This window comes from Pholcus phalangioides, unplaced genomic scaffold (assembly GCF_987345545.1).
Source record: "Pholcus phalangioides strain wild (caught in Gottingen) unplaced genomic scaffold, Ppha-v1.0 ptg000041l_1, whole genome shotgun sequence".
NCBI classification, from domain to species: Eukaryota; Metazoa; Arthropoda; class Arachnida; order Araneae; family Pholcidae; genus Pholcus; species Pholcus phalangioides.
The window spans coordinates 6,900,636-7,018,557 of NW_028301627.1; the positions used below are offsets into that span (position 1 = coordinate 6,900,636).

The following is a 117,922-nucleotide window of genomic DNA, read 5'->3' on the forward strand; positions in this document are numbered from 1 at the left end:
TGAGAGACCATAATCATGCCCCCCCCCCACATCCTGGAGCGGGGCCTCTAGGCTGGGATCTTTTGCGGACCCCTTCTGTAGTTAATTTATAGCGTGAAAAAACATAAAAATGATTGTTATCCCGGGCCCCAGGGCTAGAGCCCTGTTAGCCCCCTTCCCCTTGTGGGGCCATGACCATAATATACTAGAAACAAGAATGTAAGGTGTCGGGATGGCTCGAGACAAAATCTGTACCCGTGCGGGACTTTTGCGCCTCCTGCTTATTGCCCCCCCCTCATAGCCCTGCATCCTGCATCAGGGCCCCTGGGCTGAAGTCTTTGGAGGGACTCAAGCCAGATTTTAAATGAGGCCCCTTCTGCAGTTAATTTATAGTATGAAAAAAAAAAAGAAAAATTGTAAGGATTTAGTCCCAGGCCTCCTAAGCTGGAGCCTCTGTCAGCCCTACCCTTGGGGGTCATGTCCCCTCCCCACAACTTATAGAAACAAAAAAATTCCTAACAAAAAAAAAACAAAAACATTTTTCACCCTTCTTGAGTGGCACTCTATGTGGCCGGAATGGGCTGCATGGTCAACCGCCGCCCCTGACTCTATCACAAGGGGCAAGTGTGCATTTTAATTCCCTCAGCCATGGCCCCCCACAAGGGTGGGGCTGGCTGGGCCCGGAACGATTCTCATAATTTTTTGGCTTTTTCACGCTATAAATTAACTATAGAAGGGCCCGTGAGCAGTCTGGCTGAAAGGAGGGTGCCCGGCAAAAGATCCCAGCGTAGGGGCACTGCTCTAGGTGGGGGGGGGGGGAGAAGCCCTCACCCAGAGTTTGTTCCACAGTAGTCAAAGGAAAGCAAAGGAAAAATTCGGCTTCTCATTTGTCCGGTCCCTGTGACCAGAAACTTTTGAAGGAGTTGAAGCCCCTCAGCAAAACCCACCACACTGGGACTGATCAGTTTTTCCAAAAGATGTTAATTCAGTACATGTAAACTTTGTATAATATTTCTTCTGTAATTTAGATTTCGTATCTATGCAATAATTATGTATTTTGATCAGGGGCGGCTCGAGCTTACCCGAAAAATGCCTCCCCTAAAAATGACCCTGGCGGGGAGCGGACAGGGCTATATCCTAGCGGACCCTGGGGTAAACCTATTTTGGTTTGTAAAAGAAAGCCGCTCACCAATGTTTGCCAACAAAATATGTGTGACCATAAGTCCCGCTTTTGAAGAAAATGCTTTTTTCCGCGTTGTCTTACTTTTTTCACCCCGTCCGAATTTTCTATTACTATTCTTGATTGTGCCGGATAATTCAATCCACAATACAGTACTTGATGATGAGCCATCATTACTTATACTTATCCTGCAAAGATGATGTGAATAAAGAAGCGATTTTTATAAGAAATTTATTTCAAATCCGTTTCAGCTCCAGGGACCGGGCAAGTGAGAAGCCGAACTATTTCCTTTGCGTTTATTTCACTGTTCCGGAAAAATTATTGCTCGAGAGCACCAAAATGCACACTTGTCCCCTTAAGATAGAGTATAATCTTGTTTCTCGTACATTATTGTACTTTTTTTTCCCCTCAAATTTGCTCCACACCTCCATTGCTAACGTATGGCTCAAAAGCGTGATGTCATGTGAATTTCCACTGTCGGAAAAAATTTTTGTGTCCAACCGAAGTCCAAGCTGCCGCCCGGGTGCACCGCACCCCTTGCACCCTCGCTTAAGCCGCCCCTGATTTTCATGACTTTAAACGCATCTCATACTGCCAGAGAAGTTCCTTCATATTCAAATAAAGAACCATTTCAGTTACTGTAATATATATATATATGAACCCCCCCCCCGCTATATATAGTAATAGTATGTAATACAATTAATACAGGAGCCCCCTTCTGATACGGTCACCCCTCTTTAACGGACAATTGTTTTTTGTCCCGCGAATGTCCGCAAAAAAAATTTTTTTTAGTGATAGGCGAAGGTAGACCTGGAAGTCTGGGGGCGGCACGATGAAGATGATGCCAATTCATGTCCCTCAATATCTCCGTCCATGGTTTTACTGTATATGTATTTCAAAAAATGACCATCATGCATCAGGGCCCCCCCGGGCTAAGTGGTTTTTCTGAGGCCCTACCTGGTAAATTCTAGAAAATTTCAACCAAATCAGATTTTTGTGAGGCCCTTCTTCTCTTGAAGCCTCCGGGCAGCCCAGCCCGGGTGGGCCCATGCGTTAAGACGGCACTGTCATGCATACAGAAAAAAAAGTACGTGATGGAGATTTTTTACATTCATATTTGAATTCAGCACCCGAGAATTGGCCTGAAAAAAACTTCTCACTCACGTTACAAAAAACAATTTAAAAATTGTTGACCAGTCTGATTGAAATGCATTTTTGCGTATTTAATTTGTGAATAAAGGGAAAATAATTCTTTTTATTGGCCATTTATCGCTCCTCCTGCGTGTTTGGCTCCCATTGGCGGTAATTAGATCATTTCCTCGCCAAATACCCTACTCACGTAATTCCGACAACCCTAGTAAAGAATCGTGGCGGCCACATTTTCTTGTGGTTTTTCCCCTCCCTGGTTGTGTGATCTCATTTGTTCACCGTGGTGCGTCATGTCAACATGGAAGGGGGATCTTTAACATCACGTGCAATGTAGTTAGTTCGTGGCGCCGGAGAGGCCCTCTGTGAAGCCATTACGCGAGCCCTTCTGAAAAAAAAACAAAAAACGGGCCTCCTCTCTCTCTCCACTAAATTACACGGGAAGCAGCTGTTCTGGGGGTTGGATGGAACCATTTTATTCTGTGAAGGGTAGAAAACAGTATTCAAATAGGACCATCCAGAAGCGTATTTATAACGGAGGGCATGGTCCCCCACAAGAATGGAGGCTGATAGGGTTACAGCCCTTTGGCCCGGGACAATTATCATTATTTTTTTGTTTTTCTCATGATACAAATCCACTGTAGAAGGGCCCACTAAAGATTCCAGCCTAGGGGCCCTGCTCCAGGATGTGGGGGCCATGACGGAAGGGGACTTGATAGGCTAAAGCCAGGGCCGTCTTGACAGCCGTCATGCCCCTCCCCCCCCCGGGCAAGTGATTTTCCTGTGGCCCAACTTTGTTACAAATGCTTCACTACAAATTTACTTGCTTACTGTCGAAAATTTCAACAGAACTTCATTTTCTGTGAGGTCCTCGGGCCAAGTGCCCCCCCCCCCAAGCGTTAAGACGGCACTGGCTCAGGTAGGCACATATGAGGAATAAGTGGTCAAGAAAATTATTAGAATACGAGAAGAAGGTGGCAACATGTTTATTGCCCATTTAGGCGGTAACACCCACCTTAAATATCCGCCTCTGACTAATAAGTAGGGACTAGGTCAGTGAGTGACCTAGAGCAATGGTTCGGAGAACCTGGGGCCATATGGCCCTCTTGCTGTCCTGGGATATTCCGGGGGAGGGAACCATGGGTGAAAATCAGATGAAAGGGTAGCCACGACAAGTGGCAAAGGGGGCCACAGAGATCTGTGAAAAGTTAAGAGTTTTCAAGTAGAAGAATATGGTGAGTAAAAATTGTTACTACTGTACTTTCAGAATCCAGCAGAACTGTCCATAGAACCAGGGCCATCTTAACCCACGAGCCCATTTTCCGGGTCTCATATCAGGGAGGGGATGGGCCCCCACACATATGAGATCTTGCACCATGATTTTGAATGCAAGTCTGTAAGCAGTTACGTACCTTCACCTATGTATGGGATCCTAGAACATCACTTTGCCCCAGGACCCATGATGTTGAGACGGAAATACATAAAACATGCATAAGAAGGAAAAGCTCTTTGAACTCTAGCCCGGGGTAGGCGCGGACCCATGTTGATGCGTGGGGGGAAGGGGTTGATTGTACAGTTGGCCAGTTAAATCTTCCTATATATTACAAAGGCATATTTTTTCCATAAAATTCGATTTTTGGGGGGGGGGGGACGATCACCCACTTTCTGGCCCGTGCCTGGCCCAGGGTTCTAGAAATCGATCTTAATTTCATAACATTTTTGTTCATCAAAAATATAATTTTGATCAAATCCAATTGGATACTAGTAGAAAGAGTCTCGATCTGGTGGGATTAGAGTAGGGGACCCTGGATAAGATTAGGAAGGGGCACGAGAAGAAAATATTGTCCGAAGTGGGGGCAATGGGCTGAAAAAGGTTGAGAAAAACTGTCCTAGAGAGAGTTTGCAAGTACGTGAGTGACCAAAGTAGTGACCGAGAGAGAGCGATTAACCAGGTCAGTGAACGACTGAAAGGGTGACCAAAAAAAATTTAGAAAGTGTGCAAGAGCATGGGAGCGAAAGAGTGACTTAAAGGCACAGATGTATTCACGGTGGCCCCCCCCCACCCACAAGGGGGGATTGACAGGGTCAGGAACGATATTCTCATCATTTTTTATTTTTCCCCGCAATAAATTCATCATAAAGGAGCCCCAAAAGATCCCGACTATGGGCCCCTGCTCCAGGATGGGGGGCTAGGCCAACACCCCCTATAGATAAGATATAGATCTTATCTATAGAAGCTGTTGGCTAGGCCGGCTATAGCCCCGGGAAGGGGGGGGGGGAATTTGAGGGATGGGGGGGGCATGGATGGATCTTTGATTTTTTTTGTACACCTGAAATTTACTTTGGGGGGATGTATGGCAGCTTTTAAATTTTTAAATTAGAAATATGGCTGGGAAAATAAATTTTCGGGGGGGGGGGGACCCACACTGTTAGTCCTAGGAGCCTAGTCCTACGTGAAAAACTGTAGCTATAATAAGGGGGGTACATTTTTGTGGAGGGAGGTGGGGAGAAATTTGAGAAAAATTGAGGGGGGAGGAAGTCAGAATTCTATTAAGTCTAAATTCCGAATTAATGAGAGAAATTCAATTTTAAAATTACTGATGATCATGTTGAAATAATTAATTTCAGAATTCTTGAAAATTCCGTGGAGGAATTTCACAATTAATCAAAATTGAGAATTAAAGAAGGAAAATAATTAATTAATAATAAAATTGGAGATAGAAATTATTCCAGAGAATTATTAATGAAAATTCAGAACCAATGCCAGAGAAAATTAATGAAATTAAAACCAATAAACACAATTATGGAATTTTTGAAAATTCAGGATCGAAGGAACAATTCCAGTGGGAACTGAGGAAAATTTTGAGTTAAAAATAAAGGAATAGTTACAGAATTGAAGGCAATTTAGAGTTATAGAGAGAGAGAGTGGAAACAATTTTAAAATTGGTGGAAACTGAGAATTATAGGAACCATTCCAAAAATTTCAGAATAAATATTCAGAATTCTAGGAAAAGTTCCAGAATTTTCGACAATGATAATTCATGAATTAAAAAGAAGAAAAATTTGAAAATAATGAGAATTCAGAATTATAACAACAGTTCTAGAATTGTTGAAAATTCAGAATGAATTGAAGGAACTTAACTAATGAAAATTTGAATTTGAAGGAAACAGAGAAATTATGAAAATTCAGGATTAATTGAACGAAAAATGACAATGAAAAAATTAAGAAGTACGTTAGCAATTCCAGAATTAATCAAAATTTAGAATTAAAAAAAAGAAAGAATTTTAGAATTAATGAAAATTCAGAACTAAAGGAATAATTCCAGAATTCAGGAAACATTGGAATTAAAGAAACAATTAAAGAGTCGATAAAAATTCATAATTATAAGATCAGTTCCAGACTTAATGGAAATTCAGAGAATTGAAAGAAAAACCCCAGGATTAATGAAAATTCTGAACTAAGAATTGAAGGGGGAAAAAATTGTCGAATTAATAAAAATTAAGAATTTAAGGAAGAAAAATTGTCGAATTAATAAAAATTAAGAATTTAAGGAAGAAAAATTGTCGAATTAATAAAAATTAAGAATTTAAGGAAGAAAAATTGTCGAATTAATAAAAATTAAGAATTTAAGGAAGAAAAATTGTCGAATTAATAAAAATTAAGAATTTAGGGAAGAAAAATTGTCGAATTAATAAAAATTAAGAATTTAAGAATTGCGGAGTTAATAGAAAATTAAGAATTTAAGAATTGCGGAGTTAATAGAAAATTAAGAATTTAAGAATTGCGGAGTTAATAGAAAATTAAGAATTTAAGAATTGCGGAGTTAATAGAAAATTAAGAATTTAAGAATTGCAAAGTTAATAGAAAATTAAGAATTTAAGAATTGCAAAGTTAATAGAAAATTAAGAATTTAAGAATTGCGGAGTTAATAGAAAATTAAGAATTTAAGAATTGCAAAGTTAATAGAAAATTAAGAATTTAAGAATTGCGGAGTTAATAGAAAATTAAGAATTCAAGGAAGAAAAATTGCAGGATTAATAAAAATTAAGAACTCAAGGAAGAAAAATTGCAGGATTAATAAAAATTAAGAATTTAAGAATTGCAGGATTAATAAAAATTAAGAATTTAAGAATTTCAGGATTAATAAAAATTAAGAATTTAAGAATTGCAGGTTTAATAAAAATTAAGAATTTAAGAATTGCAGGATTAATAAAAATTAAGAATTTAAGAATTGCAGGTTTAATAAAAATTAAGAATTTAAGAATTGCAGGATTAATAAAAATTAAGAATTTAAGAATTGCAGGTTTAATAAAAATTAAGAATTTAAGAATTGCAGGATTAATAAAAATTAAGAATTTAAGAATTGCAGGTTTAATAAAAATTAAGAATTTAAGAATTGCAGGATTAATAAAAATTAAGAATTTAAGAATTGCAGGATTAATAAAAATTAAGAATTTAAGAATTGCAGGATTAATAAAAATTAAGAATTTAAGAAGAATTGCGGAGTTAATAGAAAATTAAAATTTAAGGAAGAAAAATTGCAGGAATTAATTAAAATGAGTAATTTAAGGAAGAAAGATTTTCAAAATGAAAAAAAATTCAGAATCAAAGGAACAATTCTAGAACTAAGGAAAATTTGTCATTAAAAGAGCAATTGAAGAATCGATGAAATTGCAGAATTAAGGAAAATTCAGAATTATATTGGCAATTTCAGAACTAATGAAAGTTTGGAACTAAAGGAACAATTGAAGTATTGATGAAAATTCAGAGATAAAAAAGAAAGAAATTTGCAGGAAAAAAAAACTATTACAGAATGAAGGGAAATTGAGAATTAACGATGGGAATAATTTCAGAATTGAAGATAGAAATTATTGCAGAGAGAATTACTAATGAAAATTCAGAACCAAAGGGGGACAATTCCAGAGAACTAAAGAAAATTTTGAATTGATGAAAATTTAGAATTATAACAGTTATATAATTGTGGAAAATTCAGAGTAAACGAAACCTCAGAATTGAAGGGAAAAAACCAAATAATTCAAAATTGAAGGACCTTCACTAATGAAAATTTGAAATTGAAGGAACAGTTGGAGAAGTGATAAAAATTCTGAATTAAATGAAAGAAAAATAATTAAAAATTCAGAAGTATATTAGCAATTCCAGAATTAATCGAAATTTAGAACTAAAGAAAAAAATAATTTCAGAATTAATGGAAATTCAGAAGTAAGGGACAGGTGCTGAACTAAAGAAAATTTTGAACTAAAGAAATAATTCCGGAACTAAAGAAAATTTTCAACTAGAGAAACAATTCTGGAAATAAAGAAAATTTTCAACTAAAGAAACAATTCCGGAACTAATGGAAATTTAGAATTAAAGGGAAGAATTGTAGAAAGAAACGATTCTCTTTCTCCACAGAATTGATGAAAATTTAGAACTACAGAAACAGTCACAGAATTGATGAAAATTAAGGATTAAAAAAGCAATCCCAGAATGAATGACAATTTAGAATTAAAAAAAGAAACAATTCCAGAATTTTCCAGAATGATAATTCAGAAATTAAAGAAAGGAAAAATTCCAGAAATAAATGAAGATTAGTAACTAAAGGAACAGTTGATTAAAGAATTGAAGAATACTTAGAATTTTTATAGAGGAACAAAGCGAGGATGAATTGCAGAATTAATAAGAATTGAGAATTGATGAAAATTATTTTATTGATCAGAATTATGCAATATTAATGAAAGATAGAATTCAAGGACCACCACTATTTGATTCGGGGTCTCAGTCCCGTTGACCCACCCGTGAAGACACCACTGGTCATTTCAAGGGGGGTTGCACGGGTTCCACGGGATGCTTTCCCAAAAAGTAGAAATCCCAACGAAAATTAAGGGAGAGATATGGCAAACAGAATGGGGCTCCTGCAATTCGCTTTAACAGAAGCACCCCTGCGGAAAAATTCCGCCCGGGTGCAAAGTCTCATGTACAAGGATGACGTCACTCTCCTCTACCATACGAAGGTTTTAACAACTGGCTGTGGCGAAGATATATTTTGGAAAGAGAGAAAATTCAACTGCCCGTGCGGGGAATCGAACCCACGTCCTTTCACTTTCCGGATGAACGCACTAGACTACAGAGGCACCGAATCTCTCAGTTTTTCCTTGGAGCTCGTGTACACTAAAAGGGACCGTACATGGACGGCCGGACCAGACTCAGGCCAAGCTCACAACTGCTGACGCTGCCACCAGATGAGCGGAGAGTGACGTCATCCTTGTACAAGTCGCCATCTGGTGGCAGCGTCAGCAGTTGTGAGCTTGGCCTAAGTCTGGTCCGGCCGTCCATGTACGGTCCCTTTTAGTGTACACGAGTTCCAAGTAAAGAACGAGAGGTTTGGTGCCTCTGTAGTCTAGTGCGTTCACCCCGAAAGTGAAAGGACGTGGGTTCGATTCCCCGCAGGGGCAGTTGAATTTTCTCTCTTTCCAAAATATATTTTCGCAACAGCCAGTTGTTAAAACCTCCGTAAAGTCTCGTGTGCCGCCCCAAATGACGACACCGGCCTTGAGATAAATCAGATAAAACGTTCGTGACCATACGTCCCGCTTTTGATCTTTTTCGTTTTTTTTTTGTTCAGTTCAGGATCAGTTTACCCGTTCTCAATGATGCCGGATAACTTCATCCTCAAAACTATTGAGGTTTTAAAGGGGTAAGCAGGAGGAGCCAAAACCTGGAGTCCTTAACGGGTAGAGATTATGCCTCGAGCCGCCCCTGATAGATTGCACTCTTGTTTCTGATATTACGGTCCTCCTGTCTGTTTCCTAAAGTTTTCTCAACATTTCTGTCGTCGAGGTATGACTCGAAAGAGTGATGTTATGTGATTTTTTACTGATGTTGAAAGTGTTAAAAACTTCGGAATCTTAACGCTGCCGGCACTTACAACCTACCGCCTGGGTGCACCGCACCCCTTGCTCAAGCCGCGCCCGAATGCCAATCAAAGGGCGTTGGTGTCCGGAACATTTTGATCGTATCGTGTACTTTGGCCTTAGTACCTATCATTGGCCCGAAACGATAAAACGCGCTGTATAATTACTGTACAACAGTGTTTCTCAAAGTGTGCGTCGCGTCGAGCAGAAGATATCGATTTGTGTGCCTATTTCATGCTTTGAAGTGGCTCTCTTTCATGAAGTAAAATATCTACTAAACTTTTCTGGGGGTAGCCGCAAGTGTGACATTGAAGTGACCCAGCACCTGGGCTGGCCACAAAACAAAGAGCGGGCTCATCCGAGCGAAACAGCCAGTGGCGGCAAGGAAGTGGCCAGCACCTGGGCTGGCCACAAACAACCAGAAGGCTCACCCGAGCCAACCAGCCAGCGGCGACATTGAAGTGGCCCAGCACCGGGGCTGGCCACAAACAGCGGGTTCATCCGAGCCAACTAACCAGAGACACCGAGAAGCAACGCCGCGCCATGAGGGGGCATACGTCGCGTGGGCGGATACAACGATGTGTAAATAGGTTATAATTGTACATATCAATTAATAAAGCATCCAGGGGATTTTGGGTGTCGGGTCTTGGGGGTGTGATTGGAGGCCTCCTTGGCCGCTGTTCGAGTTTGTGGGCCCCTCCCTGGGCCGGGGGGGGGGGTCTGCTGGCGCCGTCTCCTTGGAAGGAGGACAACCCTGAAGACAAGGCTTCGTGCTTGCAGCTAGGGTCTTAGACAGAGGGTCGGGGCGCCCCAGCACGACCCAACCCACACGGGTAAAAGGCTTATATCTCGGGAGGGACAGAGCGTGGGTTGCGTCTGGTCTGACGACGGGGTTTGGATGATGCTTACGTCATCAACCACCCATTATGAAAATATGAGATATTCTTAATGGGTCTAACTCGGTGCGTCAAAAACGAGAAAACTGGCGCTAGTTTGTGGGCACTTGAACTAACATTCTCCCTAATGATAAATCCCTTACAGAGCGATCTCTAAATATTTCACGGATCCTTCAAGTGCTCAGGAAATGTGTCCAGTCCGCTTAAATGAACTAGAACTGTGCAACGCATCACTCAAGTGATCCGTAATTATGCCACGGATAACTTAAGTAATCTGGGAATGTTCCGCGAGGAAACAGGGAGGAATGTCCCTGCAGGAGGTGGGGGCAGTGCAGACGAAATTTTGCTGACAAGGGGGGATGGGGTGAGGGCGTCAAAAATGGCAAAAAATTTGCTGACGTGATACTTGAACGGCCCCCAACCACTAATCACGCTGACCGAGGATCCCACTTGGGTCGGATACTGAAATCTTGATTCTCGGTTTTTGCTCAGCGGAAAACAAAAAAGTAGTCTGTTCACTTCAGACGTCGTGGTCAGAATGAAGCCGAGTTTCAGTGATGGTTAACTTTCGTCAAGCCAAATTTCCGTTTTGACTGAATCTCTCCCCAACAACACATTCCGAAAATCGTGCTGCCATCTATCGGTGGAAATATTTAGTCAATTTTTTTACACTGAAAAAAAAAGCATTGTTTTGCACTTATATATTTTTTTGAATAAAAATTCTTTTGTTTGATGAACTCTCAAAATTTCCCACAAACGCTAAAAAATTTCCCACGTGGACCGATTTTTCCCATGAATATGGGAAATTTCCCACGAGTTACCATCACTGCCGAGTTTCCCCAAGAGTACAATCAATTTCTGCACCGTGTGCAGGGCGGAAACGCTGATTGGTTAAAAACTTGACATTCAGGTCTTTTTTTTTGACCAATCAGCGTTTCCACGCTACACGCGATGTAGAAACCTGCTCCTAGGAAAACCTGGCTCAAGGTCGAGTGCAAGAAGAAAACGAAACCACATGGAAATTGTCTCAATAACATTTTAATACACTGGTGAAATAAATTAAGAGAATTTGCATATTTTATCGAATTTCATGAAAAGAACTGAACTGAATGTAAAACCACTGCTTCTAGACAAAAATGCAAATCTTGAACGTCAAATACGTAAGCGTACACGTGTGTGTAGGCGGAGCCAGTAGAGAAACAGGCTTTATAAGCGCGCGTAAGTTAAGACGCATTTCGTTCGCTAGCACACCTCGGCGAATTTCTTGGTGTTACTTTGCAGCAATCGGTTAATTTCAAATTGCAACAGTAAAAATGAGTAACCACCAACGTTTACATGATGGAATGAGGTGGCCAATTGTGGGGAGGCTAGAAACAGGACAATCTCAAGTCCAGATTTGTAGAGAGTTCAATTTAACGCCCAGCGTCGTGTGTAACTTATGGAAACAGTTCCAGGATACCGGATCCATCGAGAGAAAGCCTGGGCAAGGTCGTCCAAGAGCCACGACGGCCAGAGAAGGTCGCCATTTGTCGATTATAGCGAAGCGTAACAGGAGTGCTATAGCTTCTCAGCTCTCTCGTGACTTGTATGCAGCCACAGGAACCCGTGTATCAAGGATGGCTGTTTCCAAAAGACTTCATGAGAGAGGGTTGTTTGCAAGAAGACCTGCTGTTTGCGTCCCGCTCACTTCTACGGAAAGGAGAATCCGTTTATCATGGTGCAGAGAGCATAGAGATTGGAGTATGGATCAATGGGCGACCGTTCTCTTCACTGATGAGTCCCGGTTCTCGCCGTACGTTCATATGAAGAGAACCAGGGACCCGCTACCTACCCTCCAATGTCCGCGAAATCGACCATTATGGCGGAGGAGGTTTAATGGTCTGGGCAGGCATCATGTTGGATGACCGCACACCTCTCCATGTCTTTGAAAGAGGCACTGTGACTGGTGTGAGGTATAGGGATGAGGTCTTGGAGCCCTATGTCCGCCTTTTCAGGGGGTGCAGTTGGCCCTGAGTTCATTTCAATGGACGATAACGCGAGGCCACATAGAGATCTTCTGCTGGACGATTTTCTAGAGAGTGAGGATATTCGCCGGATAGATTGGCCAGCCAGATCTCCAGACCTTAACCCTATAGAGCATGTCTGGGACGCTGTGGCAGGGCAATTGCAACTCCCCTCCGGGAACCATCCAGGGAATGAAAACAGAGCGGCATTGCTGAACGAGTGGGACCAATTGCCACAGGAAATGATAAACTGCCTTATTTCAAGTATGAAACCACGCTGCGAGACCTGTATATCTGTAAGAGGGGACCATACCCCCCATTAACCGATTTTTTTTTTGTTTATTCTGCAACCGCTGTTGCATACCTTCCGACTCCAACGAGCGTTACGCACGATCGTGCGTGTGTATTACAATTATTGAACGGTTATTTGTTTTGTATTGTATCAATGTATGAACGTATCAAATTTCATTAAAATCGGTACAGTAGTTCTAGAGATAATCGACCAAGTCTGCAATTTCTCTCAATTCCTTACACCAGTGTAATAACAACACCACCACCGACGCCAACTTCACATTATCCGAATTTTCTTTTATTAATTATTAATCATTATTGTACAACCATTTACACTCTAAAACATCCACGCATTATCTTCATAATAATTATACAATGAAAAACAAATGGGAAAACAAAAAAATTTGGTTTCGAAACGCCATACATACACTTACACTTCAAAAAAAATTCGACCATTTGTTCCTACAAATTACATTTTTTTGAATTTGAAATATCTCATTTTTAAGAAAAATTTTTTTTTTTTTTGAAATGTTCTCCGAATATTCCATTTTTTTTTTTTTGAAATTCTTCTAAACATTTTTGTGCTCGTTTACACTATAATAAGAATTTTCCGTATAAAAAAATTTGTATTTCAATTATAGCTTTTATAATAATTACCGGGGCTTTTCCGTTCGGAAGGAATACCGAGAAATTGCTCTAGAGCGGGTGTCTCTTTAACCATTCTCGAGTAGCGAGCACCCCTTACGGCAAGGGTGCTCATCCTATAGGAGAGTGCGGGGTCACTTCATTGGTTTTAGAACACGCACGCGTCGCGGGTCACTTGTGACCTGTAGATGCTCTGCGAGTCGCTTAACTGATTTGTAAATTGCCGCGAGTCCCTTGCTCAAGTGATCTGGGGGATATTCCGCGGGCCACCTTGCTAAGTGATATCGAGGTGTGTCGCGAGCCACTTGCGTGGTCTGGAACTGTGCCGTGGGCCGCTTTAATGATCTGCAAATATGCCGCGGGGTCGCTTAAATCGGTGGTTCTCAACCTTTGGAAAAACCCGCGGCCTTTTGATTTCCTTTATGCGAGTGCAAGGCCCGATCATACACGCGCCTAATGGGGGCATGAATGGGTGAAAATGAATCGGTTAACTATTCACGGCCCCGTTTGACTGGGTGTCAGGGAAACACTGACTTAAATGATCTAAAAATGTACCGCAAGTCACTAAAGGGATCTGTAAATGTGGCGCTTCATCGTTACAAAATTATAATTTGAGGTCACGGGCCACATCATATTACTCTGAGGACAACATTAGGCCTGTGGGCAATGAGTTGAAAGTGTGCCTTACGGCAAGGGTGCTCAACCTTTTGGAGAGTGCGGGCCCTGTATAACTTTTGAACACACTTCGCGGGCCACTTAAAGGATCTATGAATGTGCTGCGGCCGCTTGAGTGACCTGTAGATGCTCTGCGTAACTGATTTGCAAACTGCCGCGGGCACTTGCTCAAGTGATCTGGGGGATATTCCGCGGGCCACCTTGCTAAGTGATGTCGAGGTGTGTCGCGAGTCACTTGCGTGATCTGGAACTGTGCCATGGGCCTCTTTAATGATCTGCAAATATGCCGCGGGGTCGCTTAAATCAGTGATTCTCAACCTTTGGAAGCCCGCGGCCTTTTGATTTCTTTTATGCGAGTGCAAGGCCCGATCATACACACGCCTAATGGAGCATGAATGGGTGAAAATGAATCGGTTAACTATTCACGGCCCGGTTTGACTGGGTGTTAGAGCCCGGCGGTTGAGAAACACTGACTTAAAATCAAAAAATCTGATCAAAAAATGTACCGCAGGCCACTGAAAGGATCTGCAAATGTGGCGCTTAATCTTCACAAAATTATAATTTGAGGTCACGGGCCACATATTACTCTGAGGACCACATTAGGCCAGCGGGATATGAGTTGAATGTGTGCCTTACGGCAAGGGTGCTCAACCTTTTGGAGAGTGCGGGTCACTTCATTGGTTTTAGAACACGCGTCGCGGGCCACTTAAATGATCTACGAATGTGCTGTGGCCGTTCGAATGACCTGTAGATGTTCTGCGAGTCGCTTAACCGATTTGTAAATTGCCGCGGACCCCCTCGCTTAAGTGATCTGGAGGTACGTCGCGAGCCACTTGCGTGATCTGGAACTGTGCCATGGGCCTCTTTAATGATCTGTTAATATGCCGCAGGGCCACTTAAATGATCCGAAAATGTACCACAGGCCAGTTAAGTGTGGCGCTTCATTTTCACAAAATTATGGTTTGAGGTCGCGGGCTACATCATGTTACTCTGAGGATCACATTAGGCCTGCGGGCCATGAGTTGAGTATGTATGCTTTATGGCAAGGGTGCTCAACCTTTTGGAGAGTGCTAGCCACTTCGTTTGTTTGAAAACGAGTCGCGAGCCACTTAAATGATCTGGAAATGTGCCCGCAGACTGCTTAAGTGATTTGGAAATGTGCCCGCAGACTGCCTAAGTGATTTGGAAATGTGGCAGGAGCTACTTACGTGATCTGAAAATGTACCGCGAGCCACTTAAGTGATTTGGTAATGTGCCGCTTGGTCCATTTTTTTTTTATAAAATTAGGTCCGAGGCCACATCAGATGACTTCGAGGGCCACATTAGGCCATATATCTGGAAATAATTTCTTTCAGTAATTATAACATTAATCGTTTTTCAATGTTTCCAACCATTTCCTGGGAAATGATCTCGGTGGCGCACGAAAAAAATTAAAAACTCCGTGCCAAACGTGGCCCGCAGGTCACGCGTCAGACCCCTGTTCTAAAGTCTGGGATTTGTGTGACGCCGAACCGTCTGTGAATAACACTAGTCCATCGAAGGTTATACTTACTGGAGGAAGCGTGACGTCAGCGATCTCGGCAGTGCCACGAACGGTGTCCTAAACATCATTCGTTGGAAGATCACGTGACGCGTTTAATGTCAGCGCAAATTTTCCCGCTATTTTCTGACGTCATCCAAAGGAGTTCGAAAACAATAAAAATGGAAGAAATAATTCCAGCATCAATACGAGATAATTCCAAAATTAATGAGATATAATTTCAGAATTGATGAAAGGAATTATTCCAGAATCAATTTTCTTCAGTATTAATGGAAGAAATTATTTCTAAATTAATAGCAATATTTAGAAACTGAACTGCGCATTTCAATGGGGAAATTGCCAGGCACGAACTGCGTTATTCAACGTGTCACGTGATATCTCGTATTCGACGTTACTGCCGTCGCACACGGCGGCTCCTTGCTCCTTCTAGTAATATATGCTCGATGGACTGGTCTCAACCGGCCAAGAATTTGGCGAGTAATTCATTATTGGCGTTTCTTTCTTTCAAACCGAGCACAACTCGGGTCTATCACCAACTATGGGCGATTTACTACCTAGTGAGCTGTGCCGGAAGTACCTGTGAATATACCTAACAGTCTGAGTGCGTATGTAGTGTTGCGTTCGATTTTTCAGTGCTGCCTCATTATTGGTCTGAAGATGCAGTCATCCAATCAGATAGCAGCTGTTCTTCGCGTTACCATGGCAACAAGCTCTTCCCACGTGAGGCGGAAGGCCATCTATCGGCAAGTGAAGGCGAAACTGACTTTTTTTTTACGCATCGTAATCATCATACGCACGAACAGGTGCCCTTCGAATCGTAGTAAATTGGGTTCACAGCCGTGTGGGCTCTCATCGTGAGGATCTAGGTTCGAACCCCCGTTGAGACAGCGTAGTGATGTTCGGCAGAAGTTGGTTTTTTGCGGTTTTCCAATTTCAAGGCATGGCTCCGAGCCGATCTACCATTTATAAAAGTATATACAGAGAGAAATCAGGCCTACAACATTTGAAAGAAATTCCCTCATGACACAACAAGCAAAACTTGTTCCGAGTTGTCCATTTCCGGATTCAGAAGGAACATGGCAGTATTATATGAACACGTAACAATCATTCCCAGACACAAATCTTAGGCTAAATTCGCAGCACATACACGCACATTTCAACTTGTACCCATTCGTCTTAATTCCATACAGAGATATGGATGAGGTGCGCACGTGGTTTAGCAGTATAGTTGGATCCACACTACTCAGCACGCCGGGGCGCTGGTTTTGACCAAATGCAATGCATGACTTCAACTGCAGGCTTCATCTTCAGGGCGGCATTTTTCTGCCTTCTGATAAGCGATAACTCCACAAGGGAGCGGCTAACTGGACTCAAGCCTAGGCACTGTTTGGCTTACGTGGATTCGGAAAGTCCAGCATCGGCAAAGCAGCCCAAGACTCTGAACCACCCTCTCTGAACCAACTCGATATAAACTGACGAAAGGCCGAGCCTCACGAGCACAAACCCGAGTAGCATTGATTCAAATCAACTCACCGACACAGATATACAGCCCCAATTACGAATCGCGAAATTTAAAAAAAAAATCAATTTGGAATCTTAAATGGATCTGTAAAAGATAAATTTTGGAAATTTTATAAATTTTAAGTTAAAAAAATTTCTAGTCGATATTCCTGTATTCGTCCCGGAACGGAAAAACCCGATGACAAGTACATTACGTACTGATAACGACACATTCATTGAGCGATATTCGTATATAGAAAGCACCTAATCACTCAGTCAGAGAAGCACATACATGTTCAAACACGTATAAAATAAAACGTTGAAAATTGAAAGACATGTTCCAAGACTTTAAAACAAAAATATATAAATTCAAAGTAATATAAAAGTACAAAAAAAAATTTAAATTCACTTATGATTATATGGACACATTAATATCACATGAAAATAAAATACACGTTTACAAGCCCATAACTTTGTTCGATTTGATAGAACATTCCACCACTGATATGGCTATTAAATTTTCTATTAAAAAATGTTCTAAAAACGAAAATGGGAAATTTTAAGCGCGGGAAAAATAATTTGGACTCGTGAAACGCGAAGAAACATCGTTAACGAAGGTGATACTGTCGAATCCCGTTAAAGCGAACTCCAAGAGACCGGAGAAATCACTTCGTTACTACGAAATTTCGTTTCGAAGAAATTCCAAGTTTTCCCATTGCTCCTATGTCAACTTATCCGATGGATTAGAAAAAGTGTTCGTTTAAGCGAGATTTTCGCTGTAACGGTATTCGTTAAAACGTGATTCGACTGTAATTAGAAATATAGTTTTATACGTTGCCACGTAACTTGGATCGAATTTGTCATGAAAAGCTGGATTTGGCACCAATGTCAGAGTTTTCCACATGACCAGAGCACATGTGACAACTATTTTTAGGCTTCAACGAAGAATTCACGTTAGTCCCTGTTTTTTTAGAATCCCTGCATGGCAGAGAAAAAGTGTTAGTCTCTGCGACGGAGGGATTAAGCCAGTCTCTGTTTTCAGACCGTTCTACTTAACCGAGCAAAACAACTTTGCGGCAATGTTGATCTGGGATGGGAAATTGGGTCGGTCTATTTTAAGAAGGTTCCGTCTGACTGAAAAATATTTCTTTGAAAATCTTGGTCTCCAATGGATAAAATGGATCAGGTTCTACCTGACACTGAGATCTGATACAGCTCACCGAAATAGTTGGTCTACGATTGAGAAGCAATGGCAGCATCTATTTCCAGACGTTTCACCTGACTGAGCAACTACTCAGCGATAGTGCTATAGTTCGATTGAGTCAGTCTCTATTGTTTAACGTTCTATTCTCTGATTAGAACAACTCTCAGATGCAACAAAGTAGAACAAAGAAGTACAACAGATACAACAAAGAAGTACAACAGATACAACAAAGAAGTACAACAGATACAACAAAGAGGTACAACTCTGCGGAAAGTTGGTATGCGACTGAGGAAAAAAGGACAATCTTTATTTCTAGAGATTTTACATGACTGAGCAATAGCTCTGCGAAAATGTTGGTGCACGACGGAAAGACTTGGCCAGTCTCTATTGTTGGACGTTCTACCCTGATACACTAGTCTGTGAAAAGTTAGCCTGCTACTGAGAAACAAAGTCTCTGTTTTCAGCTGTTTCAGTGGCTTCGGAGCCGGGGGTGCTGTGGGCGCTCGAGCACCCACGGAAGTTTGTAGAACGGGTCCGAGCACCCACAGAATTGATTCAAAAATCGAAATTTCCTACATGAATCTCAAGATGGGCACCCACACATTCGAAACACTTCCGACGCCCTTGAGCTGTTTCACCTAACTTAGCAACAAATCTGTGATAGAATTGTCGAGCGTCGATGAAGAAACTACGTAGTCTCTGTTTCTAGACGTTTTATCTGACCAAATAACAACTCTGCGAAAGGGTTGGTTCTCGATGGAGAAACTAGATTTAGTGTGTTTTCCGGCATTTCACCTCACTGAGAAACAACAGCTTTTCGAAAATATTGGATTGTGCGGAAAACTCTAGGCCAGTCTCTATATTTTAGTAATACTCTCTGATACAACTAATGGAAAGAGTTGGTCTCTTTGACAGGGAAATTCGGACAGTCTATTCCCAGATATTTCTTTTGACTGAGCAACAAAAACAATTCTGCGAAAGGGTTGGTCTTCGATGGAGAAACTACATCGGTCTTTATTTCCAGACTTTTCAACTGGCAGAAGAACAACTCTGCAAAAGATAGAGGAAACTAGATTGGTCTTTGTTTCACGCACAGAGCAATGACTTTGCCATGGTGTTGGAGATAAATAGAGAAACTGGGCTAGTCTCTATTGCTAGACGTTCTATACTCTCTGATAAAACTCTGTCAAAAGTTGATCTTCGACTGAGAAACAAGGTCAATCTGAATTGCTAGATGTTCTACCTGGCTTAGCAATAACTCAGCGTTAGAGTTGATCTTTCATGGAGAAACTAAAGTGTTTGACTTTGAAGGAAAGACTAGGTTGGTCTCTGTTTTCAGACGTTTCACCTGACTGAGTCAGAGCCGTCTTAACGCATGGGACCACCCAGGCACGGCCAGGAGCCTCTAGTGCATAAAGGACTCGTAATATTGAGATTTGGTGCATTATGATTTTCGAGAAAAGCATAAAATTTATGAGCAGGTACTTTCTATAATTAGGGTTACCAGAGTATAATTTTGCCCGGAACCCCACGGTGCTGTTAAGATGATTCTGGACTGAACAACAACTCCGCGATAGTGTTGCGGTTCGATGAAGAAACTCGGTCAGTCTCTATTGCTACATATTCTAACCTTCTGACACAACTCTTCGATGGAGTTGGTATTCAACGGAGAAGCAAGGCTAGTCTCCATCGTTAAACGCTCTACCTGTCTTAGCAATAACTCTGCGAAAGAGTTGATCTTTGGTGGAGAAACTAAAGAGTTAATTTTCGATAGAAAGACTAAGCTGGTCTCTATCTCCAGACGTTTCATCTGAGTGAGCAACTACGTGATAACGTCGGAGTTCTACGGAGAAACTAGGTCAATTTCCAATTGTTAGAAGTTCTACCCGGCATATCAACAACACTGTGGTAGTGTTGTGTGGTCTCCGAGAAAGAGCTCGGGTGCCTCCATTTTCCAGATTTTCGTCCCCCACGTGGGTCATTCTTTGTTTCTCTAGCTTCATACATTCTACCTGATCGAGCAACGACCCCATATGCAATTAGATGTATCCGTGGAAATTTGGTACGTCTCTATTTCCAAGCGTTCTTTCACTATTCGAGTTCTCATCTGGATCCGATTCCATCCAACAACTTTGTTGGAATCTTTATGTTCATGACAAAAGCTGAACCAGTCGATTAAATTTGAAATTTAAGTAAATAGAAAGGAAAAAAAAACAATCTTAAAAAAAAAATTTCGTGCATTATTAACCTTCGCAACGTAATTTCTTCGCATTTATTAGATTTGTAACAATATCAATGCAGATATCACTGAACTGAAATTAAATTTTAATGAGGTGGGCGTTTTTTTTTTTAAAAATTCAATGAATCAGTTGAAGCATATGTGGGGGAAAGTAGTGATAGGATTATCGGTGGTCATTCGCAAACACAATCTGCATAAAATTCGATTTTTATGGGTCTTGTAACCCATGAAATCGGTAGCACGATCCACATTAATATTCAAGAACTTATTACTATAAATTTTACTAATAAATAATTTAAAATATAACTTGAAACTCAGAAAAAATTGAAAAATGATTATAACGAATGCTTCATGACTAAGCAATGCGAAAAACTTTTTTCCGTTTAAGGCATACATCGAGAAAGTATTTTTTTTTTTTCGGTTTAATAATGGCACATTCAGTAAAATTTCATTCGCATTTTTTTTGGTAATATTCCAAAGCACCTTTAATTCCACTAATTCAAGAATTTAAATGTAATTCCAGGCACCTAAATCCAAACAAGTATTTGCATTAATCGTAACAAAAATCAAATAATATACCTTCAGTGTACGACATAGGCGCGCAAACTTCAGACCTCGGGGACCTATCCGAGATTTCCACCCGATCTCAGCAAGGCAATTTTAAACAAGTATTTTGAGTCGATTTTATCAATACATTTTTTTGGCCCTCGAAGAGTATAAACACAGTAATTCAGCGTTTATATGGCTCTGTAAGGCATCCTGCTTCTGCACGACCCTCGTAGAAGTTATTCCGCTTTTATACGAATCTTGAGGAAGTTATTTTGCTCTCACGTGACCCTCGAAGAATTTTTATCCCATACTGAAGCTCGAAGGGGTAATTTAGCTTTCCAACGACCCACGAAGAATTGGTTTATCTTGCATTCGGGCCTCCAAGAAGTAATTTAGCTTTTATACGACCCACGAAGAATTGGTTTATCTTGCATTCGGGTCTCGAAGAAGTAATTTAGCTTTTATACGACCCACGAAGAATTGGTTTATCTTGTATTCGGGCCTCGAAGAAGTAATTTAGCTTTTATACGACCCACGAAGAATTGGTTTATCTTGCATTCGGGTCTCGAAGAAGTAATTTAGCTTTTATACGACCCACGAAGAATTGGTTTATCTTGCATTCGGGCCTCGAAGAAGTAATTTAGCTTTTATACGACCCACGAAGAATTGGTTTATCTTGCATTCGGGTCTCGAAGAAGTAATTTAGCTTTTATACGACCCACGAAGAATTGGTTTATCTTGCATTCGGGTCTCGAAGAAGTAATTTAGCTTTTATACGACCCACGAAGAATTGGTTTATCTTGCATTCGGGCCTCGAAGAAGTAATTTAGCTTTTATACGACCCACGAAGAATTGGTTTATCTTGTATTCGGGCCTCGAAGAAGTAATTTAGCTTTTATACGACCCACGAAGAATTGGTTTATCTTGCATTCGGGTCTCGAAGAAGTAATTTAGCTTTTATACGACCCACGAAGAATTGGTTTATCTTGCATTCGGGTCTCGAAGAAGTAATTTAGCTTTTATACGACCCAGAAGAATTGGTTTATCTTGCATTCGGGCCTCGAAGAAGTAATTTAGCTTTTATACGACCCACGAAGAATTGATTTATCTTGTATTCGGGCCTCGAAGAAGTAATTTAGCTTTTATACGACCCACGAAGAATTGGTTTATCTTGCATTCGGGTCTCGAAGAAGTAATTTAGCTTTTATACGACCCAGAAGAATTGGTTTATCTTGCATTCGGGTCTCGAAGAAGTAATTTAGCTTTTATACGACCCACGAAGAATCTATTTTGTATTCAGGCGTCAAAGAATTGTCTTGCATTAATGTGTCAAAGGATTTGTCTTCTATTCAAGCCTCGCGAAGAAGTAATTCAGCGTTTACACGACCCTCGAAGAATTTATTTACCAAGCCTCAAGAAGTACACAGTTTAGCTTTTGGGATTAAAATGAGACCCCGCAGGTCGAAAAGTTTGAGCACTCATGATGTACGATAATGTAAAAATACAACGAACTTGTTTCAATGTAAAAATTGAACTCGAAATTTTTTCGTTAATGAGCAATATATTCATTAATACTCAGAAAAGAAAACAAAATGGTGTTTTTGAGGAAGAGCACTTGACGGATGCGTTAATATATATATTACATTTACATATTCTATATGATAGATATATGTATTCTCACCTCTCTCACTGTCTTAGTTGTTCGTAAGTAAGCGTTAATTAACTAATTTAAAAAAATTGGTTTCTCTTTTTCCCCCCGTTCTCGTTAAATCGCGCATTTTCCCGCTGTGATTCCCGCGTTTTTTTGCGCGGCCTTGCTCACATATGAATGGCACTTTGTATTAATTTGAACTCGTTTCAATAAAAACACTCGAAATTTCAATTAATCTTATTTACGTAATATATATAACACTCACGAACGTGCATTTGCATCTATATTACACATACATTATATATATTTATATATGTATTTATTTTCCCAAATTATCATTACAATCAACGTGTATTTCTAGTAATAATAATTTATAGAGAAATGATAATTATAAAAGCTAAAAAAAAAAACGCAAATACACATCTAAAGCAGTATTTTTTTTTTAGCTGAAATATACATTAGCGGCTTTCATATTTATTATTTATATGTATATATAAAAAAAAAACGAAATTAATACTGTTTCATCTGCGAAATATAATTCAGTATTCATATGTACAACACGGTCGCAACAGCTCTGGTCAGTTTCCGGGATTTTTTTTTTTCAACCCTTACAGTGGCAATCCCGAGATATCTCGTCAAACTTGATCTGCTTTATTTCGGTCATCCCGGAATATCTCGGATTCTTAGCACTCTTTTATTTCCAATGTGGCAGTTATAATGCGGATCAGGAAAATTTTAGAAAACCGTTTATAGGGTTAAAACTCTGTTGAAGTTGTTTTGGAGTGTTTCAAATTTGTTGCCGAGGGAAATCGGTCGGAATAAATGAAAGATGAAGGCTGTGAAATGGTTGAATGGAATTGGCTCTTTGTTTTCGTCAGCTAAAGAGGAAGGGGAGTAAAGAAATTTGACTAGAGATGGACCTTCCATTCTTTTCTCCTAGGAAACTGAGCCAGTCCGTGTTCATTCAGGGAGAATGCCTAAAAACAAACTCCATGGAAGTGTCAGTATTCGACAGGAATTGGTAACTATTTTCAGAAGTGCGTGCTGCCTAAATTAATTAATTAAAGCAGAAACTCAGGGGGAGTGTTAATCTCTGGTGGGCAACTGGGTCCACATCTTTAGATGTTGAACACGACTGAGCTGATCAGGAACTCTTTGTGGAAGTGCTGATATCCGATAGGAAGCTGAGAAAGATATAGGCCAGTAGTTTTGAGAGTGCTACCTGACTGAGCGGCGGCTCTGTGGAAGTGTCGGTCTACGACGGGAAACTGAGCCAGAGGACATGTTCTACACTGTTTTTGGATGCACTATCTAACTGAGCACTAACTTTTTCGAAGTGCTCATGTTACACGGGAAATTGGGTCAGTCTCCATCGCAATATAGATTATGCACCTGATTGAGCAGCAACTCGATGGAAATGTTAGTCTCTGACGGGAAACTGAGTTGGAGGACATGTTCTACCTGAGTCAGTTTCTGTATTTAGATGCCCTATCCGACTAAACGATACATCGGAGGTTTTCATCTTGGACGGGAAACTGGGCCAGTTTCTATCTCTACACGTTGACTGAGCAGTAACGCTATGGAAGTGTTTATCTGGACATGGAAACATTTCACTTCAATAACCATTGTCTGTAATTTAACCTTTTACTCTGCCAGGAGTTGTTTTTGTACATCAAGTAACTGATCCTCTGGTGTATCAATAGTCACTAATTTAAGCCTATAAGTCATTGGCGTGTTGCACTCCTCTGTAAATTATTAAAGATGGACTCGCGCTTTGTGATAGCTACTATGGCTGCAAGTTCTCCAGGCTATGACTAGAAGATTCTGGAGTGTGCATTCGAGTGGAGTTTCGAAAGTATAGGAAGCCATCGTGTGAGTTTGAGCAAATATTTTCAGGGTATTGAGGTCAATATTCTGGATTAATCTGGCCAAAGTACTGGGAAGCCGCTGGTGGATACTGATGGTTCAGGTTATGAGTCAATCATCACATTTTCGAACCTATACTAGATAAAGTCCTAATCCTGAATTGCTTTTTTCCGAGTTTTGGTCATGAATCTAATTATATGCAACTGAATATGAGAACAACCCCGACCGTATAAAAAGCTATCGCGAATTCATCCTATGTTCTCTGCAGCATTATGAGCTCGAACCGATATTCTCAGAGCATGACAGATTCGCAAACCATCATCGTTTGAATTCAATTCTGGGATATTCGTGAACTCATTCCAAGAATCCCGAACCACGCGAAGATCATTGTGAATCTAGACTCAAAGTTATATCAAAACCATCACGGCTATTTTAAGAATCCCCGGGTATTAAACGGTTAAGGGAGCGTCAATTTTTTCTGATAGTCATCAGTCATCATAAGCTTCTACTACTAATAGCCATGATAAACTCATGCTAAGAATCCTAAAGCGTTGAGCTCATCGATAGGCTGCGAGAATTTTCTCCAGTGGCTGTCAGCACCATCGTGAGCTCCTGCTCAGAATCTCGAAGCATCGTGAGTAGGGCTCAATGGTATCAGAACCTCAATAATGTTCTGCAACCAAGAAACCCCAGAAAATGAACGTAGAGGAGGACATCGTGAGTTTGAACCCAGGGACACCAAACTCACTCCCGAGAAAGTGAATACAGAGCTGATGCCACCCTGTGTGTGTTCAGGGTAAAGAGCGCGTTACACACATCACATCCCGTGTTATTCGTTTCGTCACGAGGGGGCATAAGGTTTATTTGGGAAAGCAAGAAAACAAAGCGACAAGATATATTCTAAATGCACGAATCGCCACCACCACCACTATCTTCAGAGGAACGTCCATCATGTTATCATGATCATACGTAACCATATACATACGAAAACTTTGGTCTAAAAAGTTTTTTTCCTGGAAGCTTCCAGTAAAACAAAAACAATTGTCATCATTCATATACAAACGCCATTGTTATTATAATCAACATTTCGTCAACTTATTGCACACATGTTCATCTAATATAAGAATAGCGAAGAATAAAAACTATATAAAGGGTATTATTTTTTTCAATTATTACATAACATATACATATATATACTTTAGTATATATTTATATATGTACAATTGGGAAGGGAGTGACGTAATTAGCATAATTACCATAATCAGGACCTTTTTTTTTTTTTGCAGAATATTCAAATAATCACTCTGGTCAAACGTGTGAGCTTCGATCGAGTTACGACATGGGACACGACAGAGGGCGCTGGAGTCGTTTGTCTCTAATAGGGGGAGTGTTGTCTCTCTCTCTCTTTTAAGTCTCTCTCTAGAGTTCCATCCAGCCATCTTGTTTGTTCAGAAAAAGAGAGAGATGCGTGTCCATATTCTGTGCGTTCTTGAGAGTTGGAATCTATACATGTTACATATGTGTATATATCAGCTCTTCCAGGCAGTTCAGAAAAAGAAACTCTTGAAATAAAGAGATGGCGTAACCATCGTTACACATGGTATATCTTGATACGATGTGTCACGTGTTACCACGAGAGTGAAGCAGAGCTTTCGCGTTGACTTGACTCGCACACACACACACACATATATTTAGACACTTTTGCTGCCTCATTTAGGCACGTCATTGAACTGCATCGACACTATCCTTGTTGGAATTGACACTACCACCACCACATCCTCCTCCAGGAATATCACGAAACAACCACTCTGTACCACTCTCGTTGTATTATCCAGGAATTGGACATTGATAAAAAAGTTCCTTGTACTTCATGTATTTGCGGCACTGTTCGTGAAGGGCATTGTCACTAAGCCTAACGACTGACTATTACTGTAATAGACATAGGTGTGACGGGATTTTTTTTTTTTTTTTGGGAAGGGACTTTATACATAGTCTGCGGCACACTGGAAGAGGGCGTTGCCATCAAAGCGGACTATGGATTTGGATAATTTTCGGACAGGATGGATATACAACACGTAGAACGATACGACATTATTTTCTTTTTTTGTTCGGAGGATTCGTTTTTGGCTAAACGCTAATCACCATCGTTTATCATCAAGAGAGTCTTGTGTACTTCATCAGGCTGCCATGTCGTAATGATGAACTTCGGCTGTTTCGTGGATTGTCAAGCCCGCTGGTATCGGCCGCTTCCTGTCCATAGTAGCCTGATGAAAAAACAATGATTATTAGTGACTGCAGTATAAAGACAGAAATTTATAACATGCAAAGAGTGAAAGTACCCGATTATGATCGTGAGCAACGCTCATTAGAGCATGGAATGTCTGAAACTGACCTCGCAGTTAACTCAATGTTGATGAGTCACCGTGGCACCCAATCCAGGAACAAAACTATTTAAGGATCTCCGGCTCGTTCTCGAAGTTAGTTTCTATTTTCAGATGTTAATAGAGTTGGATGAGACTGTTTTCAAAAGTTTTACCTGACTGAAAAATAACTGTGTGTGTGTGCGTGTGCTGAAGTGTTTATCTTCTACAAAAAACTGGGATGGTCTCTATTTTACCGGACTGAACAAAAAACCCTACGAAAGTGTTGGTCTTTGATCGAAAACGGGGGCGACCTCTGTTTACAGATGTTCTACCTGATTGAGGGGAAAGTTTGCGGGAGTGTTGGTCTCCCAGCCAAGCCTCTGCGTATAGATGCTATACCTGATTGAGAAGAAACTCTGCGAAAGTGTTGGTCTCCGATGGGTAACTGGGTCAGGGATTATTTTTTGGTGGTTCTGTATGAATGAGCAACAATCGTGTGGAAGTGTTGGTCTCCGGTGAGAAATTCAACCAGACGACAAGTTCTACCTAGGTCAGCTCTTAACTTTTGGTTTTTCTACCTGACCAAGAACTTAGTGGAAGTTTTGAGTTATGATTGAAACCTGAGCCAGAGTTATCTACACAGTTATCTGCACAGTTATCTTATCAGTTATCTACACTGTTTTTAGATGCTCTATCTAACTAAGCAGTAATTCTGCCGCGAAGAGTTCATCTTACACGGACAGTCGTGCCAGTCTCTATCGCCTGCAGTGGTAAAGATGCTCGTCTTCCACTATGAAGGTTACCATCAAGGTCCATGGGTTCGAATTCGGGCATAGAACATTACAAGCAAGTTCTTTACCTACCGAGTCTAGGACGACCACCGATGGAGGGAGCCTTCATTTCCCACCCAACTCCACTGGTTGGAAATTGCCGTATGGCAGGGGAGGGAAGTGACAAAGTCCATTTCGGAGCAGCAAAATTCAGGATTCGGAGCAGTTTTGGAGCAGCAAATTGAGGATTCGGAGCAGTTTTGGAGCAGCAAAATATAGGACTCGGAGCAGATATTTATAAATTGGAGCAGCGAAATTAACAACAATATTTTTGTTAACCCTAACCCCTTTTCAAAATAAAACAACTGCACTGTCTTTTGTTATCAAACATATTTTCTTGTTTTTTGTTTTTGGTGTTTCAGGCTTTTGACACTTTGTTTGAAAGAGCGGCCGTCATAAAAATTTTCGCACCAGTCTATTTAAGATGATTTTTGCTTACTGAGGGCACTAATTGCTGTCTGGAACAGCAGCCCTTCAAATGGGCTAAAAATTTTCTATATCAAGTTTTCATTTTTTTTTTAATACTCAGAAAGAAATTGTTGCAAAATGGGAGAGAATTTCGGAAGAATCAACGAGATGGTTGGCGATTCAGCACTCATTATTTGGCGAGATTGGCGATTTTACTCGTTATTTGGCGAGATTGGCGATCTTACTCGTTATTTGGCGATTTAACGCTCGTTATTATTCGGCAAAGTTTCTAAATTAGCAATCGTAATTCAGCGGACATGCTCTTTTTACTCCCGGAATGAAACTTTTTTTTCACGAAACATCGGGATTTGACGCAATGACGATCGACTACAGTAATTTCTGCTGCTTCCAGTGGCGACTTTTTTTTTTGAAAACGGAAACTGACTCGCATTTGCGCTTTAAAGCTGAAAGACCATTGACCATCTTCAGTTGCACGATCACGGATATTATTGTGGTTCCGCGATGGAAAGCCCGATGATGGGCCGATAGTTTAAATACGGCGATAGTTGAAGTACAGTGGAATAAAACCTCAGCCGAGTAAATGGCTGATATCCCTAGCGGGACAGAGCCAGGTCCCTGCCTGGTAAGAAGAAGAAGTGGAATAAAACACGCTCTTTTCGGAAAGAATCGTTTCGCGGCAAGCAGGAACAAAAAATTTTTGACGTCCTTTCCGAAATTCCGGGCATACTGAAGCAAAATCGGCTATAAAAATACGAAAATACCCGGAGCAGAATGGCGCAAGATGCTAATTTTGGCGCAGTGCGGCGCAATTGGCGCAGAGTTCTCACCCCCTGCCATGCGGCGATATATGACCGGAGTTGGTGTACGGTGTAATAGTCTCTATCGCCTGACTGAGAAACAACTCTGCGTTGGTCTCCAACGGAATAATGTAGAAGACACATTCTTCCCAAGTCATTTTCTATTTTTAGATATTAATATAACTAGGTAACATATATACACTCATTGCCATAAAAATTTGCGCACCTAGAAGAAGTCGTCAAAATTAAACGAAATTTTACACATGTAAGTACTACGTTGATATAAGTAAGTGATTAGAAAATCCAAGAAAAAGGATCATTTATTGCAGAAAAAAGTACAGATGAACAGAAGTTTTAGTACTCTGTTGGACCCCCTCTAGCGCGAATGCACGATGCGATACGAGCGGGCATTGAGGCATACAAGTTCCGTATGATGTCCTGAGACATCTCGTTCCACAGTTGCTGTAAATACGCCTCTAGTTCGACCAACCTCGTAGGGTGTCCAACTTTCCGTCCCAAATGATCCCAGATATGCTCGATTGGTGACAAATCTGGGGATAGAGCAGGCCAGGGAAGGGTGGTAATGTGGCGGAGGCAGTCTTGTGACATCCTTGCTGTGTGTGGCCTAGCATTGTCTTGTTGAAAAATGGCTCCTGGGAGCCCTGCCATGAGTGCCAACACATGTGGCTGAAGGATGTTATGGACGTACCGCTGGGCTGTCATTGTGCCATGGATCAATATTAGGGGTGACCGTGTATCGTAAGCAATGGCACCAGCTGTGGGAGCGGTGTGTCGCTGTAAAGCGAAGGCAGGATTGAAGCGTTCACCACGGGGCCTCCACACACGAACAAGATCGTCATCACTGCTCAAGTTGAATCTCAATTCGTCGCTGAAGACGACCTGGTTCCATTCCCTTGCAGTCCAATCCCGTCGTGCTCGACACCACTCCAAACAGAGGCGTTGGTGGGTGGGTGTCATTGGCAGCACACGTAATGGGTGCCGCGATACCAGATGTCCTTCAGCCAGGCGCCTTGCGATGGTTTGGGAAGACACAGGGGCCCGTAGTGAAGCTGCTGCCTGTGTCTGGATAGCGGCCAATGAGGCAGTTGGCTCTACGCGTGCGTTTCGGATGATGTGACGGTCTTCTCGATGACTGGTCTGTCGAGGGCGTCCTGAACCTGTTCGCCATGTAAATGACGTCTCTTCTGTCCACTGGTCCTAACACCTCCTCACAGTAAAATCATAACGGCCTAGTTGACGAGCTACTCGCCGAGCTGACCACCCAGTTTCCATCATCCCGATGATTCTTCCCCTATCGAACTCTGACAACTGCTCATATGGTCTTCGACGGCGGCGTAACGGCAAGTCTACCTCAGCATTTCCTTTGTAAACGATTATATACACTCCAGCAAGCTCTGCTTACCTGTTTTTATACTCCAAGGAGAACGAAGTTCAACGCCCTCTAGTGGCAATGCGCAATCACGCTGCATTTCTAATCATTTGCATACCTGCCCGACATGTACCTTTAGGCCTACTTTCGTTTCGATCCCAAAATTATTTCTTGGTGCGCAAATTTTTATGGCAATGAGTGTATATAATTTTTGAATTTTCTATCTCACTGAGCAATAACTAAACGAAAGTGTTCATCTTCGACAAAAAAAAGTAAGCCATTCCTTATACCTAGACGATTCACCTGATTGAGAAAAATTTCTGTGGAAACGTTGGTCTTCGACGGATAAACATTTCATACACCACTTCAAGAACCAGTTGAAGTGACGTGGTATTTGTTACTGAACTTGTCACCCAGGAGAATTATTAATTAAGAAAAGTGATTGATCCTCGAGTGTACGATCTGTGATTAGTTTCGGCCGTAATTCATTGGCATTACATACTTTTGGAACTTTTTAAAGATATCAGGTATGTGTTTAACAAGTTCAGATCCATCCATCAGATATTTCTCGATGTGAAGGAGTGTTGTCGTCCATTAAAAACGAACTGGCAGCCAAATCTGTCTTGAAAATGTTTCGAATGAGTCTCTAAGATCTCTTTTAAGAGAGCCTCCATCAAACACATGGAATAGTTTGCAGTCATTTTACTGACGAGTGGCTTAAGCAAATTTGGGCAAAAAATATAGAATACGAAATACTGACACCTCCATTGGCCGAAATCGCTTCAGGACACCCTTGTCGAAGTTGGGTGAAAGGTTGACGTTAATGAAAGAAGCAATGGTTGGAATAGAATGACTTCTGAGAGGAAAAATGGACACACGTACCTGATGAAAGACCCCGTTTCTACTGAGCATCAGGGCCGACGAGTGCGGGTCTTCTTTGGCCCGCCGCCTTGTGTCTACGGTGTTGCTGAATCGTAGGGGCATCGTGGCGTAGGGAAGAGGGTAACCTTCGGGTGGCGGCTGGGGAGGCAACGGGATGCCGGGACCCCTTAGGAGTGGCCGGCCTCCCTTCTCTATATCCATGTACCTTTTACTGCCTGGGTGGGGCAAGGTAGAGCTGCCTCCGTATGAATAATGGCGGTCCGGGCCACCTAATCGAAACCAAAAAGATAAAAAAAATTATTCATCAATCTCAATACAGTATTCTAAAAGCTTCAAGTGTTATTTCAAGAGGGATTTGGTACCTGCAGCTCCTGCCTTGTTCCGTTTTTCTTCTTTTCTGACGTAGAAACAAGCACCAATGAGCACCAAGAAGATTATGCCTAAGGAAGATCCGAGTGGGACTATTACGGTCATCTTCAGGTATATGGGTAATTCCTCTCCCTTTTCCACGACAGGATTCGATGACATGTCCGACAGAGCTGGAAGGGCATGAACACCCATTTAGACCACGATACATTCCAAACACCACAAAGGATTTAACCATATTAAAATATAGACAGTCTTACCACCACCCTCAGTCCTGACAGTCAGCACGTCACTTGGTTCACTGTCGCCGGCTTCAGAGGACGCTTTCAGATACATCTGGTACCTCGTACCCTCTCGGAGTCCGGACAGCGTATAGGACTGTTCGGCGGACTTGGGTATAGATAGCTCCGTCCAAGGACCGTATTCGTCCTTGTAGAAGAGTGAGTAATCTATGAAGAGAAAATTGCGAGTTTTTTTGAGTATAGGCTCTATCATGCGGAGAGTTTTTGTCATGACGATTGTTTTCTGCAAGATACACATTTTCTCAATGTTCAGCCATTATAATCTCCCTATACTTGACCCAGCCTGAGTTGACCGAGCGCGCCTATGTTGGCGCGCCAGCAGTGGTTCTCAACCTTGGCAAGCTTGCGGCCCGGTTTCATTGATTTTTGTGAGTGGAAGATTCAGTCAAACACATGACCAACGGAAAATGAAGGAGGAAAATTAAACTGGTATGAATTAAACTGGTATGAATGATGTCGAAGCCCGGCGGTTGAGAAACACTGGCCTACAGAGTCCCTTGGTAGCAAATTACTGGAACTCCATCCTGGAGCTGGGGTTCTTAACGTATGGATCGCGACCTAAACTTGATGTCGCTGAGGCTCCGAGATTGGCCATTATCTGAATTTACTAACCACCAGGGACTCACCAAACGTGATTCGCAGGGCTTTCGAGAAGGGTAGCGCAAATCCTCTTACAACCAGGGATTCTTGAGCTATAGATCACGACCCAACCTTCATTTGTTGGGGCTTTCAAGTTGGGTCGTAAAAATCCACTAAGCCAGGGACTCGAGCTATGGGTCACAGCCCAGACTTGATTAGCAGGGGCTTTTACCTTTGTTTTTGTTGTACCCTTTCGTCAGGAAAGTATTTGCAAGGACGAACCGGGTATCGAACTCGCGACACCTCTAAACATCCTTTGGTACAATAAGCGAGTATCTTATCGACCTGGGATACCGCGCCCTGCTCTGAAATCATGGGTCCCTTTTTTTCTCAATGCATTTTATATTAGCTGAGTCTTTCATTCTACATCAAATGGTTCAAAACTTTCATTAAGATAAGCGGAGGTATATCTGGGAAAAGATACCGAGGTGAATATGAGTTGATTGGACAGCAATTCCGATTATGATTACAGTTAAAATTCAGCTTTCGACGTGGCTGTTTTATGTTGGCGTGGGCATCCTTATCAAAGAAAATGTTCGTTAGCTGAATCCGTATTCGTACGCCAAGGCAGAAAAATCTTTTATTAGCCGAAAATTTCGTAAGCTCAGGTATAAACTGTACTAACTAAATCCACGTTGAAAAACTCGGTTCTGAAATACTTACGAATGGAAGGAGCCGTGGCAGGCTGCGTCGACTGCGTTCCTTCCAGTGGTGTAGGTGGCGGCAATGGCGCTGAGGTAGGCGAACTGACGTGCTTCCATTTGAGACCGATCGCGGATCGCGACTGAAAATCAACCCAAAGGAATGGAGCTGGAGGTGGATCTGGGGAAAAGAAACCAAACTTCCGTCATGTCATGCAACAAGGTTTCCTACCTCGGATATCTCGAGGAATCGAATATAACAATGTATCGAGACTTTACCTGTGTCCGAAGTCTTTACCATCACGTCCTGAGACGCTGGTCCACTTCCAGCTCCGTTGAAGGCCTGCACGATCACTGCGTATTCGGTCGATCGCTGGAGATTGCTGAGTTTGTATTCCTCTTCGTTGAGTTTGCTGAACTCCACTGTCCGGAAGGAGTACGATTCCGAACCGGAAGATACACGGTATCCGACGTAGTATCCCTTCAGCTGACCATTCCACTGGTCTCGGGGAGGTGCCTGGTACGAAAAATGAGAAGCTATGAGTCTACGTTCAGAAAACACTACTTTTTATGAAGAGGAATGAAAGCTTTCACGGCCGGTGATACAGTAAGAAGATAATTCCGGTCTAAAGGGCCTTGGTCCAGTGGAATTTGAACTTCCAGACCCTAGTCCAAGAAGGGGAGTCTTCATTGGCTTTAGGAGCGGAGTCGCCGTGATCTCCTTCACTATCTAGGGACAGTCATACAAATATCACGGCATGATCGTCTTGGCGCTCTCCAGAGACAAACACATAAATAATGCCATTAAAGCCTTGGTCTCAGTTGATTTTGGATAGTCGATTAGATCCACAGTTTCTTTACAACGTCCCCTGAGGTGACTACTAAACCACGCATGCACCTCGAGGATATTCCGGTATGGAACTTTTAACGAATGAGTGCCTGTTGGAATGTGCGTGTGTGTGTGCTGTGAACCGTCGTGATTGTTTCTGTACAGTACTTGTTTTGTGCTGCCATCTATTTTACAAACAATGAGTGATTAAATATCTATACCGTTGTGGGCCTTTTGCTCCCTATGGCGACCTCTGAGTTGACTGTCACCGGGTCTCCTTGATTATTCAAGAACAATCGTACAAATACCACAGCAACTTCAGCTTCGGTCGTTTCTGGACAGACGTTCTCATCCCATTTTCCGAAGTAACGGAAAGGGAATCTCCGTGAATGATCTCTTTGGATGTGCAGAAGCAGACGTACAAATAACAAAGTAACCACAAGCTCTGTCATCTCCGGGTAGACAAAGAGACCCTCACATCCTCAACTGGTGACGGAAACGAAGTCGAGATCTCCTTGGCACTCCAGACACGCTCACACGAAATAGCACCATCAAAGGCTCAGTCTTGGTTGTTTCTGAACAGCGGATGAGATCCACAGTATTTTCACTACGTCCTCTGAAGTGACTGAAGTGAAGTCACCGTGATCCAGGTACAGCAATACAAATAGCATCGCAGCTCTAGCCTCGATTTCAGTCGTCTCTGGACAGTCAAGGAGATTTCAGACTTCATTCCTCTCACGACTTGATGTGCTATTCACAGGGGGAAAACGTTTGGAAGCTCAAATTATACTGGGTCACCGTGATCCAAGAGACTTTCTACTGGGTCACCGTGACCCATGAGACTTCTTTCTCGGTGGACGTAGATGAAAGAGTGTATTTTAAAGCAAACTCTACTCACTTTCCACTTGACTAGCAGCATCCCGGCACCGCGAGATTCAACAGTAACGTCCGTGGGAGGCGCCGATGGTTCTGTAGGAATAGAGAACCACAATTAATTGACTGGCGATTATAGAATTTGTTCCATTAATTTTTATGAAAACGATTGTTCTCGTACCAGCTTCTTTCGTAAGAAATTGCTGAGATTCCGACGGGTTCCCACGACCGACTTCATTCTCGGCCAGGACGCGGATCACGTAAGACGTCCCCGGCTGAAGATCCTTGAGCATCGTGAATGTCTGCGTGGCCGGAACTTGGACCTCCTCTAGACGGTGCGGTGCCCCGGCTGCACGTGAGGGAAAAGCCGAAAGAAAATTACATACATATTACGTAAACTTCACTAAAGTGTAATTGTAGGATATTTTGAAGGGATTTTAACTATTTTCTTGATATAACTTACCGGCGTCTCTCCAGTACTGCACCACGTACGACGTTATGGGGCTATTACCACCGTATGGACTGGTCCACCTAACACTGGCACTTTCACTCCAAGTCTGTTCCACTCGTATTTCGGTTGGCGCTCCGGGGACCTCTGGAATAGGATCGATACGTAACGGTCAAAAACGAAAGGTACATGAAAAGAGCCATACAGGAGATACAGTAAGATAAAAGTGAAGTCAATCATAAATATGGCATAAATCACCCCAATTGTGGACATAGCTATCAGGAATCTGGACTGTGTTGAGAATTTTCAGTCAAACGCGGCTATCGTGGACATTGGTATAAGGAATCTTGGGAATCTTCTCCTTTGAACGAGGCAATCGTGGTCATAGCCCTTTAAGCCAGGGGTTCTCACACCTTTTCCACTCGCGGTGCCCCTTACCCTAATCAAAGCTTATCCGTGGCTCCCCACAGCAGTTTAAGAAAGGATTTCTTCGAAAAACCTTTTTTGGGGCAGTCGCTTCGCAGTACCTGACAAAAGTTTGTGGGGCACAGATTGAGAACTCCTGCTTTAAGAGATTTTTAAAATTTTCCTGATCAGCATTTCTAACTGCCACATTGGAAATAAAAGGGTGTCAAGAACCCGAGATATTTCCGGGTGACCGAAATAAAGCAGATCACGTTTGGAGAGATATATCAGGATTATACCGTTGTAAGGGTTAATAATCTGGGCTGTCTTGGGAATCTTCACATCAAACATGGCTATCGTGGGCCTAGCTGTTAAGAATTTGGGCTGTCTTGGGAGTCTTCACAAACGAACATGGCTATCGTGATCATAGCTGCTAAGAATCTGGACTGTCTTGGGAATCTTCACAATCAAACGTAGCTATCGTGGGCATAGCTGTTAAGAATTTGGGCTGTCTTGGGAGTCTTCACAATTGAACGTGGCTATCGTGGCCATAGCGGCTAAGAATCTGGGCTGTCTTGGGAATCTTCACAATCGAACGTGGCTATCGTGATCATACCTGCTAAGAATCTGGACTGTCTTGGAAATCTTCACAAACAAACGTGGTTATCGTGGTCATAGCTGCTAAGAATCTGGGCTGTCTTGGGAATCTGCGCAATCAAACGTGGCTATCGAGATCATAGCTGCTAAGAATCTGGGCTGTCTTGGGAATCTTCGCAATCGAACGTGGCTGTGGTGAGCATAGCTATAAGGAATCGTGGCTGGCTTGAGAATTTTCTTTATTTAAACACAGCAGTTGGGGACATAGCTATTAAGAATCCTGACTGTCTTGGGAATCTTCTTTTTCAAACGCAGCTATCGTGGCTCTATAAAGAATCCTAGCTATCCTGACTATTTCGTGCCTATCTGTAAGTCTATAAGTACTACATCTTCACCGGAATATGTTTTTGTCACCATATCATGGTTATAGTCGCACCGTAAAGCAATCAAGATTCAAGATCACTTTGGACCACGATTCTTTGTTCCAGAAACTTCTCACAAAGCACATTGATTCCTCAGCAATTGTGACCAAAGTCGATATTTACAAATACTGTTTAGTCTTCGTCCTCTATGCCCAGATACTTGGAAAAGTTAAAGCATCGCATCTATTTTTACCCACTTTGACTGCTCATATAACCAATTATCAACTGTATAGTGACGTCAGGGCCTAGATCACTTGACCTAATAGACGGATTTCCCCCAATGTTAAATTTTCCTCAAACCTCAAAGACTGCCATGTCCCCATCTTATATGGGATTGAAAAAAAAAAAGCGTAAAAAAAGATGTCGCCAATTAAAAATGACTGAATCCCATTTCTCGGGAAAATGATAGCCATGTTAACAAGAGCTGGAAACGTTGGGCTCACGCCAAAGAGAAACACTGTATAGAACGATTAACAATAATAACCCTCTATCAATAATGATCGAGGCGTCAATTTAGATAATCGCTTCTAGGGCGTCAACCGGGCCACACTTACTTTTTAAGTTGATTATAGGTATTACATTTATATTGATTGATCAATCAACTTCTCTTTATTTGTGGAGGTTTGGGAGGCATTTGTATCCCACACAGACATCTTTGTACTTTCGAAATCGACTCTAGATGGACCCTAAGCAGCACATTCATTCGTAGGTGAAAGGTTACAGAGTGAATTTCGATGCATATGACGCTCAAAAGAGGGCCTAAGATGATTTGTAAGACTTGTAAGTACTCCAGGACAGTGTTTCTCAACCTATGGTCCGCGAACCAGAGGTGGTTCGGACGAGGGCATAGGTGGTCGCAGGCAGACTTATTAAAATTATTCACCCGTTATAATTGATATTAGTAATATCTATATGGGTTCAAATAAAATTATAGCCTACCTTCAACACTTAGGTTCAAAGTACATCATCGAGGAGAACGATGCAGGAAATTGCGATCTTAGGCCGGTATTACGCTATAAAAGTTTGATAAAATCCCTTTTATAAAACTAAAAAAATCCAACCAATAAAGCTCATAGGTTACATTCGAGCAAATGCAACCGATGCCCTTATTGGTTGCATTTTTCAAGTTTTATCAATGAACTTTTATGAAACTTTTATAGTGTAATCCCAGCCTGAAACACGAGATGTCATTAAACTTTGCCAAAAATTGAAATTTATTGCTTTTTAAATGCAATTTGCTAATTACTGCTAAAATTGCTGAAAGGTGTAGAAATACCGGCTACAAATCGAGTTAACGAAAATTCACAGTAGGCCCTACTTCACGATAAAAAAAATATTCTAGCGAACTGATGACCATATTTCATTGAGAAAAATACGGATAAATATTGGATCTTTTAAATAATAATAACCCGTAAAATACGGGACATCGCCAATTGCCATAAAAAAATATTGCCAAAAGTAGGCACAATAACCAATCATAATTAAAATTGTTGAAAAAAAAGTTGAACCCGACAAATATGTGAGATGAATTTCTACAACTTTTGCCATAATTATCATAACAACATATTATGAAAAAGCTGTGTATTATGACTTCGGTTGTTATTACAAATTCAAATAAGTATCGTTAAAAAAAACGGGACAAATACATTAAAAAAATGGAAACATAGGATATACTGAGAAACACTGCTCCAGGAGAATAGTTATTCGTGTGAACTCACCTAACACAACTAATTTGACGGCTCTTTCGTCCTTGCCGAACGCGTTCTTGGCGATGCACACGTAGATTCCGTTGTCTTCTCTGTCCGAGACCTGGACGTGCATTTCGGATACCGTGCTTCTTTCGGTCAAACTTGTGAAAACTTCGAATCTACGGATGAAACCAAAGTGCAGCTCTGATTAATTAATTAAAAGAGAGATATAGATGGTAGTACCTGCTGAAATTGGTGTTAATAATGATCTTCATTTGGCTAGGACAGGGTCCGACTTTGACTTGATGGGGCCCTGGGCAAAAGAGGTATTGCCCTCCACCTCGACTGCGGTCGAAGACGTATTTTTCAATAAGTGTTTTTTCGCACTCTCATACGAGCAAAATCATTTATAACGCCATCAAAATCTAATTTCTGACTTATCTCAGCTTCGATACCCAATAAAGCTGAAGATGATAAGCTAAGTGAAACTTTCTCTCAGGATAAAGGGAAGCTCTTCATCTGAGAATCCGCAAAGGAATGGATAACGGAGAAGGGTGGGGGGAATCAGAAATCACTAGTCATATATGAAATTGACATTCATTAATTTAATAGATTGCAATATTTTAAATCAATGTCTCAAATGCAGTATTTTGCTACACGATTTTAGTCAAACTTGTGAAATAGTTGTGCCGGGGTGCTCAAAAACCCCGCCGCACCAACGCAGGGTTCAGCAAAAAGCTATCTCAAGTACGCTTGACCATATGTCCCAAAGCTGTGTTTTAAGAAGCGCTTTAATTTCAAAGATTTTCGAGGGGTGTACGAATCCTGTGGAAGGTTCTGTAAACACCGGCATGAGGTGCATCAGATTCAGTCAAGGCTGGATACGAGACCACGCCAAATGTCAAAAGGAATGACAAAGCTGACAAAGCACAACTGAAACAGCAACGTAAACTGAGCTATTGCCACCTGAGACGCGAAACGTCTACTCTGTTGCACTAAAAGAACAGTATTCAGCCCAGAATCAAGGCTAAAAGATTGTTAAGACTTTCTACATACCGGTAGGTGGTAGACCTAAGACCGAACGCCATGTGTTACATATCAGAACATGGTCACTGACCCCCCCCCCACTAATTTTGCAAGATTCGGAATATGCATGAAATAGTTCTGCGCATGCTTGCCAAAAAAATATGATCCTTTTCATTACTCATCAGGATTTGAAAACAACTTGCAAAACCGGAGGATTCAAACAAACCTCCTGAATAAGGGTGGCACAATCCACAGAAATGAACTTGGACGCAAAACTAGCAGAAAATGTCCATCTTAATGAGGCACTGCTAATGAGTAATTATACTATTTATATTTTGGTGGGCATTACAACGTACTTGGTCGCGTCTCTTTCCGTGACTGGAATCCTGTCCTTGGTCCAGGTGATGGTTATCGGGTTGTCACCGTACGCTTCGCAGTGAAGTATCGCCGTCTCACCCCATCGGACAGTCTCTTTGCCGAACTTCGTCGAGAACTTCGCTGGAACTTCAGGAGGAAAAAATGAACTTATTAATCTTTACATTAGAAAAAAAAAACAATAACCACACATTTAGGACATATGAATGTGGAACAGTTTCGTGAAGACCCAAGTCCGGTTCGACACGATTCAGGAAGTAGTTTTTAACACACGGATATAGAACAGGAAGCCGTTTTTTTGAATCGGGAAGAAGTCCAGTTTCGCGACACACAAATGTGCAGCGTAAAGTTATTTAGTGAACTTGGATCGATTCCTATTTTAAACTTGAACCGATTCCTATTTTGAACTTGGACCAGTTCCCACGACACATGAATAATACAAAGCGTCAAGTCATTTTGGTTCGGGACTAAGTCTAGTTTTAAGACACATGAATATGCATGTATGGAGCGTTAACCCATTTTGAGTTACGACCAAGTCCTGTTTCACGACGCGTGAAATGTATAGCGCAGAGGTCTTCAACCTTTTTTCTACTACTCACGAGCACTGCTTGTACCCACCATCAAAATACGAGCACCCCGACAGAAAGTTCAGCATACGAATGCATGAAATTAGGGGGGGATTTCAGTCCTCGAATGCAATTTGGTGTTTCAGGTGTTTTAATTGTGAAGTTGATTCAGTGCTCGCGAGCACGAAATCGGACACGAGCATTGCTCAGCAACGGGTAGAAGATGCCTGATGTATAGCATTAAGTCATTTTGAATAATAACCAAGCCGAGAGTATCATGACACATAATACTGGCCAATCAAAAAAATTTATTCTGAATCACCAAGTCCGGTTTTACGGTACATAAATGTGTAGAATTAAGCCTTTCTTTTCTTTCAAACCGAGCACAACTCTGGTCTATCGCCATCTATGGGCAGTTTACTACCCAGTGAGTTGTGCTGGAAGTGTAAGTGTGTGTAACACAGTCTCTGAGTGCGTAAGTGCGTATCTAGTGTTGTGGTGGAGGTCAAGGGTAATGACTGAATTGCATTTGTACTGTTTGTAGTCCTGTTGCTCTCTGTGGCGAGACTTTTTAAATGGGGAGATCGGCTCGCATTCGCGCCAAGAAATACAACTAAGCCTACAGTTTCACGACATATGAACGTGCAGCATCATCTCCATTCAGAATAAGTCCAGTTTCCACGACACATGATACAACTTCACCGCACACGAACTCCGGTCATATCGCCATACAGCAATTCACTGTCTACCGATCGAGTTGGGTCGGAAATCTTTCTCTCTCGAGAAAGTCACGATTAGAGCCCGGATTATATGCAAATGCATATGTGCATATGCATTTGCATGTTTTGTCCTTTTTCAGCATTAATGCATATAAATGCAAAATTCAATCAAATATTTTTTTCATAATAAGTGCATATTATTGAAGGTCCATTTAAGCGTAATCACTTTTTTATAATTTTTCAAATAAATGCAGCCGAATCCCGTTATAACGAACTCCAAGAGACCGGAGAAATCACTTCGTTAAAACGAAATTTCGTTGTAAAGGAATTACAAATTTTTGCATTGTTCCTATGTAAACTTATCTGGCGGTCTAGAAAAGTGTTCGTTAAAACGAGATTTTCGCTATATCGGTATTCGTTAAAACGGGATTCGACTGTATTGCTAATAATACAGTAAAACCTCTCATTTGCGGTAACCGACGGGACAAAAAAAAAAATTCGTTCGTAAAAGAGGGGTGACCATTTATCAGGGGTTCGAAATGCATACTTCTATTATACAAGGGGAAACATTATTTGACCGTGAAAAGAAGGGCGACCGAATCTAAGGGGGGGTGTCCATTAAGAGGGTTTTACTGTATTTTTATAACATCGGTTTTTCTGCCGCAGGCGGAATTTAAGACTATTTCTTAGAGGTATGTCAAGCGTTTAACTCTTTTTAGAAATAGTGACGAAAATCTTTTGTTATTGGTATTTTGCACGTGCAGTGTATACATATGTGGGAATATTTTTATATTTTTTGTAAATGCATATGCACTAAAATATAAAAACAATATTCATTTTAAAAGCATATCTGCTTTAATTGCATTGGCGATTTTTTAAATGTTTATTTTTTCATTTTTGGTAAATTTTAATTTTTTCAAAATTTTTTTAGTGTATGTTTTGGGTTTTTTGATGCATATTTTAACATATTTTAAATGACATATTTTGGAATTTTTAAGTGCATATTTGCATATTTTTAGAGCATATTTCGCCACTTGTTTAGTGCATATAATCCGGGCTCTAGTCATGATATACTTCCGTACGCGTCTTGTGCATGGAGGCACCTGGCCTTGGAGAGGAAAGGCGTGCCATCTATCACCTATGGTTCGGTAGGAAAAGAACTCATCTCTGTCCGTGTCATCTCATCGACCCGTGGACCTGACGGTAGACTTCATGGTGGAAGACGATCATCTTACCACTGCACTCCTCGCGCCATGATACATGATACTGAGCAATCAAAAGCCGGAATTAGAAGCACGTCCGGTTTCCCGACACATTATTGTGCAGCATCAAGCTATTTGAGAATCGGCACCAATTTCAGTTTTACGCCACATGAATATGTAGTATGACTCATTTTGAATTGGGACCAACTCCAGTTCTACGACACATGAACAGCTAGCATTAATACATTCTGAATCAGGACAAACTCCAGTTTCACGACACACGGATATGTAGCATTACTCATTTTGAATCAGCACCAATTTCAGTTCTACGACACATGAACAGCTAGCATTAATACATTCTGAATCAGGACAAACTCCAGTTTCACGACACACGGATATGTAGCATTACTCATTTTGAATTGGGACCAATTCCAGTTCTACGACACATGAATAGCTAGCATTGATACATTCTGAATCAGGACAAACTCCAGTTTCACGACACACGGATATGTAGCATTACTCATTTTGAATCAGCACCAATTTCAGTTCTACGACACATGAACAGCTAGCATTAATACATTCTGAATCAGGACAAACTCCAGTTTCACGACACACGGATATGTAGCATTACTCATTTTGAATTGGGACCAATTCCAGTTCTACGACACATGAATAGCTAACATTAATACATTCTGAATCAGGACAAACTCCAGTTTCACGACACACGGATATGTAGCATTGCTCATTTTGAATTGGGACCAATTCCAGTTCTACGACACATGAATAGCTAACATTAATACCTTCTGAATCATGACAAACTCCAGTTTCACGACACACGAATATGTAGCATTACTCATTTTGAATTGGGACCAATTCCAGTTCTACGACACATGAATAGCTAACATTAATATGTACTGAATCAGAACAAACTCCAGTTTCACGACACACGACCATTGCTCCGTCACCGACCGACCACGCACGGTACCATTCAGCATATATATGCGCTCCATAGGTTAAACTATTCTTTGATCATTTTTGTCGCACCACGGTCATTTTCTGCACACGAGGGCTAATTAGACCGGGACCTACAATTTATTGCCGATTCCGAACGGCAGGCTTGTTTTTTTTTTATACTCGTCGAGAGGTTGGTGCGCTAACCCCTCGATGGGGGACTCCCTGCGGTAGCAATTTTTGCTGCGGTCATGTCGCCATTTTTGTTGTACCCCTGTGTCAGGAAAGTTTGCTGACAAGGACGAACCGGGTATCGAACTCGTAAACTATTCTATCTGCCACTATAGTTTAGTTGGTAGAGCGCTCGTCAACCGGCATTCGAGGGATCCGGGTTCGAGCAGCAGCACCTAGAGATAGAAGGCCTCTGCACTGTTTGCAATAAACGTCGTTGAGACTACCTAAAACGTTTGCCACATTTTGAAACACGGCACCCTATTTCGTTTCCTCTTATTTTGGCGTAGAATCTTCCTGATTGGCTCACAAATACCGCATGGTGATTGGATGTGGGAAGTACAGAAATCGCCAATAATAACCCGATCATTTCTTTTCCTCACAACGATGATACTGGCAGGGAAATTTTTTTTCCCCATTCTTTCTTCTTTTTCTTCTGAATTCTCTTCCTTTGCCACTCTTCATAGGCCTTCTTGGCCAGTTCGTAAGCCGACAGTCGTCCCCAAAAGGATGGGAATCGGCTCTAAATTCTATTCTGATCTGGTCTGGATACTGGCAGGGAAATTTTTTTTCCTGAATATTCTGAGGGGGAAAATAGACTAATTACTGACGTCACAAGCAGACTACGGAGGCCTATCTCTAGGAGGTGTTGGTTCGAATCCCGATGGAATTTTTCCAAACATCAGTTTCCTCCACAAAATCAGCCAGTTTTTCCCTGTACATCTTGTATTAACAAGTGGAGAAATTGCATCTTTCTCTAAATACACGAAAATACGTAGCATCAAGTCATTTCGTATTTAGGACAGAGTCCAACTTTCTAATTAGAACAGAGTCCTGGCTTTTTGTGCAAAAAACCGCATTGGACCACATAATTACATAAATAGGACAAATGACAGATCGTTCCGTGTACACTTCCTCAGCAGGAGCCGGTGCGGTGCGGTGAGGGGGAGGAGAAATCCGGTTTCTCCGGCAAACTCCTGATGAGGTGTTTAAAGTCACCATCAACACGGTCCATATATATCCACGGTACATTTTTTTTTTGTTTCCCTAACAGAATTCCAACATTGATCGGATAGATATACCGGTTACGCTCCCCCGCCCCCTCCCCACATCTCGGTATCGGGAGAAGGGTGGGAAAATGCGGTGCTATAGATGGAGGCGAAACGTTCATTGATTTTCCAAGGCTCCGGGACATCATACGTGTCCGGGATTTGCCCCACTTCCTCCAAAGGAGAAGAGGCATCAACTCGCTCTCCATTTTCCCAAAGCCCTCCGACGGGAAAAAAAAAACAACTCACTCTCTCATTTTCTCTTCTCCAGGAGCTCTTCCAGGACCAAAAGCAGGGGGGGGGGAGGGGGGTAAAAAATGGAGCGAGCGCCTGCCATTGCTTGGAGCAAAGAGAGAGAAGGATCCATTCGTGGATGCGCAGCTAAAAGTGAATTAAGGTGGAATGCCGACGGAGGAAGGACCTGGCAAGGAGTGAAAAATGACTCGGCAAACAGGTTAAGGACCTTTTCCTTCCATTTCACTTTCGAAAATTGGTATAAGGAATTTTTTTTTTTCCGGGAAAATGACTTTTTTTCCAGATGAATATAGAGATGGTTCGGGAGATATATGTACAGAAATTTTTACTTATAGATGGGATCATTATGGGGCACAACAACAGATGGCGCTGCGGAACTGTCGCCTTCGAATATCACTTTGATGTGTGGACATCGCTATGCCTCGTCACCTAATATCGTGCGATACCTACATCATATATGGTCAATCTTAGCCCCTCGGTGTCATCTGATGCGGCCCGTGATTCTAAAAAACCTAAAAAAATCAACTAAGCAGGTCACTTAAATGACTTATGTGGCCTTCGGCACATTTTCAGATCTTTTTAGTGTCCCATGGCACAGTTCCAGCGCACTTAAGGGGCCCGTGGCACTCTCTCGTGCGATTTAGGGGATCCGCGGTGTATTTACAGATAACTTGACTGACCAGCCGCACGCTTAGAGATCACGTGATCATCGGTGGCATAATTCCAGAGGTAGTTCCATGTCGGTCGCCCCGAAATTTCAAAAAGCTTGAGCACCCTTGACCTAGAATGTCCATGCCTCGGCGTGTAATCTAGACGTCTTTGGTTGAATTCCCATAGGTAGCCTGCCTGTACCGAATAATGCAGTTATGGTAGCTCAGCTTTGGAAAGGGGAGGGGGAGTGGTCCTTGAAATGATATCCACGTTCTAAGGCAAGGGTGCTCAACATTTAAGGGAGGGAATCTTCAACCCGATGCTCGCGAGCGTACCACGGTGATCCCTGAAGTACCCAGAGTGCTCGATGCTCTTGTCCGATTTCGTGCTCACGAGCACTTGATCAGCGTTCCAATTAAACGCCTTGTACAAATCGCATTCAAGGATTGAGATCATCCTAATTTTTCATGCATTCGTCTGTCAAACTTGCCGCAATGGTGCTCTTCTTTCAATGATGGGTACAGGAAGTGCTCGTGACCAAGGGCGTAGCCAGAAATTTCGTTCGGGGGGGGGGACCGAAGTGATAGAATTGATTTGGCCATCTTTTTCCCCTTTTCCGGTCATTTTCTCACATTTCGGGGAAGGGGACCAGACCCCCCCCTCCCTCGCTCGCGACCGCAAAAATATGGAAGACCTCTGCTTTAAGAGGTGGGGGAGCGGAAACGGAAATGTGCCTTGAGCCACTCAGATGATCTGAAGGTGTTCCACGGGCCGCTTGAGTGATCTCCAAATGTGCCACGGGCAACTCAATTGATCTAGAAATAAGCCGTGGGAAATTTATATGATATGGAAATGTGCAGCGGACTAATTTAACTGATCTGGAAATGTGCCAAGGGGCCTTCTAAAAGTGATCTATAAAAATGCTGCGGACCGCTTAAGTAAAATGCAAATGAACCGTGGGACTTGAGCGAACTAGAGGTGTGCCGTGGGTCGCTCAAGTGATTTGGGGGGGGGGGGGGGTCACTTCAGGGATGTGGATGCGTGCCGTTGGAAGCTTAAACAATTCGGAAATGTGCCGCGAGCCACTTGAGTTGTATGATTATTTTTCGCGGGCCAGACATCTCCAAGGGACAGCGCGGACCATGGGTTGGGCATGTATGCAGTATAGGATGAACACTACTTGCTTGCACACACACCACTCATATCCCAGGAGAGAACGGCAATAGATATGGCTACGTTCCCGGACGTATCATTTATAGGAACGAAACAATTTGTTGTTCCAATCAATAAGCAACCGTTGTTCGCTCGCGGATTGGATTCGGCAGCAGGAAGCGGATTTCGTGCCTCATCGCGATTCCGGGACGACGACTTTACGGGGAAAAAAAGAAACAACAACAACCTTCGCAGTAAATGATTCGGAAGAGATCCCGGGATCAGGAGAGAGAAGAGAGATGGATTTTTTTTTTTGGAACGAAACGCTTGGTCTAACTATCGGGCGAGTTTGGCATTTGTCCCGGACGGGAGCCGGGAATTTCGCTTCCGACATTTTGCCCCTGGCGCGTTTTGTCCCCGGTGCATTTCGCCTCCAGAAATTTTATCCTAGACGTTTCGCCTGAGTGAGTGACTGTATGGTTGAGTGAATGGCCATATAAATGATCAAGTGAGTGACGGTATGAGTGACCGTATTAGTGCCAAGTGAGTGTGTGAGTGACCATATTAGTGCCAAGTGAGTGTGTGAGTGACCGTATTAGTGTAAGTGAGTATTAGTGCCAAGTGAGTGTGTGAGTGACCGTATTACTGCAAGTGAGTATTAGTACCAAGTGAGTGTGTGAGTGACTGTATTACTGCAAGTCAGTATTAGTGCCAAGTGAGTGTGAGTGACCGTATTAGTGCCAAGTGAGTGTGTGACCTAGTTACCGTATGAATGATCACGTGAATGGCCGTATGAGTGACCATATAAGTGTGTGAATGGGTGATTGACCATATGAGTGATTAAGTGAGTGTTGCGAGTGATTATATTGATGAGTAAGTGAGTGACCGTGTTTTCGTTATATCGCGATTTAACTGTATTTAAAAAAATGTATTTGTACGGTTCACTTTTTTACAGCCTGCTCATTATATTTATACAAGGGGCTAATCGTCGAAGCTGAAATGCCCGGGGAGGAATGTTCCATTCATTCAATCACTCATACGATCACTCACTTCGTCACTCACACGGTCAGGAAAGGCAAAATTTCCGGGGGCGGAAAGACTGTCGAAAACTTTACCTTAATAACGTTCTTTGTATATACGGGTACAATCTTCAGATAACTTATGGCTCACAGGTTATGTTCTTAACCAGGTTTCAGGGAGTCACAGTGAGACTGGTGTGCTGAATATCATTCTGTGCGGGGGGGTCTGTGGACTTCATCGTATTAGCAACGCATGCGGAAAACTCAACTACAAGAAATCCATCCACAAGAAGACAGAATCAGTGAGTGGATGAGCAGGGTGAGTGAGCCAGTGAGTGATTGATCGAGCGAGTGAGTAAAAAAGAAAATGATGCACTATGTTGTCATTAACATCCTTGCGAACTCTCTAGGTCGGTCACTGACCTAGTCCACATCCCTCTCTCTCTGCCTGAGCGGCAAGATGCTCGTCTTCCACCACGAAGATTGAGGTCCGCGAGTTCGATCCTGAGAGATGAACATTGATACTGTAGCAATTTGTTTTCCCACGGAGCCTGAGGTGACAATCGACAGATGGCGCCTTCAATTCCGACCCAACTCTATCGGTAGTGAATTTCTGTATGGCGATATGATTGGAGTTGGTGTGCGGTAAAGTAGTAGTCTCTCCCTCTAGGTAGAGGCAGGCTTATGGTTTTACCGCCCTTATTCTATTTTCTTGACAGCTCATTACTAAAATTTGCCGCGCCTCTGACCTTGTCCCGCTAAGCCCCCCCCCCCTTCCCAGTTAATACGCCACTGGTCGTCGAGGCGGAATCAATTTCCCATGTTACCACGTGAATGGTCCTGTATGTCACTTTTGAATCAGGCAGAAGCTATGGGATAAATCATGATTAGCAATTGCACATGAAATGTCAAAATACAATTAATACATTAACAAAGACAGCAAAATAAACTTGTGACGACTGCAAAAATGTTGAAAAATACAACAAATCAATTTCATCCCTCAATGTTTTCGATTGTGATGACGTCATACTCTTTAAGAAGCGTCATTGGTCAACGGTATCTATTGCAGTGACGTCATAGTTTTTTAAGAATCTCCCATAGGTCAACGATCGTTATCTACGGATAACAGTGATGACGTCATAAGCATATAGAAGATTCTCATTGGTCAATTGTTACCTGAAACGTGTGAGATAAAGACATTATAACTTTTATTTCTCTCTTCCTTCGAATCATGAAGGGGGAGAAGGGACCGCCTTACCGTGAACGCTGAGGGCGGCCATTTTGGTGAGACCGTTACCGATTCCGTTGGAGGCACTGCATTCGTAAGTGCCGGCGTCTTCCGGCCTGACGTCAGAGATGAGCAAAGAGCCGTTGTCAGCTGTCGAGTAACGACCGGATGTCTTGATCACGTGACGCTCCCCATCGTCTGAAATGAGAATTAACGAGATCAATTCGGTATCAGGAATTGTGCATTGTTTAAGCTTTATATAACAAATAAGTGAAACCTCTCTCTCTCTCACTAAGAGGGCCTCTCACACAAAACAAGCCCTTTCAGGGAAGTGAGTACTTTATAGGGATGAAGAACCAGAAAAGATCTAGTGAGCCCTTAATAGAGAGTTGTAGGGTCAAAAATGATTCGGTGAACTTTTTAGAGATGGGCTCTTAATTGTTGAAGGACCAAAAGAGATTTGGCGAACGCTTCAGAGAAGTGGGTCCTCTACACAGTTGGGGTACCGGAATAGATCTGGTGATCCAGTTCAGAGAGGTGGACTCTTAATAGAGTTGAAGGACCATAAAAGATTTTGTGAACCATTCAGAGAGGTGAGCCCTTAACAGTTGAGGGACCAGAAAAGATTTGGCGAGTCCTTAATAGAGCTGAAGGGCCAGAAAAGTTTGGTGAACCATTCAGAGAGGTGAGTCCATAATATAGTTGATGGACCAGAATAGATCTGGTGGGCCTTTAATAGAGTTGAAGGACCAGAAAAGTTTGGTGAACCATTCAGAGAGGTGAGTCCATAATATAGTTGATGGACCAGAATAGATCTGGTGGGCCTTTAATAGAGTTGAAGGACCAGAAAAGATATGGTGAACGCTTCAAAGAGGTGGGTCCTCAATATAGTTGGGGTACCGGAATAGATCTGGTGGTTCAGTTGGAAGGGGTGGACCCTTAATAGAGATGAAGGACCAAAAAAGATTTGGTAAACCATTCAGAGAAGTGAACCCTTAATAGTTGAAGGACCAGAAAAGATTTGATGAGTCCTTAATAGAGCTGAAGGGCCAGAAAAGTTTGGTGAACCATTCGGGGGGGGGGGTGAGTCTTTAATATAGTTGATGGACCAGAATAGATTTGGTGTGGTCCCGTTTCAGAGAAATGGACCCTTAATAGAGTAGAAGGACCAGAAAAGATCTAGCGGTCACCTTCAGAGGTTTAGAAGAGGCTCTTAATATAGTTGATGGACCAGAATAGATCTGGTGGTCCCGTTCAGAGAGGTAGACCCTTAATAGAATTGAAGGGTCAAAAAAGATCTGGTAAACCATTCAGAGAAGTGAACCCTTAAGAGTTAAAGGACCAGAAAAGATTTGATGAGTCCTTAATAGAACTGAAGAGCCAGAAAAGTTCAGTGAACCATTCGGGGGGGGGGGGGGAGTGAGTCCTTAATATAGTTGATGGACCAGAATAGATATGGTATGGACCCTTAATAGAGTAAAGGACCAGAAAAGATCTAGCGGTCTCCTTCAGAGAGTTGGGCTCTTAGTAGAGTTGACGGACCGGAATAGATCTCCCGTTCAGAGCGGTTCCACTGTAAGCGTATGAGATTCTTTCTCACCTTCGATTTTGGTCCAGGATATGACCGGCTTGGGATGACCCTTCACTTCACAGTCCAATATGACTCGGCCTTCCAAACCGACCGAAATGTCCACGGGTGCTCGTGCCCATTTCGGGGGAGCTGCAAAGAAAAATTACACACACGTATGAAAAACTGTACACACAAACAGTCATCCATTTTTAAATACATAATCTGGGCGGTGGTCTAAAGATACTCCCAAAAGCAAGGCCTATTCCGGGAAGGGGGTGGGGGGCGATGGGGTTGTCGGAAGTGTTTCAGACCTTCGGCAGGTTCGGTTTGAGCCTTACATAAAAGATCTTGATAGCTGAACTAGTTCTCGGGGGTGCTCGACACCATGCTGAAAAATGCCGGGATCGTTTGAGCATCTCCGGCTCTAAAGCCTGGGGTCTATTTCCAGTCCGCCAGCCTGTGGCGTCGAGTTCGATCAACAACTTCTAAAGCACAGTTAAAGATGGCGCTGGTTCGATCCACTGAAGAGAATGGTCTTCCCCTTTATCGTGTCGCGAGCACCGTTAATGCTGCATTAGGAGCACCCTTAACGTAGGCCTGGAATTTTTCTCAGCCACCCCCTTCCCTGTCTAGAAATACCTGCCTATCAATCTACATCATGTACGCCCAACATCCGAGAATCAAATGTTGCATGTGGCCCCTCGGAGTCATCTGATTTGGCCCGTGACGTATAACCAAACCACTCAAGTGGCCCAACAAAGATTATGAAATCACTTGAGTGGCCTATGGCACATTTCAAAACTGGCTCAGTGGCTCGCGACACATTTGCAGATTATTTAAGCTGCCAACTGTGCGCACAGCCAGATCAATTAAGCGGCCCAAAGCAGGAATCGATCGTCATGCCTCAAGATATCCAAATCAGTTGAGCGACCCGCAGCACACCTCTAGTTCAGTCAAGTGCAGGTAGTGCATTTGGAAACTACATAAGTGACTGGCCAGCATATTTCCTGATCACTCGCGAGTGGCCAGAAGCACGCTTCGAGATAACTCGAGGGGCTCGCAGCACACCCCCAGATCACTTAAGAGGCCCGTAGCATTTTTGCAGGTCACTTAAGTGTGCTCTTGGCACATTTCCACATCGCTTAAAATCAGTGGTTCTCAACCTTTGGAAGCCCGCGGCCTGGTAAATCTTTTTTGCGTAAGTGGAAGGCCCGGTCATACACACAACAAACAAGAAATTAATAGGAAAATGACACCCACGGCCCGGTGTGACTAGTGTTAGGGCCCGGTGGTGAAATAATGGCTTAACGCCGCCCCCCCCACCCCGCCCAGCGCCAAAGGTGGAGTCGACTGATCTAATGTATATATGTGAATTGACATCATCATCATCGTGCCCCCTCAGCAATAATGACCTTGCCCCCCCAGACTTCCAAGTCTATCCCCACCTATGTTGCCGGGGTGGCTCTTGGCCTATTTCCAGGACACCTAAATTGCTCGCGGCACACTTTCAGATCACTTGAGTGACTCGCGGCAAATTTTAAGATAACTCACGCAGCCGGCGACACGTTTCCAAACCAACGAAGTAGCCCGCACTCTCCAAAACGTCGAGCACCCTCGATCTACATAGTTGCTCCCGAGAATTGTAAGCCGATCTGATCATTATGAGACCTCTGGGTCATGCTCGGGTGGGCCTCGGGCATTCAGGCAGCTTTGCCCCGGGTTGTTGGGGGGGGGCATGAACTTACCCATTCGACATCCCTGTTTTTAAAATAGCAGAATTCCTCTTTTTAGCTTTCAGGAAAATAACATGAACATAGGTCATCATAAACTGACCCACCATCTGCATTGGGAAGGAGGGGCGGCCTAAAAACAACATATTGGGCAGGCCTCCAAGCCAGGATTCCACGCAGGTTATGCATGGCTCGATGTTTGGATGCCCATCTCTTCCCCCCCCCCCCAATATAAAACTAGAAGCTCAGCCTCCCCTCCCCCCCGAAGTTGTCTTATGATAGCGTGGATTGACCTTTTGCTTATCAGACTTTATTATAGAGGAGCCCTTGAATTGAGGGGGGAGGGGCCTCGACAAGGGCCGCAACTAGATGCTTGGTCATCCGGGGAAAGCGCGCATTTTGACGCCCCCCCCCCCCTGTAATGTTGGAGGAGAAGTTTCAGAATGAAATTTGCGCTCCCTCGGTCCAGCGCCCAGGGCACGAGATCTACCTGCTCCCCCCCCCCTAGTGGCGGCCCTGGCCTTGACCACCCACGCCCCTTAGCTCAGAGGTCTTCAACTTTTTTCCAGCACGAGCACTGCCTGTACCCATCATCAAAAAATGAGCACCCTTACAGCAAGTGTAACATATGAATGCGTGAAATGACGATGATTCCAATCCGTGAATGCGATGCCTTCACGGTGTGTGATTGGTATGTTAATCAATACGTGCTCGCAAGCACGTATTTGGACACGAGCATCGAGCACTCTGGGCACTTCAGGGAACACCTTGGTGCTCGCGAGAAACGGATTGAAGACGCCTGCCTTGACTAATTTAAACCAAGGGTGTTCAATCTTTAATAGAATAAGGGCCACTTCACATTAATTTGAAAACGTGTCGCGGGATCACATAATTAAGTGATTCTGTAACAGCGCCGCGAGTTGTGTCGTGGGTCGCTTAAGTGGTCTAGAATTTTGCCATGGTGAACTGTATATATGCAATGGGTCACTTAAGTGATCGAAAAATGTGCCGCGGCCACTTAAGTGCTTTAAACTGTACCGCAGTTCACTCAAGTGATCAGTAAATATACCCAGGGTCACTTGAGTGCTTTGGAACTGTGCCGCTCGTCACTTAAAGTGATATGGATTTCTGATAGACCACAGACCATTGAAGAAATGTGGAACTGCACTGCCGGGTATTTCAGTGATCTGCAAATTTGTCGCGGAGCACTTTAGTGCTTTGGAACTGTGGTGCCGCAGGTCACTCAAGTGATCAGTAATATGCTGCGGGTTTCCCAAGCAATCTGATAATGTGCCGTGGGCCACTTGAGTGATGTGGAGCTGCACCGTGTGTCAGTTAAGTGATCTGCCAATGCATCGGGGGGCGCTCAAGTGGTCTGGAACTGTGCCGTGATGATCTGTAATTACGCCATGGGACACTTTAATGCTTATGAACTGTGCCGCGGGCCACTTAAGTGATCTAAGAATATGCCACGGGCTACTAAACTGATGTGGAAGTACTACTTAACCGTGCATGTCCCTCGTTCACATTTTTTTGTTGAACGTGTGCGATCACTTGAGAGAGAGATCACATAAGTGACCTGTGCAAATTGTGCCGCGGGCCACTAGGTTGGTCTGTGAATGTTCCGTGGCCAGTTAAGTGCTTTAAAACTATGCCGCATATCACTCAAGTGATCAGTAAATGTACCACGGGTCACTTGAATGCTAGAATAAGCCACGGGCACACTCATCTGGACCATCACCGCCCTGCAACCTAAGTAATCTCTAAATGTGTCGCAGACCATTTAAGAGGTCTGTAAATTGTTCCGCGGGCCTCTTGATCAATCTGTAAATGTGCCTCGGGCCACTGAAGTGATGTGGAACTGCGCCGCAGGTCGCCATCACGTGATTTGGAAATCGCCAGATGGAAAACTGGAACTGCCGCTTAGCTCATTCATCCCATCAACCGTTCGTCAATTTTAAAAATGCTCAAAATAAGTTCAGGGTTCAGTCGGTAAGAGTTTCGAGAGTGAAAACAGCGCCATCTAATGAAAAATTTATAAATTTTTAAATGGACGCCCTGCCCTAGAGATAACCTAATTCGGGAGAAGGTTGTGGCCCTGTCTTTCCCGAGGCCAACAAAAATATTCCACGTTTCTATAAGTGATATATCCGAAAGAAGTTGGGAAAGAATAGCATAAACCAGTGATTCCCAACGTGGGCGTTAACGCGATGGAATGTTCCAGGGGGGGCGGTAGAAGCTACGGGTATAACATAAGATCCTATGGGTTCGATTGCGTTGGGGGGGGGGGGGTATGGGAGAAAAAAATTTAGAAAGAAGGGGGCGATGGGACAATAAAGGTTGGGAAACTATGGCATAAACTATAACTGACAATGCTCTATTCCATAGTTTCCCAACCTTTTTGTCCCATCGCCCCACAACGCAATCTATCTAACCCATAGGAACCCATGTTATGCCCATAGCTTCTACCTCCCCCTGGAACATTCCATCGCCCCCAGGGGGGGGGAATTAACGCCCACATTGGGAATCACTGCTCTATTCCCTCATTTATGCTGTTCTTTCCAAACTTTTAGAATTCAAGAATGGCTCGGCGAATATTGCATTTGGAAACTTGCATTTTTTTGGTTTCTCGTGGCCTCAGAAGATACAGGGCTGAATGAATGAACGCCAGGGTCTCTGCCACCGGACTTTATCCCGTTGCCGAGATCTCTTCCAGCCCAGCTTCGTGGCAGAGTCTGGAACAAAGTGAGTGTGTACACCTAACAGTCTGAGTGTGTAGCTAGTGTTGTGTATGATATTTCAGTGCTGCCATCTATACTTTAAATTGGGAATGAAGTGTAATGATTGAATATTTGTAACGTTGTAGGCCTTTTTAACGAGGAGATCGGCTCGCATTCGCGCCTTGAAGTTGGGAACCACAGAAAACCAACTTCAGCCGACCACCACTGTGGGGTTCGAACCCGGATCCTCGCATCACGAGTCCGTCACTATGAAGATACAGGGCTGCAATTTTCTAATTGGGTTTTTAAGGATAGGGCGTCATATAGAAATTTAGTTTTTTTTCATTAGATGACGCTGTGTTTTCACTCTCGAAAGTGTTACAGAGTGAACCTTGAACTTATTTTGAGCAATTTTTAGATTTTAACCATTCCTCCACGGTGAACGATTGATGAGATAAAGGCCAAGTGAGAACCTGAAGGACACCCTGTATATATGTTTTCTTTGGCACTTGATTACGTTTCACGACAGTATCAAATATAACCGCAGCATGCTAATGACACGAGGGCACATCAAGTGCATTTGTAACAGGACTAAGTGGATTTCTTCGTCCCATCTCAGCAGCAACTCCGAATCAAGTGCACTTGTAACAGGACGAAGTAGATTTCTACGACCCATCTCAGCAGCATTTCCGAATCAAGTGCATTTGTAACAGGACTAAGTGGATTTCTTCGTCCCATCTCAGCAGCAACTCCGAATCAAGTGCATTTGTAACAGGACTAAGTGGATTTCTTCGTCCCATCTCAGCAGCATTTCCAAACCAAGTGCACTTGTAACAGGACGAAGTAGATTTCTACGACCCATCTCAGCAGCATTTCCGAATCAAGTGCACTTGTAACAGGACGAAGTAGATTTCTACGACCCATCTCAGCAGCATTTCCGAATCAAGTGCATTTGTAACAGGACTAAGTGGATTTCTTCGTCCCATCTCAGCAGCAACTCCGAATCAAGTGCATTTGTAACAGGACTAAGTGGATTTCTTCGTCCCATCTCAGCAGCAACTTCGAATCAAGTGCATTTGTAACAGGACTAAGTGGATTTCTTCGTCCCATCTCAGCAGCAACTCCGAATCAAGTGCATTTGTAACAGGACTAAGTGGATTTCTTCGTCCCATCTCAGCAGCATCTCCGAATCAAGTGCACTTGTAACAGGACGAAGTGGATTTCTTCGTCCCATCTCAGCAGCATTTCCGAATCAAGTGCACTTGTAACAGGACGAAGTGGATTTCTTCGTCCCATCTCAGCAGCATTTCCGAATCAAGTGCACTTGTAACAGGACGAAGTGGATTTCTTCGTCCCATCTCAGCAGCATTTCCGAATCAAGTGCACTTGTAACAGGACGAAGTGGATTTCTTCGTCCCATCTCAGCAGCATTTCCGAATCAAGTGCACTTGTAACAGGACGAAGTGGATTTCTTCGTCCCATCTCAGCAGCATTTCCGAATCAAGTGCACTTGTAAGTGGATTTCTACGCCCCATCCCAGCAGCATCTCCGAATCAAGTGCATTTATAACAGGACTAAGTGGATTTCTTTGTCCCATCTCAGCAGCATCTCCGAATCAAGTTTGGGTCGCGACAGCCAGGTGTTTTTTGAGCTATGGCTCAAAAACCCCTGGTTGTTAGTGGATTCGTACGACCCTTCTCGGAGGCTCCTGTGAATCGAATTTGGGTCGCGTCCCATAGCTCAAGAATCCCTGTCTGTGAGGGGGATTTATATGAACCATCTCGGAAGCCCCTGCGAATACAGTTACGGTTGTGACCTACAGATGAAGAATCCCTGGCCGTAAGTGGGTTCACGCGACCCTTCGAGGAAGCCCCAGCGACCCATAGGTTAAGAACCTCTGTTGCATTTTGGGTATGAATGATGCTTTTTCTCGATCGAAATGGAAAACAGGTACGAACGTGTAATTGAAAAAGAAACTTCTACAACACGCGAATCCCATGTAATACATTCGTACAAGCGGAAGTTAAAAGTTGTCAAAATGTCAAAACGTTTGACACTGCGGTTGTTGTCAAACATTTTTACTACGAGAATCCCATGTAATACATTCCTACAAACGAAAGTTAATAGATAAGTAGTCAAAAATGTCTGTATAATTCATGTTATTTTAAGAATCGAGAAATTCAGTTATTATCATCTCGATTTTCCCGAATAACCATCCAACATGTAATCCTTCCCCCTCTCGCCCCCCCCCCCCCCCAAAATGCTCTCCCGCACCCTGCGGTTAAGAACCACTGATTCGAACGGTCCTTTTTTTTTGGGGGGCTCCCCCTTCATGCATCGAAACGGCAATTGCAAGACGGGCCCCCCGATTTCCCAGATCTTTCTAACAAAAACGGGAGCGACAATGTTATAATCTCTTTTGGCGCTCCCGATGACATCATCGACTGACTCGAGTCACGTGACCACGTCCGTGTTTTCTTGGCAGCGGGCCAAGGCAGGGGCTACGTTTTATGGATTTTTGAAAGAGCCCGGCTTATGCTTGACCGAATTTATGGCCGCGGGGAGGAGAAAAATATAGTACTTACACACACTGTACATGCTTTCTTGAAATCTGCCGCAGATAAATGAGAGAATATGGCGTCTCTCTCTACTGGGGGGGGGGGGGGGGTTGGCACGGTATTTACCGTTGATGGTTATTACCGGTATTTACCATAGCTTTTACACCGTCAGTGAAAACATGTTTTTCCCACGGTTTTTATGGTGAAAACACACCCTCATATAGAAATGAAAAATCACCATTTTTCCGCCATAATTTGAAAAATTGAATAATGAGCAGATCATTTTTCTTTCAGAACAAAATGCATATTATTATTAAGAATTGTATATTTACAATATAATTATTCACAAGAATTATCATAAGGGGCCGTTCAAGTATTACGTAAGCAAATTTTCAGCCATTTTTGACCCCCCACCCGCGTCAGCAAAACTCTGACCCCCCCCCCCCCCTCCCCCCTTGTCAGCAAAATTTCGTCATCAGCTCTGCCCCCTCTGAATCCTAACGCATATTGGTGGGATCAGAGACGTACACGGGGGGGAGGGGGGGGGGCTCGTGCCCTTCTCCCACGATCAAAAATTTATTTTTTAATGCAAAAAATGTTTTTCAATTGAAATTTCGAAAGAAAACACCTTTACATGCCGCTGTGGTGGTCGAGTGCTTATAGTGACGGACTCGCGATGCGAGGATCCGGGTTCGAACCCCACAGTGGTGGTCGGCTGAAGTTGGTTTTCTGTGGTTCCCAACTTCAAGGCGCAAATGCGAGCCGATCTCCCCGTTAAAAAGTCTCGCCACAGAGAGCAACAGTCCTACAACGATAAATCATTCAATCGTAACACTTCACTCATAGTTAGAAAAACTGGTGGCAGATGGCAGCACTACACATAACAAGCATTACAGAGAAACAAAAAAAAAACTTCACGTCAGGTTTCACTACACGTACACGCACATTCCCGCATGTACCGATTCGTTGGGGGTTCCGCGGGGGGGTGCACTTGTGGTGTAGCAGTAGTAGGTAGGGCCTCCAAAAAATGGCTCGGGGATCCATGATGTTCTTAAGTCAGCGACCTCGTTGGGCAATTTGCCTGTTGTGGCGTTGTATTTGTATACATTAATATAATAAATTTCTGTTAATTTCAATGTTATTTGAGAAGGCTATGAACTCAAAATTTATCTGTAACAAATTCACTGCGGCCCACCCTCTAAGCCATATAATGATAAAGACCATTGGCCCGCGGACCAAATATGGCCCTGGGGGTTACATGATGCTGCCTGCCCTTCTCAACCCTAATTTTGTAAAAATGAAGTAAGCGTCACATTTTCAGATCACTTAAATGACCCGGGACACAGTTCCAGAAACACTTAAGCGATCCGTGACACATTTAGAGATCCCTTGAGTGACTGGATGTAGTTTTAGAGCACTTAAGTGCCCCCCCCCCCCAGTGCAGTTCTACATCACTCAAGTTAGCCGCGGCACATTCTCAGATTATTCAAGTGTGTGTGTGTGTGTGTGATTCGCGGCATATAATTACGGATCACCTGATTGATGCGTGGCACAGGTCCAGAGCACTTAAGCGGCCCGTACAAATTTCCAGAGCAAGCAGTTAAGCCACCCGGGCACATTTCGAGATCACTAAAGTGGCTCAGTAGGGCGCTTATCAGTAGAGGGGGAGGGGATGTTACTTCAAGCCCCCACAAACTATCAAAAGGGTTTTTTCGTTTTTGGCGCACCGAGTAAGATGTATAAAAAGTCAGCAAATTGGACCCCCCCCCCCATCGATGATGACGTAATACTTGAACGGCCCCTAATCTTACTAGCATGGCTATTAAAGTATCTATATATGCTCATTTATAATCATGTTATTATAAATTATCTTGGCATAAAGATTATATTGCTCTATCATATGCTGATATGGATAGAAGTAAAAACAAGTACATACAGTACACTCTCGATAATCCGGCCTGCCCAGTAATCCGGGTTTTCTTAGGAGCCATAGAATAGGGAAATACAGTAAAGACACCCTACACACACGCTCAGCTATACCTATACAGGCCAACTGTGCGGGTACAACCAAAGCCATCGATAGCTGGAGTTATAGGGCTATATAGCTCACTCGCGCGCTTGCAAACTCTAAACATCACTTTTTTTTTCGTCGCTAACTGACCCAGGGGCCGTTCAAGTATTACGTCCGCAAATTTTTGACCCCTCCATTCTTGTCAACGAAAGTAATGTGGTTTGCCCCCTCAAACCGAATTTTGTAAAAATGAACTAAGCGGCACATTTACAGGCCGCTTAAATGACCCGCGGCACAATTCCAGAGCATTTAAGTGGCCCGTGGCACATTCAAAGATCACTTAAGTAGCCCGCGACACAGTTCCAGAACACTTAAACGATCCGTGGCACATTTTGAGATCGCTTGAGTGACATGTGGCACGATTTTAGAGCACATAAGCGGCCCCCCAGTGCGATTCTACATCACTCAAGTTACCCGCGGAACATTCCCAGATTACTTAAGTGATCCTTGGCATAATTATGGATCACTTGAGTGATGCGTTGCACAGTTGCAGAGCACGTAAGCGGCCCGGACACATTTCTAGAGCACTTAAGCGGCCCGGTAACATTTCCTGAGCACTTGAAGGATCCGTGAAACATTTAGAGATCACTAAAGTGGCTCTGTAAGGGACTTATAGGTAGAATGTTAGTTCAGGTGCCCAATAACTATCGAAAGGTTTTTCCGTTTTGGGGCTCCGAATAAGATGCCATTAGGAATATTTCACATCTTCATAAAGGGTGGTTGATGACGTAAGCATCATCCAAACCCCCCTCGTCATTGAAAGTCAGCAAATCGGAAAGCCGCCCCTCCCCATCTATACTGACGTAATACTTGAATGACCCCTAGCTGTCCAGGCAAAAGTGGTTTTATTGAGGGTAATACAAATTTTTCTGCACACTTCTCCCATTCTACTAATTTTCTTTGACCAATCATCCTTTAAATTTACCGCCCGTCTGAACTAGCCGCCCAGGGTAACACCCCGCTAAGCCCTTTCCTGTAAATACACCACTGGTCATACAACGAGGATGTCGCTATTACGAGTAATTCGGAAGTGATTTTCAAAGAGTTTGATCTTGAAGATACAAAAAATATCCGCTTATAGCGAGTTTTTTTTATGAATGAAAATCGGAAGACATTCGCTATAACGACAACGTAAAATTCTCGTAAAGCATGTTTGCCTTTCCCTTTCTTTGCGTATTCCTGGAAATGCGTTGGAAGTTTGATTGCCCATAGCATAATTTTCCAAACATTTTGTTCCATCGCCCCTTTGAGAGAAAGTGCCCCCCCTTTTTTCGCGTCGCCCCCAACTCAAGCGAACCCACAGCATCCTATGTTATACTATCTATGTAGCTTCTATCGCCCACCAGGGACCGATATTGCCCACTTTAGGAAACACTTTAAGACCAGACATATGACCCAGGCTCTATCCCTTAGGGCGGTTATCGGCAAACCGCGGCTCGCGAGCCACATGCGGCTCTTTGGCCCCTAGAGTGTGGCTCTTCGACAAAATACCACGTGCGGGAGAACAAAAACTCCAGATTTTTGAAAAATCATGTTTAGACCAGGGCCGTCTTAAGAGCGTGACGGGGGCTCGGGCCAAGTGATTTTTCTGAGGCCCTACCTGACAAATTTTCGAAAATTTCAACCGGTTCTAATTTCTTTGAGGCCCCTCTTTCCTTGAGGGTCCCCGGGCCGTGGCCGGGTGGGCCCCATGCGTTGAGACGGCACTGGTTTAAACAGCACATTTTGGCCATTTTATTCTCGCTCCTTTCCCCTCCTTATTGAGTCATCTTTTTCGCGGGCTTTTGCCGAAAGCCTGACGCTGCTGTCATGTGACACTTTCGCGACCAATTAGGTGGGTCGAAACTAGGAAGTTCGGGAAAAAGTTGTCGAAAACGAGGCTTTTTCTTAAGGTACTGGGGGGGGGGGGCAGATAGACGCAAAAGCCGAGTCTTCTCGGAACATGGGAGGGGGCATGCAATGTTTTCCCATACCAAAGGAACGTCAACCTCTACCCGACCACATCATAGAAGACGACGCTCCTGGGCCACCACCTCTCATGGCTACCCTCCCTTGGTCACCTCTCTCCATCCGCATCCAACATCGGTCATATACAAGACGAGTGTGGATGGGAGAGTCTGAAGGGGGTCGACCTCAGCGAACGTACCTCAATCAGATCGAGGGCGTTTTTAGCAAAGGCCAGCCTAGGAGCACCCTAATTAAGCTAATAACAATGTACCTACCCCTATATAGTTTAAGTTGAAAAAAAATATTGGCTCTCGAAAGGAATTTCAATCGTTGTACTGTAGATATTTGGCTCCGTTGACTAATGAGTTTGCCGACCACTGCCTTAGGGGATATAAGCCAGTTACCCCGAGAGGTTGGGGCCATGCTGGAGAGAACAAATTGCGCCGGGCCACTAGGCTCAAAAAAGCCCCGCGGCCCTCAGTCCCTACGATTGGGACTCCGGGGCGGTACGGCCCGGGCACCCTACCCCCCATTGTCCGGAGCAACCCGCAGCCCCTACTCAGACCGGGCAATGGGGGCTCACAAACCCCGAGAGGAGCCGAAAGACGCCCCCCCAGCCAACGTCCCAGAGGCCCGACCCCCAAAAATCCCCTGGATGCTTTATTAGAAAACTAAAATTATGTATATTCGTTACAATAGATGCATCTAATCAATATACACATTCTATGGATGTATCAATTGTTATAGATGGATTTGATTCTTTTGAGAACTGTGCCTCGCGACAATTGCCTCCTGGGCGCAGTTTGAATAAAATGGTACATATATACATTTATTTGTAAAGAGCTGCCAAGTACATACTTACATGCTCAAAGAAGTGCCTCGCGACTTTGGGGGAACACTGGCCCATAGTCTTGTACGAGGTGTCAGGGGCATGATTTCTTATAGACGTGGTTTAAAGTCTTAAGCGAACCTAGAAAATTCGTAGGAGGAAGCTTGATTGTGCCTATTCCTAGAAACGCGGAAAGGCTTGCTTAACGCTAGAAATATATTTGTATTTTTATGAAATCACAGTGCATATTTAAGCATAATCACGGCCGGTCTTAGTCAGGTTCGAAGGGTGCGGCCGCTAAATGTTTGGCGCCGCAAAAGGGTAATAAAAATGTTTAGATTACATTTTTTGGCTTCTCAACCTCTTAGCAAAGCAATAGCTTGCAATTCAGTCCAAGATAGAGAACCTATAAGGTTGAGGGCCTGGGTAGATAATCGGTTTTCTAGCCCTGAGAGCCCAAATCTTCGAGTGCCTGGGGTGCAGTTGCAATTTTTTCCCTGGGAAGCGGACACTTTTGTCCATATTTATTGCCAAATGGCATTTTTTATGACTACGAAGGAGTTTTGCAGTCGTTCTCGGGCACCAGAGTATCCGTGGACACCCTGTGGTATTGGAAAACCCCTGCTCAGATGGGACGCAAATTTCTTTGCACCGGGCAGCAAAATACTTAAGCCCGGCCCTGGGCATAGTGTACATATATATATGTATATATATGTACTCCTTGATATACCTCCTTGAAAATTGTGCCATGTTTTTTACGCGTTTTCCTTCAACGAATACCGCTACTTGGCCCACAGCGGTACGCGTTGCAGGTTGGGAATCAGGGAATCACAAACTCTATTGAGATTATTTCACATTGACCTTAACCTGTTCATGTCTAGGGAGACACGTCCCAAACGGCGAACTTTGGCCGTCATTCTCAGCCGGGATTCAGAATAGTGCCAAACTCGTTACAGCGGCTGAATTCTGAGGAATGAATGGCTTCATTCGTTAAACCGGGATTCGACCGTATTTTCCTGCTGTAAGAGAATGCTAAGGTATCAGCTTCCATACGCCTCGTTATAGAAACAAGACACAAAGCGGTTTCATATACATAAAGACTCGGAAGGGTTAAGGGTCCATTAGAAGTTCCGAAATATGACCACTTCCGGTTTAAAATTTCACTTTTCCCTCTCTAATTTACCCAGTGGGTAAGTGAGTCTTGTCATCTCAAGTCTTCAGCGTTGACAAATGCACAAGCTTAGAGAAGGTATAGGGGTACTACACCTCCTCTACGTGCACAAGGGGCTCACTTTGGTTCGAATAAACAACGTTTCACCCACGAGAGATGAATGGTACTGTTTTTCCACATGGGGCTAGGCCAACCTGAATTTTTACATATACCCTGATCTATATATATAAAACTGATTTTCTGTCTGTGCGTGTATATGTTCTCTATAAAAATCTACAATTTTAGATTGATCGTCACCAAATTTTGCATATATACCAAATCGGACCCGACTTGAACGATAGGCTATTTTAAAATTTCGTCAGAGTAGGGAAAATGCCCCAAATTGGCAAAAAAAAAAGTCGGGCAACAATGGTTTTTGACCCTCAACTTTTTGACTTTCCGAACGTTTACTTTGGTTACCGTGCTTCCCTAGCAATGCGTTTTAGACATGCATATGCCTTTACAATGGTTTGCCACTTCTTTATATAATACTGCCATTATATGTATAATAGTTTATGCCTTTATAATGGTTTGCCACATTTTCAATACTCCCAGTAATGAAGCTTTTTGAATAGATGACGTGATCCAAAAAGCCTCATTGAAGAAAACCAGGGCAACGCCGCTTATTATAGCTAGTTTATTATAAATTCTTACAAAACAATATGCGATATAACCACTGCTTAACCAAACAATATTTGTATGGATAATGGTTTGGTTATTTGTTTTTTGAAAATTAGGTTCGGATTGATGGGTCACATCAGAAGATTCTAAAGGTCCTATTTTGCCCACGGGCCATGGGTTGAGCAAAATGTTTGAGATCAAAAGTGTGCTTGATCACTCTTAACACAGAAGGACGCATAAACTTCGAGGGGTATCAGAGATTCTATTCCCAGTTATGGACCAATAGTAGGTCGAATCACCCATCATCACCATAGTACAAGCAGCTCAAAATCACGTCAACGAAAAATCCACCACTATTAAACCACACATGCACATCGTCGATATTCCTCTGTTATCCCTCTTCTGACGAACTGGTACATGTTCTTATGTCGACGTACGTATTGTGAACTTAGCGTGAAGTTTGTTTCTGCGTAAATTGAAAAAATTGAAGTTTGTTCTGCGTTCTTTGTTAATGCTTGTTACAGTGTTGCCAATTATTTTTCGAATTGTAACGAAAAACCTGCATCAAGCTCAGAAACGGGACGTATGACATTATATGACAGGAGCTGGTGTGCGGTAAAGTAGTACCAAGTCTCAGTATCGAGAGACCCTCCCTACGCACTTGAGTCTCTCGGACCGTGCCCAGGTGGGCCCATATGTGAGACTGCCCCCCCCCCCATCCATCCAAACACAAATAATTTCTTTCGTATGACTGTCGAGAGGCTAAACTGACTGTTTGACTAATTTTGTCTTTTCCTTGACATCAGAGCAGTCTCGGCCCGGGAGACTCAAGTGTGTAAGGAGGGTCTCTTTTTACTGAGACTTGGTACTACTTTATCGCACGGTCGCGTAATTACAATCCCTACTCTCTTGGTAACACAGGAAGCATTAGCACGCCGGTGATTGGTCACTGCGAGCAAAAAAGCTAGCAAGGTGGCACGAGAGGCTGAGTTTTGAGCGAAACCTAATTTCAAAGTTCATTAACCCGTTCACTGCTAATAATGCCATGGTGGCGTCATGGGGGACTTTTATTAGGGGGCCTCATGACACCTTGGTGGTGTCACGTACAAAAGTATAACACCAAGAAATAAGTGGCAACAGGAATGGAATTGATAAACAAAAAAAATTTGGCATTTAGCAGCGTATGCAAGATAAAAGAAGATTACATTACAATGTCAAACAGATAATTTAAATCTTCTTGAGTACATGATAAAGATTGAGTAAAGATGTACATGAAGATTGTTCTTTTATTAACTGAGGAAGTAAATTAAATATTTTGGGAGCTAAATAAAGGAAAAGTTTTCGGAAACGAGTTTTATTTGGCCTTGGTATAGTATGACGTCTAAATTGCATTCCGGACTTATGTAATTTCAGATTGAGATGGCCACTTCTTTTATAAAACATTTTTAAACTTTTATAAACGTACAAATGTTACAGAGGGAGTAGCTTTAATTGATTGAAAAGTGGAAATGTATGCGTGAGTCTATTTTTACTCAAAATGATACGGATGATACTGTGTGACAAAAAGTGTAGAAAGATTACTGAAGTATGTCCCACCCCAACATGTAATGCCGTAACTCAATCTAGATTCTACTAACGCAAAATAAATAAGTTTTAAAATGGATTGGGAACATTTATTCCTGATAAAATAAAATTTCCTAAAATGTCGCGATTTAATTCTACACTCAAATAATTAATATGTGTTTTCCAGGATAGTTTTGAATCTAAAAAAATCTCTAAATACTTAAAGGTGTCTACTCCATTTACAACTGTGCACATACAATCCGAGATACAGCCATCTGTCGTGCTATGATATTTTAGGACATAAAAATCATCGAAAGTACCAGAATCAAATAACATATATTTAGTTTTATCTGTATTTAATTTTAAATTATTATTTCTAAGCCAGATATTTATTGAGTTAAGACCATTTTGCATGTTATTCCTCAAGTTAACTAAAGAGCTTTCAGAGTAACAAAGAGCTAAATCATCAGGAAAAGCAGTGATTTTTCCTTTCAAATTGAAGTTACACAGATCATTTACATATATTAGGAATAAAATGGGTCCAAGTACTGATCCTTGAGGTACACCAGATGTAAAACTAGTTTTAATCTTAAAAAAAAATGCGCCCTACGGACACGACAAGCAATTTAGGCCCCGCAGTGAACGTGTTAACGAAAACTGAAACAATATTTGTTATTAAATCAGTAAATGATAGGTGGGCTCAGCTTCGCCGAGCGCTCGCTACACGTTATTATTGTCTTCTCGATGCACTTGAACCGCAATGGAAACTTTTTTAGTAAATCAGTAAATGACAGCAAAGATGGAAAGATGGGAGGAAAAAGTTGAATGGGGGATCGAACCGAAAGAACAACAACCGTCGGTATGCGAGTCTCGTGCTTCGTGCTACACTGGTGTAAGAAATTGAGAGAATTTGCAGACTTGGTCGATTATCTCTAGAACCGCTGTGTCTAGGGCCTTGGCTAATTAATCGGCCTCATCACAAGCTCAAAGGATGAATTCCCAACTGGGCGCCCGTTGTTGCAACGCGGGTTTTGTGGATAAGGTGGAAATGCAGGAAAAAAGGGGAAAAATTCAAACTTCCAAAAAGGCTTGTTTTGGTTGCGGCGAACAAATGCATGATCGAGCCGGTTGCCGTTTCAGAAACGTAAATTGTAGATTGTGCGGGGTTAAGGGTCACATTGAACCATTACTCCAACGGTGGATGTCGGATTCCAGCGCAACTAAATGTATCTATTGTTAAACGTCACCAGTAAAAATTTCACGAGGAGTGACATAATGGTTCATCACTCATTTCGGCCAATCACGTGCGCCAAATTTCTACAATGTAGGGATTGTTTATAAGCACTCTGGTCACTGCTGGCCACGCATACGGAAATTTCCAACCAGTGGAGTTGGGTGGAAAATGAAGGCACCACTTACCGGTGGTCACCCCAAGCTCGGTGGGTAAAGAATTTGCATCTGATGTTCTTTGGTCGGATTCGAATCCGTGGACCGTGTCGTTGACCTTCACAGTGGAAGACAAGCATCTTGCTTATTACTATGATCCTCCAGAATAAACATGTTGAATCTGTACGAACATGCGATATTTTTGCGAGTTCGCGAAATTGTGCAGGTTCGTCCCGTATTTCGTGGGCCATACCATTTTTTCTCTCGCATCATCCGGCTTTCAGAAATGACGATCACCCCATCCCGTCCCGTCCGCTCTTTAGACAAAGTACTTGTAGAGCAGTGTTTCCGAAAGTGGGCGATATCATCCGTTTTGAGGGCGATGGAAAGGACGGGGAAGATACAACGTGGGATCCGATAGGTTGAACGGGGGGGGGGGGGAAAGGGAATTTTTTTTTTTTCTGAGTAGACGTGATGAGACTGATGTAATACATTTGGAAGACTAATTCTGTTGTAGGCCTGTAGAACTGAAGTACGAGAATGTTTTTACCCCCTCCCCCTTGTGTCGTCCTACCGATCTCAGGTCTAAGATCCATTTTTGGCGGAATTCGTTCTCAAAATAGGATTCAGTTGGCGAAGTTATGACAACCCTTTGCACTATCGAGTAGTTTTCTTGCACGTGGTCGCAGCGGTTGGACCTAACTAGGGAATCACGCACTAATTTAGTCGAATTAATGTCCCCATTCCTTATTTGTTTCTCGTGATATCAACGTAAACCGCAAAAGCCACGTGGGGGCCCAAGGCTCTCTGCAGAAGAAAAGAGTTTGTGGCAAAATGACGGAGGAAATGACTCGTTTAGGGGGAATCATTACACTCATAAAATTATGGAAGATATTACGGGGGTATAATGGCCGTTATCATACAACACGAATGGAAAGAACAATGACTTGAAGTTTTATCCAAGCAATAAATACGAAGCCAAGAAAGAAGAGCTCGGAAGATCTATAAATATGTTAGGGCAGAAATCTTCAGTTGGGAAGAGGAGGAGGGAAGTGAGTGTCCATGCAAGTTAAATCTAGTGACGACAGAGTACGGAACCATGGACGGACTTAACAAAAGCCCCCCCCCCCTCAGAAAAAGTGGTTTTCCCAGAGCCCCATACCATATTACCATGAGGCTCCCCAGGGTGTGCCCGGTTCTTAAGACAGTCCTGTATGGAACCTACGATATTGCGGAAGAATAAGTTGACCATACCTTGGTACAAATTCACCCAGGAGGGCTTGGCTGCTTAATAGTCATATACCCGTGGTTCCTTTGCCCCTGATTGTGATATACTTGCGCTCTCACGTTGGTAATAGTTGTGCTAATTAATTAGTAGGGTGCAATCGTGCCCCCATTTAGTGCCAAAATTTTCAATGAATAAATCTTCCTATCCACGTTGCTCAGAATTGTTTGTTTGCACAGCAGATATCTGTGCAACCGTTGACTTTACTTTAGAATGCACTTTAAATTACAGAAAGTTTTTAAATGACCGTGCAATATATATATATATATATTACCAAAAATATCTTAAATTTCCCTCGGTGGCGGTATACGTGAAAAATAAAGAAATTAACTTTTTATAGAGCCCCCCGTGTGCTAAAACTACCAGTTATTGAAATGTGGATCTCGCCCTGTGAAAAGCCATATTCAAGACATTTCGTACTTTTAAATGCAATAGATATTAAATACTTAAAAAATCACTATTTTTTGGCTACTTATCACTGTGTTGGCAGGCATAGTTGTATATTCAACCCCCCATCGCATAAACATCAATCTTGCTTTTTAAAATAACATAGATAAGTTTCATTGGTTTTGTGTTGGTTTCGATTTCAGATTCATTTTGATTTGATTTCTGTTATTCAGCTGTATCAAACTAATCGGGCCTATGGCCGTCATGAAGACAAAAATGAAATCCAATTTCAGTACCTCAAGTACTACATTTGCTTTTGAACAACTCCAAGAAGCAGTAAGTAGTGCAAGTCGTCAATCCTAGACTTTTTGAAGCAAGATTTTGATACGAAGGAATTGATGGCGATCAGATGCGACGGACTGTTACCAATACTGGTTATAAAAATGGTGTTATCAAATAAATAGAGAAAAAAATAGGTCATCCCTTGCAATGGCTTATTTGTCTTTTTCACTTTAATGAGTTACCTCTAAGGCATCTTGTGAAGCATCTAGATCAGTGATTCCCAACGTGGGCGATGGAATGTTCCGATGGGGGGGGGGCTGTAGAAGCTACGGGTATAACATGGGTTAGATTGTGTTGGGGGCGATGGGAGAAAAAACTTCTACGTCCACCCAGAGAATTTATCGCTCTCATTATTCGCAGATGAGAATCCCATTTACAAAAACTGGGAATCAAGAGAATTTTGAAAATTAGAATAAAGGATTATCAGAAGCAGAAATCCGTACATTCCATGTTCCGAAAATAAACTTTTCTGCTAAGACTATTCGGAACTATGTGCATGGGATCAAGTGCGAGTGACTGAACCACCTATTATGAAAAATCAGGAAATGGACCCACGAAAACTATATGAGCCTGCTTTTCCATCTATACCGAATTTTCACACATGAGCAGTTGAACGGTGCGTACGACTCGTAACTGAAGCATCTCTTGCTGTATCAACAACCGAATGTCGTGAAGGCTTCATTCGAGCCAGAATAAATTCAAGGAGTACTCTTCCATCGTTTGAAAAAAAAAAAGCGGACTATTTTGCAATTAAGTGAAATGTAATAACTGTGTGATAACAGAGGAAGCAATGGAGGCATTCTCCTTGTTGACACCTACATCGTCAAACTATGTTCTTTTTGTGAATTTGGAACATGGTATAGTTTTGTAGCTACAGCTTTTCAGCTCTCTCGTGACTGGTATGCAGCCACAGGAACCCGTGTATCTGTTTCCAAAAGACTTCATGAGAGAGGGTTGTTTGCAAGAAGACCTGCTGTTTGCGTCCCGAGCTGTCGTCCCTGCTGTTTGCTGAGCATAGAGATTGGAGTATGGATCAATGGGCGATCGTTCTCTTCACTGATGAGTCCCGGTTCAGCCTAAGCACCGATTCTCGCCGTACGTTCATATGGAGAGAACCAGGGACCCGCTACCTACCCTCCAATGTCCGCGAAATCGACCATTATGGCGGAGGAGGTTTAATGGTCTGGGCAGGCATCATGTTGGATGACCGCACACCTCTCCATGTCTTTGAAAGAGGCACTGTGACTGGTGTGAGGTCTTGGAGACCTATGTTCGCCTTTTCAGGGGTGCAGTTGGCCCTGAGTTCATTTCAATGGACGATAACGCGAGGCCACATAGAGTTCTTCTGCTCGACGATTTTCTAGAGAGTGAGGATATTCGCCCGATGGATTGGCCAGCCAGATCTCCAGACCTTAACCCTATAGAACATGTCTGGGACGCTCTGGGGCGGGCAATTGCAACTCGCAACCCCCCTCCGGGAACCATCCAGGGAATGAAAACAGCAGTGCTGAACGAGTGGGACCGATTGCCACAGGAAATGATAAACTGCCTTATTTCAAGTATGAAATCACGCTGCGAGACCTGTATATCTGTAAGAGGGGACCATACCCCTATTAACCCATTTTTTTGTTTATTCTGCAACCGCTGTTTCATACCTTCCGACTCCAACGAGTGTTGCGCACGATCGTGCGTGTCTATTACAATTATATTGAATGGTTATTTGTTTCGTATTTGTATCAATGTATGTACATATCAAATTTCATTAAAATCTGTACAGTAGTTCTGGAGATAATCGACCAGGTCTGCAAATTCTCTTAATTTCTTACACCAGTGTATATGGAAATCTTAACTCCTATATTTTGGTATAACTTCTTAAAACATTGAAAGAAATCTTTTGAATACTAAGGCAACATCAATTTCTAAAAAAAGTGAAAAAACACCCTTTTCCGTTCCACCCTAGTGTTTGAGGTTGCGGCGGAGGAAGAAAAGCTTGTTAAGACACTTCTGGTGGTAAATGTAGTGAACACATGTTTGTTCCAACATAAGTCGGCTGAGATTCTGACACCGAAGTATTTGATTTGAGAAACTTGGGACAACGTTAAATTATTGATGGAGTAAGAGTATTCAAGAGGAAATAATTCACGGGTAACTTTCATGTGAACCGTTTTTGAGATATTGATTGGCATTTGCCATAAAGAACACGAGTCCGCGATGGAAGCCATGTTATATTGGAGAAGTTCTTGATCAGATATTCTTTTTGGTATCACTGTGCTGTTCTGCACTGTATATGGCCGTTTTGTTCTGATAATATATTGTGGTTCGAACAACCCACGTTACATTTACGAGTTGAATGGTATTTCTATCCCGGATGAAACCAGAGTCACCGATTCAGGAACTCTCATTGACGAACGCTTAAGGTTTTCTAAAAATTGTTTGTTCAGCAGTGGTCAAAAAAATTAAACAGAATGTTCGGTTTCATTCTTAAAAAGGTCTTTTCGCGTTCTCTCCAAGCCATTCTTCCGCTTTTCCGAGGCTTACTTCGTCCTGGAATGGAATATGCCGTAATGTTTTGCAGACAATACCCTGCAGAGGGGCAGATACTTGGAGGAGGAGGAGGTGGTGCAGAGAAAAGCTATGCGTGGCCTTATTGGTATACAAGGCGTGAGCTATGCAGAAAGTTTTGAGTTCTTGAACATGTTCAGATTGGAGAAATGCAGGTGTCGGCGGGGATACGATCGAAGCGTTCAAAATTTTCAACGGGACGGGTAGTATGGACTAGGAGTTATTAATATACCGACAATCAACTGCTTCGATAAGGGGACACCAGTATCGTCTGGTAAGGGACATTTCAAGGTTGTGGTGTCACTGGGATTTTTTTCACTAATAAGGGTTGTTAATAAATGGAATAACTTATCTCCGGGGGTTGTGAATTCTAACGCAATCGGTAAGTTCAGAAAGAAGTGTGATATACATGGCGGGATAAGTCGAAAAGGACATCCATACATTGATAACACAACCAAAATATTTTTTTTATTGTCAATGTATTATATAGTTTTGGCTTTTCTTTCATGATATATGCCCTTTAAATTTTGTTGCTGTATTTGGGCGATGATTGACATCCATGTTTTTTATGGTCATTTTTTCCTCAGCCACCTCGTTGGACAATTTTCCTGTTGTGACCATTGTATTTGAAATATAAAAACTAAATTTATACTCGGACACCTGTCGTCAAAAACGCGATTCGCGAGTTTTTGCCCCGTCTTTCCTGAAAGCAACAAAAGAAATTCCTCGTTTCTAAATGCAAAACTCGTTCAGATATTCAAATTCAAAGAAAAGCAGGGAGAAACATATAAATGTGTTGGGAAGAAACATTGTTCATTAGTATTTGCTTTTCTGTGCCAATTTTGCTGTAATTTTTTAATTCAGATATCTCAGTGGATCTGAGCACTCAAAAACGCAGAATTTATTTTGCCACGCTCAGAACAGACAGAGCAACGACTTTGCATTTGGGTTTTCGAGGACAGGGTGTTCGTTTAGGAAGTTAACAATATTATTCTAATAACGGTTCAACCCCTTGCAACATGAATGGTGTATATCTGAGTTCTACACGTTATTTGGATACTTTCCCTCCAATCTTAGATAGGCTTCTAGGATCTACGGTTAGGGAATTATTGAAATCACACTGTATGTTAGTAAATTCCTATTTTCTACCTTCGAAATTTCAAGTATTATGAGTGAAATATGTTGTATATTCAACCCCTATCACATAAACATCAATCTTGCTTTTTAAAATAACATATATAAGTTTCAGTGGTTTCGTGTTGGTTTCGATTTCAGATTCATTTTGATTTGATTTCTGTTATTCAGCTGCATCAAACTGTAATGGAGCCTATGGCCATCTTGCAAAGAAGAAAATAATGAAATCTAATTTCAATGCCCGTTCGAACATATTAATTATTCAGGAAAGTGTTTCGCGATTCCCACCCGGCGTCGTTCGAAAAAGAGCGGCACTCACTCGAACTCAAGAAAAATACCTTCCGATTAACGTTACTATTACTGTTATATAAGAGGGCATCGATTCAGTCAGAGATGATACGTGTCTTTGAGAGTGCATATAAGACTCAGCATATCGACCGTTCATTTCGTTACGTACTTCCTCGGCCCTCGAAGTGTACTTTCTCGAAACATATCTTGACTCGCCGCAGATAATTTACCTGTGCCGCATGATGCGAGTGCCACCATGCACCACTTTTCTCCCACTCTCTCGTTACCGTTATCTATTAGTTCTATGAGGGAAATGCATACATCAGCATGCAATGACTGATATGAATCCGCCATTTTCAGGGCAGGGTCTCTCACCTTACAAACCTCTCTTAAGGAAGAATGATAAAGGAGTGAACAAACACTTTCCGATCCAGCGTTGATGGGTTGTTCTTTTTATACCCTTGCAAGGTGGAATCAAGTTCTAATTTTAACTGTTGAGCCCATTGTTGTCAATGTTTCTCGCTTTCGACGCTGTTGCTCTTATTGTTCGTTTAGACGTGCATTGTTGTTTGCATGATAATCTATTGTTGAAAATAACTTCCCATTGCTATTATTTTTGGCTCAATTAGACCGTTCTGACCGAGTTCTTAGGAGTAATAGATGTGTGAAGGCATACACGCTATGGGCTTCTTAGGTTTGCCAACAGGACGGAGGATCGATTCATCTGTAGGCAAGCCCAAGTAACGCAAATGATGATTGCACAGACCATTCAATCGCAAACCCGTATTTCTCAACGAACCCTGCATCGCGCGCCGGACTATTTATACACGGTTATCAGAAGGAGGTTTGTTATCACGGCAACCATTGAATTTGTGCCTTAAACAGCCTGACTCCACTGTCATCCTTAAGAGCGATGAACCCGGACAGCTAAAAGATTAGTAGCGTATCGTCTTCAGCATCGCATTGATATTCTGTTTGACATCCAATAACGGTCGTGTTCGAAAATGGCACCCCAATGATCAGCAGATGGATGGCACTTATTGTTTGGAGAGGTGACGGCTCATAATGATTATGTGATGCTCGGAGGACCAATCCACTTATGTAAAGACGGTCTGCTCTAGCCGTGATACGGGGAACCATACCTTCTTATCCACATGTCAAGGAATTCTTCCAGCCACGAGGTTTATCGCTCATATCAGGGCTTCCGGAGGATACTTTTCATGGTAATGCTCATTCTAGAACAGTATTGCTCGTCCACATACGCTACGAGTCTCTCTCAAGAATGTCTGAGTCAAGTTGAAACCCTTCCTCAGTCGGTTTACTCCCTTTTGACGTATAGCTAGATTTCATAATACAAATACAAATACAACGCCACAACAGGCAAATTGCCCAACGAGGTGGCTGACTTAAGATCATCATGGATCCCCGAACCCTTTTTTACCCTACCTACGAGCCCTACCTACTACTGCTACACCACACATGCACCCCGCCCACAACCCCCCGCGGAACCCCCAACGAATCGGTACATGCGGGAATGTGCGTGTACGTGTAGTGAAACCTGACGTGAAGTTTTTTTTGTTTCTCTGTAATGCTTGTTATGTGTAGTGCTGCCATCTGCCACCAGTTTTTCAAACTATGAGTGAAGTGTTATGATTCAATGATTTTTTGTTGTAGGACTGTTGCTCTCTGTGGCGAGACTTTTTAACGGGGAGATCGGCTCGCATTTGCGCCTTGAAGTTGGGAACCACAGAAAACCAACTTCAGCTGACCACAAAAACTATTTTACTGATTTATCGGGATATGGGAGTAGATGAGACGACGACTTCATCCAGTGCAGAAACTAGCGACGCATTTGCAACCAGCATAGAGAAATCTATCTTGGACCAAACTACTGAGCCTGCATACACCAATTCCATTCTTGTATTCACACTATGGGCAGCACATCAAGGTACAGAAGCGGATTTAACGGTGGGAGCACCGGGAACGCCCCCAGTGCCCCGACTTCTATATATATATAAAAGACCCTAAAAAAAACCCCAAATTTCACACTTTTTTCTATTCCGATACTCTAGCGAGGGTGCTAGGCGGGATGACACGAATGGTTTTATAAATACTATTATATGTAGTTTATATTTGATATGTATTCATTTTTAAAAAAATATAAACAGCCAGAGAGCGATTCAGCCAAAACACCAAGAGCAAAGCTGATCCTTAGCTAAGGCTCTCCCCTGACAATCCCCCATTTAAACCAAGCCCACATTGCTCACCAAAATAGGGTTAGGGCGAGAAGACTCGACCTGGCAATTATATATATGTGTGTATATGTGTATTTCTCTTTCCTCTATACAAGTTCTTCATGCATTTCATGTCCACAACACACGTGCGGACTCATATTGTCGTATTCATGTTGCTCACCGAATAAGGTGCTAAACGAGATGCCACGGGTGCTCCCCTGATTGTATATATTCCCCCACACAATACTTCTATTCTGTATATTTTCATTAAATCCACCGGAGCGAGTGAACTCAACCCAATCAAGTTATTAAACCCATTTGCTCACCAATAAGGTGTTAAGCGAGATGACTCGCTCCATGGATTTTTTTTTATTTCACAATAAGATTCTCATTTCATTTTCTTTTTGTATCCTGTGTATATAATATGGCAAGTGTAAGATAACAGATGAGATGGCTGGGGGGGGGGGGCTCAATTGCTTTTAAAACATACCTCCATCCTAATATGTGTACATTCATCTTAACTAAACCCCGAAACATCTCCAACTCCTAATCCCATCTCGTTTGTAATCACCACAAAAATTGTTAATCGCGACTGTACCCAATTGTCCGGGGAAAATATGTCGTAAAAATTTTGTATGTTTTTTCTTCTTCTTCTTTTTCTGACACAAAATAAAGTGTTCCAGACATTGCCACGAAGCTGGGCTGGAAGAGATCACGGCAACGGGATAAGCCCAGTGGCAAAGTTCTGGCGTTCATTCATGTAGTTTTATGTCATGTACCGTTCATTTTCAATCTGCACTTCAATTTAAAACCAACAACAATTTTGTTTTAAGAATTATAACAGATAGTATTTTTTATATATATGCAATACGTGGCAGTAGGTGGATGGCATTTATAATATCAAGGTAAAAATGTAGAACATTTACACAGAAGGTTAGGAAATTTTCCTCGTAATATTTCTTTTTTCGCCAGTTTTCAAATTGTATCGCCTATTTATGTCGGGGGGGGGGGGGGAAGATACCTTGAAGATATTCACTCAATTTCACCAGTCTACTAGTAGGAAAAGGTCGAATAGCAGCACTTAACTAATCTGTGTAAGAAATAGTCAATGGGTAGTTTCAACTCATAGATATAAGGTTAACTAGACTGCTCGTCCTATAGTCCGGACCCTCTTGTTTTGAAGCACGCACCCCCCACGTGACCAGTTGAATAACAAGACCGTGGTATCCATAACTTGGCGCGTTATCTTCGTACTTGGCGACACATTCCTTGTAATGAGTGAAGAAAATTTTGATTCGCGCTATTCGTGGCTTTATTTAAAAGTGGAAATAAAGCGCATTTTCAAGGAAACAGTTATTTTCCGGATATTATGCTGAGGTGAGCTCGGAAAGAAAAGTCATCACGTCTCCGCCGGGACTCGAACCCAGGCCCTCTTGCATACCGGGCAAGCATGCTACCATCTACACCACTGGAGACACATGAATCTGCCTTCCTAATTTCACGCACTGTGTCGTGAGGCGCTGAAGTAGAGGCATTAGTAGCCTCTCTTAACTTCAGGAAATGGCCCCCGGGTGGGACGGTTTAGAGAGATATAGATGGCTTTTTTCTCAGCCAGAGATATCAAGGAAACTGTTATTTTCCGGATATTATGCTGAGGTGGATGCTACCATCTACACCACTGGAGACACATGAATCTGCCGTCCTAATTCTCCAGTGGTGTAGATGGTAGCATGCTTGCCCGGTATGCAAGAGGGCCTGGGTTCGAGTCCCGGCGGAGACGTGATGACTTTTCTTTCCGAGCTCACCTCAGCATAATATCCGGAAAAATAACTGTTTCCTTGATATCTCTGGCTGAGAAAAAAGCCATCTATATCTATCTAAAGCGCATTTTAATAAACAAGAGCAATAAGTATACGTATTAGTTAGTTAGTACGTATAGGTACCAAACACTTTCACAGATGAAATTCCTAATCAAGAGAGTAGTGCGGTAATTATATTTTTCTATTATAAATTTCTTTTCTTCCCTCTTGTTTTTTTTTTCATGGCTCATAATGCACAGGGACGTAAGCAGGATCGACGTTTGGAAAGGGCACGAAAATTTTCTTTCCTGGAAATTTTAAGAGTGTTACCGCCCTTCAAAATGCATTTAAATTCACAGAAATTTGTTAAAATAGCGCATAGGTGTTTTTTTTATTCGATATTTTAAATTTCTTTACCGAAATATTACATCCTTTATCCTAATTTATTTTTGGGGAAAGTGAATGAGCCTCCGATGACACCCCCCATCCCCACGTCACGTACGCCTCTGGGTCCTTTTCACGAGACCCTGTTTTGTGATTTTAAGTGAGGAAACCAAAAAAAAAAAGTTAATTATTCATAGCTCCCGAACTGAAGCCCTGCGGACCATGGCCATTAAGGAAAAACAATTGGATGAGCCGCGGTTATGAATTTGTCACATAAGAGCTGGAAATTTAATTTTCACACCTGACAAACTATTAAAATCTAGCCAAATTGCACACCGCTCATATTCTCATTCCAAGACACAAAATTATGAATTAAAAAAAAATATTAATCGCAATACAGGGTGATTATAATCAAAGTTCGTTTTTGAAAAGGTTGTAAAAAAGAACCACTGGTCAGATGTTTCACTTGAATATACAAGAAGCAATGTGATTTTCTCTGGGGAGGAGGAGGAGGAGAAAAAAAAAAACCGGCTCAAAATTGACCAATAGATGGCGCTGTCACCATAAGATGCAAATTAAAAGACATGACATGCGCACCGCACATTGCAATTGTGATAAAAGGCTGGGGGACATGCAGTTCCTGCTGTTATTCTCTATGTCCGAGAAGATCGTCATGACGTTGTCATTTAAGGATCGGGTTCTGTTTTTGAAACCTCTTTACAAGAACGGTGACTGGAATCTGCATTATAGAAATTCCGGACATTAAATAGGGTATTTAGAAGCGGCTCTGGTCCGATGTCTGCAAACGGTCTGAAGATGACGATTGCACGTCAAACGAACCCATCTCTTCGAATTTAGCAATGTGGCAGAGGGAGGAAAGCAATTGCTTCGACGTCAGTGGAGCAAGTGGCTACAGCAATGCAGGAAGCGTCAAGCAGTGCTTTGGGAATGTGCAGTGCTCGAGGAATTGGCCAAATTTTAGACATGCCTGTCAGCACTGTTCGTAATTTTACGAACATCTTGTAATGCTATCCATACAAAATTACACATGTTCAAGAGTTGTTTCCTGCGAGCCTGCCAATACGAGAACATTTCGCCCTGCAATTTCTTGCTCGGATGCAAGTGGACCATGCATGGCCATGGAACATTTTGTGGACAGACGAAGCTCAATTCCATCTCCAAGGATCTGTCAATACACAAAATTGCATTATACGGGCAAGAGAGAATCCGTTTCAAATGCAACCATTGCCTCTTCATTTTCCAAAGGTCACTGCGTGGTGGGGGTTTACGGCAGCGTAGTGGTGGGTTGGTAAGATATGGAGTTAGAGATGGAAAGAGTTCAGGGTACATGGGTTCAAACCCACCTACCTCCAGATAATTACACTTTTTGCCGCTGTGGTGGTCGAGTGGTTATAGTGACGGACTCGCGATGCGAGGATCAGGGTTTGAACCCCACAGTCGGCTGAAGTTGGTTTTCTGTGGTTCCCAACTTCAAGGCGCAAATGCGAGCCGATCTCCCCGTTAAAAAGTCTCGCCACAGAGAGCAACAGTCCTACAACGACAAATCATTCAATCATAACACTTCACTCATAGTTAGAAAAACTGCTGTGGGGTCATCTAAAAACTATTGTGTACAGTGGTCCGATTGCAAACTTAGCTTAGTTGAAAAAATGCAATACGCAACACATTCACAGCATCACCACTGATACACTTCGATCTGTTGTGGAACACGCTTTGTGCGCTTTCGGCTCGTAGCAAAAAACGGTGGACAGCGTATTAAACATTTCTTGAGTAGCAGCTAATTTACCACATCCTTTTCCTGATGGTTTCATCACTGTTTGCTTTTCTACGATTTTTCTTACGGTCACGTCTATTAATTTTGCATCTTATGGCGAGTACAGTGCCATCTATCGGTCAATTTTGAACTATTTGTAATGTATTCTTTGCCAGACAAAATCCCATTGCTTCATGTATATTCAGGTGAAATATCAGGTCATTCTGACCAATGGTTCTTTTTTTTTACAGCCTTTTCAAAAACGAACCTTAATTATAATCACCCTGTGTATATTCATTTTAAATCACCATACAATGACAATCAACATTCTTAGTTACTTAAATAATGTAACTTTAACGCATAACAAAGCAAAAAAAGCTTCATCGGAAACGAAATTGCGCGCCAATCCTCTATCGGTGGGACACTTCGCGGAACAAAACATCCAATTAATAAATATTAATACAAAAAAGAAAAGGAAATTTAACTCGCCTTTGAAAGCTAATTTTGCCACCTTTAATAAATTATACATTGCACAGCGGGATTTCGGCATATCGAGCCAGATTTCTAAAACACTCACGGTGTCCACCCATGGAGTGGCTCATTGGAATAACAAGAATTTCTTCTTACCACTCGTCACGTGGTTGGGTGTAGGAAACAAAAAGCAACCCTGCATGCTTGATCTATGGTTATATTATATCTATGTTTCAACCATTTGCTCAAAGCCGGGTCCACACCATCTGTGGTGCGCGACACCGCAGCGCGCATAAGTGTTTTTTTTTATGGCTGTAGCTAATACCAGTGAGTTATAAGGAAACCTTTCCTTATAGCTTAGTACTCCTTCAAGAACATTGATTTAGTGAGGAATATCAAGAATCACAAGCACATAAACGTAGTATGACAATAGCGTATAATAACTTACCGTGTATGGCCAACTCCGCCGAGTGACTAGCTGTGCCTTCCAAATTCTTGACGACACACGTGTAATTCCCACTATCATCGTAATCCACTTTTTTGATCGAAAGCACACTAAATTCCTCGTGGTTCTGGATATTCACATTCCTCGCGTCATAAATCCTCTCGCCGTTCTTCCGCCATTCGAACGACAGCGGATGTCTTCCGCTTCCGACACAGAACGTCTTGATGCTCTCTTCTAGCGACACGTTCTTCTGGAATGTGAAAGGTGTAATCCTGGGTACATCTGCGGGAAGGAAAAACGCACAGAAATGTAACATTTGGCGGGTAAAAGTGACAATCATTAAGCTGGGGTCAACACCCGCAGAACTCCGCAGCGCAAAAATAGGCTTTGGGGTGAGGCTACGCCGAATCAACCATTAAAATCGCCCATCGTACTAGCCACAAACACATTTTGCGCTGCAGAGTTTAACCAATATTCAATTACAGGTGTAAACCCAGATCTAATTTACTTGACCAACCATTCCAGAATATCCCGCCCCTGAAAATAGGCCTGTGTCTCTGGTCACTCTTTTGGTCGCTCCCATGCTTACACACTCTTTGCAACTCTTTTTTTAAGGTCACTTTCTTAAGGGTCTTCACCAGGGCCAGAAGTGTATTTACCGGGGAACCAAGTTGGCTATAGCCCAGTGTAGCAAGTTCAAAGGGGCGTTAAATATGAGGAATGAGTGGTCAAGTAAATTGGAGTAGAATGGGGGACGAGAGTAGCAAAACCCACAAATCCGTTTAAGACTACGGATCGAGAGACGGTGTCTAGGCACAGCAAGTGCCACTCTGTGAGCGACCAAAAAAAAAAAAAAACCCTAGAGAATGAGAAAATAGGTCAGTGAGTGACCTAGAAGGTGTGCAAACTTGTGAGTGACCTAGAGCAGTGGTTCTCAACATTTGAAAGCCCGCGGCCCGGATTATTACATTTTGTGAGTTGAGTTGGTGGGCTACGCCAACGATAGAAAAGATCTATAACAGGGCGGTGTCGCAGGTGCCAGTTCACCATATAGACCGAAAAATTGTTATGGGCGCCTAAAATTTTCTTTGTGTAGTTATTAAACTGCAGGCTGAGAGCAGCAAAAATGTTTGGAATATATAGCAGCATATCTGCCAACATAGAAGAGGGTCACTATGCCCTGAAAAAGGGAAAAGAGGCGCTATTGTGGACCTTTTTCAGGTACCTTTTTTCTTTCCGGCGCCTAGATGTTTTTGCTATTTGTCCAGCCTAAGATCTTATATCATATATACATCAGGGTACCATTATATCATGTTATGGGGGATGGGTATGTTGGCTAAGGAGGACCCCAGGGCGGAAAATTTGTAGAAAATGAGTGGGGAAAAAATATGCAAAAATGCCGCTCACAGAAACCATAGGGACCAAAAGAATGACCAAGAAAGTGTGCAAGCATGTGAGTGACCAAACTACCTAAAGACAGAGGCTGTACTACACGGATATGGTCCCCCAAGGCGGCAAATTTGAGGAAGGAGTGGGTCAGGAAAATTAGACTCTAGAGGGGGGAAAAGGCCGTAAAACCATGAATATTTTTCTGGGTTAAGTCAATCTTTTAGGTCTCTCGCTGACCGGGTCACTGCTAATTTTTTTGGTCCAGACCACTATTTTTGGTCAAACCCATGCTTGCAAAGTCTCTGGATCTATTCTTTTGTTATTCGCATGCCCGCACACTGTTTTCGTCACTCACATGCTTGTATACGCTCTAGGTCACTCACTGACCTACTTTCTTCCTTTTGTAGGTCACTCACTGACCTAGCCCCTTGGTATTTTTTTGGTCTATACTCACTGTTTTGGTTACTCCCATGCTTGCACACGCTCTAGGCATGATCTCCAAATCCTGGAGCAGGGTCCCTACGCTGGTTTATTTGGCGGGCCCCTAGCCAGACTTTTTACGGGTCTTTTATAGTGAATTTTTAGCATTAAAAAAAACAAAAAATGATGGCGATTGTTCCGGGCCCTGTCAGCCGTGCCCTTGGGGGGGCGTGGCTTTAGGTCACTCTTTTGTCACCAGCATGCTCACACATTGTTTTAGTCACTCACGTACTTGCACTCGCTTTCGATAGGTCACTCACTGACATACTTCCTCCCTTTCTAGGTCAGTCCCATGCTCACACACTGTGTAAGTAATTATTTTTAGGTCTCTCATTGACCTGGTCCCTTGCTCTTTTTTTGGTCCAAACTCACTCTTTCGGTCACGTCCATGTTTGTACACGCTCATAGGTAACTCCTATGCTTGCACACGCTCTAAGTCACTGTTTTTTGTCATCAGCATGCTTCTACACTGTTTAGATCGCACACGCTCTGGGCATAGGCAACGGAACCTAGGGGGCTGGGGCCATTTGAGCCTCTCCCAATAAATTTTGTGAGGAGCTAAAATGTGCTTGAGTCCCGTATATACGAGACGACCAGCAACGTATAAGCCCCCTCCCCCAATGTTTTCTTAATGCCAACGCCTCTGGATCACTAGTTGCGAAGTCTCTAAGTCACTCTTCCGGTCACTCACTGACCTGCTCCTTCGTTTTATATCCCCGAGGCAGGTTTAAGGTTTCAAATATGTGGGCAATACATATTTTGCCTCCGCCAATTCTACTAATTCTCAAATTTCCTGTCTTTTCGAACTTGCTTTTGTCTGGGGGGGGGGGGGCCCAGGTACAGAAAAAAGAGAACATCGAGCCTGATAGGATGCTCCGGGTGGGGAGGAAAGTAGAAGATGACAATAATGAGATCAGTACAGTGCCGGAAGCTAGACAGGCTGCAGCTTCGGGGGCCCCGAGGTCTGCCGGCGGCCTCAAAACTCTTCTTTTTTTGGAGAAATTGAAGGTAATAGAACCCCATCACCTTGTGCCTCATCAAGCTAAAATCCGGGGGCCCTGGATCAATACCTATCATTTTTGAAAGAAACCATGTATACTGCCGAAAGTATAGCCCGGGGCCCACCACTAAAAGTCGGGGGGGGGGGGGGCAAGCTGGAAAAAATTCTATAAAAGTCGGTTTTGAATAAGCTTGACAATAAAATTCTTACAAATAAATCTAAAAAATTTAAATTTATATGGAAAATTTATAAACTAAGTTTTGATTTTTTTTAAAGAGAATATCTAACCAGTTACGCCACTGCCAAGCCTAACTTAAAACGAAAAATCCGTTTCTTCTCCATTTTCCCTCAAACAACTAAAATAATTCTCTCACTAAAGACGAGTTTACTCGAAATCTATCAACACATATAACAACATTCATGCCGCTATATCCGAATTCACTCTCCCGTAAATGGCTGCGATCACTCTTTCTCCTTGTACAAGAGGAGCGAGTCTCTCTCTCTCTCTCTCCCCCCGGAGGCAGCCATTACAGTCACTCCAGGTTTATCCCGAATAAACATGATTCCCTACATATTTCATTAGTGTAATGTTACTCATGATATCCATGTAATTCTCGTCAACACATGCATGTTTTCCATAAACTTTTAAAAAATAGAACAAAAAATTAGTTTTCCTTTACTCACCTGCACTGACGTATCCCGCCTCGAAAAGGGCGACCGAAAAAGCCGTGAATATCCATAACCTCATGAGCGACGACATCATGTCGGGAGTGAGCGGAAAAACATGTAAATCACATTCACAGAGCACATGAATTAAGAAACAAATAAAACAACCATTATCATCGGTAATGATGGCAAAATATTGATTACGCCATCGATTTTCACTCCACAATAAAAACCAGCACCAATTTTTTCCGACTAATTATTCACTGGAAAAAATAAATAAATTACGTAAAGAAATTCGCTATAACATGGCGTAAGTTGAGTAACACATTCACACACACACACACACAAATACACACACAATTAATGTGTATTAATTTCCGCAATTATTCCGGTCGAAATGTATAGTATTCATTTGAAGCGCGCCGTTCCGCTGCGTGTTGCGAAAAACTGACTGGTTTTCTGGCTATAGTATAGTAATACAGATGTGTGTATGGGATAGAGAAAAGAAAGAAAAAGGGGAAAATGTAGGGATTTTTGTAGTGACGTCACGGCTTCAAATCCCTATCTCAAGGAAGCGTTTTTCCCTACGTGATGTAGGGGATGAAAGATTGTTATTACGCGGCTATTTTCGTGCATTGGAATTCGTAGTACGCATTCTGTAGCACGTGTTTTTTTTGGATTTTATGATGTAATTATCATAATTTCATAATTTATAAGGATTTGTGAACGAATTTATATTTTCTATGTCATTTATGTTGATGGCAAAACTAATTTTCTTCTTTTACTGATTTTTTTTTTTTTTTCTAAAATTATTTCTAATTTTTTCGATGCATTTCTTTCAGGTATAATTTGTAAATTTTTCTTCTTAAATTATTTCTGAATTCGGAAATTATATATATTTGTAATACATAGTGGTATTTCTGATATTATTTGGTATTTTTATGTAATTATTTACGATTTTTATTTCAGAAATTAGTAATGAATTTTTTTTTTTGACATTATTTTTATTCATTTTTCTACAATTATTTTCAATTCATTTTTCTACAATTATTTTCAATTCATTTTTCTACAATTATTTTCAATTCATTTTTCTACAATTACGTTCAATTCATTTTTCTACAATTACGTTCAATTCATTTTTCTACAATTACGTTCAATTCATTTTTCTACAATTACGTTCAATTCATTTTTCTACAATTACGTTCAATTCATTTTTCTACAATTACGTTCAATTCATTTTTCTACAATTACGTTCAATTCATTTTTCTAAAATTACGTTCAATTCATTTTTCTACAATTTACAATTTTGGTTAGTTCAACTCGTTTTTCTACAATCTACAATTATTTTAACTCGTTTTTCTACAATCTACAATTATTTTAACTCGTTTTTCTACAATCTACAATTATTTTAACTCGTTTTTCTACAATCTACAATTATTTTAACTCGTTTTTCTACAATCTACAATTATTTTAACTCGTTTTTCTACAATCTACAATTATTTTAACTCGTTTTTCTACAATCTACAATTATTTTAACTCGTTTTTCTACAATCTACAATTATTTTAATTCATTTTTCTGCAATTATTTTCAATGCATTTATCTACAATCTAGAACCATCTTCAATTCATTTTTCTACAATTGTTCTAACTCGCCTTTCTGCAATTATTTAAACTCGTTGTTCTACAATCTGCAATTCTTTTAAATGCATTTTTCTACAATCTCAATTTATTTTCAATACATTTCTCTACAATCTCAATTTATTTTCAATGCATTTCTCTACAATCATTTTAAATTAATTTTCCTATAATCATTTTCAATTCATTTTTTGACAATCTACAATTATTTTAACTGGTTCTTCCTCAATTATTTTCAATTTATATTTCGAAAATTAATAATTCATTTGTCTACAAGTATTTTTAATTCGTTCTTCTACAATCACTTCTGATTTACATTTCAGAAATTATTATTAATAAAATCATTTTTCTACAATTGTTTCTCATTTCTATATTTGTGAAATTATTTGTAATTATTTTTTCCAAAATTATTTTCGATTCGTTTTTCTATAGTTATTTCTGATCTATATTACGCAAAAGATTTCCGATTCATTTTTATGAAATTATTTCAAACCTATTTTTCTGATTCAATTTTCTGAAAAATTATTTCCAGTTCATTTTTGTAAAATTGTTCTTGACTTCTAACACATTACTCTAGAATCATTTCTGCTTTTTAATCGGAAATAATTCTTGATTTCTATTTCTGAAAATGTTTAAATGTTTCTAATTAATTTTTTAAAATTTATTTCCGATTTATATTTTTCATGTCTTTCCTTAACGATGTAGCTCATTTTCTTTTTTCAAACATGATTTCTTTTCCAATAATTACTTATAATACTGAGTACTTTTGTTTCTTCTACTAATAGAATTCGAAATTTATTTTGTGCACTTATAAAATTTCCAATTTCTTTTTTATTGTGATATAATTTTCAACATATGAAGTGACTTAATTTATTTTTCAAAAAATGTTTTGTCTATCTTTTTCTTTAAAATTATTTCCGATATTTATTACTACGAAAATTATTTTCTTTTTCTCTCTTTCTGTTGTTATAGTTCCTAATTTCTTTTTCTGAAATAATTTGTAATTTATTTTTGCGTGAAATAATTTGTAATTTCTTTTTAAAATCATTTTTAATTCCTTGTTTCTTCTGACATTCTTTTTCGATTCGGACATTCCGATTATCTTTTTTGTCGGCGTAATCAGTAACTTTTTCTTCCGAAATTATTTCCGATTCTGGAATTCCTAAATTTTTTTTGTTAATTTCCTTTTCTGAATTTTTTTCTGTTTATTTCTATTTCTGAATTTTTTTCTGTTTATTTCTATTTCTGAATTCTTTTTTTTTAATTTCTGTTTCTGAATTTTTTTTTTTTAATTTCTGTTTCTGAATTTTTTTTTTTAATTTCTGTTTCTGAATTTTTTTTTTTTAAATTTCTGTTTCCGAATTTTTACGATTTGTACTTCTGTTTCAAAAATCAGAAAAATAGAAATCGGTAAAAATTCAAATTTTGAATTTTTTCGATTTCTATTTGTGAATTTTTTCAGATTTCCATTTGAACTTTTTTCAGATTTCCATTTGAACTTTTTTAACTTGTGTTTCTGAATTTTTTTTTAAATTTCTAGTTCAGAATTTTTTTCCGATTTCTCTTTCTGGAATTTTTTTGATTTTTGTTTCTGAAATTTTTTCGGATTTCTATTTCTGAATTTTTTTCTATTTCTATTTTTATACACAATATATAGTATTCTTCTCATTAATTTTTATTTTCTTATTCCGGTGGGGGGGGGGGGCCTCCCGATCTCTGGAACCCTGGGCAAGACATGGATCCGGGAATGCGGGTGAACATCCCTCCCAAGTGCTGAATTATATGGGAAAAATAGCTCTATGTAAAATATGGGACGATTCAGCGAACCTGCACAATAAATCGAACCACCCGACACATTACCCCGGGTCCACGCCTACCCTGCGTTGTAGTTCAGCGAGTTTTCTTTTTGTGAGAATTTTATGCATGGATGCCGGGGCAAAGTGATGTTCTGGGGGGTCCACACTTAGCTGCTGAAGTAACAGCTTGCATACCTACATACATTTGAAAATCATAGTACCAGATCTCATCATGTAGCCCCGTTATGGATACGAGGCCCTGGGTCATGTCCACATGGGTTAAGATGAGCCTGCGAAAGTAGCAGGGGTGTTGGAAGTGCTTTATACCAGTGGGGGTTCAGCTTGAACTTCATATAGAAATTTTGGTTCCTGGATAAAATCAGTTGGTGCTCAAGCCGAGGTACCAAACACTGGGGAAGCTCGAGCAGGGCTGTAACTAGATGCTTGGTCAGCCGGGAAGAGCACGCATTTTGGCAGCCCTTGAAGGGTGAAACTTTCATCATTAATCCCCCCCCCCCTGCTCCCTCCCCCGTTTCGGTCTTGTCGCTCGAGCACCCACAGCACCCCCGGCTCCGACGATACTGCTTAAAGTAGCCAAACTTTTTCCCCCACCATATTTTACTTGATAAAATTTCATTTCTTTAAAGCCCTGTGGCCCATTTCATCTGATTTTCACCGTGCCCCCCCCCCTCCCTCTAGAAAATCTCAGGACCATAAGAGAGCCATATGACCCTAGATTGAGAACTATTGGGCTCTAGGAACAGTGCCGTCTTAACGCATGGGCCCACCCGGGCGCCTCAAGAGAACAGGGGCCTCACAAAAATGAGATCCGGTTGAAATTTTCTAGGATTTACCAGGTAGGGCCTGAGAAAAACCACTTGGCCCAGGGGCCCATGATACTCTTAAGACGGCCCTGTCTAGAAACCCTACCCCCCCCCCTAACCAGGTGTTCTAAATTTAAAAAAAAAAAATTCTCTCTAACTTCTAACATAATTCATTATAATTATGTGAGGACCCCCGAATTATAATTATGTGAGGACCCCCGATAACTTCTTTGTTCAGAACCCCCCCCCCCCCCCATCCTTCCCAAATCATCAAGAAACTTAGAAAGAGCATCCAAACTCAATTTGAAATACCTGCAACACTCTTGCCCAGGGGGTTCCCATTCTTTGCATTACAAATACGTTTTTCCCTAACTTAATAAAGAAAATCCCCCAAAAATCCCTTCCTTTCAGATCTTGCTGAACGGAATTCTTTAGGTATTATCTCAACGAAGAATCTTGGGGGGAGGTTGCGCCCGTCCATTGTCATTATGCGCTTGTGAATTTTTAAAGAAGCCTTATCTGGTATTTGTGGCCAGGCCTCAAAATACCACAAAGACCACCAGATGATCAGGCTCATTGATAAAAAGATGGTGCACATTATTTTCTTGAGCCTGATTGACTGATAATGATGTTTTTTGGCCGAGCCTTAAATGCCTTCGATGGACTGTCTCTATTGTAGGCCTCACAATTTCGTCCACTCGGCCGGGCAGATTATTGTATGAATGGTCAAGTCGAAAAGGGGAATGCGGGACATTTCATTGGTTTGAAACGTGCTGCGGACCAATTGGGTTATCTGGAAATGTGCTTCGAGCCATTCAGGCGATCTGAAAATGTACCTCGAGTCACTTGGCTGATTTGAAAATGTGCCGCGGGACCCTTGAGTTATCTGGAAATGCACCGTAAGTCACTCAGGTTATCTGAAAGTGTGCCGTTGGCCGGTTGAGTGATCTAGAAATGTGGTTGGGCCGCGGCAGGCTCAAAATTTGGCAGGGTGGAGGGTAGGTCATGCTTTATTGACATCAGTGTCCAAGAGAACGGGCCCGCCTGCCTCCCCCTCCTAGTTGCGGCCATGAGATCTCATTATCGTGAAGCCCCTCCCCGCATGAAACAATGCGTTATGACGGCACTGTTTAAGTGTAGGGGCCCCTAAACAAGCAGTATTGCGGGTCCCCAGAACTTATACTTTCAAAAATTATAGTACTGAATTCATGCCCCCCCCCCATAATGGTGGGGCTGACAGGGCTCTAATCCTTGGACCCGGGACAATTCTTATCATTTTTTTGACTTATTTTTTAAATTAACTAAAAAGGGCTCGTGAAAAGTGTAACCGTTGGGCCTTCCACAGATCCTAGCCTAGGGCCCTGCTCCAGGTTATGGCAAGGTCGTCTCAAGAGCACCGTGGGCCCCCGGGACAAGTGATATTTCTGAGGCCCTACTTAGCCAATTCTCGAAAAATTCAACTACCTCTAGTTTTTCCGAGGCCCCTCGTCTCTTGAGGGCCCCCGGGTGGGCCCATGCGTTAAGACGGCACTGGGCTATGGCGGGTCATGACTAAATTTCACTACCACGAGGACTCGTAGATGCATGTACTCCCTATACGTAAAGAAAACACTGTCCGAGACTAGGTGCCCCGAATGGGCAGTTATGGGGGTTTCAGAAATTCGTGGTCACGGTCGGTTTGTTGTTGTTGTCGTCGTCCTCCCGAGTGGAAGGAGCCTCCGGACAACCTTGCGGCATCCGTAAAAAAAAAAATTTTAAAGCTCCATCAACCAACCGTTCGGCTGCGGAAGTCTCAACCAAATATTTGCATCGTAACGGATAACGAGGGCCCAGTGTTTAAGGCTGAATAAGCCGAATATTTTTTTTTTTACGGGCCGTCGAAAAGAAGAGGCCTTGCTTTCATTTATCGAAAGTAAAGGTATTTTTAGACACACGCCAATTTTTCCTCCACAAAAACGAAATTCATTCCCATGGTGTTTGGCAACGCGTCGACGTCACACTGACCTTGCAGTCTGATTTGTGAAGGACGCGCCGCTTCGAAAAAAAAAATGGCCAGACGCGTATCATTAGGGCCGTTTTGGGCCATAACTTCCTGTTTTTCGAGCCGCTGGTGATAAGCCGCGGAAAAGAATTATTTATTTACTTATTTTCCTATGGCTTTTTGATTGTAGTTTAAGTGCCAAGGACGTGATGAAGCGATATTTTTCCCTAATTACTTCGAAAGTAATCCACGTCGATGATGATGATGATGAGCGGCGGCGTTTCAACGGGTGGCCCCGAGCCGTAAGGGCAAATGATTGGAATTTATTTTTCATTCCGAATGCATATTATTTGTCAGTTTATTACTAGGAAATTTATTTGCATTTCGTTATTGGACATTCGATTGAAGAGAAATTTTTGCACGAGATTAAAACGAGGGCCCATAATAATTTTTTATTTTTTTTGGGGGGGGGGGTTCTTTTCTAGGAGCCGGTATGATGACGACGGTGAGCGGAACGTACTGACGTTTTGGGGACCCCATGAAATTTCTAGGAGCCATTATGATGATGACGATGTGTGGAACGTACTGACGTTTTAGGCACCCCCTCGAAATTTCTAGGAGCCTATATGATGATGACGGTGAGCGAAACGTACTGACCTTTTAGGGACCCCTTGAAATTTCTGGCAGCCTATATGATGATGACGATGAGTGGAACGTACTGACGTTTTAGAGACCCCCTGAAATTTCTAGGAGCCATTATGATAATGACGATGAGTGGAACGTACTGGCGTTTTAGGGACCCCTTGAAATTTCTAGGAGCCCTTATGATGACGACGATGAGTGGAACGTACTGACGTTTTAGGAACCCCTTGAAATTTCTAGGAGCCCTTATGATGACGACGATAAGTGGAACGTACTGATGTTTTAGAGACCCCTTGAAATTTCTAGCAGCCTATATGATGATGACGATGAGTGGAACATACTGACGTTATAGGGACTCCTTGAAATTTCCAGGAGTTATTATGATGATGACGGTGAGGGGAACGTACTGACGTTATAGGGACCCCTTGAAGTTTCTAGCAGCCTATATGATGATGACGATGAGTGGAACGTACTGACGTTTTAGGAACCCCTTGAAATTTCTAGGCACCATTATGATGATGACGATGAGCGGAACGTACTGACGTTTTAGGCACCCCCTCGAAATTTCTAGGAGCCTATATGATGATGACGGTGAGCGAAACGTACTGACCTTTTAGGGACCCCTTGAAATTTCTGGCAGCCTATATGATGATGACGATGAGTGGAACGTACTGACGTTTTAGAGACCCCTTGAAATTTCTAGGAGCCCTTATGATGACGACGATGAGTGGAACGTACTGACGTTTTAGGAACCCCTTGAAATTTCTAGGAGCCCTTATGATGACGACGATAAGTGGAACGTACTGATGTTTTAGAGACCCCTTGAAATTTCTAGCAGCCTATATGATGATGACGATGAGTGGAACATACTGACGTTATAGGGACTCCTTGAAATTTCCAGGAGTTATTATGATGATGACGGTGAGGGGAACGTACTGACGTTATAGGGACCCCTTGAAGTTTCTAGCAGCCTATATGATGATGACGATGAGTGGAACGTACTGACGTTTTAGGGACTCCTTGAAATTTCCAGGAGTTATTATCATGATGACGGTGAGGGGAACGTACTGACGTTATAGGGACCCCTTGAAATTTCTAGGAGCCCTTATGATGACGACGATGAGTGGAACGTACTGACGTTTTAGGGACCCCTTGAAATTTCTAGCAGCCTATATGATGATGACGATGAGTGGAACGTACTGACGTTCTAGGGACTCCTTGAAATTTCTAGGAGTTATTATGATGATGACGGTGAGAGGAACGTACTGACATTTTCTAGGGTCTTCTTGAAACAATATTTCTAGTCTGTATAAAATTTCAAACGTTATGGACGTTGTGGGGGAGAGCCTCCCTTTTCGCCTGCCCAGCTCAAACCAACTCATGTCTGCTACCCATGGCTCCCACAAGGGGTGGGCTGACAAGGCTCCAGCCCTGGGACCCGGGACGATTTTCACCATTTCTTTGCTCTTTCACGCTATCAATTGATCATAAAGTGGCCCGTGAAAGTGTGTCGGGGAGGGGCCCGCAAAAGATCCCAGACTAGGGGTCCTGCTCCAGGATGTGGGGGGTCATGCTTCTACCATCCGCCGAGGGCGATATTTTCTCTTGGGGGGAATACTGTTCTAGAGCATGGTTCTCAACCTGGGGCTCGCGATGCGAGTCCGGCACACTATGACCACTCGACTATCACAGCGGAAAGGGTTGGGGGGTAGTGATAGGTGGTCAAGTGGACCACAAGCGGCGAGAAGAAAAAAAAATCAGATGCTTCCCAGAACACAGTAGAACTGCCCATAGAACCAAGGCCATCTCAACGCGCGGGCTCTCGCAGGTATGGACCAGGGTAGGGGCCCTCGTGTCCAAAGAAGACTCACATAATCTGGTACTGCGATTTTAGACAGAAAATATACAAATATGAAACCTAAGTACGTAAGGTCCCCATAGCATCCCTTTGCTTAGGGCCCTGATGTCGAAACGGTCTTGCATAGAGTAAGAACAAGAAGCTCACTGAACTCTCGCCCAGGGATCCGGAGACTGACCGCATTTATAAAATATTTGCTTACTATAAATTTACTGGACAAAATCAGTTCAATAAGTAGAAATGGGGGGTCTAGATACAGGATCACCTTAAGGGCATCAGAGGCCTCCCCTCTCGGGGTGAAGTGATTTTTCTGGGGTGCCCTTACCTGGCTAGAAATACTGCTATACAATGTGCCATCTTAACGCATGGGCCCACCTGGGCACGGCCCAGGGGCCTCACAAAAATTAGATCAGGTTAAAATTTTCTAGAATTTACGAGGAAGGACCTCAGAAAAACCACTTGGCCCGGGGCCCACGATGCTCTTAAGACAGGCCTGCCCTCGGGCCGTGTCCGGGTGGGGACCATGCGTTAATACGACACTGCTCGTGGAGGGCAGGATAAGACGGAGCCCTCCCCCCCACATTACTTAAAATATAATTTATTTTACTTTTATCACACCATTTCCCGTGGAGCCCCCCCAGTAGCTCGGCCTGAAGAAAGCCAATTCAACAGCCAATACTTTTGACACCAAATTATTATTATTTTTATATTTATCGCCAAGAGATGCATGTGTTTGTGTCACTTCTTGTCATCAGTTGGCGAGAAAAACAAAAAAAACAAAAAAATCTCGTCACCATTAAATTCGGAGATAAGACGAACCTCCCTCACTGGACGTCTTAAACTACAGGAAAACGGCAATTACACTAGATTGGATACTGTTACAGAAATTTGATGGAGGACATGTTGGATGGAAATGAAACGTTAACGCTTTCTCCTGTCACACTTGAAGCCAAAAGAAGAGACACAGAGAAATGAGGTCACAGACATTTTGACCTTTCGATGGCGATGGCTCCTCAAGTGTCGCTCTTCATGTTCGTGCACTAAGTGTGAATCTGTAGAAGTAGTTGAAGACAAGACATATAACGTTACACATTCGCTAAAAAAGAACTCCGGTGGGGTTCCAAGAAATAAACATCAATGTTAATGTGTGTGCGTGTGAGGTGATCTACTTTCACATGCGTCACATAATCAAAAGGGTTGACGAATCTGTCAACAGTGAAAATGCAGTCGTCACAAGTGTTTTTTTTTTGCTGTCTTTGTTGTACACATACAAGGACATCGCACGATGGAATGTCTTTCTTACCTTTGATGCTGACCGTGACTGTCTTCATTAAGGTGTCGCCGATCCCGTTGCTGACTTGGCACTGGTACAATCCGGAGTGCTCGTGTCGTACTTGGTACAGAGTCAGGGAGCCGTTGGTGTGCGCTTCCGAATGATGCTTGGCGGTGGTTATCGTCGTCCATTGGTCCGGTTGGGATTCTGTAAAATCATATGTTAAGTTTCAAACACCAGCTTGTGATAAGTACTTACTGATAAATTCTAATACATACTATGCACGGGAAGGGGGGGGGGGTGGCCCTCTCAAACAAGGCCACTCTTAGTTCGTTATACCGAGGTTCGATTTCGTTAAACAGGTGTGAATTATAGGAGTTATTTCGGAATGTGCGGAAAAATTCGTTAAATCGGAGTTCGTTATAACTAGTTCAGACTATGACTCACTTATTGTCATCTAAATAATAGGCATAAATCTTATCACAGCAATGAGACCGATTTATCATATTTACCGATACGAAATGTTGATTATGCATAATAACCGGCAAATGTGAGGAATTTTAACCGGCAAATGTACGATTTCTCAAATTCATATGTACCAACGAGGCTCGGGTATTTTGCATAATCACCGGTAAAAGTGATAAATTCAGGGGAAATTTATCAAATTTATCAAAATGATCGGTGATTATGCATAATAACTGTATTTATCACATTAACGTAAAATAAAACGTGCTATAAATTTTATTTCCTACATGAGAAATCAAAAATTTCAACTCAAAAAAAAACTTTGCTAACGCAATTCTGATCTTAGCCAATGAGTATAACCCCAGGGCCACCGTGTGCCTTCCCGGATCCCGGGGCAGACTTTTTTTGGGGCTTCTCTTGAAAAAGTTATAATTACGCAAAACAAATGTAAACTTTTGTGGGGACCCCATTCGGCTCGAGCCCAGGGGCAGTGCCACAGCCTAGTTACTGCCCCCTGCATAACCCCGTGAACTTCGAGGCGCGAATGCGAGAGCCTATCTCTCCCTCCTTTAAAAAGTCTCGCCACAGACAGCAACAGACCTACAAACAGGTACAAATGTAATTCAATCATTACACTTCACTCCTGAAATATAGATGGCAGCACTAGAAACGCACTCAGACTGTTAGGTACACACACTTACACTTCCGGCACAACTCACTATGTAGTAAATTGCCCATAGATGGCGATAGTTGTGCTCGGTTTGAAAGGAAGAAAGACAACTGGTAACGTTTTTTTGAAGTGAATATTAATGATGGTAACTTTTTCCCGTACCTAAGAATGCGATTTCCCGTATTTTTCACGACGATACGACTGTTTTCGGGAGATGGGGGGGGGGGGAAGGGCAACACCGAAATTCCCTGGCTCTCCCCTTCTTTCGTTTCACCACGGCCTTGGGCTTTAGGAATCCAAATAAAGAGCCCGTTTCGTGCGCAACAAGAATATGACCCAAAACACGACGGCAGTATGTTGATGACTAATCACGCGAAGATTCGGGACCTTCTTTCCGATACAAGGTCATACTTGCGAAAACGCCCGTTCTTTGTATGTATGTATTATCATTGTGAATCCCCGTTGGAATTCAAGCCGCCACACATGTTTTCCAACTCATTATGAGGAGACCAATGACCGCGGTATGAGTCATTTCGCGAGAAACCGTCATCGTTCATCATTAATACAATGGCTGATGAAAGAATAACATTGGCCTTCACTTTCATTTTCCTAGTCGTAATATTAACGCGGTGTTACCCTACGTGGACTACATCACCCCGTCGGGGGGGGGGGGGAGATGGAAAGATCCGGGGGGATTGGTGGGAGCTGTGGATTTAGTATAGGACCATATAGGTTTGTTTGAGTGTTGGGGGGGGGGTAGCGACGAGACGGAAAGTTTTTCAAGAGGGCGATGGAACAAAATGTTTGGGAAACTACGTATTAGCGTACAGTCAGAGGCATGTCTCGGGCTTCGGGGGATGGGGGCAAAAGCAGTGCAGCCCAAGATGGTAAGTTCGGAGGGGCGGCGAATTTGATGGTCAAGAAAATTCAAGGACAATTCAATTATGGTCAAGGACTAGAATGTGAGAAACTGAACCACAAATCTCCGACTCTGTTTAGAGAGTGGCGGATCACGTGACCTATCAAAAGAGAGTGTACCCAGAGAGCGTGTAAGCACGTAAGCAAACAGAAGGGTGACCTTAAGAACGAGGGACTAGGTAAGTGTGAGACCAAGAGTGACGTAGAGAGTGTGCAACCATGTGAGTGACCAAAAAACAAAGTGAGCATGTGAATGACCAAATGAATCTAGAGAGCGAGGAGTTAGGTCAGTGAGTGGCCAAGAGAGTGTGCATGCATGGGAGCAACCCAAAGAGCCACGTAAAGAAAAGGCCACAACCGGGAGGGGATCGAGGCAGGTCTGTTGCCCCGAGGGCAGGATCAGAGGCAAGAGCTCTCCCGACACATCATCCTGGATTTGCGCCTGACCAGAGAGGGGGGCGCGAATTTCACACCGCTCTCCTTCACCATTACAAGAGGTGAGGGCGGCAAAAATGCGCGCTTGATCCAGCTGACTAGTAGCTAAGAATCTAGTCGTAGCCCAGGGCAGACAATGAGGAATCCCGTCAATCACATACCAAAAGAGTGACTTTTGGCTCAGCAACCCTATTAAAAAAGCAATTACAAACAATATATACACATGATAAAATATTATACAATGCCAATAAAGAATACTTATGGTTGTCTTATTCTAAGTATGGACAGAGCTTCTCGATTCACCCCAACATGTTTATCGTATTTCTTTTTAAACGTGTCAATTGTGTTACGATTTACTACCTCCGGGGGTAAGCTATTCCATTTATTAACAGCCCTATTGGAGAAAAATTCCTTGCGACACCATAACCTCGCATTGTCCCTTACCAATCGATACTGGAGTCCCCTTGTAAAAGCAGTTGATTGACGATGTATTAACAACTCGTGGGCCCATTTTATTCATCCAGTTGAAAGTTTTAAACTCTTCGATCATGTCCCCCTTACTCCTGCGTTCTTCCAATATGGGAACATATTCAAGAAATCAAATCTCTCTTCTTTTCTCAAGTCTTGTATACCGTAGCTCTTCTCCGCAACCCCTCAACCAAGTTCTCTGTTTGTAGGTAAGGTCTGCAAACCCTTACAACAGGTATATCCCAGTTCAGGTCGAACTAAGCCTCGGGAAAGTGGGAGAATGACTTTAGGAGAACGCGTAGAAGAGACCTTTTGAGAACAAACAATAGCATTCTAATCGATTTTTTGACCGCCGCCGGAATAATGTTCAGAAAATCTAAGCCGCTCGTCAATGAGAATGCCCAAATAAGTGATCTTAGTTGCATCGGTGAGCATTCAACTTCGTAAGTGAAACGTGAGTTGTTAACTTCAAAAGTGAGCGACCATGCATTTGTCAGCGCTGAACTTTATTCATTTGCCCATGCTGCAATCCTGTTTAGGTTGGTCTGGAGTAACTCCCCACATCGCTTTGGTTTCCGACTCCGCCCCCCCCCCTGCCCCCATTAGCTTCACGTCGTCTGCGAATCACTCACTGGAGACCATTGGATTTTATATTATGTATGCCGAATATCGAAAATTTCAACCGAACCCCATTTTTGTAAGGGTTCCGAGTGGACCCATGAGTTAAAAACAGCACTGCTACACAGACTTGTGTAGAGAGCGGCTAAATTTATCCAGCCCCCGAGCGGCAAACCATAAAACCGCCTCTGCACAAGGGCGTAGCGAGGGGGGGGGGGACTTGGGGGTCTTGTCCCCCCCCCCCCCGAAATGTGAGAAAATGACCAAAAAATGGGAAAAAGATGGCCAAATCTATTGTTCTATCACTATGTGCCCCCCGGAAATGAAAGTGGTCCCCTCCCCCGAACGAAATTTCTGGCTACGCCCCCTGCCTCTGCATATACAGTGATATCTTGGCTAACGAAGATGATTCGTTTCAGAATCACGTTCGCTAGCTGAAACGGAATTTCCCATAGGTTCCCACGGGAAATCGCTGAATTCGTTCTAGGAACTGCCTAAAATTGAAAGATAAGCCATGTGAAATGAATAATTTTCAGAATGAAAAAAAAAGAGTTCAGTTAATTGTACATTCCTAAATTGAGAAATCAAGTAAAATTGTGAAAAATAACCACGTGGGAAGTGATTGAGTCATCATGTCAGAAAATAAAACAGAGGGTAAGCGCGGGGAGGGGCGGAGGAGCACCTGTATCATCCAGTCGAGTCGACACTCGCCTTTCTATGACCTCACCCTGTTTCCAGTGAGGGCGCTACTTACAGGGTATTTCGTGAAAGTGACAACGTTTCTGTTTCCATCTCCAAGTATCAGGGGTGAAAGTCAACGACGGATTGTACGAGTACAAAATTACAATGAGTACAAAATTGTACGAGTCAATTGTACAAAGTCCACAATTGGCGGATTTTGTCCATTTCATTGAAAAAAACAAAAACCGAGAGACTGAGCTGAGATCGGTCGTTATATATGATTTCTCCAGAAATATAAAAATATTTGGGGCCTGTCGTAACGGTCGTTATAATGGAAGGGCCGTTATAACGAGCGTTGACTGTTTATGCATAACCAACACCAGTTTTAGTCTTTTGAACAAGGTGTTAGTACAACCAACACTCTCTTATCTATAGGGAGTGTTGGCACAACCCAGTCGAGTTCGTAGCCATTTGTGATTTGATCAGCAAATTTCTGTGTCTCGTACATTCAAATGCAGAAGACAAGCTCCCAGAATGCAGAATATATCTGCCCCCACTTCATTCGCAGTTGAAGATGCCTACCCCCCCTTTATTCGCAGCTGAAGATGCCTGCACCCCACTTCATTCGCAGCTGAAGATATCTGCCCCCTACTTCATTCGCAGTTGAAGATGCCTACCCCCTACTTCATTCGCAGTTGAAGATGCCTGCCCCCTACTTCATTCGCAGTTGAAGATATCTGCCCCCTACTTCATTCGCAGTTGAAGATGCCTACCCCCCACTTCATTCACAGTTGAAGATGCCTGCCCCCCACTTCATTCACAGCTGAAGATGCCTGCTCCCGCCCCACTTCATTCGCAGTTGAAGATATCTGCATGGGCTTCAATCGCAGCTAAAAATATCTAGTATCTTCGCTCCGTTCGAATCTGACTTCTTCATTCGCCGCTAAAGATTCCTGCCTCCGCTGTATCCGTAGCTGAGCACGCCCTTCGCCAGGGCTGGAACTGGGGGAGGCCAACTGCTCCAGGTAGCAAAATTTTAGGGCAGTTTTAGGTGGCAAAAAAAGAACACCGTTATAAAACCGTACATCCCGGGTGGGGTATGGGTATAACCGCCCCTTCCAAGAGCCATATAAAATGGAAATTTTCGTCTGTGAAACTTCAGCTCAAATGAACTCACACAATTCGCCCTTCCTGACACGTATCATCATATGGATATTTGCGCTAACATCCATATCGACGAAAATGTTCGTTAGCTGAATCCGTATCCGTTAGCCGAGGCAGCAAAAAATCACGAAAAAAAATAATAAAAAATCTTCATAAGCCGAGGCGTTCCTCAGCCGAGGTATACAATGTAGTTCATTCCAAAAAAGGAAATCATTACAATAAATTGCGGAATAATCGTTAAGCGGCAAATTATCGGAAATAAATCAATGAATTATCGATGGGCGCCAAATATTTGCGGCCACCCGAAAATAAACAAACGGTATCGGGCTCCGATGTGGGGGGAAGCGCGCAATAGTTTTTTATTACTATTACTTATTAACGATTGATTGATAAGCTTTTCATCGTTGGCCACGTGGGAAGATCGAAACGCATTCTTAAAGAGTTGCGTTATCCAATAACGTAATAGATAAGAAATATATATTTTTATGGATGCGTGTTTACCATTGGCTCGTTTCCAGATGACGTCAGGGACAGGATAGCCATACGTAGCGCAGTTCAATGTGACCGTTTCGCCGAGTGACGTTGAGACGTCAGTTGGTTCCTTGAGCCATTTCGGTGGACCTGCATTGCATACATCAAAGAAATGAAATCATCGCATCAATTATTTGAGTCATTATGATTGGATTTTACTGTATTTTTTTCATCATTTAAATTCATTCATTCATTAAAAACGGTTTCATTTTTTGTGAAATGGTATTTTTTTGTAATAATTTTTGTCGGAGAATGGGCTTGAGCTGCCTTAACACGAGGGCTAATTAGACCGAGACCTAAAATTTATTGCCGATTCCGATCGGCAGCCTATTTTTTAATACTCACCGAGAGGTTGGTGCGCTAACCACTCGGTGTGGGGACTCCCTGTGGTAGCGATCTTTTTCTGCATTCATGCCGCCGTCTCGGTGCCAGGATAGTTTCGACATTGGCGGACGGGTATCGAACTGGCGCGAGACCTCTAAATATCCTTTGTTACCTTACGCGAGTATATTTTCATCCATACATACTTTACATTTATTTCATGATATTACTTTCATTCATTCCGTATTTATTTCGTTTATTTTGTACTCATTTTCGTTCATTTTGTATCTTTGTCGTTCATTTCGTATCATTTTCGTTCATTTCGTATCATTTTCGTTCATTTCGTATCATTTTCGTTCATTTCGTATCATTTTCGTTCATTTCGTATCATTTTCGTTCATTTCGTATCATTTTATACTCATTTCCGTTCATTTTGTATCATTTCCGTTCATTTTGTATCTCATTTTCATTCATTTCGTATCATTTCCGTTCATTTTGTATCTCATTTTCATTCATTTCGTATCATTTCCGTTCATTTTGTATCTCATTTTCATTCATTTCGTATCATTTATGCAAATGCAGTGCTGAAATATGCAATTGCATATCTCAGCACTTTTTATATTTGGTGCATATAAAATGCATAAAAAAACCGAAAATTCATATTTTTGGCATTTTTTCTATTGATGGCATTGTACATATTCTAATGTGTTTGCAAGATTATTTTTATTTTTCCATTCTTCAAATTTTATAAAATTAATTTTTTTCAAGAAAATATTTGGCAATTTAGCATTATTCATATTTTTAGGCACTTCCAAATGCATATTTTTAGGTACTTTTAAATGAATATTTTTAAGCACTTTTAGATAAAAATTTTGCCCATACTTTGGCAATATTAGATGGATTTATTTTCATTTTCCACACATATTTTCTCATTTCATGGCATATCTCTGCACATATTTAAGTAAGATTTATCTTCATTTTCCAGCGCGTATTTATTTTAATGCATATTTCAGCATTATTTAGTTGTTCTTTAGTCTTTAGTGCACAATTTCACATTTTACTTAGTGCACAGTGACGCGTTCTTTAGTGCATACTTCTGCGTTCTTTAGTGCGTATTAATGCATATTACCGCTTTCATTAATGCATATTACCGCTTTCATAATGCATATTACCGCTTTCATTAATGCATATTACCGCTTTCATTAATGCATATTACCGCTTTCATTAATGCATATTACCGCTTTCATTAATGCATATTACCGCTTTCATTAATGCATATTACCGCTTTCATTAATGCATATTACCGCTTTCATAATGCATATTACCGCTTTCATTAATGCATATTTCAGTGTTTTTTAGTGCATATTTCAGTGTTTTTTAGTGCATATTTCCGCGTTCTTTAGTGCATATTTTTACGTTCTTTAGTGCATATTTTTACGTTCTTTAGTGCATATATCCGCTTTTTTAGCGCATATTTGGTGCTTTTTGCGTATATTTCCGCGTTACTTCGTGCATATTTTTACGTTCTTTAGTGCACATTTTTACGTTCTTTAGTGCACATTTTTACGTTCCTTAGTGCACATTTTTACGTTCCTTAGTGCACATTTTTACGTTCCTTAGTGCACATTTTTACGTTCCTTAGTGCACATTTTTACGTTCTTTAGTGCACATTTTTACGTTCTTTAGCGCATATTTCTGCGTTTTTAGTATTTTTTGCCAATGTTTTAGAGCAGCGGTTCTCAACCGGTGCTCCACGGAGCCCCGTCTGAACTCTCCAGGGGCTCCGCGGCCACTCGAGGAATATATAAAAAACTAAATTTGAAAAAATAATTATATAAATGTTTTTTAATACTAAAAGTAAATCAATATCTTTGATAAATAAATAACAAATATTCCCACGGGGCACCGCCATAGCCATTCATACACCAGAAAGGGCTCCACGAGTCAAAAAAAGGCTGAGAACCGCTGTTTTAGAGCATATAATGCGGGTTCCAATGATCAAATATATTTCTATTTTCGTTTTTCAACTCATTCCTATCAAGGACAGACGCCATTACCTCCAGAGACTATGACTGACCTCATTCGCCGTGGCGCCATCGCCAATATGATTCATTTATCCCACTGAGTCACTATCTCAAGTTGCTCAATTGCTGCAACTCGCGCATAGGTAATCATTAATGGCGGAGGGTGCTCTTCTCTCGCCTGATGAATCTGTCATATCCTCGTGAGGAATATCGATTGGCAGAAGCGCATTTGCGAGGGGATTCAGAGGGGCCCCAGGCCAGCAAGTTCGGTGGGGTGGCAAATTTCTAAAGTAAGTGGACAAGAAAACTAGTAGAATGGGAGAAGGGCGGTAATACTATAAACCCACCTGTGCGTAGAGAGCGAGGAAGGACTAGGTCAGTGAGGCCGAAGAGAGTTTGCAATGTAAATGACCAAATGAGTGTTCTGATTCTGAACGTTTGAAAGCCCACGGCCCCGTAGATTTTTTTTTTTGAGTGGATGGTCCGCTCATGCGCACGACTAATAGGAAATAAATGGGTAAAAATGAAACGACGAACAACTCACAGCGCGGTTTAACTGATGTCAGGGCCCAGTACCGGGCCGCGGCCCGACGGTTGAGAAACACTGACCTAGAAAGCAAGAGATAAGGTCGGTGAGAGATCAAAAGAGTAAATAACCTAGAGGTGTGCAAGCATTTTAGTAGCCAAAAGAAGGGACTAAAAATTAAAACTAGTCACTATGGAGTATGGAAGAATGTGAGTGACCAAAATAGTGCGCAAGCAAGTAAATAATCGGAACATCGTGCTAGTACGTGAGTGACCTAGAGAGAAAGGGTACGAGGGCTTTCAAACAAGTACAGTTCGTTGAGCAACAGAAAGTGTGACCTAAATAATTCCCATTCTCAAGCACGTGAGTGCTCAAAACAGTGTGCTAGCATGCGAATGACAAAAAGAGTGGCTTGGAGTTACCTAAAGAAATTGCAAATAGTGACCAAAACAGTGTCCAAGCACGTGAGTGACCTAGAGAGCAAGGGTACAGGATAGTGAGCGACGAAAAGAATGACATAACAGTTTCCAGTGGGTTTGCAAGCATGTGAGTGACCATACCACTGTGCAAGCATTTTATTGACTAAAAGAGTGACCTAGAGAGTATGTAAGCATGAGAGTAATCAAGAGAGTGAGTAAGCACTTGATAAAAAAAAGAATGACTTAGAGAGCCTGTAAGTATTTGTACAGGCCTGTCACCTACTAAAAGAGTGACTAAAACATTGTGCAAGGATGTGAATGACAAAAAAAGTGAGCGAAAAATTGAGGTACGTCAGGGTGGTGACCAACAGTAACACATAGAGAGTGTGTATGAGCAACCGACGGGGAACAAAACAGTGACCCCAGTGAAGGGCCGGATCAGTGAGCGTCCAAAAGAGTGACCAAGAAAGTGTTCAACCATGTGAGTGGTGACCGAAAGAGTGACTCAAAGACAGAGGGAGGCGGTGGCGAAAATTTGACTAGAATGGGGAAAACATAAATCCGCCTTTGTTGATTGGCTAGCTACCTCCCGGGTGTAGTAATCGGTGTTTTAAGGAGATCTCAAGACTTACCTCGGACACCAAGTTGAGCAGTGTACGTGTCCTGTCCGTATTTGTTCTTCGCGATGCACGTGTAGTTGCCCGTGTTGCGGACATCCACGCTCTTTATAACAAGGCGGGAGAAGTCGGAATGCTCCGTGATCAGCACGTCGGGGTTCGAATCCGTGCGTTGGCCATCCTTCAGCCAGTTGAAATTGATGTCTCCTTCACCCTGGAGCAGTCCACATATCGCCTGTACCGTCTGGCCTTCCTTGACGCTGCTTGGGAAATGGAACGGCTGTATGTGTATCCTTCCTGTGGGATTAAAACAATGCTTCAATGATGGTAATTATTTCTTTTCATAGTGTTATATAATGACTCGAAGGAACTTCGAGAGCCCGGAACCCACGAAACACTTTTGAGACCACGCAATGTTCTAACTCAGAGTTTCCGAAAGTGGACAATATCGCCCCTGATGGTTCGGGGGATAGAAGCTACGGGTATAGGATCCTATGGGTTCGTTTGAGTTGGGGGGCGATGAGAGAAACGAATCCCTGAAGAAGGGGGCGATGGAACAAAAAAGTTCTAACTCATAAATGCTCAACCCGTGGGTTACATGTGGCCCTCGCAGTCCTCACATCGGATGTCCACCTCGCAGTCATCCGATGTACACGCGACCTCAAACCTGATTTCGTTAAAATGTAATATATAAGCGGCACATTTTCCGGATCATTTAAGTGACGCGCGGCATATATCTCTTGTGTGACTTGTACAGTTCCAGAGCACTTAACCCCCTCATTTGCGGGCAACGCAAAAACCAACACCACGTCTTCTGTGACATTTTGCGGGGCACGCTATTATCGCGATCTATAAACATCGCGGATTTTGAACCCCTCGATTTTGTACAAAAAATTCAAAAAAAAAACCGGCTGGGGGAGGGGGGGGGGGTTAATTGGCTCGTTGCACATTGTCATATATCAAGTGATCCACGGTGCAGTTCTAGAGCACTTGAGTGACCCGCGGGACGTTTTTGAACACTCAGTGGTTGAGAACTGTACACACGGTATAGTTCCACATCACGGTAATGGTGTTCTTAACCGGGGGTGCGGCAGTTTTTTTGGGTTTGCGAGGAAAAAAAAATTGAAATAGCGGTGACAAATTCTGGAAAATTGAACAATTTCAAAGAATTGAACTTTGCAATTCTTTGAAAAATGTAAATCATACTTATACAGTAAAACCCCTCTTTTGACGACACTTGTGGGACAAAAAAATTCGCCCGTAAAAGAGAGGAGGCGGGGCACATCATAAGTTCGTGCTGTGAAACTGTATTAACACAAACAGTACTAGATGTGTACATTAATGAGAACCAACACTGTGTACTGTTGTACACAGAGCGCGTTGTACAACGCGCTCCAAACAGTATTAACAATAACTGAAATGGCTCTTTGGTTGCAAACGAACAAAATCCCGACCAGATAAGATGCATTTGAAGACGTCTCTCACCCCGCATTAGCCGAATATCTTGTATACGGTTATTCGACCAAATCCCTATTCGTCCCATCCCTACTGAAAAAATTATCACTTTTAAAAGAGATTATGCATAATAAAAGAGTGTTGTTGGTGGATTTGATAAGTACTTAAAATTTATTGCCTTTATCTGCGATTATGCATATACCCTAGTGCAAAGGTTCCCAAACTTTTCGAACGGTGGCCCCTATTGACCAACACATTATCGGTGGCCTCCTACATAGGCTAACCATATGTAGGGCATAGTGGCCAAGGCGAGAAAAGTGGACACTAGCTATTTCCTCCTCGTAAAATGCTGCCAAGAAGCGACGAACACCTCAACTACTCCGCCATTCTTGTCACGCTGAAGTTGGAAGCCATTCGGACTACTTTTTTTGGAAATTATTCAAGACTAGCTATAATACCCGGGGCTGCCCGGGTTGTCTTCAATTACTGGGACGATTGAAAAGTGACAAGCCATTATAAAGGATGTTCCGCGGAACCCTTGGTATATGCATATCATGCATTTCTGGAACGCATTGCTAGGGAACCACGGTAACCAAAGTAAACGTTCCGAAAGTGATTGTTGAGGCCCAAAAACCATTGTTGCCCGACAGTTTTTTGTCCATTTGGGACATTTGCCCGGCTCTGACGAAGTTTTAAAGTAGCCTACGGTTCATTCCCGGTCCTGTTTGGTACATATGCAAAATCTGGCGACGATCGGCCTAAAACTGTAGATTTGTATAAAGAACATACATACATACAGACATATATATACTTTCACATTTATATACAAGATTTGGTGACGATAGATCTAAAATTGTAGATTTGTATAGAGCAGAGATTTCTAACGTAAAACTTCTCACGGAACCCTAGATAGGCACAAGGATGTTCCGTGGAACCCTTGGTGATAATGAGGCTATTCTACGGAATTCAAACCGAGTTCAGAATATTTGTTTAAAAAAAAAGTGTGTCCCTACTGCAGTCTAAATAGCAGCCACTATGGTGGTCGAGTGTTCAGAGTGACCGACTCGAACCCCACCGTCGCCGCAGTGGTGGTCCAAACATTCAAACATCACACCTCACTCAGAATTTGTAATGTAGATATGGCACCTTTAAAAATTCACACACAACACTATATACGCGCTCAGACTGTTAAAGTCGCATCCCACTATGACTGGGTCCTGACGCAGGGTCAGATAATTCGATAATAAAAAGTCTTTGTTGGACATAAACCGCAAAATACTATCGGTAACCGCAACAACATGCGTCACTTTTTCGGAAATTTCAAAGGAAGACCATTAGTGGGGGGGGGGGGGGGAGGAAACCCCCCGTTCCGTCATTATTCTATGGATGGCCTTTGTATTGAAAGCCATAAATTATTGCTTCCCCGAGGACCGAGGACGATGCCTGGACCCAATCATAGTGGGAATACGGCTTTGAGGTACACATACTCACACTTCCGGCGCAACCCAATCGGTAGTAAATCGCCCATGGCGATAGACCGGAGTTGTGCTCGGTTCGAAAGAAATAAAGTCTAAATGGCATCATAGTCCCAAGGCGAAATGAAAGAAGGCTTATGCACCACCCCTTAATTTACGCATTTGTTGTCATAAATCATTGCGCCGGATCTTATCGGGGAAGCCCCCCCACTCCATGGAAATGAAGTCATGAAGTCCCCGTGCCGTACTCGGGTGGGATTCATGTGTTAAGATAGATGGGACCCTTCGTGTCCCGTTTAAGCCCGTGTAAATTCTGCAAGTGAAGAATCCTGATTTCTTAAGTGGATGAACTCCACCCGTCCCCGTCCCCCTCAAAAGAAAACATTGTTCTTACTAGTAATTTCCTGATGAAACGAAAAATTACATTCATGAAATTCTGGTTCGATGTGAAAATATGTAGTGCTGTATCGAGTATCAGCAGCAACAAAGATCTCCTCTTTGAACACTTACCGGAGATCCAGGTTTTTTTAAGGGTTCCGTGGCGTTTGATCACGCAGAACACCAGTTAGAAACCCATGGTATATACAGGGTATGCAAAAAAGTCCGTAGAAACTTTAAAAATGAATAAAAACTGGAAAAATGGTAACCGAAGTGAAAAACGGTTTGCAGGGTTAGCATCGCTAGGTCACGGGAATTTTTCTGACAGAAAAAAAAACAGCCGATAGGTGGTGCTGGTACGAGCGACTTCGGTGGAAATATCCAATTGAGACGGTTATAAGAACTTGCGCTCCTGATCGACAATCAGATCATAATTGTAAACCGTATATGTGAACCTGCTGCTCTCTGCCGTTGCTGGATTCGTGACTCGCCTGCAATGTGTTATCCCCTGTGGTGGTAGTCATGTGGAACGCATACTGCTGTAATAAACGATCTGGAGGCATTCTGTTCATTATTTGTGTATCTTTTTTTTCAATTGTGTACGTCAGCGCACCTATCGGCTGTTTTTTGAGTTTTTTTCCCTTGTCCCATGACCTAGCGATGCTAACCCTGCAAACCGTTTTCTATTTCGGTTATTTCCGGTTTTTATGAATTTTAAAGTTTCTACGGACTTTTTGCCGGATGTATTTACCGGAGTGGATATGTATTACTGCAGCTGCGACCTACGATATCTCTGTCTCAACCAGCTGAAGATCATCAAGGGTCGCAGGCCTCAAGACAAGAGGAAACTCCTTCAGTTCAGAATTTAAGCAGCAGTTTTGATTAGTGGTTTGACTAAATCGATGGGATTGCTAGCAGATTCGATGATGACGTGAAGGTAATGGGGGTAATCGGGAATCAAAGCGATAGGGAGTTGCTGCAGACCAACTTAAACAGGATTGCAGCATGGGCAAATGAGTGGAGCATGACGTTTAGCGTTGGCAAATGCATGGTCGCTCATTTTGGTTCAAACAATCCACGGTTCTCTTACGAGTCGAATGGTGCCACTATCCCGGATGAAACTAGGGTCACCAAGTCATTCTTCCGCTTTTCCGAGGATTAGTTCATTCTGGACTGGAGTATGCTGTAAGGTTTTGGAGACCATACCTACAGAGGGACATAGACTTGGTTGAAGGGGTGCAGAGAACCCCTTCAACCAGAAGAGGTGTGCTTGGTTGAAGAGCTACGTGTGTCCTTATTGGCACACGGGGCTTGAGTTACGCAAACACCAAACATGGCTCCCGCTCTGTCTCTTGTGGGATATAAGCAGGTCACCAGCGAAGAATTCGGTTTTCGAACAACAAAAAATGATTTGGTTTAGGGATATGCGAAACGGCCTAAATCCCGAAGGTAACGCATTTCATAAGTCTGGAATTATAACTTTTTTTCTCTCGACATTGAACATTGAAGGACCGGACACAACCCGCTTTCCATCTCAAGGAGATATCGAAGCGTTCCCGAAAGATGGGTGCATCCGGAATTTTATTAAATATGTATATGTATATATATCTATATAAATTTGTATAACAGAATAGCAAGTTCAATTACAGGAGTATAAATCAACGGAATAATTATGATAAATCGTGATCTAAGAATCGAAATCTAAATTGATATTATAGCGTCCTTGGCACGTCCGGACTCGATAATCAAATTCCGTTGGTGGCGGTCCGTCCGCGTTCGTTGGATGTCACAAGTACTGTAGCCCGTACAACGACGAATCGACGTCATGTTTGCGTCACATGTCCTGGTCCAAGTGTCCAAGTCAGCCAATGTTCGGACATCCAGATGTTTTAACTCAGCATCCTACATCTTAATTCTCCTGGGCAATTAGGAGATTTTCATCATTCTCTCGACAGAATATGGGTGAAGAATAATTTATATATTTCACCAGAATGTTATTCCCGCGGCTGCTATACCGCTCATCCAGCCCATCGATCAGCATGTCATTGCAAACTTCACGAAGTTCTGAAGAAAGGAACTTCTCAAGGATGTTTTGCAATGACATGGAACTAACTGTCAGTAAGTAATGGAAGCATTATTTTATCATGCTATATTGCATAGATCTCATTTACAAAGCTTGGTAGCGAGTGTCTTACAGAGAACCATCAATTTGGCTTGGAGTATATTTTATGTCCAGACTAGGGGGGCTCTGCCCCCTGCCGCCTTTGGCGGCCAACCCCCCCCCCCCCCACACTTCTCTTCACAACATATCTTGTTTATTTCATCCCACTTCATCAGCGTGCTATGGAAAGGGACGTGTGAAAGCACCAGCTTACTGAAGAAGCGAATTTTAATAAAAATAATAAAGCAACAAAAAACAAATGAGATTCATCAAGTACCATCAGAAAACTTCCCCATGGGGGTCCCCAGATTCAATTCGCTGAATTTCAGTGGGGCCCCACACTGGATATATTTTGGGCTACCGATGTGTTGCAAATTTTACAATGTTAAACAACAAAAATCAATGAGATACATCCGGGGGCACTGTATTAGAACCTGTCAACACTTCCAAGGAGCCCTGACCTGGAAGCTTGTCGGACACCCCCCGTGAGAATTTTTCATTTTTATCAATTTGACAACGAATAAAATCCAGGGCCCCACATCCAGTAGCGGGGACACGATACGCACATTTTTAGTGGGGCCCCAGACTGGCTTTATCTCGGGCTTCCGCTGTTGCAAATTCTACAACAAAAAAGAATGAGATTCATCCAGGGCCACCCAAAATGAAACCTGTAAACATGGGGTCCCCGACTTGGAAGCTTGTCGGTCATCCCCCGGTGCGAGTGCCATGAAAAATTTTCATTTGTATTCGTTTTACCAACGAATAAAATCCAGGGCCCCAACCAATTACCCGGGACACCAATTCGCATACTTTTGGTGGGGCCCCAGACTGGATATATCTTTTGCTCCCGCTATCGCAAATTTTTCAACGTTAAAGCAGCAAGAAAACATTAAGATCCATCAAGGGCCCCTGGAAATGAAAACTTTTAACTTATACGTGCAATCCCCCCCGGGTACCCCGACCCTGTGTGTTGGGAGCACTGCTGTTGTATTTATATTATACATATACCTAATTTTCGGCATGACACCCCCCCCCCCCACAAGGGTAGTGCTGACAGTGGCCACAACGATTCTTATCACTTTTTGATTTTTTACACTATAAATTAACCACAGAGGGGCCCCTGAAAAGCTGGTTTGGGGGCTCGCCATCTAAATTCCAGCCTAAGGGCTCTGCTGTAGGATGTAGGAGCCTCTCGGTACATGCACATAACGTGGTCCCGATGGGTCAAATGGGTCCCGATATGTGCTACAGTTAAATGAATATTTGACCCAAAATCGTAACCGACTTCCGTAACACAAAAACGTAACAGATTTCCGCAACCCATTTCCGTAACATGAAATCGTCACTAATTTCGGTTGCTTAGAAACGGGCCCTTTTCGAGTTTGTGATTTTATATTACAGAGTAGATAGTGTTGACAGAGATTTTTGAGGACTTTGACACTGAGTTTATAGATGATTCATATTCGCGAAACCAGACTTTGCCCTGGCATCGTTTTCATTCCGTTTGCATTTTTCATCTCTTTCAAATTATGGTAATTTTGTAGTAGGAGGTGTAGTAGGTAGGGCCTCCAAAAAATGGCTCGGGGATCCATGATGTTCTTAAGTCAGCCACCTCGTTGGGCGATTTGCCTGTTGTGGCGTTGTATTTGTATAAATAACTATATAAAACAGTTTTTCTGCCAAATTTTTTTTGGAGGAAAAAAAACGATTACCTCATCGTAATTGCGGTTTGATGGGTTGCCATAACACACGTGGACATAATTATCACGAAAAAATACGCCAACTTGGCGATGATCCCGAATCATGTCCTTTGTTATTCGACTATGGCCAGGCATCACCGGTGACTTCGCGAACTGGCCGGGGCGGTATTTAACGAAACTGACCAATTCGCACCACCTGAATTAATATTTCCCCCCCTCTATTGATGAGTCATCTATAGGAATGGTTCCCAAGCGTTTTGAAGCGCGACCCCCTTTTTTGACAATAATTTCAATCGCGACCCTCCACATGGAGTGACCATATGTCCCGGTATTTCGGGACATTTCCCGACTTTTTCGCTGTCCCGAAAGCGCTTCTCGGACACCTGTTTGCCTCGGTTGCGATTTGCACGTTTAGTTATAAATGAAATCTAACTATTTTTCAAATATTTACTTGCCAGAACTGTTTGATTATGGAAATTCATTTTAAATGCTGTGAACGGTGTCATCAGCACAGCCGTTAGTTAGGACGGAATTGCTTATCTCGAGCATTGTAACGGCGCAGAGCAGGGATTCTCAACACGTGCTCCGCGGAGCCTTTTTAGGCTCCTTCGAGGTAGACTTCGAGAGGAGTTTTATTATTGGGATGAAAAGCGTGCCAAAAGCCAAGTTATGTGGATAGTTTTTCCATGGAGAAATGGAATAGCTTCGCGAGGGCTACTGTAGTTGCGAACGGATGAGCAGACAACATTACTTTGGTACACGACGCCTGGACGCTAGACACTTGGATGGATGCCGATTGGACGCCACAGTTTCGACGCGAGCAGAAAAAGGGCGGGGCATTTATTTCATTACAAGCATCGGCCATTGTAACCCGTGTTTCCATTGTTTGTTTCAACATGGCTAAAGTAGTATTATTGAAGCGCAATAAATAAATTTTTGCACACGACGGTCAGCTTTATTGGTTCGATAGATATGTTGCTAACGAATAAGAAAGCCTGGCGATTCGGTCTAGAAGGCTTGGGAATGGCAACACGTGACGACGGATAGTGTACACCGATACCGATAATAATTTCTTGCAGTTTGTTTCCGAACATACAGAACATGAGGGCGATGCTACAGGTGTTGAGGTTGTTCGTAAAATAACAACTTTAAAAGCGAAGAGCTGTCAATACTCAAGAACTCCCAAGTCAGATCCGCGCCGCTACTCTACAAAAGTTATCGGTGGCCGCACGTGCTCGCATTCAAAATAGAACTGCAACAAACAAGAATCATGCAACGGCCACGTTCAGTTACAAGTTCAGCCCCCAATGCAGCCAACCGATCGTGCTTCCATCGTGATATCAGGTGGTTACCAACGCCTGAGCGGCGCAGAGGTAAGATGCTCGTCTTCTACTATGAAGATTACCGTCAAGATCCATGCGTTCGAATTTGGACGTAGGAAACAAGTTCTTTACCTACCGAGACTGGAGCGACAATCGATAGATGGCGGCTTCATCTCCCGCTCGACTCCACTGGTTGGAAATTGCCGTATGGCGATGTATGTGTGTGTGCAGTAAAGTTGATGGTTATCAAAACTACGAGCATCTACCAACGAACTTCGAAGAATTGCTGATTCCGATGAAAGCAATCGTATTTTAATATTTGACTGAAAAACGTATTCAGGTTTAGATTGGTCATGTCAAAAATATTTTTGTGGATCTAAGTTTCTCAGTTTGGCGCTGTTTTCTCAAATGATTGACAGAAGTGGTTTCGTAATGACAATTCTTTATGCGCTCCTTCCAAATAAGCATCAAGGCCCGAATGCTTGAAATGATATTAAACGAATGGGGGAATTTTAAGCCCAAGCCAATTTCTTTGACTAGATTGCGAAACTGCTGTTATCAACGCGTTTCGAACGACAAATCGACCGGTCAGCGTTACGAAGAGTTTCTGAGAACGCGAAGAGTTACCACGCGAGCAACACAAAATCACCTCACGGGACAGCTGGTGGCCACCGCTGATCTAAAACACGACATTTCCACTTCATGTTACACTTATTCTGTGAATTCAATTTTAAAAATTATATATTTTTTGAAATCTGATAATTCTTCCGGAATCGCCCTGCATACGCATATATTTATTATTCTGCACGTAGAATGTAATAAAATTACACATGTACGATGATATGTAGAGCCCGGATTATATATATATATGCACTTAAAAAGTGGCAAAATATACTCTAAAAATATGCAAATATGCACTTAAAAATGCTAAAATATGCAGTTAAAAATGCTAAAGTCTCGCCACAGAGAGCAACAGATGGCAGCACTGAAAAATCATACACAACACTAGACACGCACTCAAACTGTTAGGCACACACACTTACACTTCCGGCACAACTCACTAGGTAGTAAATTGCCTATGGCGATAGACCTGAGTTGTGCTCGGTTGGAAAAAAAAAAGTTAAAAATGCTAAAATATGCACTTAAAAATGCTAAAATATGCACTTGAAAAAAATGCCGAAATATATGCTATCTTTACGCGCATCCATATTTTTTATGGGTATCTTTTTCCAGCTGCCTTGTTAGGCAATTTGACTGTTGTGGCCTTTGTGTTTGTATTTAAAAAATTATTCAAAAAATTATTTAAAAAATTAAAAATGCCAAAATATGTGCCTCCACCTGCGAGGAAAAAAAACCGATGCTATGAAAATATTGCGAGCAATATCCATTTGAAAAACTATGAAAAAGTGATTGAGCTTCAATAATATGCAAAAATATGCACTTATTCTGAAAATTCCTTGATTTTATGACATTTATATGCATTAATGCTGAAAAGAGCCAAAATATGCAAATGCATATGCACATATGCATCTGCATATAGTCCGGGCTCTAATGAATATGTATAAAGGGTGCAGTAAGTACATACCACACAGCGCAGAGTTAAGGCATGTTTCAGTTTTCAAATACATTTACTCAAGTTGAGAAACATATGAACAAATTGATTGTTGTTAGGAAGGTTTTTTATTCTCGGAAACCTCTCTCGTCCCTCCCCAGTACATTAACGCGCCCCATGGGGGGAGGGGACCCGACCCACAGATGTGAACCACTGCTCTATAGACATCCTTCTCAAGTTAATTGGTTATAATTATTAATATGGAACTATAATGAGTTCGCGACGGGTACTTTCGGAACTTTGGAAACGGGTACTTTCACTTGGTAAATGTCTGAAATGGAAACGTTTACGAGCGTATTTCGGACGTTTACCAACTCGGCTTGGTAAAACCTAGGCCTTACCAGTAAAATCTAGGTTTTACCAGTTTTCAGGCTTTTACCGTAACATGTACATGTGAAATAACATGGACTGAATGACTGATTCGTCACCGCCGAGCCGAAATCGCTGAAGCTATAAATAGGAAATGTTGTCAGTATTTTAATATTGTTATGTGTAGAGACTCACGGAAAGGGATTTTTTTTTTCAAAATTCAACTAGCCACCTTCAACCTGTTGCTCGTGAGCACCATTGTGCAGTCAGGCTGAATCACCAAGAGTGCTCGGTGCTCATGCCTGATTTCATGCTCTCTCGAGCACTTGAATCAAATCTTCAATTAAATACTCACGAAAGAAAAAAAATATTCAAGAATAGCGATTATGGAGATTTTCAAGCATATACGTATGTTATCATTGCTGTAAGACATACATGCTCAACTTATGGCGCCACATTTTACAATGTGGCCCTCAGAGTGATATGATGTGGCCCGTGAAATCAAACCTTAATTTTGTGAAAATGAACTAAGCGAACTAAGCGGTGAATTTAAAGATCATTCGAGTGACCCGCGGTGCAGTTCTACATCACTTGAGTGGCACGCGGTACATTTCCAGACCTCTTTAGTGACGCCGTGGCATATTTACAGATGACTTAATTCAGTGGTTCTCAGCTTTTTCAATCCCGCGGCCCGGTTTCATTAACTTTTGTGAATTGAAGGCCCCCATCAAACACACAACCAACGCAAAATGAATGAGGTAATATGAAACGGCTAATCACTCGCGGCCCGGTATGAATGATATCAGGGGCAGGTACCGGGCCGCGGCCCAGCGGTTGAGAAACACTGACTTAAGTGACCGACCTATGGCACAGTTCCAGATCACACAATAGGCCCGCGGCATATTTACAAAGACCACTTAAGTGACCCGGAGCACATTCACGGATCACTCACGACTCCCGCCACACATCAACAAATAACTCGAGCTGTCTACGATCACTTTAGTTCCAGATCACTTTAGCGGCCCGCAGAACAATCAAACGAGACGCAGCTCATTCACAGAACAGAACAGACCGAGCACAACCAGGCTCTGTTATGAACACACACACACACTCTCTCCTAAAGGTTGAGCACCCTTGCCGTAAGGAGGTGCTCTCTGATTGACGACAAGCATAGACAGTGTTCGCGACTCGAGAAAGGCTGTAGAACCCTGCCCTAAAGGAGCGGGGGGGGGGGGGGTCCAAAGATTATACGAAGCCGAAATCGCTGAAGCCTAAATGTGAAATTTAGTCAGTATTATATTTTACTTTCAATTCCGATAATTTTGTAATGGTGTTCTTTGTCTTCCCCTAAAACTGCCGCCCCCTAAATTTTCTTGCCCGGGGCAGTTGGCCCCCCCCTGCCCCCTCTAGTTACGGTCCTGCTCAAGGGGCTCATATGTGTGTCATAAAAAATAAAAACAATAAAAATATAACAAAACAAATGGATCGATTGAAAATTTTTCAACCAATTGCCCGGGAAGAAAAACGGTTGTGTACCGTTTACCACACGTCCCGTTCGAACAAACGGGATGTATGTTCGCCGTACTTGCAAACGGGACTTTTTTCCGAATATAGTTATCATTCGATTATTATTATCAGAAACCTCGAGCCCGATCGCATAAAGCAGCGCGGACTGTATTACTAAACCGTTATAATTATTTTTGATTAACTTCTAACGAATTGGGGATCGTCGGAATGCGCCGCGTATAACTAATGTAGAGTTGCTTTTGAGGAATGCTTATACACTGTGTGTTTAAGACGTGTGGTGCCATCTGTGTTCCGAGTACGGAAGCAAACAAATCGGCAGGTTACTATGCCGGTTGTTATTATTCGTGAATTGTTTTAAAACAACTGTAGAGGCCTGACAGGGTTGTGTTGAGATTATCATGGGCCCCTGGGAAAAGTGATTCTTCCGAGGCCCTACTTGGCAAATTTACATGCTTATACACACTCTTGAGCCCCCCGGGTTCGGCCCCCATGTGTTATGACGGCAACGAGGCCTGATTGCTATATGTGGTGATACTTTTTTTTTTTCGATGGGAGATGTGCTCGCATTCACGTCTTGAAGTTGGGAAAACCGCAGGTCTTCAACCGACCACCACTGCTATTAGTGGGGTTCGAACCTTGAACCTCGAGATACATAAACGACCGTATAGCGGCGACCGGACAGGCTGGGAACCTGAACGAAACGGATTTCAATTACTTACTTGGCAGATGACATTGGAGCTCCTTTTTCAAGATATTTTCGCCATTTTTTCCCCCTTTCATGATTAGTTTCCGGAGCTTTTCCTCATTAAAGCTCCCAAAATTTCACGAATCAGATTGGTGCTTTTACTCTCAAGCTGCCAATTGGCAATTGAAGTATGAATAGATAAATATGCCAAATTTTGAGGGGGCCGTCATCCCGGGGGGGGGGGGAAGGGGCAAAGAACATGTACTCAATGTATGCATGTATATATACCATTTGTAGTGTATTTTAAACGGGAGGGGCAACGGCCCCCTCTGACCCCCTCCCCGCAAATGACGGGCCTGGTGATTCGTGAACTTGCGTGAGACTATACTAAGTAATTTCACTCGGACAGATAATGATGAAAGAAGTGGCGTGCGAAATAATCACGACTATATAGTGATGGAGCATTTTGTAAGTGTTTTACCCAAGAGCGTAACGGGGGGGGGGGTCTGGTCCCTTCCCGAAATGTGAGAAAATGACCAAAAAAGGCGAAAAGATGGCAAAATCTATTGTTCTATCACTTTGGTCCCCCCCCCCCCCCGAAAGAAATTTCTGGCTACGCCCCTGGTTTTATCATATAAAAACACCCCTCCCATAACAGGCTTAATTTATGGTAATAACAGTTTTATTTAATGAGTTATTTCAAAACGGCAACTTCAACCTAGTATCAATTGATTCATAGCCGTTTAATAGATTCAAAACCACCGGAAGCCACCTTACACACAGTATATACGTTATACGGATATAAGATATAAATCAATGCGTCTTGTTCGGCTCAAGGAGAAGAAGCAATGGTCAATTACTCACCTTCGCAAGTTACTTCAGCCAGCAATAATAGGACGATATTCAGAGCTGTAATCCACCAGAAGAGCTTCGTATCCGCGACAAAATCCAAACGGTATCCATGAGACTTGTTGGAGGATGGTGATGGAGGAGGCGGTGGCTTGCCGAACGGCCGGCACCAACCGCGAATCTTAGTCCTCCGACTCCTAACACTATATCCTAACATTTTCTTTTGCGTGTATCTAATTACCGAGCACCTCACTCACTTAATCACTGATGACCGGAACCCACACGGCGCACACATCCGTAATCCTATCCCGTATGAACCGCATAGTTATCGAATCCGACATTGAATCTCCGAGAGATAACTGCACATCAACAACTCTGGCACAACATCTAGTGTCTAGAGGGGTCCAACCCGTTTGGCCGACAGTAGTATTCTGAGGAGCTAGGTTATATGTTCTTTTTTTTTTTTCCAACTCGACACTAGCGCCTCATTCTGTCGAATCCTGTAGCATATATATCCATCTTTTTCCTGCTGGGTGACGTAATTGGTCCAGTCCAACAACATGGGTTTTTGGTTGGAAAAGGTAGGGAAGGTTCCATTGCTCTGTTTTCTTATGGGATGGGACTTGCCTCTATACTATTGGTCGTTTGTGGAGATGGAAAGGAATGTAGGAAAATGGAGCAGAGAGAGGTTCCGCTGTTTTTCATGTGGTGGATCGAATGATTCATTTGCTAAACACGCACGCACACTGGAGATCATTTGCTGGACATCGATGCCTTCCCGTTAGTTGCAGCCATTGTTCTACTCTAAGATATGAGTAAATTGACACTCTTGTGTCTGAAATTTGCTGTTACGGGGACCATCCACGAAAACTCCCATAATCGAGCATTTAGAAAGGATTTCCGAACATATATTCTAATATAACTTTTAATAATGTCTATGACCGATGAATTTTCAATATCGTTTCGATATGGTTCGGTTAAAAATGCCGGACGTGTTATTTCGTCGCGATTGCTTTTGTTTAATAATGTTTTGGTAACTTGAAAACGCCCAACGCGTCACTGGACGTATTTTTTTTTTTGGCTCAGGTGTGAAGAGGATGCATCGCACAATTTTTAAATCAAACGTTCTGTATCACA

General features: G+C 42.4%; 1 protein-coding gene across 2 annotated transcripts; it reads right to left on the reverse strand.

Moving 5' to 3' along the window:
* Positions 1 to 26,247: 26,247 nt before the first annotated feature.
* Positions 26,248 to 117,091, reverse strand: LOC149065192 (cell adhesion molecule Dscam1-like). Of its 2 annotated transcripts, none has more exons than XM_089254495.1 (15): positions 83,465 to 83,907; positions 79,915 to 80,193; positions 50,202 to 50,321; positions 48,632 to 48,799; positions 39,560 to 39,707; positions 38,208 to 38,356; positions 35,081 to 35,212; positions 34,799 to 34,966; positions 34,643 to 34,713; positions 33,195 to 33,432; positions 32,938 to 33,096; positions 31,594 to 31,782; positions 31,330 to 31,506; positions 30,968 to 31,236; positions 26,248 to 26,540 (listed from the first exon to the last, which is right to left on the reverse strand). In XM_089254495.1, exons 1-15 carry the CDS (start codon positions 83,541 to 83,543, stop codon positions 26,454 to 26,456), a joined length of 2,433 nt encoding a protein of 810 aa, XP_089110621.1. In that variant the 5' UTR covers positions 83,544 to 83,907; the 3' UTR covers positions 26,248 to 26,453. The 2 variants fall into 2 exon arrangements, with proteins under 2 accessions (XP_089110621.1, XP_089110620.1); XM_089254494.1 differs by lacking the exons at positions 48,632 to 48,799; positions 50,202 to 50,321; positions 79,915 to 80,193; positions 83,465 to 83,907 and adding exons at positions 93,486 to 93,662; positions 99,376 to 99,495; positions 103,328 to 103,609; positions 116,801 to 117,091 and having other exon boundaries at positions 26,336 to 26,540.
* Between the last annotated feature and the right edge of the window lie 831 nt (positions 117,092 to 117,922).

Coding starts and splice junctions, on each gene's coding strand:
- LOC149065192 (XM_089254494.1), bottom strand. CDS start 117,002: ATGTTAGGATATAGTGTTAGGAGTCGGAGGACTAAGATTCGCGGTTGG. Junction 103,610..116,800: donor GGCTGAAGTAACTTGCGAAG/GTGAGTAATTGA, acceptor TTAATCCCACAG/GAAGGATACACATACAGCCG. Junction 31,507..31,593: donor TGTCAGGACTGAGGGTGGTG/GTAAGACTGTCT, acceptor ATGCCCTTCCAG/CTCTGTCGGACATGTCATCG.